We start from the raw sequence: 144,179 nt of genomic DNA on the forward strand, positions 1-144,179 counted from the left end.
ACTATCTAGCGTGTTCAGATCGATCCAGCATAATCAAATCTATCCAGCAAGATCAAATCTATCCAGCGTACTCAAAACTATCTAGCGTTTTCAGATCGATCCAGCATAATCAAATCTATCCAGCAAGATCAAATCTATCCAGCGTGTACAAATCTATCCAGCATACTCCAATGTATTCAGCGTGATCAAATTTATCCAGCGTGATGAAATCTATCCAGGGTGATGAATTCGGCCCTACCTTATCAAGTCAATCCACCATGATCAAATCGATCCAGCGTGATCAAATCTATCCAGCGTGTACAAATCTATGCAGTGTACTCAAATCGATCCAGCATCATCAAATCTATCCAGCGTGTTCAAATCGATCCAGCCTCTTCAAATCTATCTAGCGTGATCAAATCTATCCAGCATGATCTAATCTACCCAGCATGATCAACTCTATCCAGTATACTCAAATCTATCCAGCATGATCAAATCTATCCAGCATGATCAAATCTATCCAGCGTGATCAAATCTATCCAGCGTGATCAAATCTATCCAGCGTGATCAAATTTATCCAGCATACTCAAATCTATCCAGCGTGATCAAATCTATCCAGCGTGATCAAATCTATCCAGTGTGATCAAATCTATCAAGCGTAATCAAATCTATCCAGCGTTATCAAATCTATCCAGTGTGATCAAATCTATCCAGCATGTTCAAATCTATCCAGTGTGATCAAATCTATCCAGTGTGATCAAATCTATCCAGCATGATCAAATCTATCCAGCATATTCACATCTATCCAGCGTGATCAAATCTATCCAGCGTGTTCAAATCTATGCAGTGTGATCAAATCTATCCAGCATACTCAAATCTATCCAGCATGATCAAATCTATCCAGCGTCTTCAAATCTATCCAGCCTCGTCAAATCTATCTCGCGTGATCTAATCTACCCAGCGTGATCAAATCTATCCAGCGTGATCAAATCTATCCAGGGAGATCAAATCTATACAGCCTTTTAAATTCAATCCCCAGTGTTGAAATATATCCAGCGTGATCAAATCTATCCTGCATGATGAAATCTATCCAGCATGATCAAATCTATCGAGCATGATCAAATCTATCCAGCGTTTTCTATTCAATCCACCATGATCAACTCTATCCAGCGCACTTAAATCTGTCCAGCGTGATCAAATCTATCCAGCGTGATCAAATCTATCCAGCATCATCAAATCTATCCAGCCTGATCAAATGTATCCAGCATGTTCAAATCTATCCAGTGTGATCAGAACAATGCAGCATAATCAAATCTATCCAGCATACTGCAATATAATCAGCGTGATCAAATCTATCCAGTGTGATGAAATCTATCCAGGGTGATGAAATCGGTCCAAGCCTTTTCAATTCAAACCACCATGTTGAAATCTATCCAGCGTAGATAAATCTATCCAGCATGATCAAATCTATCGAGCTTGATCAAATCTATCCATCATTTTCAATTCTATACACCATAATCGACTCTATCCATCGTGATCAAATCTATCCAGCATAACCAAATCTATCCATCGTACTCAAATCTATCCACCGTGATCAAATCTATCCAGCATGATCAAAACTATCCATCCTTATCATATCTATCCAGCATGTACAAATCTATCCAGCATACTCAAAGGTTTCCAGCATGATCAAATCTATCCAGCGTGATCAAATCTATCCAGCGTGTTCAAATCTATCCAGCGTGTTCAAATCTATCCAGCGTGATCAAATCTATCCAGCGTGTTCAAATCTATGCAGTGTACTCAAAACTATCCAGCTGATCTAATCTATCCAGCGTGTTCAGATCGATCCAGCATAATCAAATCTATCCAGCATGTACAAATCTATCCAGCATACTCAAAGGTATCCAGCATGATCAAATCTATCCAGCATGTACAAATCTATCCAGCATACTCAAAGGTATCCAGCATGATCAAATCTATCCAGCATGATCAAATCTATCCAGCGTGATCAAATCTATCCAGGGAGATCAAATCTATACAGTCTTTTCAATTCAATCCCCGGTGTTGAAATATATTCAGCGTATTCAAATCTATCCTGCATGATCAAACATATCCAGCATGGTCAAATCTATCGAGCATGATCAAATCTATCCAGCGTTTTCTATTCGATCCACCATGATCAACTCTATCCAGCGCACTTAAATCTATCCAGTGTGATCAAATCTATCCAGCATGATCAAATCTATCCAGCGTGATCAAATCTATCCAACGTGATCAAATCTATCCAGCGTGATGAAATCTATCCAGGGTGATGAATTCGGCCCTACCTTATCAAGTCAATCCACCATGATCAAATCGATCCAGCATGATCAAATCTATCCAGCGTGTACAAATCTATGCAGTGTACTCAAATCGATCCAGCATCATCAAATCTATCCAGCGTGTTCAAATCGATCCAGCCTCTTCAAATCTATCTAGCGTGATCAAATCTATCCAGCATGATCAAATCTATCCAGTATACTCAAATCTACCCAGCATGTTCAAATCGATCCAGCCTCTTCAAATCTATCTAGCGTGATCAAATCTACCCAGCATGATCAAATCTATCCAGCGTGATCAAATATATCCAGCATGATCAAATCTATCCAGCATGATCAAATATATCCAGCATTATCAAATCTATCCAGCATGATCTAATCTACCCAGCATTATCAAATCTATCCAGTATACTCAAATCTATCCAGCATGATCAAATCTATCCAGCATGATCAAATATATCCAGCATGATCAAATATATCCAGCATGATCTAATCTACCCAGCATTATCAAATCTATCCAGTATACTCAAATCTATCCAGCATGATCAAATCTATCCAGCGTGATCAAATCTATCCAGCGTGATCAAATCTATCCAGCGTGATCAAATTTATCCAGCATACTCAAATCTATCCAGCGTGATCAAATCTATCCAGCGTGATCAAATCTATCCAGTGTGATCAAATCTATCAAGCGTAATCAAATCTATCCAGCGTTATCAACTCTATCCAGCGTCTTCAAATATATCCAGCCTCTTCAAATCTATCCAGCCTTATGAAATCTACCCAGCATGATCAAATCTATCCAGCGTACTCAAAACTATCTAGCGTGTTCAGATCGATCCAGCATAATCAAATCTATCCAGCAAGATCAAATCTATCCAGCGTACTCAAAACTATCTAGCGTTTTCAGATCGATCCAGCATAATCAAATCTATCCAGCAAGATCAAATCTATCCAGCGTGTACAAATCTATCCAGCATACTCCAATGTATTCAGCGTGATCAAATTTATCCAGCGTGATGAAATCTATCCAGGGTGATGAATTCGGCCCTACCTTATCAAGTCAATCCACCATGATCAAATCGATCCAGCGTGATCAAATCTATCCAGCGTGTACAAATCTATGCAGTGTACTCAAATCGATCCAGCATCATCAAATCTATCCAGCGTGTTCAAATCGATCCAGCCTCTTCAAATCTATCTAGCGTGATCAAATCTATCCAGCATGATCTAATCTACCCAGCATGATCAAATCTATCCAGTATACTCAAATCTATCCAGCATGATCAAATCTATCCAGCATGATCAAACCTATCCAGCGTGATCAAATCTATCCAGCGTGATCAAATCTATCCAGCATGATCTAATCTACCCAGCATGATCAAATCTATCCAGTATACTCAAATCTATCCAGCATGATCAAATATATCCAGCATGATCAAATCTATCCAGCATGATCTAATCTACCCAGCATTATCAAATCTATCCAGTATACTCAAATCTATCCAGCATGATCAAATCTATCCAGCATGATCAAATCTATCCAGCGTGATCAAATCTATCCAGCGTGATCAAATCTATCCAGCGTGATCAAATTTATCCAGCATACTCAAATCTATCCAGCGTGATCAAATCTATCCAGCGTGATCAAATCTATCCAGTGTGATCAAATCTATCAAGCGTAATCAAATCTATCCAGCGTTATCAAATCTATCCAGTGTGATCAAATCTATCCAGCATGTTCAAATCTATCCAGTGTGATCAAATCTATCCAGTGTGATCAAATCTATCCAGCATGATCAAATCTATCCAGCATATTCACATCTATCCAGCGTGATCAAATCTATCCAGCGTGTTCAAATCTATGCAGTGTGATCAAATCTATCCAGCATACTCAAATCTATCCAGCATGATCAAATCTATCCAGCGTGATCAAATCTATCCAGCGTGGTCAAATCTATGCAGTGTACTCAAATCTATCCAGCATGATCAAATCTATCCAGCGTGATCAAATCTATCCAGCGTGATCAAATCTATCCAGGGAGATCAAATCTATACAGCCTTTTCAATTCAATCCCCGGTGTTGAAATATATCCAGCGTATTCAAATCTATCCTGCATGATCAAACATATCCAGCATGATCAAATCTATCAAGCGTGATCAAATCTATCCAGTGAGATCAAATCTATCCAGCGTGATCTAATCTATCCAGCGTGATCAGATCGATCCAGCGTGATCAAATCTATCCAGCGTGATCAAATCTATCCAGTGTGATCAAATCTATCCAGTGTGATGAAATCTATCCAGTGTGATCAAATCTATCCAGCATGTTCAAATCTATCCAGTGTGATCAAATCTATCCAGTGTGATCAAATCTATCCAGCATATTCACATCTATCCAGCGTGATCAAATCTATCCAGCGTGTTCAAATCTATGCAGTGTGATCAAATCTATCCAGCATACTCAAATCTATCCAGCATGATCAAATCTATCCAGCGTCTTCAAATCTATCCAGCCTCGTCAAATCTATCTCGCGTGATCTAATCTACCCAGCGTGATCAAATCTATCCAGCGTGATCAAATCTATCCAGCATGTTCAAATCTATCCAGCATGTTCAAATCTATCCAGCGTGATCTAAACTATCCAACTTTTTCAAATCTAGCGAGCGTGCTCAAAGCTATCAGGCGTGATCAAATGTTTCCTGCATGATCAAATCTATCAAGCATGATCAATTCTATCGAGCGTGATCAAATCTATCCAGTGTTATCAAATCTATCCAGGGAGATGAAATTGGTCCAAGCCTTTTCAATTCAAACCACAATGTTGAAATCTATCCAGCGTAGTTAAATCTATCCAGCATGATCAAATCTATCGAGCTTGATCAAATCTATCCATCATTTTCAATTCTATACACCATAATCGATTCTATCCATCGTGATCAAATCTATCCAGCATGATCAAAACTATCCATCCTTATCATATCTATCCAGCATGTACAAATCTATCCAGCATGATCAAATCTATCCAGCATGATCAAATCTATCCAGCGTGTTCAAATCTATCCAGCGTGTTCAAATCTATGCAGTGTACTCAAATCTATCCAGCATGATCAAATCTACCCAGCGTCTTCAAATCTATCCAGCGTGATCAAATCTATCCAGTGTGATCAAATCTATCCAGCATACTCCAATGTATTCAGCGTGATCAAATCTATCCAGTGTGATCAAATCTATCCAGCATGATCAGATCTATCCGGCATGATCTAATCTGTCCAGCGTGATCAAATCTATCCAGCGTGATCAGATCGATCCAGCATAATCAAATCTATCCAGCATACTCCAATGTATTCAGCGTGATCAAATCTATCCAGGGTGATGAAATCGGTCCAAGCCTTTTCAATTCAAACCACAATGTTGAAATCTATCCAGCGTAGTCAAATCTATCCAGCATGATCAAATCTATCGAGCTTGATCAAATCTATCCATCATTTTCAATTCTATCCACCATAATCAACTCTATCCATCGTGATTAAATCTATCCAGCATAATGAAATCTATCCATTGTACTCAAATCTATCCAGTGTGTTCAAATCTATCAAGCGTGATCAAATCTCTCCAGTCAGATCAAAACTATCCAGCCTTATCATATCTATCCAGCATGTACAAATCTATCCAGCATACTCAAAGGTATCCAGCATGATTAAATCTATCCTGCATACTGAAATCTATCCAGCGTGTTCAAATCTATGCAGTGTACTCAAATCTATCCGGCATCATCAAATCTATCCAGCGTGTTCAAATCGATCCAGCCTCTTCAAATCTATCTAGCGTGATCATATCTATCCAGCATGATCAAATCTATCCAGCATACTCAAAACTATCCAGCATGATCAAGTCTATCCTGCGTGATTAAATCTATCCAGCGTGGTCAAATCTATGCAGTGTACTCAAATCTATCCAGCATGATCAAATCTATCCAGCCTCTTCAAATCTATCCAGCATGATCAAATCTATCAAGCATGATCAATTCTATCGAGTGTGATCGAATCTATCCAGCGTGATCAAATCTATCCAGGGAGATCAAATCTATACAGACTTTTCAATTCAATCCCCAGTGTTGAAATATATCCAGCGTATTCAAATCTATCCTGCATGATCAAACATATCCAGCATGATCAAATCTATCGAGCATGATCAAATCTATCCAGCGTTTTCTATTCAATCCACCATGATCAACTCTATCCAGCGCACTTAAATCTATCCAGTGTGATCAAATCTATCCAGCATGTTCAAATCTATCCAGTGTGATCAAATCAATCCAGTGTGATCAAATCTATCCAGCATCTTCAAATCTATCCAGCCTCTTCAAATCTATCAAGCATGATCAAATCTATCCAGCATGATCAAATCTATCCAGCATACTCAAAACTATCCAGCATGATCAAATCTATCCAGCGTGATAAAATCTATCCAGTGTGATCAAATCTATCCAGCGTAGTCAAATCTATCGAGCTTGATCAAATCTATCCATCATTTTCAATTCTATCCACCATAATCGACTCTATCCATCGTGATTAAGTCTATCCAGCATAATCAAATCTATCCATTGTACTCAAATCTATCCAATGTGTTCAAATCTATCAAGCGTGATCAAATCTATCCAGTGAGATCAAATCTATCCAGCCTTATCATATCTATCCAGCATGTACAAATCTATCCAGCATACTCAAAACAATCCAGCATGATCAAATCTATCCAGCGTGATCAAATCTATCCAGTGTGATCAAATCTATCCAGCGTGATCTAATCTATCCAGCGTGATCAAATCTATCCAGCGTGATCAGATCGATGCAGCATAATCAAATCTATCCAGCGTGATCAAATCTATCCAGTGTGATCAAATCTATCCAGCGTGATCAAATCTATCCAGTGTGATCAAATCTATCCAGCGTGATCTAATCTATCCAGCGTGATCAAATCTATCCAGCGTGTTCAGATCGATCCAGCATAATCAAATCTACCCAGCATACTGCAATGTATCCAGCGTGATCAAATCTATCCAGCGTGATCAAATCTATCCAGTGTGATCAAATCTATCCAGTGTGATCAAATCTATCCAGTGTGATGAAATCTATCCAGGGTGATGAAATCGGTCCAAGCCTTTTCAATTCAAACCACAATGTTGAAATCTATCCAGCGTAGTTAAATCTATCCAGCATGATCAAATCTATCGAGCTTGATCAAATCTATCCATCATTTTCAATTCTATACACCATAATCGACTCTATCCATCGTGATCAAATCTATCCAGCATAATCAAATCTATCCAGCATAATCAAATCTATCCATCGTACTCAAATCTGTCCAGCATGATCAAAACTATCCATCCTTATCATATCTATCCAGCATGTACAAATCTATCCAGCATACTCAAAGGTTTCCAGCATGATCAAATCTATCCAGCGTGTTCAAATCTATGCAGTGTACTCAAATCTATCCGGCATCATCAAATCTATCCAGCATGTTCAAATCGATCCAGCCTCTCCAAATCTATCTAGCGTGATCAAATCTATCAAGCGTGATCAAATCTATCCAGTGAGATCAAATCTATCCAGCGTGATCTAATCTATCCAGCGTGATCAGATCGATCCAGCGTGATCAAATCTATCCAGCGTGATCAAATCTATCCAGTGTGATCAAATCTATCCAGTGTGATGAAATCTATCCAGTGTGATCAAATCTATCCAGCATGTTCAAATCTATCCAGTGTGATCAAATCTATCCAGTGTGATCAAATCTATCCAGCATGATCAAATCTATCCAGCATATTCACATCTATCCAGCGTGATCAAATCTATCCAGCGTGTTCAAATCTATGCAGTGTGATCAAATCTATCCAGCATACTCAAATCTATCCAGCATGATCAAATCTATCCAGCGTCTTCAAATCTATCCAGCCTCGTCAAATCTATCTCGCGTGATCTAATCTACCCAGCGTGATCAAATCTATCCAGCGTGATCAAATCTATCCAGCATGTTCAAATCTATCCAGCATGATCAAATCTATCCAGCGTGATCTAAACTATCCAACTTTTTCAAATCTAGCGAGCGTGCTCAAAGCTATCAGGCGTGATCAAATGTTTCCTGCATGATCTAATCTACCCAGCGTGATCAAATCTATCCAGCATGATCAAATCTATCTAGCGTGATCAAATCTATCCAGCATGATCTAATCTACCCAGCGTGATCAAATCTATCCAGCATGATCAAATCTATCCAGCGTGATCAAATCTATCCAGCCTCTTCAAATCTACCCAGCGTGATCAAATCTATCCAGCGTGATCAGATACCTCTTGGCCCTGCGCCCCTTGTGCCTGCGCCTGGCCTCCCAAAGGTAGCTCCCCTGGAGGCTGATTGTCCACTCCTGGCCTCCTCCTTATTCTATCCCTCCCTTCCTCCTCAGAGGAGCTGCCTCCAGTGGAGATGTCAGAACCCATACCCAGGCTAAATGGAGGCCTCTGGAAAGCTGCAGGCCCGAGAAAGATTCCTGTCTGCAGACTGGTTTCAATGTACACAAGAAGCTCGTGGAAATCGGTGAGAACTGTTAACAATCACACAGGCAACTTTAAAACACTTTCTGCAATTAAAACTTCATGAAAAACATGAACAATCCCTCTGAGTCCACATATCCCGCCAGTGCATGAGTTTTATTAAAAAATCTCCTACCCACCTGCCCGTTCAGCCCATGCGCCGACCTGAAGTTCACACGGGCCCCTCAAAATCCTCAACAATTGGCAAGTTAAGGGCCTTAACGAGGCCTTTAATTAATGGTGGGCGTGCGTCACGCTGCTGAGAGCACCCGCTGACTGAAATATCGTGATGCTGCGCGCTGACGCCGGGAAAGCTCGCGTGACATCAGTGTGCGACATTTTAAGCGCTGAGGTGCAGGCTCCGCCACCCACACGTCAGCCAGAAAATTCTGCCCATAGACTCATAGATGTTTACAGCACAGAAGGAGGCCATTCGGCCCATCGTGTCTGCACCGGTCAACAAAGATCTGACTGCACTAATCCCATTTTCCAGCGCTTGGCCCATAGCCCTGGAGGCTATGGAAATGCAAGTGAATATCTAAATACTTTTTAAAGGTTATGAGAGTTTCTGACCCAACCATCCTATCAGGCAATGAGTTCCAGACTCCCATTACCCTCTGGGTGAAAAAACATCTCCTCAGCACCCCTCTTAGCCTTCGACCTCTTACCTTAAATCTATGTCCCCTGGTTATTGACCCCTCTACTAATGGAAAAAGTGCTTTTCTATCCACCCTATCTATGCCCCTGAAAATCTTATACACCTCTATTAGGTCGCCTCTAAACCTTCGCTGCTCCAAGGAAAACAACCCCAGCCTATCCAATCTTTCCTCATAGCTCAGACCCTCCAGCCCAGGCAGCATCCTGATAAATCTCCTCTGCACCCTCTCCAGTGCAATCACATCCTTCCTATAATGTGGTGACCAGAACTGCACACAGTCCAGCTGTGGACTAACTAGATGAAGCTAGTGCATTGTAGTAAATTTTTTTTTTTAGTTTTCAGTTTCATTTTTCTATAATTTTCTTTTTGACATCCTCAATGTCCAAGTACAGCAAGAACTGGGCAATATCCAGGCTTGGGCGGATAAGTGGCAAGTAACATTCGCGCCACACAAGTGTCAGGCAATGACCATCTCCAACAAGAGAGAATCTAACCATCAATATTCAATTGCATTACCATCACTAAATATCCCACTATCAACATCCTAGGGATTACCATTGACCAGAAACTGAACTGGACTAGCCATATAAATACTGTGGCTACAAGAGCAGATCAGAGGCTGGGAATCCTGCGATGAGTAACTCAGCTTCTGACTTCCCAAAGCCTGTCCATCATGTACAAGGCACAAGTCAGGAGTGTGATGGAGTACTCCCCACTTGCCTGGATGAGTGCAGCTCCAACAACACTCAAGAAGCTTGACACCATCCAGGACAAAGCAGCACAATTGATTGGCACCCCATCCACAAACATTCACTTCCTCCACCACCAATGCACAGTAGCAGCAGTGTGTACCGCCTACAAGATGCACTGCAAGAGCTTACCAAGGCTCCATCAACAGCACCTTCCAAACACTTGACTGCTACCATCTAGAAGGACAAGGGCAGCAGATTCATGAGAACACTACCACCTGGAAGTTCCCCTAAAACCTACTCACCATCCTGACTTGGAACTATATCACTGTTCCTTCACTGTCGCTGGGTCAAAATCCTGGAACTCCCTCCTTAACAGCGTTGTGGGTGTACCTACACCACATGGACTGCAGAGGTTCAAGAAGGCAGCTCACCAATGCCTTCTAAAGAGTAATTAGGTTTAGGGAATAAAGGCTGGACTAGCCATTGAAGCCCACATCCCATGAATTAATATAAAAAAGATGCCTGGAGGTTCTCACCAATGGAGCTTCGGTGTAGTGGATAATACAGCCGAGTCAATTCCCCTTTGTCTCAGCCTCTCAGGTTTCTGAAAAACGGGCAAGCTCCACTGAGCTGAGGATTCTTAGTTGGATACTGCCAACAACTTTATTTCAGGCAACACAAGGCAGGAAGGTGAGCTGGGCAGCTTTTACTTTCTCAGTTCAGTCCCAACTAAATTCAAAAACACAAGTCAAAAAGTTAAAGCTCATCCTTGACACGTGATTTCCAGTACTCACCAGATTTCTTCTTTAAACCAGTTTCTTTCCCCCCGTCAATTAAAGTAATTGGAATGCAAACAAGCACGCAGCTCTTCCACCCCCTCAAGTACTATGCTGATCAGGTAATTTCTTGAAAGAGGCATTGTTGCTCCCTGTCTAAAGGTGAAGTTATGGCCTTTTTATGAAACCAATCCAACTGTTCAAATAATGCAACATCCTCGCAAATTTTAAAAGGAAACTCCAGTTTGTGAAGATATGGGCAGATTTTTGAGGTTGTCGGGCGGGCACAGTGGGCAGGCCTGGGAGCAGCCGGGAAATGACCCGCCGCCCTCGATCTGTCCCCGACCTCAATTTCATGCTGGCTGGCTGTTAATTGGCCAGCCAGCATGAAAGGCCCGCTGAAAGGCTCAGCGTTGCCGGGATGGGGGGGGCAGGAGGAGGGTGAGCGCTGAAGACTGCGCAGACGCAGGGGAGCACGCAATGAAAGCTCCCTGAACTCAGAGAGCTGCCTCAAGGAGCTCAAGAATTTAAAGCCAACAAATATAGATTTTAAAATGCAGAAAAAAATCTCCACACATCGGACTCACTCACTTAAACATATAGGTTAGAAAAACTCTGCCCAAACATTTTTATTTTTAAAATTAATATCGGAAACCTCGCCCCGGCCTTGGACGAGGTTTCCTCATAAAACCCAAAGTCCGCCTGGTCGATTTGCCCGCCCGCCAAGCATAATGTTGGGCAGGCAGCTAAAAATCCAGGTTAATTAATAAATTGATGGCTTTAATACGCCTCTTAATTGCCGGTGGGCGCGCTGACAACTCTTGTGCGTACCCGCCGACTGAAATATCATGCGTTCTTTTACCCCACCCGCATGGCGAGTGAAAAATCCTGCCCATAGTTTTCCCAACACCTCTGCCCTTAGGAAATGAAATGCCATTTTCAAATGTTTTATTACAAAGTATACAGGAGCGATAAACACATTATATAAACAAAATTCAAACCTGCACTCACACAGCCATTCATTTCTTATACAGTCTGTACAGTTTTCTCTGACTTTCTGGCTTTCCACAAAACTTTACATTCTTGATAATGAGTGCGAAGATAAGTGGTGAGGATGACACAAAGATCTACAGAAGGATATAGACAGGTTAAGTGAATGGGCAAAAACTTGACAGATGGAATATAATGTGGGAAAGTGTGAGGTTGTGCACTTTGGCAAGAAGAATAGAAGAGCGGAATATTATTTAAATGGAGAAAGACTGCAGAAAGCTGCAGCACAGAGGGATTTGGGGGTCCTCGTGCATGAAGCCCAAAAAGCTAACATACAAGTTCATCTAACAGAGTTATGATCACTATCTGCAAAATGCTCCCCCATTGATACCTCTACCATTTGCCTGGCTTCATTCCCAAAAATTAAGTCCAGGGCCACCCTCCTCTCTTGTCGGACCTTCTATGTACTGGCTTAAAAAGCTCTCCTGGATGCATTTTAAGAGTTCCGTTCCCTCTAAACCTATCACACTATAACTAACCCAATTAATGTTGGGGAAGTTGAAATCCCCACTATTACTTTTACACTTCTCTGAAATTTGCCTGCATATCTGCTCTTCTATTTCTTTCTGTTTGGGGGCCTATAGTGCACTCCCAGCAATGTGATTCCTCCTTTTTTGTTTTTAAGTTCTACCTATTTGGCTTCATTTGAGGAGCCTTCTAAGATGTCATCCCTCCTTACTGCTGTAATTGATTCCTTGATCAATATTGCGATAACCTCTATTCTTTTACCTCCTTCCCTGTCTCGCCTGAAGACCCTATATCCTGGAATATTGAGCTGCCAATCCTGCCCCCCTCTCAACCATGTCTCTGTGACAGCAATGACATCATACTTCCATGTGTTAATTTGTGCCCTCAACTCATCTGCCTCATTCGTCAGACTCCTTGCATTAAAATAAATACCATCCAACCGTGCCAAACTCCCCTGTGCCTTAACTGGCCTATAATTTCTATGCGTTACAGACCCACTTGCTCTCTCTTCTAATTTTGATTGTGCATCACCCCTGTTGAACCTCCCCTCAGGATCCCATCCCCCTGCCAAGTTAGTTTAAACCCTCCCCAACAGCACTAGCAAAACTACCCACAAGGATGTTGGTAACATTCCGGTTCAAGTGCAACCCTTGTACAGATCCCACCGCCCCCAGAAACTGCCCTAATGTCCTAGAAATCTAAAGCCCTCCCTTCTGCACCATCTCTCCAGCCATGCATTCATCTGGACTAACATCCTATTTCTATACTCACTAGCACGTGGCACCGGAAGTAATCTAGAGATTACTACCTTTGAGGTCCTGTTTTTTAATGTATTTCCTAGCTCCCTAAATTCCGCTTGCAGGACTTCATCCCTCTTTCTACCTATGTTATTGGCCCCAATATGTACCACAATATCTGTCTGTTTGCCCTCTCCCTTTAGAATGCCCTGCAGCCATTCAGTGACATCCTTGACCCTGGCACCAAGGAGGCAACATACCATCCTGAAGCCACGTCTACGGCTGCAGAAACACCTGTCTGTTCCCCTTACTATCGAGTTCATGAGAAATGCGAGGGCCCCCTGGGCTCTTTGCCTGTCCGCCAACGTTAAGGTTGGATGGGCAGCCCAGACAATCAGCTCAATTAGTTGATAAATGGCCTTAATAGGCCTTTGACGATTTGGCGAGTGTGCAGCCGACTCCGGTGCGCACCTGCTGAACTGAAGATTGGAATGATGCACGGTGACATCGGGGCACACACCTGCATCACAGCGCGTCATTTTATGCATCGGCAAGCGAGGCCTGCCCCAGCATGCCAACCAGAAGATTCAGGCCTACATTTTAGAGGGAGCCAATTTAACCAGGCTTTTTTGAGTCAAAGAAAGGGTAAGTTTATTAGTTACTAAAAACTTGAGAAAAATAACAAAAATGCAACATACATACACACAGATCAGAAATGCGAAGGTGAGTCCAAAAAATAAAAGTTGTAAAAGATATACGAATCAGTCTTTGGCTTGTCTGTGAGGAGGATGGTGAAACGTTACGGTCGTTAAGTTGGGTGATTCCAGTAGAGCTGACTTTGTCAGTTGAGCAGTTGGTTTGGAGAGCACTTGGTTCTGCAGGTTAGATGAAAGAGTTTTCCTGTTTCCTTTTTGACTGTGGCTTTGCTGACTTGCCTCCAGCCAGAAGGAGAGAGATATAGAGACTTTTACCTGCAAGCTGCAGAGATGCTTAGTTGCTGTTCTCCTGCTGTGAGCTTCACAGAATACACTAGAACATTAGAACTAGAACACACTGAACAGGTTTGCAGCTGGCTTTTCTTGTGTATTCCTGAAAGGGAAAAGCAAACATGTCTTTCACCCAGAATCTGCTTTCTTTCAACTCAGATCATTTCCATGTTCTGAGACATAACTCAACAGGAGATGGTTTCTGCTGAGATGGGATGGTTTCTGCTGAGGTGTGGTAATCAGTCTCCATTGTCTCTCCAACCACAGGAGATTAAAGTTCAGCGTTTTGCTTTTCATCTCTCCCTTTCAAGTGTCTCTGTCTGAAGTGGGCCTTGGCACTTTTTTAGGTGTGACATTCCAGGGCCTCCCTGGACTAGTCCATCAAGTGTAATCTACATTGGAGTTCTCCCAAAAATGGTTACTTTACAGTCTCAGCCAACTTTTACTTTTATGTCTCTTTTTAAAAAACATGTCTTACTCAAAAAGTTCAATATGCCTGTAAGTAATTCAGGTTGTGATCTGCTGTTGTGACACATCTCATACGCACTAAGAATAGCCTTTTACTGCATCATAATCCACATAAACCTCTTCTGATAGTGATGCATAAAGCTCATGAACTCTACCCACCAACCTACACTACAGGAGCAATGTCCAGATCTCTTTTGGCCACTTCATTTGCTTAGCCACCTTCTCAACCAAAATAAAGAATGCCTCTACATCCATTTCCTCAAACTCTGGGAAACCTTGTGCAAATTTAAACATCTCCTCACCGGGCTTTGGGTTGGAGGTGATTTTTTTCGTCATCAGAATCTTCCTCAGCATCTGACACCTCTTTTTAAAATTCTAGCCTTTTAAGCTGGTATTCCCTTTCTCGTTCCTTCTCTCTCTCTGCTTTGCCTCTTTCTTTATCCTTCTCTCTTTCCTCCTTCACTAACTTCCCTCCCTAGAGATCAAGTTTCTGCATTTGCAATTCTCTTTCTTTTTCTTTTTCAAGTTTTCCCATCTCTCTTTCTCCTTCCTTTTATTTTTCTTTTGTTTCAAATTCAAGTTTTTTCAGTTCATTTTCCTGTTCAAGCTGCTTCATTTGCATCTGAATCCTAGCTAACTCAATTGACTCACCCCTGGACAATGTGGCCTTTCTTGTATTCTTTCCAATTTCAAATGCTGTGCTATTACCTCAACTATGTCCACTTTCCTCCCCCACAATGGTTAATTCCAACTGCAACTTATCTGCCAATCCCATGAATTTAGTTTGGGGCCAAGATTTTCTTTGCTCGCTGACATCAGGCGTGTTCGGTGGCATGAGCAGACAACATGGCGCAATCGGTTTCACGATGGTGTGAAACCAGTTCGCGATTGTCCGCTCAGCCTGCTGATGGCAGGCTGCGTTCCCCACCATCGGACGTCAAGAACCTCATTGTACTACATCAGCATACCGTTATAAAGCCTGCCTGCCGGACTCATCCCTCCCGCTGGATCATCCGCCCACATCAGCAGGAAAACACGCCGACGTGTTTCACAACAGCACATAAGTGACATGCACCTGGCGAGCGGCACTTCACTCACGGCTTTGAGGTTTGTTTGCCTATCTTGCTTCGGTCAGCACTCGCAGTCATTAGCACCGGGCTTCACAGGCAGCACCACATCACTTTTAGGGGGGCTCACATCAGATATCTACCTACCAAATCAGCCATATGTGAATGGCTTTTCATTGGCTGCAGGGTTAGGGCTTGCTTGGAGAAGGAGGGGAGTGGCCTCAGGCAAGGGAAGAGGCTGCAGGGCGAGGGCTGTACTGGGGAAGGAGGGTATCCCAGGGTGTGTGTGTGGGCACAATTTGATCTGTGCAAGTGGCCTCAAGATGGTAAGGGCTGAGGAGGCATCTCCAGAGGAGATGAGGTCAGATAGACATGTGAGGGTTTGTGTGTGAGAATGGGCGGTGATGTCGCTTGAGCTGGCAATGAATGTGTGATGGGCTTGAGTGTGAGAGTTTAGAGTGATGAGATGGTTGCCATCCCCTGGCTGCACAGATGAGATCATTCACCCTCTGTCTGCAACCTCTTCTGTGCAGCACTGGCACTGCTCACCACTGCCATAGTGGTAATGTTGCTGCCCGTCCTGTGCCCAGACCGAGAGTAGAGGACATCACAGCGGGCCTCCACAGTGTCCAAAGGACACTCGAGGGCTGAAGTCTTCTTGCCTTTCAGGGGCATGTCTTCTTCGCTGCAGTCCTGGGCTGGAAGCGCTGAGCGCCGCTATACTTTAAATGTGGTGCCTGGCGTGATTAAGCAGTGAGGTGAAGGAGTGGCAGGGGAATTGGAGCCCGCCCACCATCGAAACGGCGCCTTTCCTGGGAATACATAAATAATGTGGCAGGTTTAGGATGATACGGTGTGAAAACCCACCATCGCAGCTGTTTTACCCTCCTGCTACGTTGCTTAGTGCAAATCTGGGACAATGGTGTATTTGGATTTTCAGAAAACTTTTGATAAAGTCCCACACAAGAAGTTAGCATGCAAAATTAAAGCAGATGGGAGTGGGGATAATATATTGGCATGGATTGAGGATTGGTTAGCAGACAGGAAACAGAGTAAGAATAAATGGGTCTTTTTGGAGTGGTAGGCGGTGACTAGTGGGCTACCCAGTGTTGTGTCCCAGTTATTCACAACATATATCAATGATTTGAATGAGGGAACCAAATGTAATATTTCCAAGTTTGCTGATGACACGAAACTTGGTGAGAATGTGAGCGGTGAGGAGGATGTTAAGAAGCTTCAAGGCGATTTAGACAGGGTGAGTGAGTGGGCAAATACATGGCAGATGCAGAAAAATGTGGATAAGTGTGAAGTTACCACTTCAGTAGGAAAAACAGAATTATAGAGTATTATTTAAATGGTTATAGATTGGGAAATGTTGATGTTCAAAGGGACCTTGGTGTCCCTGTACACCAATCACTGCAAGCAAGCATGCAGGTGCAGCAAGCAGTTAAGAATTCAAATGGTATGTTGGTCTTCATTGCGAGAGGACTTGAGTACAGAAGAAAGGATGTCTCACTGCAGCTGTACAGGGCCTTGTTGAGACCATATCTGGAGAATTGTGTGCAGTTTTGGTCTCCTTACCTAAGAACGGATATACTTGTCATAGAGGGAGTGCAGTGAAGGTTCATCAGACTGATTTCTGGGATGGCAGGATTGTCATATGAGGAGAGATTGAGCCGACTAGGCCTCTATTCACTGGAATTTAGAAGAATGAGAGGGGATCTCATTGAAACATATAAAATTCTGACAGGGCTGGACAGACTGGATGCAGGGATGATGTTTGCTCCGGCTGGCGGGGTCTAGAACAAAGGGTCACAGTCTCAGGATATGGGTTAGACCATTTAGGACTGAGATGGGGAGAACTTTCTTCACTCAGAGGATGGTGAACCTGTGGAATTCTCTACCACAGAAGGCTGTGGAAGCCAAGTCACTGAATATATTTAAGAGGGAAATAGATAAATTTCTAGACTCTAAGGGTTTCAAGGAGTATGGGGAGAGATTGATTTGTTACAAAACAAAACTCCGTTTCAAAAACAAGTTGCAAGAACTGGTTGACACACAATTGTACCCTGGAAGTATAGCTATGTATCCCTTTTAAAAATAACCCAGCACACAAGCACACACATGCATGAACAAACAAAGGGCAAACAGATAGGTCTCTCTGCAGAGATGGGCTTTAGAGGATAGGCATTATAAAATAAAACATAAAGTCCGCAGGGGCTCAACACTGTCAATCTGGAGCTACCTTGTGTGAAGATAGGCCGTTGGTCCCTGTAGATGTCTGGAGATTCTCACCAACAGAGCTTCGGTGTGGTGGATAATATAGTTGGGTCAATCCCTCGTGTCTCAGCCTCTCAAGTTTATAAAAAGAATACAAGCTCCACAGAGTGGAGGATTCGTAGCTGGATACTGCCAGCAACTTTATTTCAGGCAAGACAAGGCAACAAAGCGAGCTGGTCAACTTTTATTTTCTCAGTTAAGTCCCAACTGAACCTAAAAACACAAGACCAAAACTTAAAGCTTACCCCTGTCATGTGATTTCCAGTGACCCACTAGCTTTTTGCCTTTAAACCAGTTTTTTCCCCCAAAATTAAAGTCATTGCAATGCAAACAAGCACACAGCTCATCCTCCCTCAAGTACCATGCTGATCAGGTGATTTCTTGGAAAAGGCATTGTTGCTCCCAGTCCAAAGAAGAACTTATGACATTTAAGTAAAAACAATCCATGTGTCGAAATAATGCAATGTCCTCCCAAATTTTAAAAGAAAAATCCAGTTTGTGAAGGTATGGTTTTCCCAAAAATAATTATTCACAATTAATAGTTTAGTTATGAGTAGTAATCAAGTAATCAAAGTATATTAATCCAATATGATATTATGTCTAAGTGTGGGGCACTAGTACATCACATGACTTGGCCTTTGTTAGCATCACACTTACACATGATAAGTAGAAAAAACATACGGCCTCAAGGCAGTGATGCCAAGATTGAACAGTTCTGATCTGGGACCATCTAGCAATTCAAACCTATCAGTTTGTATTCTCTAAATTCAAAAGCCTATTGTACAAAGAAAGACAAGTGTTAAAACATTCAGCCTTGTGCCTTAAAGTAGTGTAGTTTAACTTGTGATGTTTTACAAGAAGCAGCCACTTCCCTTCACAAAATTTAATCATCTTCGATTCTGTAAGTTTAAATTTAAGACCTGCAATTAACTTTTGTAGCTATGTAGTTCTCTTGACTTTTATTACTTAGGAATATTTATTAGTTGAATGTGTCAAATGTTATATTTTTAAGTGAATCTTGCTGCCTTAGCTTTAGCATACCAATCACTTTTAAGCACTGGTTTTATATGTGTTTTATATAGACTTATTGCAATTTCTGTAACTGTAATTTTTGTCAGGCTATGCACCACTCTGTATTTTTAATGAACTCCTTATACCAAGCACTGGCAAATACAACAACAAAAATACAATGACAAAGCAGTTCTCTCCACCAAAACACCCTGACATATGCCTGTCTTAATGAGAGTTCTACAGGACATATGATATTGATACCTATACACCATTAAGATATCTGGACCTATGAGTCTGGTGGTACTAAACATCTCAATGAGCAGACAGCTAAAGTATCCTAAAGCCCTCACTATCTTAGATGAAAGTTGTAAAATTTAATGAAATGATAGAAAAAGCTATAATGACAGTTTCATGAGTGATTGACACCTTAGCGGGCCAATCAGGAGACAACAGGAAATGATATCAGTAGATGACCATCACCATCAAGCAACCAATCAGAGACTGATCATGCACCTCTTAAACTATTCAGGGCCTGATCATATACCACAAGAGCCAATCAGGAATCAGTAACACCACAGATCATGCACATGACTTGTGGTTTAGAAAGAGTTAAAAAGCACCTGCTTTGAGCTACAGACACTCACTGAATTTGAAACTGAAGGAGGCTTGTCAGCTGAATGCAGAACACCAGAGGACTATAGAGATAGACAGATAGAGAGAGAGAGAGAGAGCGTGCAGACCCCCTGTTGCCTCACACCTCAGCTAAATCAGGAAACAAGAACTGCGTTGAGCCAGCAAAATCGCTGCCTAGCTTTGTAAAGTATAACTTCTGTTGCTTAATAAATGTTTCCGGAGGCACATAACTAAATTGTCTCCTATTGCCTGAATGGTTAAAGTGTCAAAAGGACAAATTTATATTGAGTAAGTGAATTTGGAGGTTAAATACTCTCAAAAAACGAACAAACGTTTGAGGTAGGGAAGAACTCAGCAGGGTCGATGATGGGAAGATGTTGTCATTGGCTGCTGTGCCAATACTGACTGGGCCATGTTTCTCACTAATGCAAAGGTCTTCCAGGACAGAGATTTGTCAGGTTTCCACCTATACCAGGGTCCTGAGTGTTTGGTACTCATCAAATAATTGTCCTGGTGAGGCATTCCCTGTGAAGACAATGCCAACAAACCTTGCAGCTTTGGGTGTATGATGTTAAATGTTACTGCGTCCTGATATGTGAAGCAATGGGGGTCAGTAGCAAGATGATCCCTCTGCATTATGCATTCGTGAGAACTGGCAATGGGAAACATGGCATTCTTCGGATGCTGCTCCGTCATGAGATGTCCAAGCACAAACCATTGAAGAATGTTATTTGTGTTGGGCTGTTGCACTAAGCTGGTGTCACACTGACATGAGTGCATCCCTGTGTGATTTGATTTTTCAGCTGCTTAGAAGCCGCCATACACATTGATTTGGTGATGCCATGGGTGAAAGGACCATACTGTGTGGCGTTTCTTAAACATGTATGCACACATGTTACCAAGGCTACGCTCCCTTCCAAGGATGACCCCATCATTAGGGCAGAAGGTGATGAATGCTATGCCCATGATCATTGTGAGATTTCTGACCTTTAAGCTGAGAATGAATGTGTTGGTGTATCCCATGCATCGAAGGCTGAAGGAAACTTCCATGATGACAGTTGTACTCACCTTAATCTTTCTGAAATCTTGTAGCTATGAGGTTGTCACTGTCACGCCTGCCGCGCCATGCCCGTACAATGACATCTTCATTTGGCTCGTTTAAATCCTCACCCTCTTCAGAGCCATCTCCTTCAATGTCCTGCTCATCCGAGGAGATGCCTCACCCCTCAATGTCTCCCTCAAGCAACACATCCCTCCTTTACAGCACAAGGATGTGCAGGGTACAGCAAACAACAATGACGTGCGACACTTTTTGTGATGAGCGCGGGCTGATTGGTCCTAACATCGGAAATGCATTTTAGAAAGCCAATCTTTTGCTGCTCTATTAAGGACCTTGTGGTGGAATGTGCTGCATTGTGTCTCGTTTCAGATGCACTCTGTGGGTGGCGAACAGGCATCATTAGCCATTAGTCTTCTGAGGGTACCCCTTATCACCGAGGAGCCAACACTCTAAGTGCTAAGGTCCCTCAAAGATCTGTGGGTCCTGTGAGTGAGTCAAGGTGTAAGAGCCGTGTGAACTCCCTGGGTACCTAGCACAAACATGCAGGATCTGCTTTCTGTAATCACAAATTAGCTGGATGTTCAAAAAGTGAAACCCTTTTCCATATATGAATCTCACAGGCTGCTGCCAGGGAGCTCTCAAGGCCACATGTTTGCAGTCAATGGTGCCCCGTACTTTCAGGAAACCAGAGATCACAACGAATCCCACAGCTCTGGCAGCTTGGCTTGCTTCATCCATGCGGAACTTCACAAGGTGGTGAGCTTTATTGAAAAGGGCATCTGTCACCTCCCTTATGCATTTGTGTGTCACCGATTATGAGATTCTGCAAAGGACCCCGGTGGACCTTGGAAGGGTCCACTGGTAAAAAAGTTCAATGTGGCGGTCACCTTCAAAGCAACCGGCATGCAACGACCTTCATGTCCTTACAGCATGAAGTACTCACAGGGGAGGTGGCAAATGTGAGTTACCACACCCCTAGACAAGCGAAGGCACCTGCCACACTGCCTGCCACTCATCTCCATGTATGAGCTGCGTCTTCTGTAGGCCCTTGATCACACCACACATCTTCATTGATTTCACTCCTCCTCATCTGCATCTTGGATTTCCTGGAGCCCGACTGGCTCTTGCTCTTCAGGCCAATTGGATTCCCAAGCCAAATCAATCAGTGATGTGCCCACATCCTAATCACAGCTATCAACAAGGCAACATTGCCTGCAGCCTGTATTTTCTACTCCTCTTTGTAACCAGGAACGAATACAATTGAGAAATCATTGCTATTTCCCCTTGAATGGTCTCCCTCTGTCTCCAAGCCAGGAATCTAGTCTCAAGCCTTTGACTTGTCCTCAGTCAAGACATGGCATCCCCAGGCCATCCCTTGCAGGTGAAGCACATCCTGCAGGTCCACAGGTGGCTGAGCATCCCCCTCAGACATGACTGCGCATTTACAACAAGGGTCTTGATTAGGTTGAACACAGCCATGTGCTATAACCTTCAGTTAAGCTCTTGTCAGCTCACCTCCAATAGCTTTGACACTATAGATACCATAGCCTTGTACTTATGTCATGTATGTAAACATGCATAGTGTCTTGTATGTCATGAATATTGAGGCTTGTAGGCTCCATTTAGCTTCTGTGGAGCAGCCATGGCCCTTGATTGTTTTATCCTTCTTCCCTTTTCACATGCCTCTGTGAGGATCAGAGGCATTAAGCCCAATTGCACTGCAGCACCAAAACTTAATGGATTCATGCCTGAGTGTGCACCATTAGTTAAGGAGCAAAACTCGTTCCTTGTGCATTTGACACCTGAGTCTAGCACTCATCTTAGCCATGTTCTCCATGGCTTTGGCAGGAATTTAATAGGGTGCCCCTTCAATTAGCCTAAAATAGTGTGCTGAACTCCTCCCACACACCTTGGCCCCTCTCCATATCGTTTTCTCAAGCTGGTTTTTGTGTCATTGCTCAGAGTGCGAACATGGTGCTGATTACATGCATGAGTGTGACCAGCTTCCAACCTCCCCCATCATCCACCAAGTTCCTCCCATCCTCCTCCATCGTCACCGCCTCCTAATTCTCATTCTTCCTGTAACTACCCAGCTTCCTCCTCTTACCATAGACCCCACCATTGTACATGTGGATATTCAAGTTCTCCCCACTGATCCCTTCAATGTTGAGGTCCCCATGCTCTTTGTTGATCTGACTTCTCCCCTTCTCGAGGCCACATACACCCTTACTTTTTGAGACCCTCCCATGTGACTATCCAATGCCCACCCAGTGACTTTTCAGCTACTGCCATACGGAGTCCAGATGCCTCCCCTGAATGTTATTGTGCCCTCTGTCTCCCAATACCATGCCTTGAACTCCCAGGACTAAATGCCTTAGTTGACTGACCGCAATCCTGAGCACCATTCTGTGCATGACCGTCACTGCCCAGAGAGGCATCCCCCACCCAAGACCAGGACCAAGACATGTGCGCCAAGCAGAGCTCTCTAAAATGGCCCAGGACAGTCACTTAAATATGCCCAAACAGCGTGACCTCAGCCCCAGCACAGTCTCTGAGCCTTCCCCGGACAGCCTTTTAACTTTTACCACCAGACAGGTTTTCACTCTTCCCCTCTGTATCTTGCCCACCCCTAGTCCTGCCCCCATCTCACACTTCCCCTCTGTCCGTGCCTCCGGTGCCCAGCCTTGGCACAGCTTGTGCTATAGGCACCCGATATCTCTCAGTAACAGTGTGAAAGGAAGGTGAAAGCAGCATTTACTGACCTCCAAGCCATGGATGAAGTGAAGCTCGCCAGGTGAGCGCCGCATATATACAAGTCATAAAACAGACCGTTCTAATTATCCACTGGTGGTGCACTTAGTTAGGAGAGGGAACGCAATTCTGGTGAGTTGGCCTTTTAATGAGCATTCATGAGATGCTAATGAATGCAGATGAGGTTCCTGACATTGCTCAGTGGGAAACTCGACCCGCCTTGAAAATTGGGAGAACAAAATTCCAAACCATTCTTTCGCCGGCGGGAAACTGATTTTTGCATTCACGCCAAATTCAGTGCCCCCACCCGCCATGATCCCACCATTGCCAGGAGGGGAGCATTCTGCCCATTAACTCTGTTTCTCTCTCCACAGGTACTGCAAGACCTGCTGAGCATTTAGCATCTGCAGTATTTTGCTTTTGTTAAGGATTCTGGTGTGTGGCAATCCCTCCCACAAACTCTGCTCCCTCACCACCACTTCACCCCTCTTCCTGACAATTGTCTGAAGTTGAACCAGCCTCTACACAACCTCAGTGTCATATTTGACCCTGATATAAGTTTTCAATCACATTCCCATGCGGTCACTAAAGCCACCTTTTTCTACCTCTATGATATCACCCAACTTTGCCCTAGTCCCAGCTCATCTGCTGAAACCCTCAATCGTGCCTTTGTTACCTCCAGAATTGACTATTCCAACACACTCCTAGCTGGTCTCCCAAACTCGTCACTAAATTTGAGGTCATCCAAAACTCTGCTGTCCCTACTCCCATCAAATGTCATTCTTCTTTCACCTCTAGACTCACAGAGCTAAACTGGCTCACAGTTAAGTAACACTTCAATTTAAAAGCTCTTATTCTTGTTTTCAAATCCATCCTTGGCCTCCCCACAAACCCCCCTCTTCCCCGGAGATACCTGTACTTCTCTAATTCCAGTTTCTAGAGCATTCCCAACTTTAATCATTCCACCTTTACATTTAAGGCTGGGATAGACAGATTTTCCATCTCTCGGAGAATTAAGGGATATCAGGAGTGGGTGGGAAAGTGGGGTTGAAGCCCAAGATCAACACGATCGTATTGAATGATGGAGCAGGCTCGATGGGCTGAGTGGCCAATTCCTGCTCCTATTGCTTATGTTCTTACCATTGGTGGCCACATCTCCAGCTGCCTAAATCCGAAGCTCTGGAATTCCCTCCCTACACCTCTCTGCCTCTTTACATCACTTACCTCTTTTAAGACACTCTAAAACCTACCTCTTTGACCAAGTGTTTGCCCATCATCCCTAATATCTGGTTTTGTGGCTCAGTGTCATATTTTGATTTATAATGTCCCTATGAAGGGCTTTGGGACATTTTGTTACTTTGAAGGTGCTATATAGACAACTTCTTGTTGTGGTTATTGGTACCTTTTGATTAATATCATTTGCAAGGCTTATTAGGAAAAGATTCTAATGTCCTTGAAATATGATGAGGGCTGAGACCAGGACACACAGAATTCAATGTAACTCCATGTAATATTCTTAACACTCAAAGTGGAGGAGCCCCTTGTTGCAGGAGAGAAATTGGCACCAGTTAGTTAAAAATCGAATCAAAGCACTCAAAAGGATTAGCGGAGGTGACGTGGGCCCATATGGATCAAAGAAACTATTGTTTTTGATGTGATTTTTTTGCATATACAGGCATCAAAGAGAAGGATTGCACTATATGAAGACAGAGTTGGGTGACCGCTGAGTTCTCAGAGCATTGTAGGGCTGGATGAAGTTACAGAGACAGGGAAGGATGGGGCGATGGTGGGATCCAAACACGAGGATGACTATTTTAAATTAGCTGTGTTGATGGAGTGTGCATCAATGTAGGTCAATGAACTTGGGGTAATGAGCAAATGATTTGTGCAAGTTTGGAAAAAGACAGCAGAATCCTGGATTGGAACATATTTACGCAGTGTGGCAGTTGGGATGTTGGCTAGGAGAGTATTGGAATACAGTGAATCCTCACTTAATGTTGATTTGGCCAAAGTTGTTTCATTATAACATTGCCGATGTAGAATAGGATTTTTTAATTCATTCACGGGATGTAGGCTTCGCTTGCTGGTCCAGCATTTATTGCCCATCCCTAGTTGCCCTTGAGAAGGTGGTGGTGAGCTGCCTTCTTGAACCGCTGCAGACCATGTGGTGTAGGTACACCCACAGTGCTGTTAGGGTGGGAGCTCCAGGATTTTGACCCAGTGACAGTGAAGGAACAGCGATATATTTCCAAGTCAGGATGGTGAGTGACTTGGAGGGAAACTTCCAGGTGGTGGTGTTCCCATCTTTCTGCTGCCCTCGTCCTTCTAGATGGCAGTGGTCCTGGGGTTGGAAGATGCTGTCTAAGGAGTCTTGGTGAATTCCTGCAGCGCATTTTGTAGATGGTACACACTGCTGCTACTGTGCGTCAGTGGTGGAGGGAACGAATGTTTGTGGATGTGGCGCCACTCAAGAGGGCTGCTTTGTCCTGGATGGTGTAAAGCTTCTTGAGTGTTGTAGGAGCTGCACTCATCCAGGCAACTGGAGAGTATTCCATCACATTCCTGACTTGTGTCTTGTAGATGGTGGACAGGCTTTGGGGAGTCAGGAAGTGAGTTACCTGTCACACGATTCCTAGCCTCTGACCTGTTCTTGTAGCCACAGTATTTATGTGGCTAGTCCAGCAGTTCAGTTTCTGGTCAATGGTAACCCCAGGATGTTGATAGTGGGGGATTCAGTGATGGTAATGCCATTGAATGTCGAGGAGCGTTGGTTGGATTCTCTCTTGTTGGAGATGGTCATTGCCTGACACTTGTGTGGCACGAATGTTACTTGCCACTTGTCAGCCCAAGCCTAGATATTGTCCAGGTCTTGCTGCATTTGGACATGGACTGCTTCAGTATCTGAGGAGTCACGAATGGTGCTGAACGTTTTGCAATCATCAGTGAACATCCCCACTTCTGACCTTATGATGGAAGGAAGGTCATTGATGAAGCAGCTGAACATGGTTGGGCCGAGGACACTATCCTGAGGAACTCCTGCAGTGATGTTCTGGAGCTGAGATGATTGACCTCCAACAACCACAACCATCTTCCGTTGTGCTAGGTATGACTCCAACCAGCGGAGAATATTCCCCCTGATTTCCATTGACTCCAGTTTTTCTAGGGCTCCTTGATGCCACACTCGGTCAAATACGGCCTTGATGTCAAGGGCAGTCACTCTCACCTCACCTCGGGAGTTCAGCTCTTTTGTCCATGTTTGAACCTAGACTGTAATGAGGTCAGGAGCTGAGTGGCCCTGGCGGAACCCAAACTGGGCATCAGTGAGCAGGTTATTTCTAAGCAAGTTCCCCTTGTTAGCATTGTTGACTACCCCTTCCATTACTTTACTGATGATCGAGAGTAGACTGATGGGGTGGTAGTTGGCCAGGTTGTATTTGTCCTGCTTTTTGTGGACAGGACATACCTGGGCAATTTTCCACATAGCTGGGTAGATGCCAATGTTGTAGCTGTACTGGAACAGCTTGGCTAGGGGTGCAGCAAGTTCTGGAGCACAAGTCTTCGGTACTATTGCCGGAATATTGTCAGGACCCATAGTCTTTGCAGTAACCAGTGCCTTCAGCTGCTTTTTGATATCACGTGGAGTGAATTAAATTGGCTGAACACTGAACATAGGGCAGAATCTTGTGCTCTCCCCATATTGAGTTTGCTGGAGGGGGCATTTAATCAGGCAGAAGGGTAGTGGGTGGGGACAGCACCACTTTCCCACCTCCAGCCTGTTTAAGCCAATGGTGGGAAGGCCCATGGATGGCCTAGCCACCCAGCCGCCAATTGAGACCCTTAAGTGGGCAATTAATGCCCACTTAAGGGCTTCATCCCGCCACTGTTGGTATTAATGCAGTGGCTCAGTGAGTGGTGGATTCCCAACTGTCAGTCAAACAGACGTTTCATCATCCTGTAGTAAAACTGAAGATAGTTGTTAAACAATGTGAAAGGGAGCTATCAGCAGCAGGTGAGAGAGAGAGATTGCAACAAAGCCCAGCAGGTTAAATGAAAGTCATGTCAGGAAAGAGAATAGAACTTTCTCCAGGAAGGTGTTCCTGAAAGAGAAAAGTCACTAAATAAACTTCCACAGATTCTAGAAATATGGAAATGAACTCATAGGAAAAGCTACCAGTCAATAGATTAGGTACATTCTGTAAAGGAGGCAAATATCAATGTTTCCTCTGTAGCCCAGAATCAGAAGCTTTCTAATGTGTTTCCAATATACATGTTTAAAACAGAACAAGTGCAGGCTAAGAAACAAATCATCAGTCCGGCAATAGGAACATAGAGATTGCTAAACTAAGGAAGATCAATATTCATCTTCTACCATCCTGGTAGTTGCATAATTTACTAATAATGAAGCTGTTGACTAATTAAGGCAATAAATCTCTTATCGGGTTAGTCTACAACAGAGCCAGGCATGAGACAAGGAGAGTGCTATAGGAACAAAGTCACCTGTTCCTCCTAAACATGCTACACTCACTCACCATATGACATGTCTCAAATTACTCATTTACTGTATCGTAAAATGTTACTTTCTGAAAGAAATCTACCCAATTGGTCTTAGATCCACAACTGCAACTTCACATTGGAAATTCAAATAAGGCAGTGTCTTTGCAGGCCTCACTTGATGAGCTGCCTCCAGTCTGCAGTTCACTTCCTGGGCATTTCATCAAAAACTTCATCTCAAGACAAAGGTAAGGATCTTGAAAATATGAGGAGTTGGGATTCACTAAGATGCAAGAAGCAAAATCGAGTGTAAGAACATTTCAGAAGAAAGCAAGACTATAGCCCACTTGATTAAATCACTGTCAGAAAACAAAAGTTGGTTTTAGCCACACCCAGGTGATTTCTGTGCTCACCTGAGCTTGAGATAATCTGATGTCTTTGCAATATTCTTCATCGGGTCAGACAAACCCTTCTCGATAGGAGGTGGGGCACAGAGTTCAACTCAAACGTGCTTAAAACTCATCTTCGACGCTTCCAGGCACACCCCCATCCTGCTCCCCACCTCACACCTGCTCAGGTGTGACCCCAACTGTAAGGGGTGCTGGAATAATTTTGTTTTTTAACAAAGCTATGTCACTGACTGACATCAAGCAGTTATTGTTCTTGTTAATAATTTATTCTATAAATTACAGTGTTTTACATTCCAGGACTGTCTCACAGTCTATCATATTTATATTAAGCTCAATCTTATTTTAATCAATTTCTTTGTTCTACTCAAATCATTCATTTAATCTTCATCTGTGTTTTCACTTTTCTTTGTGTTTCTCTTCTGCCTTTCCATTGGGTACAATGACACAGCCAGTGCCTACCCACTGGTACGTTGACAACTCTTCAAGAATGATCCACAGTATTTGACCACAGAGGGTATCACAAGCGAACTCTGTCCTGACACCCACACCAATTGCAACACCGTCTGGAACCACCTAATGTAGCCTAGACCAAGACTCCAACCTTCAGGGCCAGATGGCACTTGTACCCATCAGGCCAGTAAGGCAGCTTGGCTCTCTGTAGGAAGCTCCAACTCTCTATCACGACTTTATCTGCACTGTCCTCAGTTGGACATGGGCTCACAACAAATGTACTATAGGGATAGGAGGAGGCCATTCAGCCCTTTTGAGTTTGTTCCACCATTTGGTTAGATTATGGCTGATCTGTAACCTAACCCCATTTCCTGTTTTGTTTTTGTAACCCCTGATATCCTTGCCTAACTAAAATCTATCAATGTTCTGATGAAAGGTGACCGCCTGAAAACATTAACTCTGTTTCTCCCTCCACAGGTGCTGCTTGACCTGCTGAGTATTTCCAGAACTTTCTGCTTTTATTTCAAAAATCAATAGTTGAATACCGCCCCTCCCCGCCACCTTCTCCCCCTCACCTCCTCCCCACCCTCAGCAGGTCTTAGGAGGAGAGACTCCCAGATTCCTGCTACCCTTTGAGCAATGCAGTGGTTTCTGACTTCACTCCTGAATGGCCAAGCTCCAACTGCTTGTTCTGCAATCCCCAGACAGGGGAATAGTTACTCTCCAAGATGAATAAATGATTTGATAAGGTAGATAAACACATTCTTTAGATAACACTTAATATTCTATATGTAAGTAAACACAAGTTGAGGCTGCGAAACCTGTCCTCATGTTTTCAAAGAATTGTAGAACTCTCTGGTCTAGAAAGGGACTGCACAGCCCATCATGTTTGAGTTAGCTGAAAAAGTTCTACCCTAACCTAATCCCAATTTCCCTTTTCCACTTTAACCCTTTCCATCCCTGTTTCATTCTGATGAGGTATAATAGTTACTGGTCCCAAGGTACAGTCAGGGCAGGGCAGGCTTTAAGCTGGTATAGTAGGAAACCGCACCTTGCACTATAACCTCATGTATGTGTCAGCTTGGTTTTAGTCTGGGAATAGTTTGAGGCCAGTGAGGTGTGGGCTGCATTCGCAGTACAACTCCAAGCTGCATTAGATTTCCTCTCTGGGAACAGGAAGTAAAACACTGCCCTGTGGGAAAAGGAGGCAACTTTGGTGAATCCAAGTATCAGGAGTCTACATCCCAAGGAATGTTCAAGGAAGATGAAATTGTGCTCTCTTTGCAGAAGCAGAGACATTGAGGAGATCTAGTTGGAGTTATTTTAGATTCGGAAGTGAACCTGACAAAAATGTTCCCTGCGGCAAACAGTTCAAATCCCATGGGACACCAAATAAAATGAGAAAATTAGGAGCAAAAAAGGGAGTCAGAAAAACTTACATACAAAGGGGCAATCTGGTGCATCAAAAGGGCGAGTAGGAATTGAGGAGAAGGTGAGAAGGTGGGGTCGAGGGATCTGGTGAGAGGTGGCTGAACAGAGAGAGCCAGCATGGATTTGTAAAGGGTAGGTCATGCCTGATGAATCTGATTGAAGAGGCGAATAAAGCAATGGACAGGGAAATGTCTATGGATGGACTTGTAAAAGGCACTTGATAAAGTCCCTGGTAAGAGACTGTTTGCTAAAGTTGGAGCACATGAGATTGAAACTCTTTCGAGTTATCAACAGTCACAGATTGCAACTCTTTCGAGTACAATCACAGTTCTTGGTATCCGGGAGTGGGACATGAACCCACAACCCTCTGATTCAAAGGCGAGGGTGCTATGAACTGAGCCACAACTGACACCTCACACATGAGATTGAAGGCAAAGTATTGAACCTGGTTAGGTAATTGGCTGATTAGCAGGAGACAGAGAAGGGATAATGGGCAGATACTCTAATAGGTAGAATATGACTAGTGATGTCCTGCAAGAATCTGGGTGGGGGCCTGAATTATTCACTATATTTAATAGATGATGGGATAGAAAACCACATAACTAAGTTTGCCAATGGCACAAATGTGGGTGACATTGTGAGCAGTGTAGATGAAAGAAAAAATTCCAAAGAGATATTGATAGATTAAGTGAATGAACAAAACTGTGGCAAATGGATTTGAATACAGGAAAATGCACTTTGGGCCTAAAAAGGATTGAACAGGGCACTTTCTAAATGATGAAAAGCTAGAAACAGTGGAGGTTCAAAGAGACTTGGGGCATCCATGTACACAGATCATTAAAATGCCATGAACAGGTACAAAAAATAATCCAAACAGTTAATGGAATGCTAGCCTTTCTATCTCGAGGACTAGAATACAAGGGGGTAGAAGATTGGTTCAGCTACGCAAATCCCTGGTTAGGCCACACCTGGAGCTACTGGGAGCAGTTGTGGACATCTCATTTTAGGGAGGATATTCTGGCTTTTGTAGGAATAGGGATTAAATTTACCAGAATGATATTTGGATTGCAAAGGTTAAACTATGAGCAGGGATTATGCAAAGCAGGGTTAGATTCCTTGGAATTTGGAGGGTTAAGGGGGAATTTCATTGAAGTTTTAAAGATATTAAGGGGACTGATAGGGTAGTTACAGAGAAACTATTTCTGCTGGTTGGGGAGCCTAGGACTAGGGGGCAGAGTTTAAAAATGATAGCCAGACCTTTTAGGACTGAAATTTGGAAACACTCCTATACACACACACACACACACACACACACAGAGTGGTAGAAGTTTAGAATTTTGTTCCAAAACTGGCAATTGATGCTAGATCAATTGTTAATTTTAAACCTGAGCCTGGTAGGTTTTTGTTAACCAAAGATATTTAGGGATATGGAGCTCAGGTGGGTATATGGAGTTAGACCACTCTCAGACATGACCACACTGAATGACAGAATAGGCTCGAGGGGCTAAATGGCCTCCTCCTGTTCCTATGTTTCCTCTACATTTCATGCTCTTCCCTCTACTCCACACTCAGTGCCATGTCCTCCAGCTTTGCAGTTCAATGTTTGCTGATCAGCCTATGGTCTTGCCTTCTGCTCTCTCTCTGCTCAAACTTAAAATATACCATCCTAATCCTCCCTAACCCCTTCCTTTGATGTTCAGTGGCACACTAAAGGTGTTATATAACCCTACGTTTCAAGTTCCTGAACAAAGACAAAACCGTTATTGTAGAAAATCAGGGGAGATTTCAAGCTCTGCATCATCAATGTAAAAATAATTCTGTAAAAATACACTACCCAATATTCTAATCTACCAATGTGCACCGAATTTAAAACATGGAGCTCAGTCGTGTTAATCTTTTAAAATAGCGAAACAGTATTACTGTACACAGGGCCCATTGATAGGAAGGCAACAATATCATTTCTATTCCAGTCTCCAGTCTTCAGCCGCACTTCCCCCTGACTTGCTGTGGTTGGCACTGGGCAGGGGCACAGAGTGGGTCCTGGTTATAGTTCATGTCACACAGTCAGAATGTGAGTGTGTCCCTGCTCACTCCACACTATACATTCTTAATCTTGAGCCGGACAAAGAGAGTTGCTGGTGAGAGAGGGGCCGCATCCCTGGACAGTAAGTGGATGTGTCGATAGCCTGTGGGTACAAACAGAAACATAAATTAAATGGGCCACACAGCGTGAGGCAGGGGTGTGGGGGTGCTGGAGTGCAATCTGGGAGTTGGGGAAGGGCTGATGATGTGCCTGTATATCACATTAGCCCACTCTACATGGCCTGCTGTATTGCCACCTTATTAATCTCAGAGGTAACATCACACAGTATTAGCTGCATGTTAATTATTTGTGACAATGAAGATAAAGCTATTACGTTGGGTGCCAAGTGGAATTTGATCAACGTCCAATGGGTAGGGATCCCAAACTCCCCACAGAAGTCTCCCGGAATGGACAATTGGTCTCCAAGGAGTCACTGGTGACTCAGTGGAAATAGTCTATGTTTGCATGGCTTGCATATATACAGTACCCCGACTGTCATGGTTTGTGTATATACAGTACCCCGACTGTCATGGTTTGTGTATATACGGTACCCTGACTGTCATGGTTTGTGTATGTACAGCACCCTAACTGTCGTGGTTTGTGTATGTACAGCACCCTAACTGTCGTGGTTTGTGTATGTACAGCACCCTAACTGTCGTGGTTTGTGTATGTACACTAGAATCTAGGGACAGAGAGAGAGAAAAATATAAATGGGGGACAGAGGGGGAGAGAGGGGGAGAGAGAGCAAGCCCTGGGCATGAGAGAGAGAGAGAAAACACAAACCCGGGGGAGATAGAGAAAAGAGAGATCACAACACAAACTGGGGGAGGGAGAGTTCCTGTGCTGTACGCTGTTGTGTTTTGTTCTGGGAGTCAGGCAGCTTCAGTGTTTCTCCCTGAAGTTGCTCTTCACTGGGCAGGGAGGGGATAGTCAAAGTGTCGGGGGGGGAGGGGCGGTGTCGGAGGGGGAGGGGCGGTGTCGGAGGGGGAGGGGTCGGTGTCCGAGGGGCGAGGGGCGGTGTCGGAGGGGGAGGGGTCGGTGTCCGAGGGGCGAGGGTCGGTGTCCGAGGGGCGAGGGGCGGTGTCCGAGGGGCGAGGGGCGGTGTCCGAGGGGCGAGGGGCGGTGTCCGAGGGGCGAGGGGCGGTGTCCGAGGGGCGAGGGGCGGTGTCCGAGGGGCGAGGGGCGGTGTCCGAGGGGGAGGGGCGGTGTCCGAGGGGCGAGGGGCGGTGTCCGAGGGGCGAGGGGCGGTGTCCGAGGGGCGAGGGGCGGTGTCCGAGGGGCGAGGGGCGGTGTCCGAGGGGCGAGGGGCGGTGTCCGAGGGGCGAGGGGCGGTGTCGGAGGGGGGGGGGCGGTGTCGGAGGGGGCGGGGCGGTGTCGGAGGGGGCGGGGCGGTGTCGGAGGGGGCGGGGCAGTGTCGGAGGGGGCGGGGCAGTGTCGGAGGGGGCGGGGCAGTGTCGGAGGGGGCGGGGCAGTGTCGGAGGGGGCGGGGCAGTGTCGGAGGGGGCGGGGCAGTGTCGGAGGGGGCGGGGCAGTGTCGGAGGGGGCGGGGCAGTGTCGGAGGGGGCGGGGCAGTGTCGGAGGGGGCGGGGCAGTGTCGGAGGGGGCGGGGCAGTGTCGGAGGGGGCGGGGCAGTGTCGGAGGGGGCGGGGCAGTGTCGGAGGGGGAAGGGCAGTGTCGGAGGGGGTGGGGCAGTGTCGGAGGGGGTGGGGCAGTGTCGGAGGGGGTGGGGCAGTGTCGGAGGAGGAGGGGCAGTGTCAGAGGGGGCGGGGCTGTGTCAGAGGGGGCGGGGCTGTGTCAGAGGGGGAGGGGCAGTGTCGGAGGGGGAGGGGCAGTGTCGGAGGGGGAGGGGCAGTGTCGGAGGGGGAGGGGCAGTGTCGGAGGGGGAAGGGCAGTGTCGGAGGGGGAAGGGCAGTGTCGGAGGGGGAAGGGCAGTGTCGGAGGGGGTGGGGCAGTGTCGGAGGGGGAGGGGCAGTGTCAGAGGGGGAGGGCCTGTGTCGGAGGGGGAGGGGCTGTGTCAGAGAGGGAAGGGCTGTGTCAGAGGGGGCGGGGCTGTGTCAGAGGGGGCGGGGCTGTGTTGGAGGGGGCGGGGCAGTGTCAGAGGGGGCGGGGCAGTGTCAGGGTGCGTAGGTAAAATGATGATTACCTTCTTTCACACTAGTGAACGGGAGTGTAAACTGTCCAATGAAGTCATTGCTGGTGGTTGCATCATAATCTTCAACCACAAATCGGATGAGAGCGAGTTCGGGAACACTGATTGTAAACCGCAGCACTTCATTCCACACTGGATTAAATCCTACAACCCAACAAAAACACACAGAAACTGTGAACCCGTCTGGTAGAGTTTCAGCGACCAATTGTGCACCAGAATTCTGAAATGTCTGGGAAATTCTTGGAACTCTGGAAGATTTACAAGGGAACGCTCCTATTTGTGGTTGAAAATTCAAGTGTGTGCAGCACAGAAATGAGCCCTCCCAGCACATTTTTCCTCCTCTGGACCTAACAATTCATCACAACTAATGGCAAATCCAGGGGTGTCATGGCCAACAGCAACAGTCTCTTTCTCCCTCCAGTCATGTTTAATTGAGGCAGCGCTGACCATGGGTTGGACTGGGGTGCAGATGGTCTGTGTGGCTCATGCAGATACAATCCTGGAGATAATCTTACAGAAACTCATTGGAAGCTCCTTGAAGATTTTTCCATAAATCACTGAGTATGGCCCGTCAGCTACCCAGGGCTTCAGTATGGAATAGGTAATAGCCACAACACTATAGAGATCCCCAGACACGCCATTGACAGTATAACTGCCATCGGACAGGCATTGCAGACATATCAGTACCTTACCGTTATTTTCAATATGGCTGGTCTTTTGCGTGGCATTATCATCAGGAACACCGTAAACCTCCACACGCACCAGGGGGTCCACAATGGAATTCTTTTTATCCTTATTCACTTTAGGGAGCTGCTGTGCTGTAATAATCTGAAAAAGAGACACCAGTCTGAGAACCACAAGGAGCATTTCACCAGAGATTGGAACTGAGAGAGGGCAAGAGAGCAAAAGACAGACACTCCACTGGAGACAATGAGAGGAGAAACAGATAATGGGCTGAAATTTTCGCTGGGTGGGCAAGTGCACGTCCCACCCGCTCGAGCGTGAAATGACACGCGTTGATGTCAGCCGAGCATGTCGATGTACACGTGCAGTCCCGCAATAGTTCAGTCGGCAGCGCGCCCACCAACAGTTAAAAGGCCTGTTAAGGCCATTAAATAATCAATTAAGGTCAATTTTTCACTGGCCTTCGCATTTTTTGGAAACCTCATCCACGGGTGGGATGAGGTTTCCAAAAGCAAATAAAAATATAATTAAAATATTGCAATTGAATTAATAACAAGTCCCTGCTCATATGACAAAGTCACGTGAGAGGACATGTTTTATTACATTTTTATTTTCTTTATTATTTTTTGTTACAGCTCTTCATGTCCCTGAGGCCTCGGGGAGATTATGCAGCACTCACTCACGCAAAGTTCGTGCTAGGCCCATTCGTCCTCCTCCCCCCCCCACACAGACAGTACTCAGCGCTGCTGCTTGTGTTTCATGCTGGACAGGCCTTAACTGGCCCACCAGCATGAAATCGCAGCACGGTGCCGATTGCGGATGGCAGTTGACTTCCCGACCGTCCTGCCTGCCCCAGCCGAGCCCGCCAAGGGCAAAATTGTGCCCAATGTGTGCCCTGTGGAAAGGCGGGGGTGGGGGGCGGAGAAGACAGCGTTCAACTTCTCCTGCAACAAAAGAAAGCAGAGAACTGAACTCGTAATGGCTTCTGTGCACAGGAGGAAAAGATGCCATTTGCGGAGGGTGACTGAGACTTGAGCGGGAGTGGGCAATAGGCTGGGGGTGGCTGAGAATGTTGGTTATCCAGATGGAGATGAGGAGGTGGCTGGAGAGAGAGGAATGAGTAGAGAATGCTGGGAAAGTCAGAGGACAGAGTCTTGTGGAGGTGACGGGGATCTCGCTGCAGTGTTGGCAAGAGACCCGTGTTGCCTCCTTTGGCGAATGCCCGCTGAACCATGAGCCAATCAGGCAATGCAGAGGCTAGTGGTGGGCCTTTCCCTGGGATCAGGGCCAAACAGATCTTTCACCCAGCAGCACCATAGGGGAGGTGGTGGCAGCAGCTGCAAGACACCCACTGGAGGCCCAGGATCGAGGAATGGCCCAGGCCACAGATAAGTAATATTGGGAGGTGTTTCATGGGGTGGGGATCAGCAACAAGGGTAGGATGTGTTGTGATATGGCGATACATATACCTTTAAGGATACATATCTTAAACTGCTGTCAATCACTACCACCTCAACAGAGTATGTGATGTAGCAGCCCCGTGACTTGCATTCCGTCTGCAGCAGCAGATGGTAGGAGGAGTTAGACATGTATATTTAGCCTCCCAGTTAATATTATTTGTTTATACTCTTTTCTTCAAACAAAGAGCCCACATTATTGTTTCATCAATCCTTGTTGTGTGATTGGTACATTTTGTCAAATAGAAGAATGTAACACGGTGGCAGCATGGTTTTTGAAGATTTGACTGCACCGTATACAAGCATCAACCCTTCCACGTCCAGCAGAAGAGCTGGTGTGGAAGTGAAGCAACAATAAGGAACTCCCCCGGTGTAAGTGAGTCTGCAGCTCTTTACATCCTGAACATTGACAAAAAGTTCGAGAACAACACCCAACTGGTGGAACCTGGAATCCAACAGAAATCGTCAGCATATGCCCAGAACCAAGATCGTATGAAGCAAAGATATCAAATGGTCTGACAGTTTGATGAAACAGATGCCAAATCAGAACATTACCACAACCAGAAACACTGACCAATCCTATTGCGAATAGAACACAGGCTAAGACCCAACACAAACAAAGCACCCTAACCAGCATTCTGAAACCATACTGCAGCCTCCAGCGAAGATCATCATAACGAAGTCTGGATGGATCAGCAAACCACCACTACGTTTCAAAGACTTGTAAATTTGTTCTTTATTTATTCATGGGATGTGGGTGTTGCTGGCTAGGCCAGCATTTGTTTTTGCCTGTCCCTAATTGTATTTCTTGTGAGTCTTCTTGAACCACTGCAGTCCATGTGGTGTAGGTACACCCACAGTGCTGTTAGGAAGGGAGTTCCAGGATTTTGACCCAGCGACAGTGAAGGAACAGCGATATATTTTACAAGTCAGGATGGTGAGTGGCTTGGAGGGAACTTCCAGGTTGTGATCTCCCTATGTGTCTGCTGCCCTTGTCCTTCTAGATGGTAGAGGTCGCAGGTTTGGAAGGTGCTGCCTAAGGAGCTTTGATGAGTTTCTGCAGTGCATCTTGTAGATGGTACACACTGCTGCCAATGTGCATCGGTGGTGGAGAAAGTGGATGTTGAAGGTAGTGAATGGGATGCAAATCAAGTGGGCTGCTTTGTCCTGGATGGTGTTGAGCTTATTTAGTGTTGTTGGAGCTGCACTCATCCAGGCAAGTTTACAGTATTCCATCAGATTTCTGACATGTGCCTTGTAGATGGTGGAGGAGTCAGGAGGTAAGTTATTTTCTGCAGAAGTTCCAGCCTCTGACCTGCTCTTGTAGCCACAGTATTTATATGGCTAGCCCAGTTCAGTTTCTAGTCAACGGTAACGCCCCAGGATGTTGATAGTGGGGGATTCAGTGATGGTAATGCCATTGAACATCAAGGGGCGATGGTTAGATTCTCTCTTGTTGGAGATGGTCATTGCCTGGCACTTGTGTGGTGCAAATGTTACTTGCCACTTATCAGCCCAAGGCAGAATGTTGTTCAGGTCTTGCAGCATATTGACATGGACTTCTTCAATATCTAAGGAGTCATGAATGGTGCTGAACATCCCCACTTCTGACCTTATACTACCTTATTATAGAGCTCAATATTATAGGGCTCAAGATTCTGCCCATAATGGATACTGGGTGGGGGGGTCATGGGGGTGAGGCATGAATGAGGGGGATTAGGCAGGGTGAGGGTCATAGGGGGCCTCACACTTATCTAATGAAGTTGGCTGATGTTCCAACCTCCGTTTCTGATCCGTCCTGCTTCAGGAGGCAGCTGCCCAGACTCTAGCTGCTCCTGACTCTCTGCAGTGAAAATACAATTGGGTGGGCAAAGCCACTCAGGAGACAGAATCAGAATGTTGGGAAATGGCCTGATTCCTGACTCCCGCTGCCAACCTCTGACCTGCTCTTGTATTCACAGTATTTATATGGCTAGTCTAATTGTGTTTCTGGTCAATGGTAACCCCCAGGATGTTGATAGCGGTGGATTCAGCGATGGTAATGCCATTGAATGCCAAGAAGAGATGGGGCTAGGATCTTTGTTGAAGATTGCCTGATATTTATGCGTTGCAAATGTTAATTGATACTTATCAGCCCAAACCTTAATATTGACCAGGCCTGGTTGCAAGTGGGAAGGCCTACTTCATTATCTTAAGAGTTACAAATGGAACTAACCATTGTGCAGTCATCAGCAAACATCCCTACTTCTGACCTTATGATGGAGGGAAGGTCATTGATGAAGTAGCTGAAGATGGTTGGGTCTAGGACGTTACCCTGAGGAACTCCTGCAGTGATGTTCTAGAACTGAGATGACTGACCTCCAACAACCACGACTATCTTCCTTTGTGCTAGGTATGACTCCAACCAATTCCACCCCCCCTCCTCCAATCCCCAATGACTTCAGTTTTGCTAGGATTCCTTGATGCCACACTTGGTCAAATGCTGCCTTTATGTCAAGGGCAGTCACTTCACCTCTGGAATTCAGCTCTTTTGTCTATGCTTGGGCCAAAGCTGTAATGAAATCATGAGCGGATTGGCTCTGGGGATCCCAAACTGAGAGTCAGTGAGCAGGTTATTTCTGAGTAAGAGCTGTTTGATAGCACTGTTGATGATTGAGAAGAATGATGGGGCAACAATTGGTGGGGTTGGATTTGTCCTGCATTTCATGGGCGGGACATACCTGGGCAATTTTTCACATTGCCGGGTAGATGCCAGTATTGTAGCTGTACTGGAACAGCTTGGCTAGGGGTGTGGCTAGTTCAATAGCACAAATCTTCAGTACTACAATTGGGATGTTGTCAGGGCCTTTGCAGAGCCCAGTGTCTTCAGCCATTTCTTGATATCACGGGGAGAGAATCAAATTGGTTGAAGACTGGCATCTGTGATGCTGGGGACCTCCAGGGAAAGCCGAGATGGATCATCCACTCGGCACTTCTGGCTAAAGATTGTTGCGAGTGCTTCAGCCTTATCTTTTACACTGATGTGCTGGGCTCCTCCATCATTGAGGATGGAGATATTTTTGGAGCTTCCTCCAGCTGGTGAGAGAGGACATGGGTAGGGATGGTGATGGAGGAGCCTGGAACATTGGCTATTATGACTCAATGAAAATGATTATGTCAGGCTGTTGTTTGACTAACCTGTGGAATAGCTCTCCCAATTTTAACAGAAGGCCCCAGATATTAATAAGGAGGACTTTGCAGAGTTGACTTGGCTAGGTATTTCCACTGTTTATGTTGGTGGTGTATCATCAGCTTTATTCCCATTAGACTTTTTCGTAGCAGTTTGGCCCGACTGAATGGCTTGCAAGGCCATTTTAGAGGGTTTTTCACAGTCAACCACCTGCTGTGCATCTCGAGTCACATGTAGACCAGGCTGAGTAATGATGGCAAATTTCCTCCCTAAAGGATATTAGTGAACCAGATGAGTTTTTACAACAATCTGGTAGTTTCATGGTCACCATTACCGACACTAGCTTTTTTTTGTTTCAGGTTTATTTAATTAACCCAAAAGCCGTGCCTCCAGATTATTTGGGCTTCTGGATTACCAGTTCAGTAACATAGCCACTTTGCTACAGTGCCCAGTGTATGTTACTGTTCCAGATACCTGATTGAGGGCCAGTATGTCAGCTACAGGCTGATTAGCATCCAAATCCTTGAGTAAGTGTATGGGCCTTTTTAAGAAACTTCCCCTTTAAAGGTTAGGGTATGGCCCCTTTAAAAGGGAATTGCAAATGGGATGAGGCAGGGTGGGGGTGGGGGTTGGGGGAGACTTTCTCCAGCCAGACGAGCAAGTTTCAACAAAATGCTGAAAGAGGTTGGGGGTTGTAATGTTTTCTAGGAGCATTGCCTGTAGGAGAAATACTGTGAGAGGGTAGGGCAGTGTAACGTGCTATACTGGAGTGAAGGGTCCTTTGTTGTTACACCAGAACAAAGAGTTCCATTGTTCTGTTATACTAGAATGAAATTAGGTTAGTTGTTATGCTGGAGTAAAGAGTATTATTATCCTGGAGTGAAGAGCCGTTTGTTGTGCTACACTGGAATTATGGCCCAATTATTGTGTTGTACCGGAGTGAAGCGATCTAATCTCATCATGTGCGGCAGTGAAATGTCCCTTATTTGATGGAGTCAAGGGACAATTAGATCCTTCACTCTGGATAGAAATCAATACTTATTCTTTCTATATAATCTGTCAAGAAGAAATCTCATGCATTCAGTCTGAACTGATTGGAGTTGGATTTTATCCCTGATTTTCACTTGTCCCAAACACACACAGCTCAGGGTTTAAGGAAACTAATATTGAAATAAGCTTACATTGATGGTCAGCTGCTTTCTGTTGAGACCTGATCCTGGGACTGGCCGTGAAGGGTCAAACTGAATGGACCTGTCCCTCATGAAACTGGGTTTCAGGATGTATCCCGAGCGGCCATTTTGTCGAAACTTCCCTTTGTTTAGATCCATCTCCATTCCGGGCTTCTGGAAATTCAGGGCCACTGCAAGAAATAAACATATAGTCACTTGGTAGAACAGAATTTAAGCATTGCTGAGAAAAAAGACATCTTGTTGAAGCTTTTCATCTTGCACTCATCCGGACAGATGCAAGAATGCCAAATTTCAAAGGGAGCAACAATTTCTATTGCATGAGAAAAGAGTGCTGATTGGTTGGCAAGTCAGCTCTGATTGGTTGAGGTGTTGCCATGGAGAATTCACCAGCAACCTATGCTTTTGTTTAATTCAAAAAAGGGTAAATGCCTGGACATATTACTTTTGCCTGCAAAGGACAGGTCCCTGGATATGAATATATGTAGTTTCTAGCAAGCGTAAGTAAGCTACATTGTGAGCCTGACTGATAATGTTAAATTGGGTGTTTTAGTATAATTGTTAGCACACTTGGGATCATTCAGCAAGTGCTGTCCAATCATGGAATTGCATTTAACATTAGACATTCTGTTTTGAGTTTGGCCAGCACGGGTTGGTTGAGTACGGTTAGTACTCTGCCTATTGTGAACAGCTGAAGGTACGTGCTGTTTAATACGATCTGCTAGTCATTGGGATGTATGACCTACCACACAAATGAGTGACATTGTATATGAACTTCGGTGCGGATGTGATACCAGGCATATAGACCTGAAGAATTCCTTCACACTGTACTAGAATTAGTAAAGCTCCTATTTCACCATGCAGCAGAACTGATCACCACAACTACAAGTTTTCTTTGAATGAAGCACTGAGGGTAATGCCCCAATTACAGCTCCAGTGGTGCAACCAGTTAGCATGTGGTAATTAAACAGCAGTCAGGGCTTGTGAAATGCTGGGGTCATGGGTTCAGCCTCACCAAATGCAGCTAATGCTAGGGAAAAATGAGAGGCGTGACTGTGGATAAAATAAGGCCTAGGAATGAACCTGCAGGAGGTCAAGGGGGTGAGAGGGATCGAGCCACAGGGGTGTGGAGCCGTGGGAGTGCAGGAGGAGCCACAGGGAGAGCAGGAGAAGTGGGGGTGGGGGTGTTGGGGAGGAGCGGGGATGGGCGGGGGGCACAGGGGAGCATAATCTAGAGCTGTAGTTCAAATTCAACAAAAAAAAATGAGGGACATCAGAGGTCAGCGTGTAAGTAATTGGCTGGCGAGTACTGCAGTTTCATTTTTACTCTTTAAACTAGGAAGTTGTGTAAAATTCATAGCTAAGGATCTGTAACTGACTATTACTTCTGAAATGAATAAAATAGATAAACTAATAAATCTATAAAAAATAAAATAATTAATTGAGCAATAATTTTTATTAATCAAGAGAATAATCAAGGGTGAATGACAAGAGACGAAATCAATCACAAATGCACAAGGAGAGATGGTGAGGTAAAATTTAGAGGTAAACATTTAAGTTAACCTACCTATAAATTCAACTAGATCAAGAGTTTAGCTTAAACTAAAAATAAGCTGAATTGAGTCAGAGAATCTGGGGGTAAAGGAGCAGGAGCATTGGGGCAATACAAAACAACAACCCCTGGGAGAACATTGATTGGTGAGTAACTGGCCAGCTTTTTTTTTAAGTTTTAAGGTTATTTATTTGACTTAGTTAATAATCTAATAAATAGAATCACAGAGCAGAAGAGGCCCTTCGGCTCATCGTGTCTGCACCGACACGTGAGAAACACCTGACCTACCTACCTAATCCCATTTACCAGCACTTGGTCCATAGGCTTGAATGTTATGACGTGCCAAGTGCTCATCCAGGTACTTTTTAAAGGATGTGAGGCAACCCGCCTCCACCACCCTCCCAGGCAGCGCATTCCAGACCATCACCACCCTCTGGGTAAAAAAAGTTTTCCTCACATCCCCCCTAAACCTCCTGCCCCTCACCTTGAACTTATGTCCCCTCGTGACTGACCCTTCAACTAAGGGGAACAGCTGCTCCCTATCCACCCTCTCCATGCCCCTCATAATCTTGTGCACCTCGATCAGGTTTCCCCTCAGTCTTCTCTGCTCCAACAAAAACAACCCAAGTCTATCCAACCTCTCTTCATAACTTAAATGTTTCATCCCAGGCAACATCCTGGTGAATCTCCTCTGCACCCCCTCCAGTGCAATCACATCCTTCCTATAATGTGGCGACCAGAACTGCACACAGTACTCCAGCTGTGGCCTCACTAAGGTTCTATACAACTCCAACATGACCTCCCTACTTTTGTAATCTATGCCTCGATTGATAAAAGCAAGTGTCCCATATGCCTTTTTCACCACCCCACTAACATGCCCGCCTTCAGAGATCTATGGACACACACGCCAAGGTCCCTTTGTTCCTCAGAACTTCCTAGTGTCATGCCATTCATTGAATACTTCCTTGTCAAATTACTCCTTCCAAAGTGTATCACCTCACGCTTTTCAGGGTTAAATTCCATCTGCCAATTATCTGCCCATTCGACCATCCCGTCTATATTTTGCTGTAGCCCAAGACACTTAGTCCTGTGGGATGCACATCCTGCTCCATGCAGGAATTCCAGGATGTTTTTCTTGCACTGGACAACCACATGCGCAAGAGGTGGAATCAGCTGAAGGAGCTCTAGCCCCAGCTTTCAAAGCTTGAGCAGCAGCTGGTATCACTGCAGTGCATCTGTGAGGCTGAGTGCTACGTAGATAGCACATTTTTAGAGGTGACCATCCCATAGCTTAAGCCTGTGTAGGCAGAGAGAGACTGGGTGACTTTCATGGAGTCAAGAAAGACCAGGTAGACAATGCAGGAGTCCCTAGTGTGGATCTCACTCTCAAACCAGTATTTCATTCTCAAGACTGATGAAAGTGCTGATTCCTCTGCCAAATGCAGTCAGAGCCAAGTCCATGGCACCACAACTGGCTCAACTGTACAGGTGGCAGGAGGAAGATTGGAAATTGATAGGGATAGGGAATTCTAAAGGTTAGGGAAATAGACAGGGGTTTCTGTGGCTGCAGATGTGATTCCAAGGTGGTATGTTACCTCCCTGGTACCAGGGTCAAGGATATCACTGAGCGGCTACAGAATACTGAGGCAGGGAGGGTGATCAGCCAGAGATCATGGCCCACATCAGTATCAATGACATAGGGAGAAAGGGGGGTGATGAAGTCCTGCAGGTACGTACATACATACAAATTTGGAGCAGGATGAGGCCACTCAGCGCCTCGAGCCTGCTCCGCCATTCAATAATATCATGGCTGATCTGAATATAACCTTAACTCCATATTCCTGCCTCACCCCTGTGTTAATCAAGGATCTATCTAGCTCTGCCTTAAAAATATTCAAAGACTCTGCTTCTCCCATCTTTTCAGGAAATGAGCTCCAAAGACTCACAACCCTCTGAGAGAAAAGACATTCTCCTCATTTCTGTCTTAAATGAGCAACCCCTTATTTTTAAATAGTGACCCCTAATTCTAGATTCTCCCACAAGAGGAAACATCCTCTCCACATCCACCCTGTCAACTCCCCTGAGGATCTTAAAGGTTTCAATGAAGTCGCCTCTTACACTTCTAAATTCTAGTAGATACAAGCCCAACCTGTTCAGCCTTTCCTCATATGACAACCTGCCCATTCCTGGTATTAGTCTAGTAAACCTTCTCTGAACTGCTTCTTATGCATTTACATCTTTCTTTAAATAAGAAGACCAGTACGCTACAAAATACTCCAGATGTGGTGTCACCAGTGCCCTGTATAACTGAAGCATAATCTTCCTACTTTTGTAATCAATTCCCTTCACAATAAAAGATAACATTCTATTAGCTTTCCTAATTACTTGCTGTACCTGCATACTAACCTTTTATGATTCATGCACTAGGACACCCAGATCCCTCTGAATCTCAGAGCAGTAAATGTTAGGGAGTTAGGAAGGAGATTAGAAGGCAAGACCCTAAAGGTAGTAATCTCCCTGGTGCCATGTGCTGGTGAGTATAGAATAGGAGGATAAAGCAGATGAATGTGTGGCTGGAGAGATGGTGCAGGGGAAGGGTTTGGATTCCTGGGATATTGGGACCAGCTGTGGGAGAGGTGAGACCTATACAGGCCGTACAGATTGCACCTCAACAAAACCGGGATAAATGTCCTTGTGAGGAGGTTTAAAACAAGCTTGACAGGTGGATGGGAACTAGGGTGTAACATTAGAAAGGAGAAACAAGGTGCGCAAGGGATTGGGAAAAGCAGATAGTATTAGAACAAGAAATAATAAGGTATTAGGTGGGGTCAGATTGAGAAGGAATGTAACAAAGTCTACAGTTGGTTGGCAAAGCATGAGCTGTGAAGCGAGGTAAATAAGGTTGGCGAGCTACAGGCACAAATAGTCACATAGGAATATGATGTTGTATGGTAATTGGAGACCTGGCCTGGAAAAGGGCAGGAGTGGATACAAAATATTCCTGGGTACAGGTGTTCAGGAAAGGTAGGGAAGAAAAGAAAGGGGGAGAGGTAGCAGTATTGATTAAGGAGAATTTTACAGTGGAGAGAGAGGATGTTATAGAGAGGACAATGTCAGAATCTGTTTGATTGTGGGAAACATATAGAGGAGTAAATTTTCAGAGAAATTACAGAGAAGTGAGAAGGCTGAGCTGTGCTAATGGAGAACTTTAGTGATCCTAATATAGACTGGGATAGTAATAGTGTAAAAGGCAGAGGGGGGGAAATGAATTTCTGAAGTGTTCAGGAGAATTTTCTAGATCAGTCTTTCAGCCCAATGAGGAGGTATTTCTGGATCTGATTCTGTGGAATGAGGTGGGTTAAGTGGGTTAAGTGTCAGTAGGTGAATATTTAGAGAACAGCGATCAAAAGTATCAATAATTTTAGGTTAGGCATGGAAAAGGACATGGAACGATCCAGAATAAAAAAAAGATATTTACCTAATTGGAGGAGGGTCGATTTCAGGAGTGTGAGGATAAACCTATCCCATGTAAATTGGAATTAAAAATTGACAAGAAAAGTAATGGAACAATAGGCTGCCATTAAAGAGGAGATGGTTTGGTTAAGATATACTCCCACAAGGAGAAAGATTGGGCTAACAAAGCCAGAATTCCCTGGATGATGAGATAGAGAGTAGGATGAAACAGAAAATGTGGGTGTATGACAGATGTCAGGTTGATAATACAAGTTTGAATGTTATATATTCAGCCTGGTTCTAAGGGAAAGTAAATAAGGAAATGAAAGAGGCAAAGAGAGAGAGTATGAGAAGAGGCTGGTAGCTAACAAAGGGTCTTCTATTGGCATATAAATAGTAAAAGGGTAGTAAGTGGAAGGGTGGAGCCATTTGGAGGCCAAAATGGGGGCACAGTTGAGTTATTAAATGAACACATTGTATCTGTCTTATCAGGGAAGAAGATGCTACCAAACTCATATTGAAAGAGGAAGTGGTTGAGACACTTGATGGGATAAAACATTGGTAAAGATAGTTTTTGAAATAATAATCTGGAGAAAGATTGAGAGTCACTTGGGGAAGTGTGGATTAATTAAATGTGGATTAATTAAGGAATGGATTTGTTAAAGGCAAACCAGGTCCAACTAATTTGATAAGAGCAAAATACTGCAGAAGCTGGAAATCTGAAACAAAAACAGAAAATGCTAGAAAAGTCCAGCAGGTCTAGCAGCACCTGTGGAGAGAGAAACAGAGTTAACGTTTCGAGTCCATATGACCCTTCTTCAGAGCTAAAGAGAAGTGGAAATGTGACGAGAAGTAGAAAAGTAGAAATGTGCTTCTCTTTATCTCTGAAGAAGGGTCATTTGGACTCAAAACGTTAACTCTGTTTCTCTCTCCACAGGTACTACTAGACCTGCTGAGCTTTTCCAGCATTTTCTGTTTTTGTTTCAACTGATTTGATTTTTTTGGATGCGATAACAGAGAGAGTTGACGAGAGTAAAGCAGTTGATGTGGTGTACACGGACTTACAAACTTCCAAAAAGGGTTTGATAAAGCGTCGCAGAAAAGGCTTCAACTTTTCTGAAAAGCCTGTAGAATAAAAGGGACAGTGGCATCATGGATATGAAGCTGACTAATTCACAGGAAGCAGAGGACTGGTGAATGGTTGTTTTTCAGGTTGGAGGAAGGTGGCATTTGCCACTGTTTGGCACTCAGACCACTGCCTTTCTTGATATATATTAATGGCCTAGGTTTGGGTGTAGAGGCCACAACTTCAAAATTTGTGGATGACAGAATAAGTAATGTGAACTGTGAGGATGATAATGATAGACACCACCTTAAACATTCGCTCCCTCCACCACATACCGCACAGTAGCAGCAGTGTGTACCATCTACAAGATGCACTGTAGCAACTCACCAAGGCTCCTTAGACAGCACCTTCCAAACCCACGACCACTACCACCAAGAAGGACAAGGGCAGCAGGTAGATGGGGGAACACCAGCACCTGCAAGTTCCCCTCCAAGTCACTCATCATCCTGACTTGGAAATATATCGCTGTTCCTTCACTGTTGCTGGGTGAAAATCCTAGAACTCCCTTCCTAACAGCACTGTTGGTGTACCTACATCACATGGACTGCAGCAGTTCAAGAAGGCAGCTCACCACCACCTTCTCAAGGGGAATTAGGAATGGCTTAGCCAGTGACACCCACATCTCATGAGTGAAGGAATTAAACAAAATCTTCAAAAGAACGTAGACAGGCTGGTGGAATGGGAAGACAGTTTGACAGATTAAATTTAACGCAGAGAAATGTGAAGTGATGCATTTTGGTAGGAAGAATGGAGATGCGCAATATAAAATAAAAGGTGTTCTTAAGGGATTGCAGGAACAGTGGGTATATGTGTAATCGTTGAAAGTGGCAGGGCAGGTTGAGAAGGTAGCTAAAAAGGCATACAGGATCCTGGGTTTTATAAACAGAATCATAGACTACAAAATAAGGACGTTAAGATGAATCTTTATAAAACATTGGTTCAGCCTCAGCTGGAGTATTGTACCTAGTTCTGGGTACCACACTATAGGAAGGATGTGAAGGCATTAGAGAAGTTGCAGAAAAGATTTAAGTGAATGGCTCCAGGGATGGGGGACTTCAGTTAGTTGGATAGATTGAAAAGCTGGGACTGTTTTCCCTGGAGAAGGGAAGGCTGAGAGGAGATTTAACAGAGATATTCAAAGTAATGAGGGGTCTGGGCAATTCAGTAGACGGAGAGAAACTGTCACCGCTGGTGGAATGATCGAGAACCAGAGAACACCAATTAAGTTGATTGGCGCAAGAACCAAAGGCAACATGAGGAAAATCCTTTTCCTCAGTGAGTGGTTAGGATCTGGAATGCACCAGCTGAGAGTGTGGTGGGGGCAGGTTCAATTGAGGCTTTCAAAAGGGGATTGGGGAAACACCTGAAGAGAAGATGGGGGAATGGGACTAGCTGACTTGTTCTACAGAGACCAGCAACGTTACAATGGGCTGAATGGCCTCCTTCTGTGCTGTAACCATTCTATAATTCTAGTATAGACACATGAGAATGACACGTGCAGGTGCGAGAGAGCCTGACCTAGTTGACAACCACCATTCCACATCTCTTGAGGGTTGAAGTTGGAAGAATCGACCCGGGAACCCAATGGATAGACCTTGGAGAGCTGCAAAGTGTTGTGAATGATGAAAGTGGACCCTACAAAAAAAAAGAAAAGGACAACAATCCTTAGACAAGGATAAACGGACAAGATAAATTTAATATTTGAAATCATCGTGAGCCAGGAACAGCCTCAGCTGTTGCGAGCGGGAACAGTTCCATCAATTACAATACATCCTGGGAAAGTGTAATCACTGTGGCTGACTCAGGCTATGTAGCTCCAGTTATTAAAATACATTTTCTGACATAACACTCACAGACCAGATGTTTGCACAAACTGGGCTGCACATCTGGAACTTGGGTGCTGAGGTCAGCGTGTTTGATTCATTGTCTGCCCACCATGTTTAAAGCTGGGCTCCTGACTCATCGAAAAGCCAGCCCACAGCCACTGGTGGGGGGTCAGGGCAGCTAAATATATTCACCACCCCACTAATCACTCTGTGGCTGCACAAAACATTAGCTCTCTGACTGCTGACTGGTCGCTATGTCTTTCAAAATTTCCTTATTGACATTCCCCCTCATGAATGCTAACTCATAGAATGCACTTCAAACATTACTGACGAATTCTCTTGTCTTTCCGCAGCCTCCCCTAAACACCCCACCACCCCCACAACCGCCCCGCTCCCCCCATCCCCACCAGTCTTTTTCCTTCTGTCACTGGGGTACAGGTACAGACAATTTGTTATTTACAGACCAGATGGCCCTCAGTGCAGAGAATACATTTCATGGATATTAAATCGCAGGCCGGGAATGTGCATTTTTGGGCCAGGTGCTTCTGGCAATCACAGGAATTTTTAACTCCTCTGAAAAGATTCAAAAAGGCACAAGGTTCTCTCAGCAAACTGGGATTCAGGGTGAGCAGACTTGGAAAAACATCGGAGAAATCTCACCAAGAGACAGACTGCTGGAGGGATAGGGGAGTTCCAGAAATGGACAGGTTGGGAGATGGATCCATGGATCAGTAGAGGAGAGTAACCCCATTTGTATCTGTGTTCCTTTGTTCCACTGATCTGTCAAACCAAAGCCTGTAAGACACTCTCTAGGAAGTACATGTTCTGAGCAACCAATTCCTGGACAGACACTTGATGTGTTTTTTTGAAAAACAGATTTCATCCTCAGGGGGTCACAAAGGAATGAATCAGTCACAACATGGGAACTTAGTACAAAGCATGAGGTGTTTGGACTGGGACAGCACTGGTCAGAAACATGCCCATATGTTTCAGAGAACTTTGTGTCAATTACAATCATGGGACAGAGACTACTGTCACCTACTTGGATATTGGAAAATCCATGTCTCCTGCCATAACCTCAACTGAAGTTGGCAGAAGCCCTGTGGGACACCCACCCTCCCCTGACAGGTATGTATATATCCACCCAAACATCATAGGTGAGGGGATCAGGGGCAGGTTAATATGATCACCACCCCCCAATCACTCTGAACTTGGTCAGTTTTACACAAAGCATTAGCTCTCTGACTGGTTGCTATGTCTTTCAGTAGAGTACATTGGGATAGGTGTCAGAGGGGTCGAGCTGCTCAAAGATGCCCTTCAATGGGGCTACATCATGCTTCACTCCTTCTGGACCTCTTCCCCTGGGCTCTGCTGGGGATCCTTGGTGGCCTGCAGATGCCATGTCTAAATTCCTGGCCTCTGGGGACCGAGGTGTGAATTTTGACCCCTGTCCCCACAATTCTTTGACCATTGCTCCTCTCGAGTCAGCTCATTTTGCTTCTCATGCATTGCTGAGTCCCAAGGGATCCCACTGAAAAATGTAACAAGGATAATTGGTTCGGACATGACATCCCCAGTGGGACAGGGCCTTTCAGTTCAACAGTCATGCTCACCGTTCTCTGCAATCAGTTTCTTGGCCTTGGTTTCGGCAAATGAGGACGTCTCATGGGCAGTTTGCCTGCTCCAAGTTTGGTCAAAGCTGTGGAAGTGAGTACTCTGACAGTAAATCACCAGGTCCGACAACTCACTCGTCAGTTTCTGCAATACCAAGAAAGCTTCATTGGAATATAAACCAAGCTCAAAAAGTGAGGGCCATCAATATAAGATAGTCACTAATAAATCCAACAGCAAATTCAGGAGAAACCTGTGAGAATGTGGAATTTGTTCCCACAGGGGGTGGTTGTGGTGAATAGTATGGATACATTTAAGGGGAAGTGAGATAAACACACGAGGGAGAAAGGATTAGAAGATTATGTTGACGGGGTGAGATGAAGAGATTTGACAGGGGCTCCATGTAGAGCAGAAACACTGCTGCAGACCAGCTGATCCATATGGCCTGTTCCTTTCACTGTTGGAACTACTTTGTAACCTAATGTTGAAGGATTGGTTTACAAGTTGTGGCCCAGATGAAGATCCTTCTCATTCAGGAATGAATGTTAGGGATTTGATCACGTTTTCAAGAAGGTGAACTTGTACCAACTACCCCTTCCCCCAGCTCCCATTCCCCAGCCCAGGATCAACATGTTTCAGTCTTATTCTGAGCGGTCAAACTCTGTCAACTGGGAGAGAAAAGCTGCATTTGTTTCCCCTGCTATTTAATCCAGAGTCAGTATTTCCACACAAGACTGGTCAAATCCAGGGAGGCCAACTGTACCTACGGCTTATGGCCTAAAACCAGAGTTGGTAGCCTTACTGCCCCGTTAACCCCAGCAATCATCCCAGTGGGCAGCCCAAGTTTCAGGTAGAAGGTTCCTTTTTAATATGCAATCATGGTCCTATGACATATAGGGCTATGACGGCCATTTCAGGACAGAGCTTGTTAAAGTGAGCATCTTGCACTCTCTGCAGTCCCACCAGCAATGGAACTAAAGAGGCTCCGGAAAGGTCACTTTCAAATATTTTAGTGGGGCCAAGAGAAGTAGCAACGAATCTGCCAGTTCGGTCTTGTACCCGCCTGTACCCTTCAGCTACTGCCATCAGCTGAAGCAGGGTTAGAGAGTCTGCCAGGTGTGAATCCGGCAGGGTAGGCTCACTTCCCTAAAAGGATTCTTTGGGATTCTCATGGAGAATCCGATAATGTGACACTGCGGAATCATGCAAACTCTGCCATCTTCTCATATAGACAGCCTGCTCCTGGGGTGCTCAGATACAAGATTATAGAGAGCTATGTGATACTGCTTTTATAGAATGGGACTACTTGCCTTTGGTTGGAGTGGGGAATGGTTCGGGAATAGCAAAGACACACGTCCCGGAGCGACACAACCAGCACAGCGGGAGAGAAACACTGAGGCCAGGCTAGGACCAATAGGCATCCAGGGCGGAGATGGGGAGGGGAGACCAGCAAGGCAGCATTGGGGCCTGGGCTGCGTCAGCGATGGTAGGGAGGGTGTTGGGTGAGTATTGGGCTGCCCTGAATCCATTACAGCCAGTGGAGTATGATTATCTATCTGCAGCCGACATTATGTATTTTATTAACAGTACAAATAAATAATACAATTAAAAACAATTCACAAACAGAAGTTTTGAGATATCAGGAATAGATGAACAGGAGCCAGGAGCTGATTTAGTTTTAATCTTTCAAGGGAAGCAGGAAGCTAAAAGGCAGCAAAAAAGCCAAGAAAAAAAATTAAAGCTGAACGAAACATTAATCCAAACTATCATCTACCCAAAGAGAAAGAGAAATGGCGGATGGAGGTGCTGAGGAGTTTCAGAAACAAAGGGCACTGGGGTTGTTAAGGTTCCATCATGTGGCAGGAGCATATTATAGCAGCCGCTCATTGAAATAAGAGGAAATCCCACTGAGATTCGACATGGGGGCACAATGGAAATGGCATTGGACAAGTAAGTGGATTGTTACATTGGCTCCAGTCCTGCAACACCTCAACTTTAAAATTCTCATCCTGGTGCTCAAATCGCTCCATGGCCTCATCCATCCCTGTCTCTGTAATCTCCTCCATACCTACAACCCTCCGAGATATCTATGTTCCTCTAATTCTGGCCTCTTGTAAATCCATCACTATCATTAGTGGCTGTATCATCAGTTGCCTAGGCCCCAAGCTGCAGGATTTACTCCCTTTATTTCTCTGCTTCTTTCCTCACTTTCTTCCTTTCAATCTCATGCTTTGACCAAGCTATTGGCCATCTATCCTAACATCCCTTTATGTTGCTCAATGTCAGATAGTTGTATTCACCCATAGGATGTGAATGTTGATGGCTGGGCCAGCATTTATCGTCCATCCCTAGTTGCCCTTGAGAAGGTGGTGGTGAGCTGCCTTCTTGAACCGCTGCAGTCCATGTGGTGTAGGTACACCCACAGTGCGGTTAGGAAGGGAGTTCCAGGATTTTGATCCAGTGACAGTGAAGGAACTGCGATATATTTCCAAGCCAGGATGGCGAGTGGCTTGGAGGAGAACTTCTAGGTGGTGGTGTTCCCATCTATCTGCTGCCCTTGTCCTTCTAGGTGGTAGAGGTCAAGAGTTTGGAAGATGCTGTTGAAGGAGTCTTGGTGAGTTGCTGCAGTGCCAATCAAGCAGCTGCTTTGTCCTGGATGGTTTGTGGGATTTTCCTACATTAGGGGCACCACATAAACGTAAATTGTTGTTGTGAAACAAATCTACCAAATTTAATATAAGGTCTAAAAATTCTTCCTCAGCTCCTGCAGCTGCTACAAGCTCTTGCAATGTAGCTCACTCGAGGGGACACAGAAACAAGTCATTCGCTCTCCTCTACCCTTCCATTCCTTACCACAGCCTTTACCCAACTACCCCTTTACCTTTTTGCTTTTCTTTTCATTTTTCACGTTCTCTTCTTCATATTCATCTGCCGTTTCCTCCAGCTGGTCTGATGTGGGCCCGCAGCTCTGTAATTTCTTCCCCTTTATTAAAATCTTTCTCTTGAGTTTCTGCCAAAGAAATGATGTTAGAGGATTGCATCAGTCCTTGGGGCAACTTGCTTCATTGTTTAGGAAGAGTTCAGATATAAGGAAACATGCATTTGTTTTTAAATAGTTCATCAAAGTTGGCTTAGCTTGTGATTCATTGCATTGTGAAAATAGACTTTCAACTTTTAAATCCCCTTAGGATGCAAAAGATGGAAAATAAATCATATGGTGTACCCCCCTCATTTGCCTGTTGTTCGAACTGCCAGCTTGGTTTGAATTGTATGTGGCACTCTCACCTCTGAATTAGAAGCTCGTGGGCAAAATGTTCCCCCCATTGTGGGGGGGAAGTGCAGGGATAGGCGTGGGCGGGCGGCCCTCCGATCATGGGCACGCCGCCATTTTGAGTAGGCGGGCCAATTAAGGCGCTTCCTGTGCGGGCGGGGGGAATTCCTAAAATTGGAAGTGCACTCCTGTGTGCGAAGCAGCGCTCTGATCTCCCGGAGACTAAGTGCTGCCTCAGGGAGATTGGTTCCCAAAGTAAAAAAGTTCCTGCAGTGAAAATTTCATTGGCCATCCATGTCTCCTCATGTAACAATGTCACCCATTTCTGGTTGCCCTTGAACTGAGTGGCTTACTAGGCCATTTCAGAGGGCAGTTAAGAGTTAACCATGTGGCTGTGGGCCTGGAGTCACATGTAGGCCAGGCCAGGTAAGGACAGCAGATTTCCTTCCCTAAAGGACATTAGTGAACCTGATGGGTTTTTAATTGACAAAAATCGACAATAGTTCTCTGTTGTGGGGAGGCTGAGTTCTACTATTAATAATAGAGTTGATCTGCAGACACATCTTGGGTAGAAGCATTAAGTTTATTTACAATATATTAAGCAGCAACTACACGTGTGCTTTAAAGTCCAACTCTATCTCTACACTGCCTGCTGAGGTTGCCTGCACTACTCTCCTATTGGTTACCACAGGTCATGTGATTTTCCTTAACAAGTATTATTCTTAAAAGGTACATTACACACTAAATAAAACCATAATGATTACACTCTCATGGTCACCATTACTAAGACTAGCTTTATATTCCAGATTTATTAATTGTGTCTAAATTTCACAAGCTGCCGTGGTGGGATTTGAACCCATGCCCCCAGAGCATTAGCCTGGGCCTCCGGATTCCTAGTCCAGTGACATCACTACTCCACCACCATCTCCCCTAAGGTGCTGTCTTTTGGGAGAGGGGTTAGGCCAAAGTCCCTTCCGGGCCCTCAGGTGGATGTAAACAATCCCATGACAATATTTTGAAAAAACTCATGGGCATTCTCCCTGGTGTCCTGGCCAATATTAATCCCTCTATCAACTAAAATCAGTTGGTGAGCCTTTATCTTGTTTTTGTGGAATATTGTGCAAAATTATCTGCCCACTTCACTGAAGTGACTAAAGATCAGAAGGTGTTTCATTGGGTGTGATTCGTTTGAGCTGCCCTGATGATGTGACAGGGGCTGTGCAGATACAAGCTCTGTGGTACATTGAAGATGGGGAAATAGTCTCAGGACAAAGGGCCTATCATTTAGGCCTGGGATGGAGAAACGGTCCTTCACTCAGAGGGTTGCGATTCCTGTGAATACTCTACCTCACAGGATTCAGGATACTCCATCGCTGAATATGTTTAAGGCTGGGAGAAACAGATTTTTGGTCCCTCAAGGAATCAAGGAATACAGGGTGTGGGCAAGAAGTGAAATTGAGGCAGGAGGTCAGCCACAATCATATTGAATGGCACAGCAGGGAACAAATGGCCTATTTCTGCTCCTACTCCTTACATTCAACTGCTCCTGAGAGTGACCGTCTTGAACCATGACTGAGAAATATTCCAATGAACAGTCAAATTGGACTCGAAACGTTAACTCTGTTTCTCTCTCCATAGACGTTGCCCGACCTGCTGAGTTTTTCCAGCACTTTCTGTTTTTATTATTGAGACATCACACAGAAAGATACGACACAGTCACTGGCCGCTCGGTTACCTCGGGTGATGGAAGCTCATTCGGGACTTTGCCGTCGATCGGTGCAGTTACCAGCATGTCACCGAGGATCTCCTTTAAGTGCTGGGCCATGACTATTTGCTGCTCCACACCACAGTGATTCTCCAGGGATAGAATAACAGGATACAGAGAAACCTGGGGAGAGAATTCAAGAGGATTCCAGACATCAGCCAACCATAAGCAACCCAGCAAAGTTAGCATTTAATAAGTACTGTGTGCAGTCTGTGATTACATGGAGTGTCTGAATATACAGCAGCATTAGTATAGCCTGTCATTATACACTACAATCTGTCATTATACACGAGTGTGCAATATGTATTAGTGTGTGATTATGCAGCAGTCTGTATCCCAGTAAGAGTCAGCATTTTCAGGAGAGGAGGGAAATTACTGACTCTTAAAGGGATCGGTGCATTTGCTGAACTAGTTCGGAATGGATCCACTAAATTTAAATGTGAATCACAAGAATGGTATAAAATGTGTCCCACGCAGGGGTTTGTGTGGTTTAAAACATGAAACCTGGGCCTGGATTTTCACTCCCAATGCAGGTATGCAGAGTCAGGGAATCTCTCAGCTCACCACACTCACCTCGGGAAAAAGTATCCCCTTTGGCAGAACTTTGTTCTGGGGAGGTGGGTGTGGGATGAAGGTGGGCCTGAACTCCCAGACATGGATCAGGGGCGGTCACAGGGGCCATCAAGTGCCAAGGCGGACTGGTTAAAAGGCTTGCCTCGGTTCTCTGGGACTTTGTCTCAACTGTGCTGTTAAATATTAGGCCCTCTAGCCTCACCACTCACACACCCTCACCACCCCACCCATTCCCCATGCCCCATCCATGCTCTCCCATGCAAACCCATGACCCCTCCCACCCATCCTCATGGCCCTTTATAGCCCCTATGCCAATTTAGTGCCAACTCATTCCAAACCATAATGATAGTGGAGAGAAGAAAAACTGGCAGTGGGAAATAGAGAAGTATTAAATGATAAGGAGAATATAAGTAGTATCAAAGTAAATAGAATACTTGGAGAGTTTGCTTGAATTAGAGCAAGCAATTGTAAGTCATTAGATGGGGTCAGAGTAAGGGAGAAAGTAAAAAAGCCTAAATTAGGATTATTGTGCATGTATGTGAATGCACAGTGTAGTTAATAAGATTGGTTAACTACAGGCACAGGTTGCCAAATGGAATTATGATATTATTGCTATAACGGAGACCTGGTTCAAAGAAGGACAGGACTGGGGGTTAAATATTCCTGGATACAAGGTGTTTAGGAGAGACAGGAAAGGAAGAAAGGTGAGGGAGTGGTAGCATTGATTAAAGGTGACATTACAGTACTGGAGAGAGAGGATGTTCCAGATGGGTCAAGGACAGAATCTCTCCGGCTAGAGGTAAGGAATAAAAAAGGTTCAATAACATTAATCAGTGCAGTATATAGACCACTAATTAGTGGAAGGGATGTAGAGAAACAAATTTGCAAAGAAATTACAAAGGTGTAAGAATTATAGAGCAATTATAATGGGAAACTTAAATTATCCAAACATCGACTGGGATAGGGATAGTTCAAAGGGACAAGAGGGGTGAGAGTTCCTGGAATGTGTTCAAGGTAATTTTCTGCATCAATTTGTTTCCAGTCCAACAAGAGGGAAGGCACTGTGGACCTGGTTCTGGGGAATAAATTGGCCCAAGTGGATCAAAAATCAGTGGGAGAGCATTTAAGGGACAGTGACCAATGTATCATAAAGTTTAGGTTAGCCATGGAGAAGGACAAGGAACAATCCAGAGCAGGGATAATTAATTGGAAGAAAGCCAAATTCGATGGGATGAGAATACATCTGAGTCGAGTGAGTTGGAATCAAATGTTGGCAGAAAAGACGGTGGCTGAACAATGGACCCTCTTCAAAGGAAAAGTATTGCAGGAAATGTCAAGGTATATCCCCTTGAAGGGGAAAGATAGGACAAATAAATCCAGAGCGCCCTGGATGAGGGGGATAGAAGTGAAGATGAAAAGGAAGAAGTGTGTATACAGCGGATGTCAGGTAGAAAATACAATGGAGAATCAGGCTGAATATAGAAGGACCAGAGGGAAAGTGAAAAGACAAATAAGAAAAGCAAGGAGAGAGGATGAAAAGAGACTGGCAGCGAACATAAAAGAGAATCCAAAGGTCTTCTATAAGCGTGTAAATAATAAAAGGGTGGTAAAAGAAAGAGCAGGGCCAATTAGGGACAAAATGGGCACTTTATGTGGAGACAGGAGAAATAGCGGAGGTATTAAATGAGTACTTTGCATCTGTCTTTACAAAGGAGGAAGATGCTACCCAAGATGCTGAAGCAAGAGAGGAGGTAACTGGCACACTAGAAGAATTTACAACTGAGAAGGAGGAGGTGTTAGAAAGGCTATTTTTACTTACAATTAATAAGGTGCCAGAATCAGATGCATCCAAAGGTACTAAGGGAAATGAGAGTGGAAATTACAGAGGCACTGGTGATAATCTTCCAGTCTTCCTTAGACTCAGGGGCGGTGCCAGAGGACTGGAGAACTGTGAATGTTACACCTTTGTTCAAAAAGGGTGCAAGGATAAAGCTGGCAACTACAGACCAGTCAGTTTGACTTCAGTGGAGAGAAACTTATGGAAACTATGGTTCGGGACAAAATCAATAGTCACTTAGACAAGTGCAGGATAATTAAGGAAAGCCAGCATGGGTTCATTAAGGGAAAATCATGTTTAACTAGCTTGCTGGAGTTTTTTGAGGAGGTAACAGAGAAGGTTGATGAAGGAAATGCTGTTGATGTGGTGTATATGGATTTTCAAAAGGCATTTGATACAGTGCCACACAACAGACTTGTGAGCAAAATTCTAGCTCATGGAATAAAAGGGAAAGTAGGCACTTGGATAAGAAATTGACTGATTGACAGGAAACAGAGAGTGGTGATAAATAGTTGTTTTTAAGTTTGGAGGAAGGTTTGTAGTGGAGTTTCCCAGGGGTCAGTGTTGGGTCGCAAGGGTCCCATTACTGATAAATATAATGAGCCATGGAGTCTCCCTGACTCTGCAGAAATCTAGGCCACTCAGAAGCTAAAATGGGAATGCAGATTTGGAGAATATGATTTTCCAGAGGGCATTTACTCCAATCAGATACTGGAAATAACCCCTATCGCCAGACACTGGGAATGATTCACATTGCCAGATGCCGAGACACGGGGAATGATTCCTGTTGACTTACCGTGAAAGCGTAATCCCGGATGGTTGTGATGACGTCTTTGAAGAGGATTTTCGAGGTGAGGGTGTATCCGTGGTAGATGATTGGCTCCCCGTTTGGCCCCTCCCAGCAGTCTAACTCCACACAGCGACAGCCCCTCAGAAGAGCTCTGAAAAACACCCAGGGTCACACACTAAACATCAGAATATTAAAAAATTACTAAATTGACAACACCATCCCTCTCATTAGGTGAAACGTGTGGGCAAGGTAAGAACATTATCATTCATGAGAGAACTGCACCAAGCAACTTCTCTTTACAAAAAGCAAAATACTGCAGATGCTGGAAATCTGAAATAAAAACAGAAAGTGCTGGAAACACTCAACAGGTCTGGCAGCATCTGTGGAGAGAGAAACAGAGCTAAAGTTTCAGGTTGATGATCTTTCATCAGAACTGAAGAAAGTTAACTTCCTATCTTTGGTGATTTCCACCTCCATATCATGTTCTCTCCCCTCGAGCTCACTCTTCCCCTGTCCAATCTCTCCCTGAATAGAGTCATTTTCACAACTACCTCCTTGACCTCATTATCTCATGTGGCCTCTCTATTCCCGCATCTCAATCATCGGTAAGTCCGTCTCCAATCACATTCTTGTATGTCCCTCCCAACCCCACTTTTGCTTCAGCTGCACCTGAATAAAACTCTTGCTCAACTCAATTACCTCTGGCTTATCCATTCTTGTAGCTATGACATTTCTGTCGCCATTGACCTGCCCTTCACCTCGACCTTTGATGTCCTTGTCCCCATCAAATCCCCTGGCACGATCCTCATCTCCACTCCTTTAAATCCAAAGGACACAAGCTTAAATGGATGTGGCAGGAAACTGGTTTAGCCATTCACCACCAGATCTGGCTGGACCACTTAAAACTGACTCTGCTTATCAAACTCTGCTTTGCTCACTCAAAACTGTTCATGACTCTAAAATCATCCTTGCATTCAAAGATAATCCCCAACTTCTCTTCTCTACTGCAAGTCTTCAACCCTTCTTAAATCCCTTTCCCCCTCCACCTTCAAATCCTATTACAAGTGCAAAGAGCTCATGAACATCTTTTTCACTAAGATTGAGACCATCTGCTGCTTCTCTCTCTTTTGCTAGCCCACTGGACAGAGGGTCTTCTAAAATCCAAGCCCCACCCCCACCACCACCCTGACAGTTGTATATCAATTGTGTTTAATTATATGCTGGAGGATGGCATTGACTGGGGTTTCACTTGAGGTACACACTGAGACTGTGTGTGGTTGAGTTAGGAGGTACATTTTGTTTTACTAACTCATGGGATCTGGGCATCACTGGCTAGGCCAGCATTTATTGCCCTTCCCTAATTGCCCTTGAGAAGGTGGCGGTGAAATGCTGTCTTGAACCGCTGCAGTCCAGGTGTAGGTATATACACAGTGCTGTTAGGGAGGGAAATATATGCTTGCAATGTTCTCTCCATAAACTAGCCACTAATCTAGCAAAGCCATAGAGAAGCTAATGACAATTGATGTTCCGCAAGGATTGGTGCTGGGATTATTGTCTTTCACTATTTACATGGGAATCAGGAGTACATTCAGGGGGTGTGGTTAAAACTGTGGAGGACTGAGACATCAGTAAACTTGTACAATGTGAACATAATTTGTAAATGAGCTTCTCATGTAGACAACTGTGAGGTGGTAAGTTTTGATAACAAGGACAAGGAGATCACATACTCCTTGGAAATTGTCTAAATGGGGTAGAGGGATTGGGGGTAAAGATATACAAATCATTAAAAGTAGTGACACAGATAAATAAGGCAATAACAAAACAAGCAAAGCACTGGGGTTTGTTTCTAGAATGCCAGAACTAAAAAGCAGAGAGGTTCTGCGAAACTTGTACTGAACCTTTGTTAGATTACATTTGGAGCACTGTGAACAGCTCTGCTCTATTATATAAAAGGATATAGATGCACTGGGAATGGTGCAAAAAGGATTTGTGAGGATGATACCAGAATAGGAGAGGTTCTACCTATCAGGGAAGATTAAACAGGCTGGGGCCCTATTCTCTAGGAAAGAGGAGATGCTGGGGGTGACCTGATAGATATCAGGGGGATGTAAAGAAGATGTTTGCACTTATGGGTGAGGCCAGCAGACCAAAGGCCATAAATACAACTTGGTCACAAATTGAACCAACTGGAAAATCAGCAGAAAATTCTTCTGAAAGAAAGACAGAAAGACTTAGATTTTATGGCACTTTTCATGACCCCAAGATATCCCAAAACACTTTACAGCCAATTTGAAGTATATAGCCATTGTTGTGATGTAGAAAATGCCATGGACAATTTGCACACAGTAAACTCCTACAAACAGCAGCATGATCAGATAATCTGTTCTTGTTTTGTCAACTGAGGGACAAATATTGGTCAGGACTCCAGGGAATAACACCCCTGTTCTTCATCAAAATAGTGCAATGTGATCTTGTATGATCAACCTGAGACTGCAAACCAGGTCAGGTTTAATGTCTCATCTGAAAGATGGCACCTCTGACAGTGAAGCACTCTCTCAGTACAGCACTGGTGTGTCAGCCTAGATTTTTGTACTCAAGTTGCTGGTGTGGGTTTTGAATCCACAACCTACCCAGAGTGTGGTTAGAATGTGGATCTTGCTACCACAGTGAGTATTGAGGCGAATAGCAGAGTTTGTACTTATCCAGATCCCCCTGAAACAAACAGGAGAAAGGAACAGAAGGTTATATTGAGAGGGTTAGATGAAGAAAGGTGGGAGGAGACTCATGTGGAAAATAAACACAATCATGGACCTATTGGGCTGAAAAATTGCCTGTTTCTGTGCTGTAGATTCTGTGCACTATGTAATACTATGCAATTACCTAATGTAGGCCTCAGTACTGCTCGGTCCTCCCAGCTGGTCCTCCATCAGATAGGTGTTATGGGAAGTAGAAATGAAGTAGTGGCTGAGTGGCTGGGTCATGTCTTGGAAAACCTGGTCATGGCTGGAGTTAAACACATCCCCATCAGGAGACAGCAGGTACATCATGAAGCCATCTTGGGTCAAGAGCTGGTTCTGCTTGGCTGGAAGAAAACAAATTCAAGATTACTATTACTCAGAAAATGCTGCAGGGCTATATCCTAGTACTGCCACTCCTAGGCATCACTCAACATGCCAAACCCAGCTTCTCAAAGACCAGAGAATTGGCCATAACTTCAGAAGATTCCAGAGTTTGGCGGGGCAGGATGAAAGGGTCATAGAATGCAGCCGCACCAAGTCAGTCCTAGGTCTGGACATTCAAGGGCCAGAGGCCTACAGTTCTGCAGCAATTGGAAGGTGGGCCTAACATCTGAAAGCACAAGGAACCTATACACTAGAAGCCCACCCAACCCTCCAACCCCACCCTCATTACAAATACACTGCAAGAACTATGTTGTAAAATGGACAACTCCCCCAGTTTCCAGACTGAAAGGTTAATTCTGTAACCCATAACCTCAACAATAAGCTATTCACAGTAAATACCCACTAATTTCTGCCCCACATTCACAACTCTCAGATCCTGAGTACACCTTCCAATCCTGCTATCTTATGCCCAAGCATCCCACTAGCCCAAAAGCACCTTCTCCATTTCCCCCACATAATTATGAGGAGATATATTCTTAAAGGAACCGACCAAGTTAGCAGCTAAGCCTCACAACTGTACTTTGGATCCCATACCTTCCTAACAGCACCGTGGGCACCTTCACAATGACTGCAGCGGTTCAAGGCAGCAACTCACTACTACCTTCTCAAGGGCATTAGGGATGGACAATAAGTACTGGCCTAGCCAGTGATACCCACATCCCATGGATGAACAATTTGAAAAATCACTGCCACAAAACATCAGCCTACTGTTCAAAATGAGTTGAACACATGGGGGGCCTTCAATATTTGCCGTACCATTATCATTAAGTCCGTATTTCTGCATGATGCTCAAACAGATTTCCTTTGTAACCATCTCCTTCTGTTCCTTTAAGAAATTTTCCATCTCACCAACAGTCAGCCACTGTTCCTTTCCCAAGTAACGTTGAAAGATTTCTTCCAACTCTGGTCTTTGCATCAGGAGATTGCAGAACTCCTCGATCTCCTGCTCTTCCAATTTATTTGTTTTGGATTTGTCACATCGCTAAACAAAGAGAGGCAAGGTTTTCCCAGGTTTAATGGAGCTGAGGAGATGGGTTTACCTTAAAGAATTATTAACACAAGAAACATTAAAAGCACTTCATTCAAAGCTGCATGCCTGTAGCCATTCCCAGTTAGAGATCCAGAATGAGTTTCGGCCAACCTGCCATAGTTCAGTGCTATAAAGGATCTGTTTTTGTTTAGGGTACAAGCCAGGACAAAGCAATAGTCATGTTGTGCAGCCTCACTAAAGAGGACAAGGTGATTTAATGGGCTTGTGTGTTATGTATTAATTAAAAATAACCAGAACCATATTAACATGTTAACAGCTAAACATTATGAGCATTACAAATGTTACAACATGCAAAAGTTCAATGTGGCATCAACTTCTCACTTCAACCAGCATGAGCAGTTTCGAGCTCTGCACTTACAACTTTTCCCTCTGTGACCGTGCGTCTGTACCTGTAATCTCACAGACACTGTATGTAGCAGGTAGTACAATATGATTTTAAAAACTTTGAACTAACATCTCATCGTTTCCTAGCTTGAACTCATTTAAAGGGATTTGGAATATCCTGTGAAAACACAACGTTTATTTAACCTATTAGGGAGCAAAAGACAAACATAACCTTGGCTACTCAATTTATTTAGTGACTCTGGCCATTAACTGCTAGGTAACCTTTTTTTATTCATTCATGGGATATGGGCATCGCTGGCTAGGCCAGCATTTATTGCCCATCTCTAACTGCCCTTGCATTTAAGAGTCAACCACATTGCTGTGGGTCTGGGGTCACATGTAGGCAAGACCAGGTAAGGATAGATTTCAGTCCCTAAAGGACATTAGTGAACCAGATGGGTTTTTACAACAATCGGCAATGATTTCATGATCATCAATAGACTTTTAATTCGGGATTTTTAAAAATTGAATTCAAATTTCACCGTTTGCTATGATGGGATTCAAACCTGGGTCCCCAGAGCATTACCCTGGGTCTCTGGAATATGAATCCAGTGACAATAGGACTAGGCCACCACCTCCCCACTCTAACTACATTTGTTCAAATCTATTAAATGTTCTTGTATCCAACTTTAGCCTTCAGTTGTGATGTGGTAACCAATAAATGGTTATTTGTGCATGACCAGTTGTCTGACTCTGTCCTTGATTGTGCAACAGGAAGGATTGAATTAATTCATCTACTTTGTAGCTTATTTATATTCTAATCAAAAGGTCAAATTCTAACATTTTAATTCAGTGTAAACCGGATAGTATGTAAAGGCAATTCTGTGAGCTGACTGAGGTATTACTCATTCCCAGGCCTAAACAGAGGGTTCCTTACTAAAGGAGAAATTAAGTGAGTTAAAATTCATCTGGTTCATTGACATAGATTTGTTGGAATGTCAAAACCCAATGTTCTCATATTCAAACAGATATTGTCATTCCTTCATCATCACTGGGTCAATAATCTGGAATTCCCGAGCTAAAACCATTATTGGAATAATCTTCACCAGGATAGCAAGGAACATGTCCACCACCAGCTTCTTGCAGCAGTAGGACTGCATAATAAATGCAACCCTGTCAACATAGCTCAGATCCCAAAAACACATTTTGAAAAACAATAATTAAACTGAGATAAATATACTGCGAGATAACAGGAGTCATAATCAGAGTCACATGTCTGAACTTGTAAATATTTATAATGAGTCAAAACAGAACGGTTTTGGGACAAAACTTGGTCTAACTTGTTATTATATGCCTTTAAGGGATTGCAGCATGACATCACTAGGAATGAAGTGTGTCATGCGACCCAGTTATAGTTTCGCTTTTGCTTTCAGCAGAGCACACACACACAGCTCTGCAGCTCTGACGTTTTCAAGCTTTCTCTTTATATATAACTGTTCATAAGTGCCTAGAATTACTAAATGACCGCATAACGTGTTTGGCCAATCCCTTAAGAGTGATTGGTGCCTTTATATCATTATAAAAACACAATATAACTCTTTACAAATTTTTCTCCCTTCAGGAACACTATCTTACTACCTCCCACCCTCCCCCTTCAGGAAAACAATCTCCTAAATCTCCTACGAACATACAAAATAGGAACAGAAGTAGGCCAGTGGTAGCATTTCTCGGAGTCAGAAGGTTGTGGGTTCTAGCCCCTACTCCAGTTACCAGAGCACATAATTAAGGCTGACATACCAATACCAGTACTGAGGGAGCGTTACACTGTCAGAGATGCCGTCTTTCAGATGAAACATTAAACCCATATCTTTCCCTTCTTCCCCCTCAGGTGAACACAAAAGATTCCATGACATTATTTTGATAAGAGTAGGAAGGTCTCCCTGGGCAATAGTCATCCTTCAATCAATAGTGCTAAAAACACAGATTACCAGATCACTAACCCATTGATGTTTGTGATACTGAGCTATATGCAAAATGGCCACCATATTTCCAATATTGCAACAGTGACTACACTTCAGGAATATCTCATTGGCTTTGGGAACTCCTGAGGGTGTGAAAGGCACAAACATTTTCAAAACTGATGAAACACAACAGATTGTATCATAAATATTGCAGTATTGTTGCATTGACTCCCCCTCAGTGGCTGGTTGGTAAGGCATTGGTTCAATAGACACCTGGGTTTATGGCTGGATTCCTCATGACATCATTCAATCTGATGAGCCAAGCAATATATCACACAAAGGGTCAGCTGTCACTACAGGAAAGGACAGATATTCAGTGAAAGATAAGCAACCATTGACTAACAACCTCTCTCCACATTCCTGGGTCTTACCTGAAAGAGCGAGTCGATGTAATCATCATCCACTTTGAGATTAATCATCATCAGTAGATTTTTCACTTCCTTGAAGCTTATTTTGTTGTCATTATTTTTATCAGCCTTCTCAAGATGTTGATGGATCAAGGTTGCTAGATTTAAGGCAATAACTCAATCAACAGACACATATTCAGGAAACTGTACTGAAATCTAAAAAGGAACTCTGCACTCACAGCACCTGCACAGATACATTACTGGCTGCAAGGGTCAAACACAAACAGCACTGAGGAAACCTAATCAAACTTCCCTTCACATTTAAAAAAAATAAAGATGATAAACTTTAGTAACAGAATTCTCATTGGAAAGGACATCCTTCATTGATGAGCAGCACCCACTTCCATGCGAGGCTACACTCCACTAAAATCACCTAACAATTTACAGGGCTATGGAGAAGGGGCAGGGTAGTGGGACAAACTGGGTGGCCCTTGCAGAGAGTTGGCATAGACATGATGGGCTGAATGGTCTCCTTCTCTGCTGTATGATTCCATAACTGAATATGCTTTGGGATCTAAACTGCAGTCCTGCTCCGGTACTGTCCTGTGCGCATTTCACTACTGCAGAGAGAAAATTGTGCAGAGATATGGAACAGAGTGAAGATACCTGTGTGGATTCAGTGTGAGGATACCTGTGTGGATTCAGTGTGAAGATACCTGTGTGGATTCAGTGTGAGGATACCTGTGTGGATTCAGTGTGAGGATACCTGTGTGGATTCAGTGTGAAGATACCTGTGTGGTTTCAGTGTGAGGATACCTGTGTGGATTCAGTGTGAAGATACCTGTGCGGGTTCAGTGTGAAGATACCTGTGCGGATTCAGTGTGAAGATACCTGTGCGGATTCAATGTGAGGATACCTGTGCGGATTCAGTGTGAGGATACCTGTGCGGATTCAGTGTGAGGATACCTGTGCGGATTCAGTGTGAGGATACCTGTGCGGATTCAGTGTGAGGATACCTGTGCGGATTCAGTGTGAGGATACCTGTGCGGATTCAGTGTGAGGATACCTGTGCGGATTCAGTGTGAGGATACCTGTGCGGATTCAGTGTGAAGATACCTGTGCGGATTCAGTGTGAAGATACCTGTGCGGATTCAGTGTGAAGATACCTGTGCGGATTCAGTGTGAAGATACCTGTGCGGATTCAGTGTGAAGATACCTGTGTGGATTCAGTGTGAAGATACCTGTGTGGATTCAGTGTGAAGATACCTGTGTGGATTCAGTGTGAAGATACCTGTGTGGATTCAGTGTGAAGATACCTGTGTGGATTCAGTGTGAAGATACTGTGTGGATTCAGTGTGAAGATACTGTGTGGATTCAGTGTGAAGATACTGTGTGGATTCAGTGTGAAGATACTGTGTGGATTCAGTGTGAAGATACCTGTGTGGATTCAGTGTGAAGATACCTGTGCGGATTCAGTGTGAGGATACCTGTGCGGATTCAGTGTGAGGATACCTGTGTGGATTCAGTGTGAAGATACCTGTGTGGATTCAGTGTGAAGATACCTGTGTGGATTCAGTGTGAAGATACCTGTGTGGATTCAGTGTGAAGATACCTGTGTGGATTCAGTGTGCTAGGCTCTGGAGCTAGATACCACGGGATAAATTTACCAAGTCAGTCAGGAACCTTTCTGCCAACATCAACTCCAATATTCATGCTCATGTGCTCTCTTAAGCCATTTTACTTGCACAGGGGTGAAACTTGACATGGGCCAGAGGTCTCACAGTGGGTGGTCTTGCATCTGGCGCCTGTTATTTGAGCTGTCTGATCTGTAGTTCCATTGGAGCAGCTACTATTATCTTCTTTCTCCATCCCTGCACAGGTCAAATTTCTCCCCTAACAGGTACTGACAGCTCCGCCTCGGCACAGCCATTTGATTTTTTCCCCAACATTCCTTTCCGTAGCCTGTTCAAGACTATTCTGGGTTAAAATATATTTGCCCACAGGCAGTACCATTGGCATGGGACACTGAATCAGAATCACAGAATTGTTACAGCGCAGAAGGAGTCCATTCAGCCCATCGTGTCTGTACTGGCTCTCTGAATGAGCATTTCACCTAGTGCTGCTCTCCTGCCTTCTCCCATAATCCTGCAGATTGTTTCTTTTCAGGCAATAATGCAATCCCCTCTTGAATGCCTCGATGGAACTTGCCTCCATCACAGTCTCAGGCAGTGCATTCCAGAGCCAAACCATTCGCTGCATCAACAGTTATTTCTCATATCGCTTTTGCTTATTTTACCAATTACGTTAAATCAGTGCCGCTCATGATTTTGAATACCTTGACCAAATCTCCTCTCAGCCTTCTTTTCTCCAAGGGGAAAAAAAAAAGAGTCCCAACTTCTACAATCTATCTTCAAACCTGAAGTTTCTCATCCCTGGAACATTCTTGAAATGAAACAAAAGTGGGGGCAGCTCCTACTCCCATCTCGGGTAGATGGGGATCATTCTGTCTGAAGGTGCAAGTGTAGGTAGCAAGAAGGCAGATGAGATACTAGGTTTTATAACCAGGGCATTGAATATAAAAAAGGTCATGTTAAGTTTGTACTAGGCCAGGCTACAACTGGTGGAGCTGTGAACAAATGCCATATGAATGAAAAATAATTAATAGGAATCAGCCTGAAATGCTAAAGTGGGAAAAAAAAAGCCTTTCCTCCCCATCCTTCTAACATCATTTCTCTTTCATTAACAGCTGCTGAACCCAGTTGCTTTAAGAGGCTGTGTCACCTGTACACTATCCATCACTCATTGGGGGATTTAACCTGCATTCTCCAAGATGTATTTTCCATTTTCCAGGTGTTTGTAAAGAGCTAGAAGCTAAATGTTATGGACGGCACTTCCGGGGTGTCATACGTTACTGCTGCACTGCAGGTATGTGCCAATTAACAACTCACCAGCCACACGGAAAACAGCAGCAAGAAATACACTTGATGAAGCTCCAGCATTTTGAGTCTAAAGTGTGATTATTTCTAACTTATGGGTCCGCTGGTATCATAAAAAATACAATCAGACTGTCTGTGTCTCAATCTGGAATCTGGCGTCACCAGATCCCTAACTGTTCCCCCATAAAACATTAACTTAGCATAATTTAGCAACATAGGAACAAGATGAGGCCATTCAGCCCCTCTAGCGTCTGTTCTGCCATTCAATTGAGGTTGATCTGACTCTAAACTCCATCTTTCTCACCTTGATTCTAATGTCTCTTAATGACTTTGCCAAGCAAAAATCTGCGAATATCAGTTTTGAAATTTATAATTGACACGCCCTGTCTCAACAGTTCTTTGGGGGAAAGAATTCCTGATTTCCCCTGCCATTTGTGTGAAATGCTTCCTGACATCACCCCAAACAGCTGAGCTCCAATTATAAGATGATTCCTCATTGCTCTGGATTCTCCCCACCAAAAGGAAACTTAAACAGAAACTTCAGGTAAATCGATGTGTGAACAAGGATCAGACAGGGTTTCATGATCTGAGCATCCAGCAAAAAGCAGGTCATCGGGACGAGATGGCGAGCTGCTTAATCACAGAACAAGACAGGGAGAGGTGAAATTAGGCAGAGATAACCCTGGGCCATACTAAACACCCTCTGCAGTAACAATAGGAATATTTGGGGCTGGATTTTCACCATCAAGGCAGGAACTCAAGTTGGGAAACGTCCTGACTCAGCAGACCCATCTCCCTACAAATGATTTTCACTCCGGGGAGGCAGGGTGGGACCGAGTCCATCCCACAGCCCCCAGAAGTAGTTCAGATGCCATCTAGGATCTCTGGAACATCGTCCCTGTTACATTAAAGGCAATTAGATTGTCTAGTCCTTGCTCCTCACACTCTCTCACTTTCCATCCAATATTCATGCCACCCTGCCACCTACATGTCCCTTCATTGTCCCCCAGGTATCCTCCATGCCCACTCACCTGTATGCACTATAGAACCACTGAGCTATATAATAATGGTAAGTCTTGAAATGCACTTAAACATAACACCCATTCAAAAATCTTTGAAAAAAAGACTGCTGCTCTTACAACCCTATAAAAGTGTCTGTTTGGCAGAGCCATTATAGTATCAATAACAGAAGCTTTAACTTACTTCACACCTCTTCATCTTGTCCAAATAAACATGTGGACATTGAAACAAAAAGTTCAAAGAAAGAATAACTTGTATGCTATTATAACAGCATAAAGATGCCAATCAATCAAAGCAAACACTCCACTTCAGTGTGTGTAAACAGACCCCCTGCTGAGTTAATGCATTAGTGAGACTTGGAGCTCAGCCAAGCATTCATAACAGGGCCAACTGGAAAAAGAGATATTTGGTTATCTGTTTCTGTTGACACAGTTCACATGGGGGCATGGTAAGGCCTTTTAAACATACCTTTCAAAAGGTACCTGAATCCATACTATGGTTCACAACTCCTTTAAGGGGCCGCGAACCATGTGTCCTTGAGAAGCTGGCCCGACTTCACAAAAATTGCAGGTTGGTTGGTGGGGGGAGAATATGAGGCGTCTACCCCTACAATGGAACAGGCCAGGTCAGGAGTGCAGGGTGCGGGCTCACTATCCACACATTTATCCTGTGTCAATGGAAATTACCGATGGAGGAATGGGAGCTGGAATCCCAGAATCAGGCTCTGTCTGTCATTTTTAAAGGCTTCCGCAGTGTAGCCCTCTATTTCTCAAATGTCTTTGGTTCTTGGTTTTTCCCTCGGCCAATTTTGCCAAGTTGGAGGCTGTTTTGGGTTTACAATGACTGCTGAGCACCATCAACAACCAGAAACATTTACAGTGACATCAGCTTCTCCATCTATATTGACAGTGTTGGAACCCAATCTACCGCTTGGCCTATACCTTCCCCATTTTGTTTTGTCAGAATACTTTTATAAAAAGGATATTGTTCAATTTTTTCTCGCTGGCTCATGCTTTCGACTCTTCTGATCAGTTTTTTCAGCCCTTGAACCCATCGCCTCCCTTCCTCCTCTGATCCTGCCACCAGGTCCAGGGTGGTCCGACTGCCCACAAACACGATGGTGAAGCATTGTTTCTCAGAGAAACTGTTACCATGTTTCTTCATCACCTCTGACTGATGTCCCTCTTGGACATCCCGTATATCCATCACCGAGACTGAAATATCAGACAAGAGATTAGCAATGGACTAGCATCTGAAAATTATCCTCATGGGCTGGTCAGGAATCTCAACAAAGAAAAGCAGGCCAACTTCTCAACGGGCAGGCCATAGAGATGGTCAGCTTGCTGCCCAGGCAATGATTTTCCAAAGCCCTAGAACCTTAGCATTTACTGTTCCAGTGCGCCACAAGCCCACTCTAACACTTGTCCAGTTCACACTACCACTCTTACCTTTAACTGTATATCAACTAGATATTAATTATATTCAGCTGATTGGTATGAACTGGGCACTCGCCTGTGCTCATATCGGAGCAGACTGGGTGTTACGTGCAGCACACTCGCGCATCCTGGTTCACAGACTCCCAGGCTGCCTGTATTTGCCGCAGCCTTGAGGAGTTCGTGTTCCATGCGTATCTAGACTGTGCGAGGTTGCAGCCCCTTTTCCACTATCTGAAGGGGCTGTTCCTCATATTTTGGCTGCACTTCAGCCCCACGCTCCTGACCTTTGGCCACTCGGTGCAGAGGGGGGTGGTCAGGTTGGAGGATCTCCTCATTAGCCTGCTCCTGGGCCTGGCCAAGGTGGCCATTAACAGGTCCAGGCAGCAGCCAGTTAAGGGGGCCATCCAGCCCGACTGTCTGCCCCTCTTCCTCAGCTACCTGTGCGGCCAAGTGTGCCTGGAGAGGGAGCATGTGGGATCTACTGGCCCGCTGGAGGCCTTCTGTGACCAAAGGGCACCACGGGGGCTGGAGTGCCTCATTGGCCCCCAAAACGACATTTTAATTTGATTAGATAAGTTTCCTTTAAAGTTTTGTTACAGTGCCTCTTTAAGGGTCTGTCAATTTAATTTGTTCATTTGTTAATTGGTTTATTTTTGTTCCACTGGTTTAAGGAGCAGACTGAAAGAGGGGTTGTTGGAGGTGGAGATTTACAGTGTGTGCCTCTGTAAATAAAAGCTTCTAAATGAATAGACTGGGCTCCTGTCTACACTGTCTAACTATCTCAGTTTGACAAGCAGCAGGGGGCAGTTCTGTAAATGTGGAGGCGGAAGCTCAAATGTTTCTTTTTCTTTCGGACATAACATTAAAACCATAGTGGCCATTGAGGAAAATGACAGAAAACAGCTTCAAATTGTCCCATGTTCTCAGGTCTGAACCACTTTCACCAAATGAGCTATATGAAGGAGATATGTGGTCACGGATTACTGTGTTACCAAAGAGAAAACAAGGTGTAGCTTTGGCATTGTCACTTGCTGCATGAAACAAAACTGGAAACGAAGTATTCTTTGAGATGAATGCCAGGCTGTGGGCTAGTGATAAAGGTTTGGGCTTTCTAACAGAATTCCTGGATGGAAAGGTAACATGGTCAGAATTTGATAGCTTTCAAAAAGTAAACAGTCATTTCATAAAAGAACGTATCATGGACTTTAACAAGGCATTCTGAGATTTCAAGTTGGGAATCTCTGGATCAGTGCCAACATTTAAATTCCGAGCTTGTGCTAAGGTGTCTCATCTGGAAAGGCAGCTGGTCCTAACTAGCATGCAGTTCTCGGAGAGGGAGATTCCACTGGATCGGATATCTGCTGCTTTAAAAAAAAAATTCTGGGAGTAACAGTCATTCCTTTCAGCTTTCATGCAGCAAATGAGATATTCCTCCTTCCTCCTAAGCACAGATAGGGGATGGTTACCAGATTTCAAAACAGTCCAGTTGCTGGTCGGAATAGAAGGCTTGAAGGCAGAATAGTGGTGAAGGCATGAACAGCAAACCCAGTTATATCAGAGGACGAGGAATTCGGAGCTTCATGTGTGGATGAATTCCAGAAATGCCAAAAATGTTATTAACAATAGGCCTGTGCTATCTCGGGGATTGACAGGAAGCGGATGTTGGAGCTGACCCTTTCTCCACTCGATCCATGTCTGTCCTGGATTTCCCAGGATAACACATGATCACTAAAGCAGTGATATACCTGCTGCGGTGCCCACATTGAGATACTTACAGGTGGGTGCCTTATTCCTGGACTCACACCAGATGGAAAGCCCATCCTCCTGCAGTTTCAACCACCGGTTTTTCTTCCATGTACCCGATTTGACTTTTTTTAACTTGCTGCCTTTCAACATGAATTTTACATCTTCATCATCATGTAATCCTGAGAAAAACAGGAGGGCAAAAGTCAAGATCTCTGGGAAAAAACCCCATAGTTACCAGGGTTAATAAAGAAATGCCTGGGCGGCAGGTATTAGAGGGCTCCTGGAGAGGAGAGATAACGGGCACCTGGGCAGGGCAGGGGCACATTACAGAGGCACCTGGGCGGGGGGTGGGGGGGTGGGTGTTACAGAGGTTCCTGGGCGGGGTGGGGGGGGTGGGTGTTACAGAGGTTCCTGGGCGGGGGGGGGGTGTTACAGAGGTTCCTGGGCGGGGGGGGGGGTGGGGGGGGTGTTACAGAGGTTCCTGGGCGGGGGGGGGGGGGTGGGGGGGGGGGGGGGTGGGTGTTACAGAGGTTCCTGGGCGGGGTGGGGGGTGGGGGGGGTGTTACAGAGGTTCCTGGGGGCGGGGGGGGGGGTGGGGGGGGGGTGTTACAGAGGTTCCTGGGCGGGGTGGGGGGGGTGGGTGTTACAGAGGTTCTTCCTGGGCGGGGGGGGGGGTGTTACAGAGGTTCCTGGGCGGGGGGGGGGGTGGGGGGGGTGTTACAGAGGTTCCTGGGCGGGGGGGGGGGGGTGGGGGGGGGTGGGGGGGGTGTTACAGAGGTTCCTGGGCGGGGGGGGGGGTGTTACAGAGGTTCCTGGGCGGGGGGGGGGTGGGGGGGGTGTTACAGAGGTTCCTGGCGGGCGGGGGGGGGGTGGGGGGGGGGGGGGTGGGTGTTACAGAGGTTCCTGGGCGGGGGGGGGGGGGGGGGTGTTACAGAGGTTCCTGGGCGGGGGGGGGGGTGGGGGGGGGTGTTACAGAGGTTCCTGGGCGGGGTGGGGGTGGGGGGGGGGGGTGGGTGTTACAGAGGTTCCTGGGCGGGGTGGGGGTGGGGGGGGGGGGGGGGGTGTTACAGAGGTTCCTGGGCGGGGTGGGGGGGGGGGGGGGGGGTGGGTGTTACAGAGGTTCCTGGGCGGGGTGGGGGGGGGGGGGGGGGGGTGGGTGTTACAGAGGTTCCTGGGGGCGGGGGGGTGGGTGTTACAGAGGTTCCTGGGGGCGGGGGGGGTGGGTGTTACAGAGGTTCCTGGGGGCGGGGGGGGTGGGTGTTACAGAGGTTCCTGGGGGCGGGGGGGGTGGGTGTTACAGAGGTTCCTGGGCGGGGTGGGGGGGGGGTGTTACAGAGGTTCCTGGGGGGGGGGGGGTGGGTGTTACAGAGGTTCCTGGGCGGGGTGGGGGGGGGTGTTACAGAGGTTCCTGGGGGGGGGGGGGTGGGTGTTACAGAGGTTCCTGGGCGGGGTGGGGGGGGGGTGTTACAGAGGTTCCTGGGCGGGGGGGGGGTGGGTGTTACAGAGGTTCCTGGGCGGGGGGGGGGTGGGTGTTACAGAGGTTCCTGGGCGGGGGGGGGGTGGGTGTTACAGAGGTTCCTGGGCGGGGGGGGGGTGGGTGTTACAGAGGTTCCTGGGCGGGGGGGGGGAGAGGGTGTTACAGAGGTTCCTGGGCGGGGTGGGGGGGTGTTACAGAGGTTCCTGGGGGGGGGGGGGGGGGGGGGTGTTACAGAGGTTCCTGGGCGGGGTGGGGGGGTGTTACAGAGGTTCCTGGGGGGGGGGGGGGGGGTGTTACAGAGGTTCCTGGGCGGGGTGGGGGGGTGTTACAGAGGTTCCTGGGGGGGGGGGGGGGGGGGGTGTTACAGAGGTTCCTGGGGGGAGGGGTGGGGGTGGGGGGGCGGGGGGAGTGTTACAGAGGTTCCTGGGCGGGGAGGAGGGGGATGTTACAGAGGCCCCTGGAGGGGTGGGTAGGAGAGGAGGGGAGGAGACAAGTGACTTCACTAGGCCAGTAACTCAGTCCATCACTTAACACGAATGTGGAGAGAGTCATTTTCTGACTCTGTGCTCTACAGGATGCTTCAGTCGCTGAGATTGCAGTTTGGGAATTTTAAGCAGGCTACAGGATGTTCTGATCACACCAGAATTTACAACATTTGCATCAAAGGCAAAACATCTGAGAGTTTGATGCCAGAACATTGCTGAGAAACTGCACAGTCACCTGGATCGACCAGACTGTCCAGTGACATGGGGAATCCTGTCCAGTGACATGGGGAATCCTGAGGCTCAGAAACCATCTTTGGAATCAGACTGTAACCTTTGTCAGTGTGATTTGATTCAATGAATGTTAGACATTACAATAAAGTGCAGCCAGCCCCAGAACTGGAAACTGTGCGACTGGACACAATGATCCACTGATGGAACAATGTCAATGCAGAGACAGGGACAAAAGCTTTCTTTTTGCCTGGGAGCCAATATTCTGGAGAAAATGTTCCCATCCTTTTAGACACACCAAAGCTTTCATTGACATCATGGAGAGACAGCAAATTTTTAAAGGTCATTTTTTAAATATCTTATCAGAGTTGGATAGTCATACTCACTGTCTCCTTGCAGGAGTGGGCTGGGGGAGTTGGGGAGGACTGGGGGGGAGAGGGGTGAAGGGGAGATCTGGGGGTGTACAGGAAACGATTGAGTGAGGCAGGGGAGGATTGGAGGGGGGCAGGGGAGGATTGGAGGGGGGGCAGGGGAGGATTGGAGGGGGGGGCAGGGGAGGATTGGAGGGGGGGCAGGGGAGGATTGGAGGGGGGGGCAGGGGAGGATTGGAGGGGGGGCAGGGGAGGATTGGAGGGGGGGCAGGGGAGGATTGTTACAAAAGTATAGAGATTGATGAATTAAATACTGCTCTCCTAAACCATGGGAAGGGATGAAAACTGGACACACAGCCTTGGACACACAGCCTTGGACACACAGCCTTGGACACACAGCCTTGGACACACAGCCTTGGACACACAGCCTTGGACACACAGCCTTGGACACACAGCCTTGGACACACAGCCTTGGACACACAGCCTTGGACACACAGCCTTGGACACACAGCCTTGGACACACAGCCTTGGACACACAGCCTTGGACACACAGCCTTGGACACACAGCCTTGGACACACAGCCTTGGACACACAGCCTTGGACACACAGCCTTGGACACACAGCCTTGGACACACAGCCTTGGACACACAGCCTTGGACACACAGCCTTGGACACACAGCCTTGGACACACAGCCTTGGACACACAGCCTTGGACACACAGCCTTGGACACACAGCCTTGGACACACAGCCTTGGACACACAGCCTTGGACACACAGCCTTGGACACACAGCCTTGGACACACAGCCTTGGACACACAGCCTTGGACACACAGCCTTGGACACACAGCCTTGGACACACAGCCTTGGACACACAGCCTTGGACACACAGCCTTGGACACACAGCCTTGGACACACAGCCTTGGACACACAGCCTTGGACACACAGCCTTGGACACACAGCCTTGGACACACAGCCTTGGACACACAGCCTTGGACACACAGCCTTGGACACACAGCCTTGGACACACAGCCTTGGACACACAGCCTTGGACACACAGCCTTGGACACACAGCCTTGGACACACAGCCTTGGACACACAGCCTTGGACACACAGCCTTGGACACACAGCCTTGGACACACAGCCTTGGACACACAGCCTTGGACACACAGCCTTGGACACACAGCCTTGGACACACAGCCTTGGACACACAGCCTTGGACACACAGCCTTGGACACACAGCCTTGGACACACAGCCTTGGACACACAGCCTTGGACACACAGCCTTGGACACACAGCCTTGGACACACAGCCTTGGACACACAGCCTTGGACACACAGCCTTGGACACACAGCCTTGGACACACAGCCTTGGACACACAGCCTTGGACACACAGCCTTGGACACACAGCCTTGGACACACAGCCTTGGACACACAGCCTTGGACACACAGCCTTGGACACACAGCCTTGGACACACAGCCTTGGACACACAGCCTTGGACACACAGCCTTGGACACACAGCCTTGGACACACAGCCTTGGACACACAGCCTTGGACACACAGCCTTGGACACACAGCCTTGGACACACAGCCTTGGACACACAGCCTTGGACACACAGCCTTGGACACACAGCCTTGGACACACAGCCTTGGACACACAGCCTTGGACACACAGCCTTGGACACACAGCCTTGGACACACAGCCTTGGACACACAGCCTTGGACACACAGCCTTGGACACACAGCCTTGGACACACAGCCTTGGACACACAGCCTTGGACACACAGCCTTGGACACACAGCCTTGGACACACAGCCTTGGACACACAGCCTTGGACACACAGCCTTGGACACACAGCCTTGGACACACAGCCTTGGACACACAGCCTTGGACACACAGCCTTGGACACACAGCCTTGGACACACAGCCTTGGACACACAGCCTTGGACACACAGCCTTGGACACACAGCCTTGGACACACAGCCTTGGACACACAGCCTTGGACACACAGCCTTGGACACACAGCCTTGGACACACAGCCTTGGACACACAGCCTTGGACACACAGCCTTGGACACACAGCCTTGGACACACAGCCTTGGACACACAGCCTTGGACACACAGCCTTGGACACACAGCCTTGGACACACAGCCTTGGACACACAGCCTTGGACACACAGCCTTGGACACACAGCCTTGGACACACAGCCTTGGACACACAGCCTTGGACACACAGCCTTGGACACACAGCCTTGGACACACAGCCTTGGACACACAGCCTTGGACACACAGCCTTGGACACACAGCCTTGGACACACAGCCTTGGACACACAGCCTTGGACACACAGCCTTGGACACACAGCCTTGGACACACAGCCTTGGACACACAGCCTTGGACACACAGCCTTGGACACACAGCCTTGGACACACAGCCTTGGACACACAGCCTTGGACACACAGCCTTGGACACACAGCCTTGGACACACAGCCTTGGACACACAGCCTTGGACACACAGCCTTGGACACACAGCCTTGGACACACAGCCTTGGACACACAGCCTTGGACACACAGCCTTGGACACACAGCCTTGGACACACAGCTTGGACACACAGCCTTGGACACACAGCCTTGGACACACAGCCTTGGACACACAGCCTTGGACACACAGCCTTGGACACACAGCCTTGGACACACAGCCTTGGACACACAGCCTTGGACACACAGCCTTGGACACACAGCCTTGGACACACAGCCTTGGACACACAGCCTTGGACACACAGCCTTGGACACACAGCCTTGGACACACAGCCTTGGACACACAGCCTTGGACACACAGCCTTGGACACACAGCCTTGGACACACAGCCTTGGACACACAGCCTTGGACACACAGCCTTGGACACACAGCCTTGGACACACAGCCTTGGACACACAGCCTTGGACACACAGCCTTGGACACACAGCCTTGGACACACAGCCTTGGACACACAGCCTTGGACACACAGCCTTGGACACACAGCCTTGGACACACAGCCTTGGACACACAGCCTTGGACACACAGCCTTGGACACACAGCCTTGGACACACAGCCTTGGACACACAGCCTTGGACACACAGCCTTGGACACACAGCCTTGGACACACAGCCTTGGACACACAGCCTTGGACACACAGCCTTGGACACACAGCCTTGGACACACAGCCTTGGACACACAGCCTTGGACACACAGCCTTGGACACACAGCCTTGGACACACAGCCTTGGACACACAGCCTTGGACACACAGCCTTGGACACACAGCCTTGGACACACAGCCTTGGACACACAGCCTTGGACACACAGCCTTGGACACACAGCCTTGGACACACAGCCTTGGACACACAGCCTTGGACACACAGCCTTGGACACACAGCCTTGGACACACAGCCTTGGACACACAGCCTTGGACACACAGCCTTGGACACACAGCCTTGGACACACAGCCTTGGACACACAGCCTTGGACACACAGCCTTGGACACACAGCCTTGGACACACAGCCTTGGACACACAGCCTTGGACACACAGCCTTGGACACACAGCCTTGGACACACAGCCTTGGACACACAGCCTTGGACACACAGCCTTGGACACACAGCCTTGGACACACAGCCTTGGACACACAGCCTTGGACACACAGCCTTGGACACACAGCCTTGGACACACAGCCTTGGACACACAGCCTTGGACACACAGCCTTGGACACACAGCCTTGGACACACAGCCTTGGACACACAGCCTTGGACACACAGCCTTGGACACACAGCCTTGGACACACAGCCTTGGACACACAGCCTTGGACACACAGCCTTGGACACACAGCCTTGGACACACAGCCTTGGACACACAGCCTTGGACACACAGCCTTGGACACACAGCCTTGGACACACAGCCTTGGACACACAGCCTTGGACACACAGCCTTGGACACACAGCCTTGGACACACAGCCTTGGACACACAGCCTTGGACACACAGCCTTGGACACACAGCCTTGGACACACAGCCTTGGACACACAGCCTTGGACACACAGCCTTGGACACACAGCCTTGGACACACAGCCTTGGACACACAGCCTTGGACACACAGCCTTGGACACACAGCCTTGGACACACAGCCTTGGACACACAGCCTTGGACACACAGCCTTGGACACACAGCCTTGGACACACAGCCTTGGACACACAGCCTTGGACACACAGCCTTGGACACACAGCCTTGGACACACAGCCTTGGACACACAGCCTTGGACACACAGCCTTGGACACACAGCCTTGGACACACAGCCTTGGACACACAGCCTTGGACACACAGCCTTGGACACACAGCCTTGGACACACAGCCTTGGACACACAGCCTTGGACACACAGCCTTGGACACACAGCCTTGGACACACAGCCTTGGACACACAGCCTTGGACACACAGCCTTGGACACACAGCCTTGGACACACAGCCTTGGACACACAGCCTTGGACACACAGCCTTGGACACACAGCCTTGGACACACAGCCTTGGACACACAGCCTTGGACACACAGCCTTGGACACACAGCCTTGGACACACAGCCTTGGACACACAGCCTTGGACACACAGCCTTGGACACACAGCCTTGGACACACAGCCTTGGACACACAGCCTTGGACACACAGCCTTGGACACACAGCCTTGGACACACAGCCTTGGACACACAGCCTTGGACACACAGCCTTGGACACACAGCCTTGGACACACAGCCTTGGACACACAGCCTTGGACACACAGCCTTGGACACACAGCCTTGGACACACAGCCTTGGACACACAGCCTTGGACACACAGCCTTGGACACACAGCCTTGGACACACAGCCTTGGACACACAGCCTTGGACACACAGCCTTGGACACACAGCCTTGGACACACAGCCTTGGACACACAGCCTTGGACACACAGCCTTGGACACACAGCCTTGGACACACAGCCTTGGACACACAGCCTTGGACACACAGCCTTGGACACACAGCCTTGGACACACAGCCTTGGACACACAGCCTTGGACACACAGCCTTGGACACACAGCCTTGGACACACAGCCTTGGACACACAGCCTTGGACACACAGCCTTGGACACACAGCCTTGGACACACAGCCTTGGACACACAGCCTTGGACACACAGCCTTGGACACACAGCCTTGGACACACAGCCTTGGACACACAGCCTTGGACACACAGCCTTGGACACACAGCCTTGGACACACAGCCTTGGACACACAGCCTTGGACACACAGCCTTGGACACACAGCCTTGGACACACAGCCTTGGACACACAGCCTTGGACACACAGCCTTGGACACACAGCCTTGGACACACAGCCTTGGACACACAGCCTTGGACACACAGCCTTGGACACACAGCCTTGGACACACAGCCTTGGACACACAGCCTTGGACACACAGCCTTGGACACACAGCCTTGGACACACAGCCTTGGACACACAGCCTTGGACACACAGCCTTGGACACACAGCCTTGGACACACAGCCTTGGACACACAGCCTTGGACACACAGCCTTGGACACACAGCCTTGGACACACAGCCTTGGACACACAGCCTTGGACACACAGCCTTGGACACACAGCCTTGGACACACAGCCTTGGACACACAGCCTTGGACACACAGCCTTGGACACACAGCCTTGGACACACAGCCTTGGACACACAGCCTTGGACACACAGCCTTGGACACACAGCCTTGGACACACAGCCTTGGACACACAGCCTTGGACACACAGCCTTGGACACACAGCCTTGGACACACAGCCTTGGACACACAGCCTTGGACACACAGCCTTGGACACACAGCCTTGGACACACAGCCTTGGACACACAGCCTTGGACACACAGCCTTGGACACACAGCCTTGGACACACAGCCTTGGACACACAGCCTTGGACACACAGCCTTGGACACACAGCCTTGGACACACAGCCTTGGACACACAGCCTTGGACACACAGCCTTGGACACACAGCCTTGGACACACAGCCTTGGACACACAGCCTTGGACACACAGCCTTGGACACACAGCCTTGGACACACAGCCTTGGACACACAGCCTTGGACACACAGCCTTGGACACACAGCCTTGGACACACAGCCTTGGACACACAGCCTTGGACACACAGCCTTGGACACACAGCCTTGGACACACAGCCTTGGACACACAGCCTTGGACACACAGCCTTGGACACACAGCCTTGGACACACAGCCTTGGACACACAGCCTTGGACACACAGCCTTGGACACACAGCCTTGGACACACAGCCTTGGACACACAGCCTTGGACACACAGCCTTGGACACACAGCCTTGGACACACAGCCTTGGACACACAGCCTTGGACACACAGCCTTGGACACACAGCCTTGGACACACAGCCTTGGACACACAGCCTTGGACACACAGCCTTGGACACACAGCCTTGGACACACAGCCTTGGACACACAGCCTTGGACACACAGCCTTGGACACACAGCCTTGGACACACAGCCTTGGACACACAGCCTTGGACACACAGCCTTGGACACACAGCCTTGGACACACAGCCTTGGACACACAGCCTTGGACACACAGCCTTGGACACACAGCCTTGGACACACAGCCTTGGACACACAGCCTTGGACACACAGCCTTGGACACACAGCCTTGGACACACAGCCTTGGACACACAGCCTTGGACACACAGCCTTGGACACACAGCCTTGGACACACAGCCTTGGACACACAGCCTTGGACACACAGCCTTGGACACACAGCCTTGGACACACAGCCTTGGACACACAGCCCAGCTGAAGGCTTTGTATCAAACGAAGACTCTTTTTCTAATTTTATATTTTATATTATTTATTGTGCTCAATCCTAACACCTGCTTATGGATCTTCACTAATTCATGAACCATAATCCTTCCAGCTCAGTCATCCTGAGCTCACACCCCTACAAGGGGCTACATGTTGGGACTTGCATGTGCCATGTATCCCTCCCTTTCTCCTCAGACCCTTTCTCTTTCTATCTGTCTGTCATTTTATTCTACATCCAGAGATCTCCATCAATCCATTATCTCACTCCCTCCATCAGTCTGTTTACTCTCTCACAAGCCCCAATATTCCATTTTCCTTTCTGTGCACTGCCCCCGCCACCCCCCACCGCCCAATTTTCTCTCTATTTATCAGTCACTTCGTGTTCTATTTTTCTTTCCCTACCACTTTCCTCTTTCTTTGTCTCGCTTCCTTCTGATAACCATCCCCTCACCATCGCCAACTCTTTTTTTTCTTTCTTTCTCTCTGACACTTGAAGCTGGATTTTCAAGGACTTGTGAGGGCGAAGTTGGGCTGTGGGCGCATGTTGGAAACTGCGTTCTCAGCTGGTGTCACCGACACCCGAGTGCCTTCGGAATGTGACCAGATTTTCAAAGGGAGGGTGGAGGGGGTGGAGCCACACATTTCCAATTAACAGATTGTTAAGCTTTTGTGGAGCTCATTAACAGTCACCGAAAATCTCAAACTGCTGGCCAATTGTGGGACATGGGGAAAAAACAAGGGTCTGGTATACGTTAGTGTGTAGCTATCAGGAGCACAGCGAGTGCCATGGGTATTAATGGATGCATTGCTCAACAGTGGAGAGAAATAGAAGATTTAAACCAAGTTGCTGGAATAGATTTGTCATCGCTGGTGTTGATCGGCTTGTGTTTGTGACTCTTGAGAGGGACATGAGGCTGCAGATATCACATGGGCAGCAGAGGCTGGTAGAGGAATCCCTGGGGAACGAACAAGTGACAGGTGAGGGAGTTGAAATGGAAGCAGGTTACTCTGACATTGGACAGAGTAGAGAGGAGGAGCCTCAGCTCGTGGTTAGGAGGCCAGAGGAGCACAGTGAGGGGAAGGGGAAGACGATGCTACCCAAGACATCGGGTGACTTGCATGTGTGTCAGCTACTTTCAAATGACAGAGCGCCATTGCTGAAGGAGATTGACCCTTTCCAGGAAGATGGCCTTGGAGATTTGCGCTATGGTCCATAATGACCTGAAGGTTATGGGGAGAAGGCAAGAGAATGGGGTTGAGAAACTTATCAGCCATGATTGAATGGTGGAGCACACTCGATGGGCCGAATGGCCTAATTTCTGCTCCTATGTCTTATGGTCTTATGGTCTTGTGGTCCCCATGGCAGTCCCCTACCTGCAGCCATCAAGGTCACTATCACCCTGAATTTTTATGCATCTGGCTTGTTCCACAGATCAGCTACAGACCTGGGTGGCATCTCACAGTTGGCAGCTCATCATGCCACCAGCCAGGTCACAAATGCCCTATTCCAGAGAGCGGGGGTCTCCATCCATTTTGAGCCAGATGGACCCGTGCAGGCAGAGAGGGCATTGGGATTTTCCACCATTGATGGATTCCCACAGGTCCAAGGGGTCATCGATTGTACCCATGTAACCATCAAGCACGGACAGACCAGCCAGCCAGATTCCTGAACAGAAAAGGTTTCCGCACACTGAATGTTCAAACTGGTTTGTGACCACAGGAAGCACATTTTGCAAGTTCGTTCTGGGTTCCCGGGCAGCTGTCATTGTTCCTTCATCCTGGGACTGCACATGTCAGGCCAATGTCCAGATTCCATGGGAGGCTGCTGGTGATCAGGGCTATCTCTTGAAGAGGTGGCTCCTGATATGCGTCCAGTACCCAGGCACGGAGGCAGAGAGGTGCTCCACGCAAAGCAATCGATTAACACAAGCTCTTATTGAACAGGCCAGAGAATACAGTTTTGTTGTCTTGCCCTCCAGTAACAGCCATCCAAGGTGTCTCATATTGTTGACATCTGCTGTGTGCTGCACAATCTGACTTTACAAAGGGGGCTGGAGCTGGATGAGGAGGGACTGATCCACCACTCTTCCTCAAAGGAGGATAGGAAGGAGGAGGAAGAAGAGGCTGAAGGAGGCATTCAAGTGGAGCCTGGTGCTAGGCGTTGGAGAGAGCCTTTCAAAGACATTCCAAGCCTCATGGTTCCCAGAAGGAAAAAAACAGTAAAGCTTGGGAAATAACCAGTACTGGCCTGAACTGGTCTTGCATACTTAAAATGGAACTCCATTTCAGACCAGTACCAGTCGTTTCCAAGTTTTACTGTTTTTTCTTTCTGGGGACTAAGCTGATTCAGCAATGCTTCAATTGAGTGGAAGACATCCTATGACAGGTGACTCTGTAACTTACCTTCCAAATACAGAGAGAAATTATCCAGCAAAAACACACATAGAATAATGCATTTCCTGCCAAATAGATTGAAACTGGGGTCTCCACCACCAACAGTCTCTCCCAACACAGTCCATGGCACCACAGGAAACCCAGTCTCACTTGGCTCCCCACTGCCCAACATCCCTTAATCCATAGATAAAGCAAAATACTGCGGATGCTGGAAATCTGAAATAAAAACAGAAAATGCTGGTAAAACTCAGCAGGTCTGACAGCATCTGCGGAGAGAGGATTTTAAAATCCATCCCATCACATTTCTACTTCTCTTTAGCTCTGAAGAAGAGTCATACCGACTCAAAACATTAACTCTGTTTAAGACCACAAGACATAGGAGCAGAAGTGGGCCATTCAGCCCATTGAGTCTGCTCCGCCATTCAATGAGATCATGACTGATCGGATAATCCTCAACTCCACTTTCCTGCCTTTTCCCCATAACCCTTGATTCCCTTACTGATTAAAAATCCGTCTATCTCAGCCTATAATGGCCCAGCCTCTACAGCCCTCTGCGGTAAAGAATTCCACAGATTGACTACCCTCTGAGAGAAGAAATTCCCCCTCATCTCTGTCTTAAATGGGTGACCCCTTACTCTGAGATTATGCCCCCTGGTCCTCGACTCTCCACAAGGGGAAACAACCTCTCAGCATCTACTCCGTTCAAGCCCCCTAAGAATCTTATATGTTTCAATAAGGTCACCTCTCATTCTTCTAAACTCCAATGAGTACAGGCCCAACCTACTCAACCTCTCCTCATAAGAAAATCCCTCCACACCCGGGATCAACCTAGTGAACCTTCTCTGGACTGCCTCCAATGCTAGTATATCTTTCCTTAGATAAGGGGACCAAAATTATTCACAGTATTCTAGGTGTGGTCTAACTAGTGCCTTGTATAGTTTCAGCAAGACTTCCCTATTTTTATACTCCATTCCCTTTGAAATAAAGGCCAACATTCCATTTGCTTCCCTATTACCTGTTGAACTTGTATATTAGCTTTTTGGATTCATCAAGGACTCCCACATCCCTCTGTGCTACAGCTTTCTGCAGTCTTTCTCCATTTAAATAATATTCAGCTCCTCTATTCTTCCTGCCAAAGTGCATAACCTCACATTTTCCCACATTATATTCCATCTGTCAAGTTTTTGCCCACTCACTTAACCTGTCTATACCCCTCTGTAGACTCCTTGTGTCATCCTCACCGTTTGCCTTCCCACCTATTTTTGTGTCATCCACAAACTTAGCGATAGTACATTCACTTCTCTCTTCTAAGTCATTAATATATATTGTAAATTATTGAGGCCCCAGCATTGATCCTTGTGACACTCCACTAGTTACAGGTTACCATCCCGAAAATGCCCCCCTTATCCCAACTCTCTGTCTTCTTTTAGTTAGCCAATCCTCTGTCCATGCTAATATACTACCCCCAACACTATGGGCTCTTATCCTAAGTAGCCTTATGTGTGGTACCTTATTGAACACCTTTTGGAAATTTCTCTCTCTCCACAGATGCTGCCAGGCCTGCTGAGTTTTACCAGCATTTTCTGTTTTTATCCCTTAATCCATGTCTCTTTTGACATCAAGCAACAATAACACATAAGTCTGACCATAGGTATAATTAATAACATAATAAATGAAAAGTCAAAGACCAAACAAACTCAAAATCCTTCACCCAAGTGGCCCACATAGAGTATTCAACAATGCATTCTCTTGTGTTCACGTCAGCTCCTACGAGTTGCTCCCCTATGATTGAGGATGAGGTGGAGGCAGCCTGCTCAAATCTATCTGCATCTGGCTGATGCCCTTGGCTTCCATCTCCATTGTAAAAGCAGCGTCTGTCACAGGGCCTTTCTGCAGGAATGGGTCCTGAGTCAGAGGGGCCAAGGAGTGGAGGGATGACACCAGTGCCCGAGGACTGGCCACCTCATCAGTCTCTGACTGATTCAACCCTTTCCGGGTGTCCATTGGATTCTCTCCTATTGGAGATGGTCATTGCCTGACACTTGTGTGGCATGAATGTGACTTGCCACTTGTCAGCCCAAGCCTGGATATTGTCCAGGTCTTGCTGTATTTGGACATGGACTGCTTCAGTATCTGAGGAGTTGAGAATGGTGCTGAACATTGTGCAATCATCAGCTAACATCCCCATTTTTAACTTTATGATGGAAGGAAGGTCATTGATGAACCAGTGGAGAGTTTTCCTCCTGATTCCCATCGACTCCAGTTTTGCTAGGGCTCCTTGATGCCACATTCGGTCAAATGTAGCATTAATGTCAAGGGCAGTCACTCTCACCTCACCTTGGGAGTTCAGCTCTTTTGTCCATGTTTGAATCATGGCTGTAATAAGGTTAGATGAGTGGTCCCTGGCAGAATCCAAACTGGGCATCAGTGAGCAGGTTATTGCTAAGTAAGTGCCGCTTGACAGCACTGTTGATGACCCCTTCCATCACTTTCCTGATGATGGAGAGTAGACTGATGAGGCGGTAATTGGCTGGGTTGGATTTGTTCTGCTTTTTGTGTACAGGACATAGCTGGGCAATTTTCCACATAGCTGGGTAGATGCCAGTGTTGTAGCTGTACTGGAACAGCTTGGCTAGGGGCATGGCAAGTTCTGGAGCACAAGTCTTCAGTACTATTGCCAGAATATAGTCAGGGCCCATAGCCTTTGCAGTATCCAGTACTTTCAGCCATTTCTTGATATCACATGGAATGAATCGAAGTTGCTGAAGACCGGCATCTGTGAGACTGGGGGCATCTGTGAGACTGGGGACCTCTGGAGGAGGCCGAGATGGATCATCCACTCAGTACTTCTGGTTGAAGATTGTAGCAAATGCTTCAGCCTTATCTTTTGCACTGATGTGCTGGGCTCCTCCATCATTGAAGGTGGGGATATTTGTGGAGCCTCCTCATCCAGTGAGTTGTTTAATTGTCCACCACCATTCACGACTGGATGTGGCAGGACTGCAGAGCTTAGATTTGATCCTTTGGTTGTGGGATCGCTTAGCTCTGTCTATCACTTGCTGCTTATGCTGTTTGGAATGCAAGTAGTCCTGTGTTATAGCTTCACCAGGATAACACCTCATTTTTAGGTTTGCCTGGTGCTGCTCCTGGTATGTACTTCTGCACTCATCATTGAACCAGGGTTGATCCCCTGGCTTGATGGTAATGGTAGTAATGCCGGGCCATGAAGATTGTGTTTGAGTACAATTCTGCTGCTGCTGATGGCCCACAGTGCCTCATGGATGCCCAGTCTTGAGTTGCTAGATCTGTTTGAAATCTATCCCATTTAGCAGGGTGGTAGTGCCACACAACACGATGGAGGGTATCCTCAATTTGAAGGCGGGACTTCGTCACCACAATGACTGTGCGGTGGTCACTCCTCCCGATACTGTCATGGACAGATGCATCTGCGGCAGGCAGGTTGGTGAGGATGAGGTAAAGTGTGTTTTTCCCTCTTGTTTGTTCCCTCACCACCTGCCGCAGACCCAGTCTAGCAGCTATGTCATTTAGGACTCGGCCAGCTCGGTCAGTAGTGGTGCTCCTGAGCCACTCTTGGTGATGGACATTGAAGTCCCCACACCCAGAGTACATTCTATGACCTTGCCACCCTCAGTGCTTCCTCCAAGTGGTGTTCAACATGGAGGAGCACTGATTCATCAGCTGAGGGAGGGCGGTACATGGTAATCAGCAATTTCCTTACCCATGTTTGACCTGATGCCATGATACTTCATGGGGACCAAAGTCAATGTTAAGGACTCCCAGGGCAACTCCCTCCAGACTGCATACCACTGTGCCTCCACCTCTGCTAGGTCTGTCCTGCTGGTGGGACAGGACATACCCAGGGATGGTGATGGTGGTGTCTGGGACATTATCTGTAAGATATGATTCTGTGAGGATGACTATGTCAGGCTGTTGCTTAACTAGTCTGTGAGACAGCTCTCCCAATTTTGGCACTAGACCCCAGATATTAGTGAGGAGGACTTTGCAGGGTCGACAGGGCTGAATTTGCCATTGTTGTTTCCAGTCGATGCTGGGTGGTCCGTCCAGTTTCATTCTTTGTGATTTTGCAGGGGTTTGATACAACTGAGTGGCTTGAGGGCATTTAAGAGTCAACCACATTTCTGAGGGTCTGGAGTCACATGTAGGCCAGACCAGGTAAGGACGGCAGATTTCCTTAGTGAACTAGGTGGCTGTTTTTTTTTACGACAATCGACAATGGTTTCATGGTCATCATTAGACTTTTAATTCCAGATTTTTATTGAATTGAAATTCCACCATCTGTTGTGGTGGGATTTAAACCCGGGTCCCCAGAGCATTACCCTGGGTCTCTGGATTACTACTCCAATGACAATACCACTACGCCATCGCCTCCCCGATGAGAGCCATGCTGCCACCAGATGTGATGTGGAGCAAACCATTGGTTTTCTCAGATAACTGATCTGCTGTCTGGATCGGGTCACTCTGGGGGGGGTGGGGGAGCCCTATCATACTTGGCAGAGTGTGAACCAACTTCATGGTGGTCTGCTGTGTCCTATACAATCCAGCACTTGAGGGTACGACCTTTGTCACCAGCCTTCAGCGAGGGCCTCAGGAGGAGGAGGCATCTGGGACACTATTTCTCTGGACGGGCTGTCTATGACTGGCTTGTCAGACTCCAGTTCCTCTGGAAACATCCCTACATCACCATGTTCCACAATTCACGCTCCTTCTATCTCTGTTACAGAATATCGCAGTGCCCTGAAACTCTGAAAAAAACGGTCCACAAAAATATCATTGCATAACAGCTTTATCCCAATAATGCAAAGAAAACTGAGCTAATTACCTTTGCACGTTCCCTGAGTGCCTTTGGCTATTTAATGCTCCCATAGAGTTCCATTCTTATCTATCCAATCATAGCCAGAGAATCACTTCCAAAGACTCCTCTCCCTGCTGCTGCAGCATTGCTTCCTGTGTCCCACACAAATCTATCCTCAGCGACCTCCTATTTCTCATCTACGTGCTGCCTCTTGACAGCATCATCTGAAAGCACAGTGTTAGTTTTCACATGTACACTGACAACACCCAGCTCAACCTCACCGCCTCTCTCGACTCCTCCACTGTTGCTAAATTATCAGGCCTTTGTTATCTCTAGACTTAACTATTCCAATGCACCCCTGGCTGGTCTCCCACATTCTACCCTCTAAACTAAAGCTCATGGCAAACTCTGCCCACATGTCTTAACTCATACCATCATCGCAGATTCTTTTGCTGAATAAACTGAGAGAACCCTGTGAGTAAATGGCTGAGTGCTTTGAGACAAAACATTCCACAGTGCCCAGAGAGACACACCTGGCACATATTCAGGTGCCAGTTGTTTGCAGTGTGATGTGTATGACAGGGTTGTGTACGGCAGGACTCAGCACTGGGGTACAAACATTCAGCACCCCAGGGTAGGTCAGAGGTAGCTTTCACAGCCTCTCCTTCCTGTTCCCAGCCTTTGAAAGATCATCAACATTAAACATTAAACCTGTTTCCCTCTCCACCAAGACTGCCAGACCAGATCAGCAGTTTGACTTTTGATTTCAGACTTGCAGCAACCATATTATTTCACTTTGTAGTTGACCTTTGAGCCAAACCTCTGCAATAAGAACCTACATTTATGCAACACTTATAGTGTAATAAAACATCCCAACATAGGAGCATTATAATCAAAAATACGACACCCACTTGCCTGGATGAGTGCAACTCCAAGAACACCCAAGAAGCTCAACACCATCCAGGACAAAGCAGCCACTTGATTGGCAGCCCACCCACAAACATTCACTCCCTCCACCACTGATGCACAGCACCATCTACAAGATGCACTGCAGGAATTCACCAAGGCTCCTTAGGCAGCATCTTCTAAACCCACGACAACTACCATCTGGAAGGACAAAGGCAGCAGATAGATGGGAACACCACTACCTGGAAGTTCCCCTCCAAGCCATTTGCCATCCTGATTTGGAAATATATCACCATTCCTTCAGTGTTACTGGGTCAAAGTCCTGGAACTCCCTTCCTAACAGCACTGTGGGTGTACCTACACCACATGGACTGCAGTGATCAAGAAGGCAGCACACTACTACCTACTCAAGGGCAATTAGGGATGGGCAATAAATGCTGGCCCAGCCAGCGAAGCCCACATCCCATGAATGAATTTTTAAAAATTTTAAAACAGGAGATGTTAGATCAGATGACAAATGCTTGGTCAAGGTTTTAAGGAGTGCCTGAAAGGATGAAAGCAAAAAAGAGACATGGAGGGATGTAGGGAAGGAATTTCAGAGCTTGGGGCCAAGGCAACTGAAGGCATGGCCACCAAACGATGGAATGATTAAAATGAAGAAGGTTCAAGAGGCCAGGATTAGAATCTTGGAGGGTTGTGCTGCTGGAGCAGATTACAAAGATAGGGAGGGGTGAAGTAATGGAGGGATTTGAAAAAAATGGTGAGAATTTTAAAATTAAAATGTTGCTTAACCAGGAGCCAATGTAGGTCAGTGAACACAGGAGTGATAGGTAAATGGGACTTGGTATGAGTTAAGACATGTGGTCAGCAGAGTTTGCGATAAGCTTTAGTTTACAGAGGATAGGATATGGGAGACCAGCCAAGGGTGCATTGGAATAGTTGAGTCTAGAGATAACAAAGGCCTGAATGAGGGTCTCAGCAGCAGTTGAACTGAGACAGGGGCAGCTGAAAGGATTGTTTTATTCTTAATGCCAAAGAAGCCCATTTCTTGTTGAAGGGGAGAGGGAGGAGGAAGGGAAGAGGGGTTAAGATGATCTTCTGAAGAGGAAATAGGAAAAGCCAGGGTTATCTTTGCATTCCAGGAAAATCCTGGAATAGGGAGCAGTTTTAGCAGATGAGAGCAGGTCCCTATAGTGCTTTATGTGGTCCAGCCAGATCTGGTGGTGAATAGCTACATCACTTGTCCAGCATACCCCTTTGAGTCTGCGTCCATTGGATTTAAGGGAGTGAAAATGAGACCGTACAATGGGTAACAGCCAAGGTGAGAGAGAGAGGGACTAATGATTTTATTGGGGACATCTAAAGGTGGAGGTAATGGTGCAGCTGAACAAGTCAATAGCTATAGAAATGTTGTGGTGAGCAGGAGAGTCCAATGAACCCAGCCTGTACACTGAGCATAGACCTGGGAAATGAAGAAAAAAAGAGAACAAAGAGAATGTATCATAATTGGAAAAAAATGTTTCAGAAATAACAGAAGCTACAAGCAAACTGCTGTCAGGAAAACCACCCTGTCTCTGTACTGACACCCAAGAAATTCTTCTGAAGTTCCAGTATCTGACTGAATGCTCCAGGTGTGGACTCTCATCCATGGACAGAGTTCCAGGAATTCAGGCACATGATTTCCCAGTGTGTAGTTCCACAGTTAAGGCTGGCACTAGGAGAGTGCAATCAGGATAACCCCTCTCTTCTGTTGCCCCAGGTGCCTGAAGTGTAAACTACCTAACTCTCTTTCACTCACGGAGACAATATTCCATCAAGTGGTCATTGTAAACTCAAACTTGCTCCAACAATGACCTTCTCATGTTATCTAATTTGGCAGCAACGATTTAATCAAGCTCCATGTTTTGAAGAGACTTACTAATAGAGTCATAGAATTATACAGCACAGAAACAGGCCCTTCGGCCCATCGTGTCCATGCCGGCCATCAAGCACCTATCTATTCTAATCCCATTTTCCAGCACTTGGCCCATAGCCCTGTATGCTATGGCATTTCAAGTGCTCATCTAAATACTTCTTAAATGTTGTGAGGGTTCCTGCCTCTACCACCCCCTCAGGCAGTGAGTTCCAGATTCCAACCACCCTCTGGGTGAAAAATTTTCCTCAAATCCCCTCTAAACCTCCTGCCCCTTACCTTAAATCTATGCTCCCTGGTTATTGACACCTCCGCTTAGGGGAAAAGTTTCTTCTTATCTACCCTATCTATGCCCCTCAATTTTGTATACCTCCATCAGGTCCCCCCTCAGCCTTCTCTGCTCTAAGGAAAACAACCCTAGCTTATCGAGTCTCTCTTCATAGCTGAAACGCTCCAGCCCAGGCACCATCCTGGTGAATCTCCTCTGCATCCTCTCCAGTGCAATCACATTCTTCCTATAGTGTGGTGACCTGAAATGCACACAGTACTCCAGCTGTAGCCTAGCTAGCATTTTATACAGCTCCAACATAACCCCCCTGCTCTTATATTCTATGCCTCAACTAATAAAGGCAAGTATCCCATATGCCTTCTCGACCGTATCGACCTGTGCTGCTGCCTTCGGGGATTTATGGACATGTACACCAAGGTCCCTCTGATCCTCTGTACTTTCTAGGGTCCTACCATCCACTGTATATTCCCTTGCTGTGTTAGTCCTCCCAAAATGCATCACCTCACACTTCTCAGGATTAAATTCCATTTGTCACTGCTACTATTTACGACACCACCAATTTTCGTGTCATCTGTGAACTTACTGATCATGCCTCCTATATTCACGTCTAAATCATTAATGTACACTACAAACAGCAAGGGTCCCAGCACTAATCCCTGCGGTACACCACTGGTCACAGGCTTCCAAATGCAAAAACAACCCTTGACCCTCACCTTCTTCCTCCTGCAACAATATATCATATTCCCTTGTGTTAATCAATATTCTCGATTCATCTGCCTTAGTTTTGGATCCAATTTGCCAAATTGTCCTGGATCCCATGGGCTCTTACCTTCTTGACCATTCTCCAATGTGAGACCTTGTCAAAAACCTTAGTGAAGTCTATGTAGACTACATCAACTGCACTACCCTCATCTACACAACTAGTCACCTCCTCGAAAAATTCAATCAAATTTGTTAGACATGATCTCCCCCTGACAAAACCATGCTGACCATCCCTGATAAACCCCTGCCTCTCCAAGTGGAGATTAATCCTGTCCCTCAATTTTTTCCAATAGCTTCCCTACTGTTAGACTCACTGGCCTGTAATTACCTGGTTTATCCCTACTACCCTTCTTGAATAATGGTACCACATTTGCTGTCCTCCAGTCCTCTGGCACCTCTCCTGTGGCTAGAGAGAATTTGAAAATTAGTGTCAGAGCCCCTGCAATCTCTTCCCTTGCCTCACATAGCAGCCTGGGATACATCTCACCTGGGCCTGGAGATTTATCTACTTTTAAGCCTGCTAAAACCACTAATATCTCCTCCCTTTCAATGCTAATTTGTTCAAGTATATCACAGTTCCCCTCCCTGATTTCTGCACCCATATCGTCTTTCTCCATAGTGAACACAGACGAAAAGTACTCATTTAAAACCTCACCTACATCTACTGGCTCCTCTCTCAGATTGCCCCTTTGGTCCCTAACAGGCTCTACTCTTTCCCTGGTTATCCTCTTGCTTATAATATATTTATAAAATGCATTGGGATTTTCCTTTATCTTACTTGCCAGGAGTTTTTTCAAGCTCTCTCTTCACTCTCCTAATTACTTTTTTTAAGTACCCCCCCTATACTTTCTACACTCCTCTAGGGCTTCCGCTGTTTTTAGCCCTTTGTATCTGCCATAAGCCTCCTTTTCCTTATCCAATCCTCTATATCCCTCAACATCCAGGGTTGCCTGGACTTGTTGGTCCTACCCTTCACCTTTATGGGAACATGTTAGCCCTGAACTCTCACTATTTCCTTTTTGAATGACTCCCACTATTCTGATGTAGATTTACCGACAAGTAGCTGCTCCCAGTCCAATTTGGCCAGATCCTGTCTTATCATATTGAAATTGGCCTTCCCCAATTCAGGACCTTTATTTCCAGTCCATCTTTGTCTTTTTACATAACTACCTTAAATCTTAGAGTTACAGTCACTATCCCTGAAATGCTTCCCCACTGATACTTCTACCACTTGCCTGGCTTCATTCCCTAAGATTAGGTCTAGTAACGCCCCTTCTCTTATAAGACTTTCTACATGCTCAAAAAGCTCTCCTGGATGCACTTTAAGAATTCTGCCCCCTCTAAGCCTTTCAAACTAAGACTATCCCAATTAATATTGGGGAAGCTGAAATCCCCTACTATTATTACCTAATCATTCTTACACTTCTGAGATTTGCTGACATATCTGCTCCCCTATCTCCCCTTGACTGTTTGGAGGCCTATAGTTCATTCCCAGCAAAGTGATTGCCCCCTTTTTGTTTTTAAGTTCAACCCATATGGCCTCATTTGAGGAACCTTCTAAGATACCATCCCTCCTTACTGCAGTAATTGACTCCTTGATCAATAGTGCAATGCCACTTCCTCTTTTACACCCGCACCACACCCACCCCTGTCATGCTTGAAGATTCTATACCCGAGAACATTGAGCTGCCAGTCCTGCCCTTCCCTCAACCATGTCTCAGTGTAGCAACAATATCATATGATAATAATATCATGCCCTCAATTCATCTGCCTCACTTGTAAGGCTCCTTGTGTTAAAATAGATGCAATCCAGCCTTACATTATTCCCTTGTGCCTTAACTGGTCTATATTTGCTCTGCCTTCCAGACTGACTTACTTTCTCTTCGATATTTGGCTGTGCATTACCCCCTACTGTACCTCCACTCTGTATTCCATCTTCCTGACAAATTGTTTTAAACCCACCCTCCCCCCACCCCACCCCACCCCGCCCCCCACCCCAACAGCACTAGCAAACCTCCCTGCAAGGATGTTGGTCCAGTTCTGGTTCAGGTGCAACCCATCTGACTTGTACAGGCCCCACTTTCACCAGAAACAGACCCAGTCATCCAGGAAACTAAAGCCCTCCCTCCTGCACCATCTCTTCAGCCACACATTCATCCTCTCTATCCTCCTATTCCTTTGGTCACTAGCACATGGCACAGGGAATAATCCAGAAATTACAACCTTTGAGGTCCTTCTTTTTAATCTGCCACCTAGCTCCCTAAATTCTTCTTGCAGGACCTCACCCCTCCTTCTACCTATGTCATTGGTACCAATGTGAACCACAACCTCCGACTGTTTGCCCTCCCCCTTTAGAATGCCCCGCAGCCATTCGGTGACATCCTTGACCCTGACACCAGGGAGGCAACACACCATCCTGGAGTCACACCCACAGCCGCAGAAGCCTGTCTGCACTATTGAGCCTCCTACCTACCATTATTGCTCTTGTACTCTTACTTCTCCCACCTTGTGCAGCTGAGCCACTCATAGTGCCTGAACTTGGCTCTGACTGCACACTCCAGAAGAACCTTCACCATCACCATTTTCCAACACAAAAAAACAGTTCTTGATTGAGATGCACTCTGGGGCTTTCCTGACCACCTGCCTGCCTCCCTTCTTCTGACTGGTGGTCACCCATTTCCTCCCTGACTGCACTTCCTTAAGCTGCGGAGTGACTCAATATCTAAAAACGTGCTATCCACGTAACCCCCAGCCTCGTGGATGCACCGCTGTGTCTCCAGCTGATGCTCAAGCTCCGAAATCTGTTGCTCGAGCTGGTCAAGCCAGTGGCACTTCCTGCACATGTGGTCATCCAGAATACAAGGAGTGTCCAAGAATTCCCACATCCTGCAAGCCGTACAACACACGGGACTGAGCTCCCTCGCCATACTTGTTGTTTGTTTTTAATTAAAAGACTATTTCCTTAAATTTAAGCCAAGTATAAAACTATCTAGTTTAAAAAAAAACAAATGCTGAGACTCTTACCTTCTGTAATGTGGCTTTAAAGTGGAAAAAACCAACTTACCCACTACCTACCAATTGCTAAGTGTCTGGGTGAGAACCGACTCCATCACAGGTAAACTTCGCTCTGCTCCTTATACAGTCACTCCGCTCTCTCACAGGTAAACTCCGCTCTGCTCTTTATACAGTCACTCCGCTCTCTCACAGGTAAACTACGCTCTGCTCTTTATACAGTCACTCCGCTCTCTCACAGGTAAACTCCGCTCTGCTCTTTATACAGTCACTCCGCTCTCTCACAGGTAAACTCCGCTCCTGCTCTTTATACAGTCACTCCACTCCCTCAACAGGTAAACTCCTGCTCTAGGTCCTCCTCTCGCACTCTCCTCTAGGTGCTGCTGGCTATCTGTCCCAGGGTCCTCCTCTCACACTCTCCTCTTACTGTAGCTATACGGAGCAGAAGCAATTATTAGGCAAGGCTGAATGAGACAGATAACATCTTCAATACAGACACAGCTCATTTAGATAGGATAGAACCTGCAGCAAAATATTTCCAGAATTAGTTCTTGTTCTCTCTTTACTTCTCTAAGGTGCTGGTAAATTTTGTTAAATCTCCTCTAGGAGCAACCAAGGGGGCCATTCAGCCCCTTGTGCCTGATCCACCACTCAATTACATCATTGCTGATCTGTGTCTTAAATTCATCTATGCAACTTGGTTCAATAACCCTTAATGCCCCTGCCTAACAAAAATCAATTGATCTTAATTTTAAAATTTCAAAACTGCCCTCAAGGAACATCAACTCATGAAAGTTACTTTCCTGTCCTGTGGCTGATGTTCATGGTGAGTTTGAAAGTGACTTTTGGTCGTGTGAAACATTTCAGTCAGGCCCAAAACTATCCACAACCTCTCAATCTTCATAATGCACATACATTCCAATATAAGCTATTGATAGGACTCTCTTCTCTAGCTCAAGATACTGAAGCCAACTAAACCACTTCCACTGTTATCAGTTAGATCAGTCAGTTCAACACTGGCCCAAATTCAAACATAGTTCCATTCTGTCTTAATCAGCGCTTTTAATCCCAAACTATTGGAGGAGCTATTCCCAAACTTAAAATGAAGTGACTAGTACTCTTTCTAAATGTATTTTGTGACCTGCCCTTAAATTGTCTGGGTCATCAACCCTATAACAATATAAAGAACCTGGCCCCCATTTCACAATGTGCTGTGTAAACACTCAGCCTCACTTGTAATCACAGCAATGTCCAGAGGCAGCAATATCCATTTATGGTGGAACTACTTTCAATAAAGTGCAGGAAATTCCTTTATTCTGATATTCTTGCAATTAAACTCCCACATAATATAGTCTGCAATGTCTAATACAGCTTGCAGACTTTACAAAACTTCTGAGGTCAATGGGTCCAATACAGTTGTCAAGCCCTTTGACCCTAACACAACTTATGGCCCTATACAGTTTGCAAGCCTATGCAGCAATGTAACTCATAGGCCCTACATAACCTGTGCTTCTTCTTGCCTTACAACAACCTAGAGAGCCACTGCAGTCAGTGGATCTATGGGTCCCAGCACCTGGACTACAAATTTGTTCCACCTGCTCAATTAATGGTACCTTTTGCCCCAGATGAGCATAAGGTACATCCTGTTGTAGTATAGCATACCCTGTTGGAGTATATGTAGTGCATCCTGCTGTAGTATAGTATGTGATATGTTCCTTCTGTTGTAATATAGAACCTCCTGTTGTAGTGCAGCATTGTAGTAATCTGATGTGTAATATACTTTGAAGGCAAATGTTGTAATGGAAGATTACATAATCTTGGTATCCAATAGCACGGTAATTGTAAGTAAAGAAAAATTCCCGTCCCGATTGTTGAAGCAATCCCCTTGAAGCATGCCATAATTTGGAAGAGTTGAATCTTTAGATCCAGCCTCAGACGATTGATCCCATGATGTAGCGGGGGAGAAGAAGTGGGTGATCCTCTTATCCTCGTGTGGGAGTAAGGCAAATGGGTTAATTCAAATGTTGTTGACGCCCAGTTCCCCAGATTTGAAATTTGATGACTTAATGAGGCTTGTAAAGAATCATTACCAGCCAAAGCCCTTGGTGATGATGCAATGGTTCAAATTTAACTCCAGAAATAGAGCCAGGGGGAGACATCTGCTTGTTATGTGGCAAGTCTGAAGCAATGAACAGGATAGTGGGAGTTTGGTACATCTATCAATGATATGCTTAGAGATTGTTTGGTGTGCAGTAGAAGTGAAGATGCCATTCAGAAGAGATTATTGTCTGAAACTAATTTGAATTTTCACCAAAAAAAATTTGAATTTTCCGAAGCATTGGAAATCGCTCTGGCAAATGGAAGGTGCAGTGCGGGACTCGAAAGACATACAAAGAGTGAAAAATGGCACTGTCCTCCACATTGGGTGGGGAGCCTCAACCAAAAAGAATTTGAAAATACAAGGCTTTGCTCAGAAGTGGGAAACAGCCACCGGTAGCAGACAAATAAAAAGTGATAACTTAGTATCGAAAACATGACCTCATGGTAACAGAGATGGAAGCAGACAACCTTGTAATGAACCACAGTTTAAAAAAACAAATGTGTTTTTTTGTCATTGGAATGGACACCTCATGGGACATTGTAAAGATAGAATCAGGCAGATTTTCAAACAAAAGCAAAACCCCAATGAGGTCCACAGCGTTGAAAAACCTGAAGTAGTAGATTCAGATGTTTATTTGTTGTATAATTTAAAGGTAGGAAGAACAGAACCTATCCATGTAACCATGAGAGTGAGTGAGAGGCCGATCAGAATGGAGGTGGATATTGGAACAGCCACTACGGTGGTAGGTGAGCATGATTTTAAATACCTGAATCATGGGGAACATAAACTAAATTTGGAAGAAACAGATGCCGAATTGAAAACTTACACGGGACAAGACATATAAGTCAAGGGCATAAGTAAAGTCACAGTACACTACGGAAATCAAACAGTGAAATTACCCCTGATGGTGGTAGTAGGCGAGGGACCTAGCCTTCTTGGACGAAACTGGCTGAAAGAAATTAAATTGGAATGGGCTGAAATCTTCCAACTGAGAACTAACGGGCTATCAGAGCTTCTACAGAAACATGCCTCAGACTTCAAGGATGAACTTGGAAAGATTGAGGGGCTACAAGCAAAAATTCCTGTGGATCCAGAGGCAACACCCAGATTCATGAAGGCAAGACCAATACCTTATGCACTGTGGGAAAAGGTATGTGCCGAACTGGACAGGTTAGAAAAACTGGGAGTGATACAACCAGAGCGGTTTTCAGAGTGGACAGCACCAGTTGTACCTGTTCTCAAACCTCACCGAAGTGTTTGAATTTGTGGGGTCTACAAATTAACAGTCAATAAAGTGGCTAAGTTGGACAGACACCCCATAGCAAAAATTGAAGACTTTGTACGCTACACTGGCAGGTGGACCTGCCTACACGAAGCTTGATATGAGTCATGCTTATCAACAATTGGAATTAAAGAAGGCCTCCCGGAAGTTTGTCACCATTAATACACACAAAGGGTTGTACCAATACATCTGTTTATCTTTTAGCATATCTTCAGCTTGTGCCATACTCCAAAGAACCATGGAAAGTTTACTACAGGGACTGCCCCAGGTTATAGTTTGTTTAGCTGACGATCTGGTGACAGACCTCATTGAAAAGGAACGGTTGGTAAACTTGGAAGAAGATTAAAAATGTTTTTTGCAGGTTGGAGTGAGGTTGAAAAAAGAAAAGTGCACATTCCTAGCGAAAGAGGTAACCTACCTAGGTCACAAGGTAGACTCACAAGGTCTATATCCAGTTGAAGAAAAAGTGAAAGCCATTAGAGAGGCACCAGCACCAAAGAATATATCCAAACTCAAATCATTCTTGGGGATGATCAATTACTGTGGACGTTTCTTACCTAATTTGTCGACAGAACTGGCACTCCTGTATTACTTACACAAGAAAAACCAGCGATGTCTTGGCAAACACCACAGGAAGAAGCTTCTACAAGAGTGAAACAGTTGTTGCAGTGATCTACCCTACCAGTGCATTTTGACCCAAAGAAAGATTTGGTGTTGACATGTGACACATCTCCCTATGGAGCAGGAGCAGTGCTCTCTCATCGAATGGATGATGGATCAGAACGACCTATTGGATAAGAATCAAAAACGCTCAATACAGCGGAAAACGGATACTCACAGTTAGAAAAAGGCCTGTCAATCATCTTTGGTGTTGAGAAATTTCCCCAGTGTGTTCACAGTCATCATTTTACTATCGTTTCAGACCACAAGCTCTTGCTGGGGTTATTCAGCGAAGACAAGGTTATACCATCTATAGCCTCAGCAAGAGTACAAAGATGGGCATTGATCTTGGCAGCGTATGAATATACTTTCATTCATAGACCCGGAAGTCAAATTCCAAACGCAGATGCACTCAGTCATTTGTCCATGCAAGTAAAAGATGAGGATGTTCCAATTCCTCAAGAATTCATTTTATTATTGAACTTCCTGGATTCATCACCGATATGTGCTAGACACATTAGAGATTGGACAAGTCGAGACCTAGTCTTATCCAAAGTACAAGAACAAGTTCTTCACAGTTGGTCACAAGAACAGGAATCAGCTGAAATGAAGCCATATCTTCAGAGAGGATATGAAATAATCAGCCCGGAAGGTATCTTATTGTGGGGGGCACGATTGTTCCTCCAAAAGGGTGAAAGTCATCGTTATCTGAACTTCACAGTGCACATCCCGGAATTTCCAAAATGAAGGCAATGGCACACAGCTATCTATGGTGGCCTGGGATGGATGGAGAAATAGGGAACTTAGTGAGAAGTTGTATGAAGTATCAGCAAGTACAAAAATTATCTGCAACACCTCTGTTACACCCCTGGGAGTGGCCCAATAGGCTGTGGGTGTGAGTAAACATCGACTATGTGGGACCTTTTATGGGAAAAATATTTCTACTTATCGTCGCTGCACAAAATGGATAGACATTTATGAAGTGAAGTCACCGACATCTTCTGCTACAATTGACAAGCTACATCAATGTTTCACAACCAACAGACTGCCTGAAGTGGTTGTATCAGATAATGGAGCTGTATTTACAAGTGCTGAATTTCACCGATTTATCAGCCTCAACGGTTTTACTCATGTAAAAACTTCACCGTACCATCCTTCTTCAAACAGACTGCCAAGAAAGTGGTTCAGACATTCAAGTCTGGTATGAAGAAATTGTCTGGAGATTCTATTATGACACACGGTTTCTTTTCCATTATAGGACCACCCCTCATACGACAACAGGTGTCACACCTGCGGAATTGTTGATGAAGTGCCATCTCCGATCGAGATTGAGCCTAATTATGTCACACTTGGAGGGGGAAGGTGGAAAGAAGTCAGGGAAGTCAGAAAACTGGACACGACTGGCACAGTCATGGCAGGACATTTAATGTAGGAGAGAAGGTATATGTGAAGAGTTTTAGAGAAGAGCCAACAAGGTTGTTTGGTGAAATAAGTGCAGTAATGGGACCTCTTCCCTACCACATGAAAGTGGAACATTGAGCCATATGGAGACATGTGGATCATATAAGAGAAGAAACAAAATACCCAGAAATGATTCCACCAGTGTTTGTGACTGAGCCAATGTTTCCTGTTGAAAGAACTCAACTAAGTACAGATGTGTCTGAAGGGCCGACTGTACCTGTAAGAATCAAGGAAACAGATTTGCAGGCACCTAATGAAGAGCCTGCTGCTCAGACGATTCCAATGAAGGAGGTTCCAGATAAACCATCAGAAGCAGTAGAGCTGAGACGTTCTACATGCATAAGGAAAACCAATAAGACTGCCTTTGTAAATTAATTATGTGAAAAATTTGATATTTTGAGAAAAATTGTAAAATGTATTTTAGTAAAGGGGGAGGGATGTAGTAATCTGATGTGCAATATACCTTTAAGACGAAAGTTGTAATGGAAGATCACATGATCTTGATATCCAATAGCAGAGTAGCGTGGGCTACCTCTGTAGTCAGTAGTCTTGAGTTAGAGTCTGAAGTGAAAAGACAGAGTTTTAATTTGTAAGCACACAAGTGTAGCCGCTGAGCTCCTTTAGTAAATAAACAGAATGTGCTTCTTCTAAGAATGATCTACTGATCTTCTCTGTCTCTGTAGCAACTCGGTCATTTCGAAACAAGCATGCAACCTGGATCCTTAACTCCTAACACAGCAGGGTACAGGATCCAACAAATATATTATGTCCTGTTGTAATATAGTAGGTCCTGTTGTAACATAGCACACCCTGTTGTAGTATAGTACGCCCATTATAGTATAGTACATCATGTTCTAGTATAGTACATGTTGTTGTGGTATATTACGCCCTGTTGTAGTATAGTGCGCCCTGTTAGAGTACAGTGCACCCTGTTAGAGTTTTGTACGGCCTGTTGGAGTACAGTATGAGTACAGTGCGCCCTGTTAGAGTTTGGTACGGCCGGTTGGAGTACAGTATGCCCTGTTGTATTATATTAGGCTCTGTTGTAGTATAATACGCCCTGTTGTAGTGATGTACATCCTGTTGTGGTATAGTATATCCTGTTGTGGTATCGTACGCCCTGTCATAGTTATCGTACGCCCTGTCGTAGTTATCGTACGCCCTGTCGTAGTTATCGTATGCCCTGTCGTAGTTATCATACGCCCTGTTGCAATATTCTCTGGGTGGAGGACTTCAATGTCCATCACCAAGAGTGGCTCGGTAGCACCACTACTGACCAAGCTGGCCGAGTCCTAAAGGACAAACCTGCTAGACTGGGTCTGCAGCAGGTGATAAGGGAACCAGCAAGCGGGAAAAAAATATTTGACCTCATCCTCACCAACCTGCCTGCTGCTGATGCATCTGTCCATGACAGCATCAGTAGGAGTGACCACCGCACAGTTGTTGTGGAGACGAAGTCCCACCTTCACACTGAGGAGACCCTCCATCATGTTGTGTGGCACTACCGCCCTGCTAAATGGGATAGATTTTGAACAGATCTAGCAACTCAAGATTCATGAGGCACTGTGGGCCATCAGCAGCAGAATTGTACTCGAACACAATCTGTAACTTCATGTCCTGGCATATCCCCCACTCTACCATTACCATCAAGCCAGGGGATCAACCCTGGTTCAATAAAGAGTGCAGGAGGACATGCCAGGAGCAGCACCAGGCATACCTAAAAATGAGGTGTCAACCTGGTGAAGCTACAATACAGGACTCCTTGCATTCCAAACAGCATAAGCAGTAAGTGATAGACAGAGGTAAATGATTCCACAACCAACGGATCAGCTCTAGGCTCTGCAGTCCTGCCACATCCAGTCGTGAATGGTGGTGGACAATTAAACAACTCACTGGAGGAGGAGGCTCCACAAATATCCCCATCTTCAATGATGGAGGAGCCCAACATATCAGTACAAAAGATAAGGCTGAAGCATTCTGTACAATCTTCAGCCAGAAGTGCTGAGTGGATGCCCCATCTCGGCCTCCTCCAGAGGTCCCCAGTCTCACAGATACCAATTCAATTCACTCCAAGTGATATCAAGAAACTGCTGAAGGCACTGGATACTGCAAAGACTATGGGCCCTGACAATATTCCACCAATAGTACTGAAGACTTGTGCTCCAGAACTTGCCGCGCCCCTAGCCAAGCTGTTCCAGTACAGCTACAACACTGGCATCTACCCGGCTACGTGTAAAATTGCCCAGGTACGTCCTGTACACAAAAAGCAGGACAAATCCAACCCGGCCAGTTACAGCCCCATCCGTCTACTCTCGAGCATCAGGAAAGTAACAGAAAAGGTCATTGACAGTGCTATCAAGCAGCACTTGCTTAGCAATAACCTACTCACTGCTGCCAAGTTTGGGTTCTGCCAGGGCCGCTCAGCTCTGACCTCATTGCAGCCTTGGTTCAAACATGGAAGAGCTGAACTCCCAATGTGAAGTGAGAGTGACTGCCCTTGACAACAAGGCAGCACTTGACCGAGTGTGGCATCAAGGAGCCCTGGCAAAACTGGAGTCAATGGGAGTCAGGAGAAAACTCTTCACTGGTTGGAGTCATACCTAGCACAAAGGAAGATGGTTGTGGTTGTTAGGGGTCAGTCATCTCAGCTCCAGGGCATCACTGCCTGCTGCAGATGCATCTGTCCATGACAGTATCGGTAGGAGTGACCACCGCACAGTTGAAGTCCCACCTTCACATTGAGGATACCCTCCATCGTGTTGTGTGGCACTACCACTGTGTTAAATGGGAAAGTTTTCAAACAGATCTAGCAGCTCAAGACTGGGCATCCATGAGGCGCTGTGGGCCATCAGCAACAGCAGAATTGTACTCAACCACAATCTGTAACCTCATGGCCTGGCATATCCCCCACTCTACCATTTACCATCAAGCCAGAGGATCAACCCTGGTTCAATGATGAGTGCAGGAGTGCATGCCAGGGTAGGGTCCTCGGCCCAACCATCTTTAGCTGCTTCACCAATGACCTTCCTTCCATCATAAGATCAGGCGCGAGGATGTTCACTGATAATTACGCAATGTTCAGCACCATTTGTGACTCCTCAGGTACTGAAGCAGTTCATGTCCAAATGCAGCAAAATCTGGACAATATCCAGGCTTGGACTGACAAGTGGCAAGTAGCATTCATGCCAGGCAATGACCATCTCCAACAAGAGATAATCTAACCATCACGCATGACATTCAATGGCATTACGATCACTGGATCCCCCACTATCAACATCCTGGGGGGTTACCATTGACCAGAAACTGAACTGGACTAGCCATATAAATACTGTGGCTACAAGAGCAGGTCAGAGGCTGGGAATCCTGTGACGAGCAACTCACATCCTGACTCCCCAAAGCTTGTCCACCATCTACAAGGCACAAGTCAGGAGTGTGATTGAATACTCCCCACTTCCCTGGATGAGTGCAGCTCCAACAACACTCAAGAAGCTCAACACCATCCAGGACAAAGCAGCCCGCTTGATTGGCACCACATCCACAAACATTCGCTCCCTCCACCACCAACGCACAGTAGCAGCAGTGAGTACCATCTACAAGATGCACTGCAGGAATTCACCAAGGCCCCTTACACAGCACCTTCCAAACCCACGATCACTATCATCTAGAAGGACAAGGGCAGCAGATAGATGGGAACACCCATCACCTGGAAATTCCCCTCCAAGTCACTCACCATAAATACTTGGAAATATATCGCCGTTCCTTCACTGTTGCTGAGTCAAAATCCTGGAACTCCCTCCTTAACAGTACTGTGGGAGTAGCTACACCACATGGACTCCAGTGGTTCAAGAAGGCAGTTCACCACCACCTTCTCAAGGGCAACTAGGGATGGGCAATAAATGCTGGCCCAGCCAGCGAAGCCCACATCCCATGAATGAATAAAATAAAACACCCTGTTGCAGTTTAGTATGACCTGTTGTATTTAGTATGTCCTTTTGGAGTGTAGTATGCTCTTGGACTGTAGTACTCCCTATTAGAGTATCGTACACCCTATTGAAGTATAGTATGTCCTGTTGGAGTATAGCGCACCCTGTTTGTTGTAGAATAGTATGTCCTGCTGTAGAATGGTATGTCCTTCTGTAGTACAGATCATCCTGTTGTAGTATAGTACGCCCTGTTGCAACTGACCTGGAGGAAGCCAGGATATTAGATTGCAGCCACTTTAATATCTGCTTCAATTTCTGCAGTGGGGGCTCATCACCATACAGTGCCTTGACCCTCCAAATAGTTTAAACTTTCAACGTTGATTATGCCAAAGAGAAAAAGTCACAGGAGGCCAAAAGGAGTGAGCACATGCCGTGGCTCATCAGGTGGGAATGAGTGTTGGAGAATCAGGGCTAGAATGTTGGAGTTCTACTCCAATACGACCCCTGACCTGGAGCAGAGACTCCACCAACTGTGCCTTCAATTTAGGCCCCAGCCACTTGGCTCCTCATAACATCATAAGCAAGGAAACTTTCATTGGGAACCAATCTCAAAATCTCCATGTTTTCTGTCCCATTACTCCATCAGCAACATCATCAACAGTGCCCTAAATCCAAACTAATCCAGGAAGCAATAACTTGCTTTATTCCTCAGATGTTGAAACTGAGGTGTGGATTTAATCTATGACCTCTGTCTGGGGGCCATTTTGGCTCTGTGAAATGATGTCAAAGGACGATAGCATGTCTTTTAGCATCTTAAAGGACCTTTCATAGGAAGAGGAGGTGGCCAATCAGCCCCTCTAGCCTTTTCTGCAATTTAGTTAGATGATGGCTGAACTATCTATCATTCTTGCCTGGCTAAAACCTATCAATCCCAGCTTTGAAAATGTTTAATTGACTCCAGGCTCAACAGCTTTTAAGGGAGGAAATTCCAGATTTCCACAACCCTTTCTGTGAATAAGTGCTTCCTGACATCGCTCCTGAATGGCCTGGTTCTAATTTTAAGGTTATGCCCCTTTGTTCTTGACTAGGAGCAAATAGTTTCTTTTTATCAAATCCTTTAATCATTTTAAAACACTTCAATTAGATCAGTCTTTGATCTTCTATACTCAAGAGAACGCAAGCCTAGTCTATGTAACCGATCCTCATAATGTAACTATTTTAACCCCAATATCACTCTGGTAAATGTGTACTGCACCCTCTCTAAGATAAATATCTCCTTCCTGAGGACCAGCAACCAGAACAGAACGCAATGTTCTAAATGGAATCTAACCAGAGCTTGGCGAACTGGAACAGAGTGTCCATCCCTTTGTGTTTCTAACCCCCTTTGAGATAAAGGTCAACATTCTATTTGTTTTGAAACTAACTTTAGTAGATCTTGAGACATGGAAAACTAAATCTCTCCTCCACAGTTCCTCCTTTTCACCATTTAGAAAATACTTTGGTCTGAGGTCCAAAATGGATAATTTCCCATTTTTCCACATTGAACTTCAGCTGCCAGTTTTTGCCCACATTACAACAGGGGCTACACTTCAAAAACATTTCTTTGGCCGCAGGGTGTTTTTGAATGTTGTGAGGCCACGAAAGGAGCTATGTAAATGAAAGTCAATGTCACTTTGCAAATTTCTGTCCTCATCTATTTACTATGCCACCACCTAACTTGGTGTTTTCAGCAAACTTGCATAAACAGCCCTCTAATCTTTTATTGAAGTCATTAATGAATATTATGAAAATCTGCAGTGCCAGTTTAGATCCTGTCAATTTGAGTACATTGACCATTATCCCTACTCTGTCTCCAAGAGATTCACCAACATTTCGTCTCCCTAATTTCTCCATCACCATTGTTTACTTGCATTTAATCGAGTAAATTTCCCCCCTTGGTTTATTTTTCATTTTCCTCCTATCTCTGGTACTTTATTCTCACCCTGTACTGTGAAGAGAGTAAGTATTCAACAGAGTAAAAACGCAAAGTCAATATTTAGCAAGGTCTTCAATTTCCTGGTTTTCAAATCACCTTCACCTGGCTTTAAGAGGTTGACATTACTCTTGGTCACCTACTTTCTCTTAATATCCTCTTTGGTCCTGTCTTCACAAAGGAGGACACAAATAACATACCAGAAATGTTGGGGAACACAGGGTTTAGTGAGAGGGAGGAACTGAAAGAAATCAGTATTAGTAGGGAAATGGTGTTGGGGAAATTGATGGGATTGAAGGCCAATAAATCCCCAGGGCCTGATAATCTACATCCCAGAGTACTTAAGGAAGTGGCCCTAGAAATAATGGATGCATTGGTGGTCATCTTCCGAGATTCTATAGACTCTGGAACAGTTCCTACAGATTGGAGGGTAGTTAATGTAACCCCGCTATTTAAAAGGGAGGTAGAGAGAAACAGGGAATTATAGACCAGTCAGCCTGGTGTCGGTAGTGGGGAAAATTCTAGAGTCCATTGTAAAAGATTAAATAGCTGAGCACTTGGAGAACAGTGGCAGAATCGGACAGAGTCAGCACGGATTTATGAAAGGGAAATCATGCTTGACAAATCTACTGGAATTTTTCGAGGATGTAACTAGTAGAGTTGATGAGGGGGAGCCGGTGGATGTGGCTTATTTGGACTTTCAGAAGGCTTTTGACAAAGTCCCACATAAGAGATTGGCGTGTAAAATTAAAGCGCATGGGATTGGGGGTAGTGTATTGAGATGGATAGAAAACTGGTTGGCAGACAGGAAATAAAGAGTAGGAATAAACGGGTCTTTTTCCGAATGGCAGGCAGTGACTAGTTGGGTACCGCAGGGATCAGTGCTGGGACCCCAGCTATTCACAATATATATTAATGATTTAGATGAGGGAATTAAATGTAATATCTCCAAATTTGCAGATGACACAAAGCTGGATGGGAGGGTGAGCTGTGAGGAGGATACAGAGATGCTTCAGTGTGATTTGGACAAGCTGAGTGAGTGGGCAAATGCATGGCAGATGCAGTATAATGTGGATAAATTCAAAGTTATCCACTTTGGTAGCAAAAACAGGAAGGCAGATTATAATCTGAATGGCTATAAATTGAGAGAGGGGAATGTGCAACGAGACCTGGGTGTTCTCGTACACCAGTCGCTGAAGGTAAGCGTGCAGGTGCAGCAGGCGGTAAAGAAGGCAAATGGTATGTTGGCCTTCATAGCCAGAGGATTTGAGTACAGGAACAGGGATGTCTTGCTGCAATTATATAGGGCCTTGGTGAGACCACACCTGGAATATTGTGTGCAGTTTTGGTCTCCTTATCTGAGGAAGGATGTACTTGCTATAGAGGGAGTGCAGCAAAGGTTTACCAGACTAATTCCTGGGATGGCAGGACTGACATATGAGGAGAGATTGAATTGGTTAGGATTATATTCACTGGAGTTCAGAAGAATGAGGGGGGATCTCATAGAAACCTATAAAATTCTAACAGCACTAGACAGGGTAGATGCAGGAAGGATGTTCCTGATGGTGGAGGAGTCCAGAACCAGGGGTCACAGTCTGAGGATACGGGGTAGACCATGTAGGACTGAGATAAGGAGAAATTTCTTCACCCAGAGAGTGGTGACCCTGTGGAATTCGTTACCACAGAAAGTAGTTGAGGCCAAAACATTATATGTTTTCAAGAAAGAGTTAGATATAGCTCTTGGGGCAAAAGGGATCAAAGGATATGGGGAGAAAGCGGGAGCAGGCTATTGAGTTGGATGATCAGCCATGATCATAATGAATGGCGGAGCAGGCTCGAAGGGCCGAATGGCCTACTCCTGTTCCTAGTTTCTACGTTTCTATCCTCATAAAAATCTTTCCGGTTGTCCTTGAGAACTCCAGTATTTTCTCTCATTTCCTTTTTGCAGCTCTCACTACTTTAGTATCACTTTGTAGTTTTTTTATAGATCCCCCAGCCCGCAGGATCCTTATTGCTCTTTGCATCTTTCTTTTAGTTTTACTCTACCTCCATGGAGAGTTTCTACTGTTTGTTTGCCGTTTACCGATAGCCCATCTTTCCAATGCTGGACTGACATCCTTTCTCTGTATTGGTCCTCCTCCTTTTCCATTACTCCTCTCCTTTCTAAAGACGCTATAAATTGGTATATTTTTCTTCCAATAATGCTCAGGTTGTAGCCAGCTTTCACATACTCCTTCAGTTCAAATTCACTTGTTTCATCCCTTACATTCCATACATTAGTGTATATTACATAGAATTTACAGCCTTGAAACAGGCCACTCAGCCAACTGGGGTTCACCATGCAGTGCTTATATACCACACCTCACCCTAATTCATCTAACTCTTATCAGTTTATCCTTCTATTCCTTTCTCCATCATTTATTTATCTAACTTACTCTTAAATGATCTATGCAATTCATCACCACTATTCCAGATGTTAGCCAAGCTCCACATTCTCACCATTTTCTGGGTAAAGAATCATAGGAAGTTTTGGCACAGAAAGAGGCCACTTGGTTAGATCTAACATTTTTATTTTTAGATAAGTGGAGAGTTTGTTTGAATATCAAAGGGGAGTCAGAGGTAACAAGAAACATGTTTACATCTTACAGGAGTTCCACAGGTAAATAGTAATGGGGTATTCTATTTTATTGACCCGAAAGCAAATAGAGATATAAAAGATTTTATATTTGGAAGGATTTGAGTTTCAAAGAGGTGTGAGAACAATGAAACCAGAGGTGAAAGGGGAAGAAAGTTATTTTAGAGTTACTGTGGATAGCTTATGATAGAGATAGCTGGAGCTGTTTGAGCTGTTGAGCTTATGCTGGAGTTCTAGACTGGGAGAGGATGCCGTTTAAGTCTCGGGCTGCAACAAGCAGTTTTATTCTGAAGTGATTTCCAAGGTAGAGTGGAGGTCATGTGGTATGCCTTTATTGAAGCTACAGCAGTTTGCCTTGTGTAATATTACCGGATTTCTTTTCTAGTTAACATCTCTAAGGGAGTGTTGCCTGGAAGGTGTTTACTTGTGGGTTTTATCAAGTAGAGTTTCTTTTGGGGAAAGTTTTGTAAGACAAACCTTAATTGTGTAAGTGTAATCTTATGTGCTTTAAGTTTTAATTTAATAAAACTTTCACTTTTAATCTTTAAAATCCCAAAAGTGCTACTGGACCTCATCCTGCTGAGATCTTCTTCTCGTTATTAGGATACAAAAAAAAAGGCCAAGTTTCCCTCTGGGATTTGGTTTGCACAGTAATTAACACCGACTGAGGTTATAAGTCTGAGCTGAGGGTTTCTGCCTCTACTCCCCTTTCAAGCAGTGAGTTCCAGACCCCCACAATGCTCTGGGTGAAAAAAAAAACTTTCCTCATCTCCCCTCTAACCTTTCTACCAATCCTTTTAAATCTATGCCCCCTAGTCACTGACCTCCCTGCTAAATTAAATAAGCCCTTCCCACCAACTCTATCCAGGCCCCTCATAATTTTGCACATCTCAATCAAATCTATCCTCAGCCTCCCCTGTTCCAAGGAGAACAACCCCAGCCTATCCAATCTTTCCTCATACCTGCAACTTTCTAGTCCTGGCAACATCCTCATCAATCTCCTCTGTACCCTCTCTAATGCAGTTACATCCTCTCTAATGTCACTTCTGCAGAATTCGATATTGCATTTATTAGTGAATGTCTTATGTTTGTGCTCTGGTGGAAACTCCTTCCCTACACCCACCCTATCATAACAGAGACCTCCATTTGGTCACCCTGCAGTTTCTCTCTTTTCTGGAGAAAAGAGTCCCAGCTTGTTCAATCTTTCCTGGTAGTTATAACTTCTCATTTCTAGCATAATTGCTGTAATTTTCCTTTTGCACCTTTCCCAGCACCTCTATATCGTTTTTTTGTGTTGTAGGAGCTCGGACCTGCTCACAGCAAAACTGAGCAACAGATGCTAAACCTGCCCTTTGCCCTGATGCCGATTCACAATGTAACTCATTGCACCATTGGGGCTTTTCATTCCTCCTGTAGTATTTTAATCAGTTAGTTTGGCACCATTTCCTCTATTTTTCTCTGAACCTTAAGTATTTACACTAATTTTATTGACGATACAGACTTTGCTTTTGTCACTTGTATCTTATCTTTGGCTATTTTCACTCTTATTTGTATTTCCATCTGAAGCCTCTCCACCCCACCCCCTAACCCCCACCCCACTGGTTCACTGCCATCTCTACAGCCCTGACTCCTCTGCAGAGGTGAGACTGCATCTGGATACACAACAGTGACAGTAAAACAGGAGGGACATTAGTTGACCTGAACCCTGACAGTGGTCAATCTGAGTGGTGACACACTCTCCTCCCTTCACCATTTTACTGCAGTCTGAGCTCACATTAAATACAACATCACTACAGTCCCAGGCTGCTTGTTGGAACAATAAGTGGTTTCAGCTCGTGTTCCCAATGTTAGGGGGAGAGAGGCCATTCCTCCTCCTCCTTCTCTACATTAAAGATTAGCCTCGGGGAACAGACCTCCCTTTATAGTTGGTTTCAGAGCTGTCTGCAGCAGAGACAGTTAGCATTTTGACACAAGTTACCCCACAGGTATCACTCCACAAACAAGAGAGAGATTCAGGCTGGATATTCTCGAAATATTGAAGACCGTGCAATGATGCAGCACCTGCTGACATCCTGAGGATGGCCCAGTGGGTTGTATTACCCACAGGGAATTGCCCTTTAAAGGGCAGTAAACAAAACAGCCAGAGCCTCAGGAATCTGCTGACTCCGGGGAAAGTTTGCTTCCCGGTTGACAATGAAGTTAAAAACTTTAAAAGCGATGGTTGATGCAGCTGAAAAATTCCTGGATCCCCCTTGAACGAAACACGAGCGTCTTTGACCACAACCCCAACCAGTGTGTTGCCCATTAACCCCTTCCCCTCCTGCCAGTAACTCCTGCCCTTCCTTCAACAACGCCCACTCTGCCCACTGCTCCTTACCAACTTTCTTGAAGGCTTTCAGAGCGAGTTTCTCGTGGTTTGTCTCCGGCTCTGGGAGCTCCGAAGCCCTGGACCTGGTGCCGATCATGGTGTGTGCCCGGTCCCTGCTTCCTGTGTTGCTCAGGTTGCTGAGCTCCGAGCCTCGGACACAGAGCCGGCCTCTGCCTGCCTGCTGGGCTGCACTGGCTTCAGCCTCTCTCTCTCTCTCTCCCTTCACCGCTCCTTCCTGCCCCTGGTCTCGGTGCCCGGAGCTGCAGAGTCTGCCCCTAGGCTGGGGCTGGGGCTGCTTCTCTCAGCCCGAGACTCTGCGCACCATCCACCTCCTCTCAGCTGCCCCGTCCCTTCACACAGTCTCCTCCCCTGCTCATGTTCTTCAAGCTGAGCAGCTTCTTCTCACAAACCCTTCGTTTATAATCCAGGAATTTCGCTCATGTGACTTTCAGCTTCTATATAAGGAAAGGGTCGTCCTCAATCGAGGTGAAATGGGAAAGAAATTTTCATCGTTTTCTTTGTAGCTGCTGTAAGTCCTCAATGGTCCCATTCACCCCCCAATATAAAGGGCAGACCACTGGCTCGATGCCATGTCAATATTTTCAGCTCCTAGTGCCCAGAATCAGTTCAGAGCAGACCCTCACACGGCTCTCTAACTGTGGCCAGTACAAATGACCACATTCAACTTCTTCAATAGTTTTTTTTTGCATAAAGTATTTCCCTGACAGCAAAGCAGTTGAAGGTGAATTTTTTAATGGAGGGGTGGGTTTTGAGTGAGGAACTGTTTTCAATAGCAGCAGGAGCCAATAAGCAAAGGACAAAGATTGATATAATTGGCAAAATAACACCAGCCACCTGAAAATGTTTTCTACTCTGAAAGTTATGATCAGGAATTCACTGTCTGAAGGGGGCAGTGGAAGCAGATTCAATAATCACTTTCAACGGCAAATTAGATATATTTTATAGTTAAACAAAACCTGTGCTGCACCTTTTTGTTTGAAGATATTCTAGCAGGTGTGATGGATCCACTCCATGGTTTTCAGTGACAGGACATTAACCCAGCAGCCACCTCCTTTATCAGTATCCCTGGCCCTTCTGTACAGGAGCAGGAGCAATAGCCCTACCTCCCCCCAATCCATAATGATGCAGATACGAGGGGTAATGTTGACTGTCACCCACACCTCTACCAAGAAACTGTCTGTACTGGGTTCTGTACCGGGTCAGGCTAATGATATGGGAGGTTCCTCTGTCTGTTGGATGCAAGAATCTGAGGTGAAATGAGTTTGGCCAGTCTCAATTAGTTCCCAGTGGACATTGGCCCTCAACTCAACACTGTCCCGAACTGGCAGTCTCAGAGAGGTCAGAGGTGGGGGAGGTGGATAAATGTTACATTGGTGCCATAGTGCTTGTCTGAGGCTGAGGCTGAGGCTAAGGTATGTTGTTGTGGAGCTGTAGAGTGACCAGAAGACAATAGACAGGTATAGAATGGCTGCTTCTTTTCCAAAAAGCATTTGCTATCAGGCCAAACCACGGAAATTAATGCGCAAGTTTGTTTAATTAACGCTTACATGACCTAATTCAAAGCTGTTGTTCAGGCTTCCTTCAACAATTCAAGGCACATAAAATATAAGAAAGTTACTAATAATTTTTGCAGTGTATTCAGGAAACATTACTCAGAGAGGGGTAAGAATGTGGTACTCAGTTGAGGTGAAGAGCCTGAAAGGATATTGGAAGGAGGAGGCAGAAGGAGACCCATCGAATCTGCACTGGCTCCCTGAAAGAGCATCCACCTAGTCCCATTCCCCTGCCCTATCCCCGTAACCTTGCACATTCTCTCTTTCAGGTAGCAATCCAATTCCCTTCTGAACACCTCGATCGAACCTGCCTCCACCACCCTCTCAGGAAGTTTGTTCCAGACTCCAAACAACCTCTGGGTGGAACAATTTTTCTTCACATCACATTTACTCCTTTTGCCAAGTCCACATTGAATCAATGAGTGAACCAATAAAGGGGCGGTGACCCAATTTGTTGCACTCTTCCTTTATCCTTCCAATTTATAGAGGAGATAAGAACATGAGGGAGAAACAAACAGAGAGTTATGCTGATAGGATGAGACAAAACAAAATGGTAGGAAGCGCATGTGAAGCATAAATACTGGCAAAGATCTGTTGAAGCAAATGGTCAGTTTCTGTACTGTAAATTCGATGTAACTTTCATGTTAGTGTTTGATCTGTAAATGACTATCTCTGAATAAACCTGCCTGGTAGTTTAGACAGTACAGAAGTATCTATTAATTATGTTCTTAGATGTAAATGTATGGTGAAAATCCTACAGTGTAAGCTACAGAGGGTAAATGTAGAAAGGATGTTTCCCCTGGTTCTAGGGTTCTAGAACCAGGGGATACAATCTCAGAATAAGGGGAAGGCAAGTTAGGACTGAGTTGAGAAGGAATATCTTCACTCAGAGGGTGGTAAATCTGAGAGGATGGTGGAGGCAGGTTCGATCGAGGTATTCAAAAGGGAATCGGATTGCTACCTGAAAAGAGAGAATGTGCAAGGTTAAGGGGAAAAGACAGGGGAGTGGGACTAGGTGGAATGCTCTTTCAGAGAGCCAGTACAGACTCGATGGGCCAAATGGCCTCCTTCTGCACTTTAAAGATTCTGTGATAATGTGATACTGAATGAACAGATGTCACTGTGAGACTCCCATAAAGGACAAGTCCAGTCTTTCCTGGTCCCAGCCCATGAGCCATTTAGATGCACCAGCAATTGGAGAAATCGAGTTGATTTGGTGTGACATTGGTATTGAGTGTTGACCAAGTTCACATTGAATCAATGAATGAACCGATAAAAGATCTTTGACCCAATTTGTTATAATCTCACTAGATGGCAAATCGTTCAATTCTCAGTTACATATTCCAGAAATATTAAGACCACTCCCATGAGTTTCTGATTGGCCCTGAAAGAATCTCACAATGGAGCATGAGTCTGAGAACATTGAGTGGACCAAATTAGCCTGAGATTGCTGGGTGGAGGAGTCATCAAACAACAGGTTACATTCAAATTCTGCTATGTATGTAGCCTTTTAAAAATGGAGAAACCTGGTTGCCGAGAAAAACCCAAGGTTTATACAAATACAAGGAATAGTAACTTAAACCAGAAAAACTAGAAAACTAGAGATTGGGTGACAATAGTAAAATGACAATTCCAATACCCCTCTGCTCAGCCTTCAACATCCCAGCCTCCATAAACCTGAGATCATGTAAATTCCCATTGCCACCATCGTAACTCCCACCAAGTCCCATTCACCCAGCACTCCTGAACGCACTGATCTACACTGACTCCTAGTCCACCAACACTTCAAGTTTAACATTCTCATTGCCATGTTTAAATCAATCAATGGCCTTGCCTCACCCTCTCTCTGTAACCTCCTCCAGCCTCACCCTCTCTCTGTAGCCTTCTCCAGCTTTACCATGAGAACTCTGTGTTCCTTCACTCCCCGGTACCTTTGCCTAACCCCAACATTCATGATGATCCAGCCAGCTGTCTAATGTGGGCACTGAGCTCTGGAATTCCCTCCCCAAACCTCCTTGGCTCTCTGCTTCTCCCTTTATTATGCTCCTTGAAACCTACTTCTAACACCAAACATTCGGTCACCTGGTCTAATAACTCTGTCAACTTGTACCTTACTACTGAAAAACCATGAAACATCTTACAATATGAGAAAGAGGTTATATAAATACAAGGCATTGTTGTTGTGCTCAACCTTTGAGTACCCAGACTGATTGGTGTTTTAATACTGCCTTCAATGCAATTACACTTCGATTCTCCTGTCTGATCCTAATCAAAAATTGGAGCCAGTGCCATGACATACAGTGTGACCCACAGTGAGGTACAGTGTGACCCACAGTGAGGTACAGTGTGACCCACAGTGAAGTACAGTGTGACCCACAGAGGGGTACAGTGTGACTCTCAATGAGGTACAGTGTGACCCATAGAGGGGTACAGTGTGACTCTCAATGAGGTACAGTGTGACTCACAGTGAGGTACAGTGTGACCCACAGAGGGGTACAGTGTGACTCTCAATGAGGTACAGTGTGACTCACAGTGAGGTACAGTGTGACCCACAGAGGGGTACAGTGTGACTCACAGTGAGGTCCAATGTGACCCACAGAGGGGTACAGTGTGACTCACAGTGAGGTCCAATGTGACCCACAGGGAGGTACAGTGTGACCCACAGGGAGGTACAGTGTGACTCACAGTGGGGTAGAATATGACTCACAGTGAGGTCCAGTGTGACTCACAATGGGGTACAAAATGACTCACAGCAAGGTACAGTGCGACATTCAGTGAGGTACAGTATGACTCACAGTGGGGCATAGTGTAACTTACAGTGGAATACAGTGTAACTCACTGTTAGGGACACTGGTGTACAGTGTGGCTCACAGTGAAGTACAGTGAAACTCACTGTTAGGTCCAGTGTGACTCACAGCGAGGTACAGTATGACTCACAGTGGAGTGCAATGTGACTTATAGTGAGGTACAGTATGATTCACAATGAGGTACTGTGTAACTCACAGTGGGGTACAGTGTGACTTATAGTGAGGTACAGTATGATTCACAATGAGATACTGTGTAATTCACGGTGGGGTACAGTGTGACTCACGGTGGGATACAGTGTGACTCACAGTGAGGTACAGTGTGATGCACAGTGGGGTACAGTGTGACTCACAGTGAGGTACAGTGTGATGCACAGTGGGGTACAGTGTGACTCACAGTGGGGTACAGTGTGATACACAGTGGGGTACAGTGTGATACACAGTGAGGTACAGTGTGATACACACTGGTGTACAGTGTGGCTCACATTAGTTTGTCTTTTTGCCCATGTGGAAACTACTGCACAGATCAGATGATGTAATTAAAGAGAAAGGCATCTGCTGTAGAGAAATGAGTTATTAAATGTCCCTGTCATGTTGCAACTGGATTTAGCAGAAAGATTAGAGTCAGTCAAAAAAACACAGACAGATTAAATAAAGCCTCACTGTTTCAGCTTTGAACTGATCATTAAAGGAAGATGGTCAGCGGGTTTTCACTGGCTGGATATGTTGTATCTCTGTGACTGTGAAGTGGGGAGGATCATTGCTGTGTCCAGTTACTTTTCACATTTTCACTCTGCATCCTTAAAACAAATTGTAATCAGAATCCATCTTTGTGAGATTTTCTGTGCTTATCTTAATTTCTGGACACAATTGTAGTTAGATATTAACAGGTTGAACAGGGTTTGTCTCTTGCGATTGGATCAGAACATCACTGGCTCTGACAGCTCTCAGTGTTACTCGCTCAGTGTTACAGGTGAATTGATGTCAATGACCAATCCTGATCTACTGACTCCCTTGCTGAATACAGCTTCTCAGGCACCAGAAGCTCAGTGATACCTGAAAGTGAATGTTAGCAAGCTGTTTGACTGTGGTGTGCATCACAGCTAGCCTAATTTAGTTCTCACACATTGTCTACATGTATACATTTTCCATTAGAATTCACTGAATAATAACCAAGAACTTGAATGCTGGGCAATTTTTGCTGTCTCTAATTTGAAGGTGAGGAGCCTCTGGCTGATGTCACTTAAGAGAACAGGGTCTGCAGATCAGATCTGGGACTGTTTGTCCTGTGCTTTTGGGTGACATTGGTGATGTCTTTCACAGTGATGGAGCCACCTCTGAACCATCTGCATTGTGGCATTAAGGCTCCTGTAGACAAAATCTTCATAAAGCTGTAATTATGAAAAAAATAAGCATGGTTTGGGGAAATGTAAATACACGGCACTTAACAAAGGCATTTTAGAATAGAATTCAATTTGCAGTGAGAGCAAGAATTGAACTGGATTGTTTCCCAGTGAGAAGAGGGCGGAGGACACCAGCAAGTCAGATGTGAGAGGCTGTCGACCTACAAATAAAAACAGTCTCCATCCTTACCCCCAACGTTCTGCTCATTCCTCATTGCTACTTTTTATTTCTCAATGCCATGTCCCAGCAGCCTAACATACCGTGTTTTTTGTTAAAATTGCCATGTCCCTAACCTGGAGCCAGGTTTTGACACCTCCAGATTCAGGCAGGTAACCAGTAACTTTAATTCACACGCTAATCCCTCCCGATCGTGGCCAAGTGATCTGCTCTCTTACTCTTCACAAAGTCTCCATTGCATAGTGCATGGAGCTGTTTGAATTAAGCTTCGCATTTCAATCAAGACTCGAACACAGAAACTCAATCATCTTCAGCTCATCTTCCTGATATCACTCCTGAGAAGTTTAATAAAATTCTCATTAAAAAAAATGCTCAAACTGCCTGAGCCTGGCTGCTGGACAGTCTTTAATTGACGCAGTGCACATAGTATCAGGAAGTTAATGTTTTGGGCAGAGTGCATCCCAGACCCAGCAGCTCCGAGGAGAGGGTCAGCTCCATCCCAGACCCAGCAGCTCCGAGGAGAAGGTCAGCTCCATCCCAGACCCACCAGCTCCGAGGAGAGGGTCAGCTCTATCCCAGGGCCCAGCAGCTCCGAGGGGAGGGTCAGCTCCATCCCAGGCCCAGCAGCTCCGAGGGGAGGGTAAGCTCCATCCCAGGCCCAGCAGCTCCGAGGGGAGGGTCAGCTCCATCCCAGGCCCAGCAGCTCCGAGGAGAAGGTCAGCTCCATCCCAGACCCAGCAGCTCCGAGGGGAGGGTCAGCTCTATCCCAGGGCCCAGCAGCTCCGAGGGGAGGGTCAGCTCCATCCCAGACCCAGCTGCTCCGAGGAGAGGGTCAGCTCCATTCCAGACCCAGCAGTTCCGAGGGGAGGGTCAGCTCCATCCCAGGAGACTTATAGTCAAGTAGAACAGCCATCCAGATTTTGGACACGCTGTAGAAGGAGTGGGATAAAGATGAAACATCATGTAAGAACCACACCGTGGGGAGTCTGATTGAACACCTCCGCACCCTGAATTAATTTTGCCCTCCTCTTACCTCGAGTAGCTTTATCTGGGTTGTTGGATGCAATTGGAGGGTGAAGTCCATTCCCTTGAGGGTCATGCCATTGACTCAGTTTCACTGTCTGCTTCTTCTTTCAGTCCTGTGCAAGAAAGAACACGATGCACACAGACACCACGAAGACATTGCCTCCTTCCACTTCAGTTCATGTGAGGGTCTCAGGATCTTAGAAAAGGTAAATTGATCCTGGATCTTTAAACATTAGTGCTTCTTCAGCACAGGTTGCCTGTGAGTGTTGGACATCCTGTGTTCCCTTCCCTTATTTCTTTAGTTAAGTAGGATCACCTACTGAACAGAAGGAGACCATTTGGCCCATTGTGCTTGTGCTGGATCTTTGAAAGAACTATCCCAATTTCTCCCATTCTCCCGCTTTCCCTATAGCCCTGGAAATATTTTCCTTCCCAAGTATTTATCCAGTTCCTTCTGCAAAGTTACTTTTGAATCTGCTTTGAGGCAGCACATTCCACATCAGAACAACTCACTGCATAAAAGCATCCTCCCCACCTCACATCCAATCCGCTTGCCAATTATGTGAAAATCCCAGGACCTCAATTGCTTCCAACCCTGTTGAGTTAATGGATGAATCCCTAATGTTCCTCACCCTGTGGCTTGTCAGTGCTGTGCATTATAAGCAATTTTCTCTTGCATGAGAACAGATTGTTACTATCAAGCACAGACTTGTTGGTAAATGTGGCCATCGGAGAAGTTGTATGACTTGTTTTATGAGTTCCTATTTAGGAAATGATTTGAAAAAAGAGGTGTGAGCTTTGCTGAACTCTCTGTTGAGAAAGCATAACTTTTCCAAGACAACAGAGTTTATTTACATCAAGTCATTATTCTTATGTTTATGTTACTAGCTGGGTATGATAGTGTAATGGTTATAACAGGTTAGCAATGCAGAGACCTGGACTAATAATCCTGACAATGGAAGTTTAAAGACGACCAGTTTGAGATTAACTTTCAGTTTTGTTTAAGGCAAAATCATAGCTTGCTGCTGGTGTCCATGAAGCTGTTGGAGAGCCGAACTGGTTCATTAATGTCCTTTTGGGAAGCAGAGAGAATGGGCAGAATTTTCCATTTTTGAGACTAGGTGCATTGGCAGGCTGGTTTTGTGGCATGTTTCCCGCTGGGCTGTGTGGTGGGAACTCGCACCCGATTTCGTGCTCGGAAGCTCATTAATTATGCACGAGCAAGTTTCTCTCCGAACCAGGTGGCGGGCCGGGAACTGATTTACCCACCCTGCCGTTACCTAATGGGGTCAAAGGTCTGGACGCCATATTTAAACGCCACCCTCACTCTCTCCAGCCCAGCTTGGAGAAGAAAACGTCTGGAAACGGCTGTGGCAAAGGAAAGAGCTGCTCTGAAATTTAACAACGATTACCTGGAGGCCATTGTCAATGGGGTATGGCAACACAGGGATTCCCTCTACCCTAAGATTGGCTCCAGAAAGGCCAGAAACCTCAGCTTGTTGGCCCGGGAGGCCATTGCGAGGGCAGTGGGCACATCAGGCAGCCACCCTAGAAACGTCACCCAGTGCAGGGAACAGGATGAATGATCTCATCCACTCCACCAGGGTAAGCTGACCTTCTCCTCACTCCAATCTCACACTCTCATTATGGCATCATGCACTCAAATCGTTACACTGCTCAGGAGTCTCCCACAATATAAGCAGGGGACACATCAGCACTGATTGTCTCTCAGGCACTTTATCATCACCACCATCTCATCTATCACGCAGCACAATCTCCATCCTCAGCCCTTACTGGGGAGGGCTCGGCACAGACAGCGGGCATGCATGCTTCCCAACCTCCATCTCTTCTCATCACGTTCCATCTACGTGTCTTCATTCAGCACACGCTTGCGCACAATAAGAAGGAGAGATCCCAGACCAGAGGAGGGAGGGCCGATATAGTGGAGCTCATGAAATTCGAGGAGGATGGCGCTGATTTGGCAGGGGACACAGGGATCGCTCTTGTGGTAAAGGTGAGATCGGCCTCCCCCAACAAGCCAGTATGGATGGGCCCTCCATGAGTTGATCACGTCCTGACATTCACAGTGAGTGACTTGAAATGTTGTAATCTGCCTGCTCATGAACTAAATCTATCTGCTCTCTCTTACAGGCACCAGCAGGTCCGGACACACATCAAGACCCAACATAATCCCCAGTCCCCAGGCCACCTCAGACAAGGAAGCTGAGGATTAATTGAAAGACCCATCACTGCGTTCACCTGCACCCTCCACTAGCTCAGAGATACACACACTAGTGGACCCTAGTTATAGAGTAGGCTCAGGGTCACTGTCTGGAGATCACCTTACAGACACGTCAGAGGCAGTGACAGCCCAGGTCTTTGGCACTCGGAGGTCTGCTGGAGAGGAGGCACATGCTGAGTCCGAGTCTGATGATGCACCTCTGGAAATGGCCAAGTCAAACATATTGGAGATGCAACAACAGGTGGTGGAATATCAGGCAGAAATGCAAGAGTCACTCAGCAGACTAGAGCAAAGGATGGAGGATCCATCCACATTATGTCTGATGTCATGGCTCCAACATGTAAGCGTCTCGAAGTCTCTAAGGGCAGGGTGGTGGCCACCTTGGAAGCCTTGGTCTAGCAGATCCTGCCGGATTTGCACTTGGACCTTCACCCCATCACTATAGGCATTGGTGGGATCCATCCATGGCTAGGCGAGAGGGGGTGGGGTACCTTGACATCCCTCCAGGTGCCCCTTCTTCTTAGCGAGTCAGGGAGGGGCTCTTGAGCACCTCAAAGGAGGAGGAGCTATTGCCGGACACTCCGGGGCCAACCACCCAGGGCACTCTGAGAGAGTCCAGCCTTACCCAATCCCCTCTGCCTGTGACCCTCTCACAACCAGCTGCACAGGCTGAGGAGGGTGAACCTGCCTCATAGCAGGACACCCAGGGGCCCTCCAGCTCCTAACCCTCTAGAGGATGGCTACCAAACTCATGAAAGACAACAGGACATTGCAGTCAGTAGGCTGCCTCCACATCTACTGCAGATGTCAGGGATGCACCTAAACATAGTGGCAGGGTTAGAAAAATTAAGAAGCTTTGAAATCACTCCAGGGACACGGGTGTTTGATCAATGTTTATGTCATGCACCTTTGTAAATACATTTGCTGTTCATCAGGATGGTCTCATTATTTGAAGGCGTTGTCCATATGCACCTATATGCCTTCTTATTGCGAGGGTGAGCCATGCTCCCACTCAGTGTTCACCTCCTTTTGTGAGTCTCACATTCATGTGATGTGTAGCTGACTCATGATTGTTACTGTACCCTTGTGTTATGTCAGGGAGATGTGTCAAACTCTTTACTGGAAGTGTCTGCAAGATGCGTTAGTAACCTATACTCCTTACAAGACAACATGGAGCTAGGCTTGTTCACTAGCCTTGGGGGGTGGCTCTAATTGTCTCTCAACACGTGAAGGCTGTCTTCATTGGCAGTGCCAAAGCACAAGACCTGCAGCCGTGATGGTCTCTCCAACCATGCGCGCATCTCTGTGTCCGTTACAAGCTTCTCATAAAGGTGGCAATGACTGCATCAAGTCCTCTGACGCATCGGTTGCGCTGTTGTGCCAACCTTCACGTCCCAGAGCACCAAATACAGGGTTCGCCACTGACCTTTCCAATGAACAGAGCCGAGTGAATCATGAGGTTTGAAGGTGTGAGGCCAAATGCTGAACTTGCTCTCGTTGTTACTGGTTGTAAAGTTCTTTCAGTGCACTGGCATGGCACTAATGAACAGAAGGAATGTTGGTGTGTCCCTTTGCCTGTACCTTAATCCTCCTGGAATCTTGTGGCTATCAGCATGGCACAGACATGTCTTCTACGTCGCACTTCCTCGAGGGCATCTTCACGTGGAAGCCGGCCCCCATCTCCCTCTTCATCTTCCTGCCCTTCCAGCTCTTCATCATCCAAGGGGCTCTCAGCCTCCTCCATGTCTCCCTCTGGCAAAGGATCCCCACTTTGAAGTGCCAGGTTGTGAAGGGCACAGCACACTCCACGATGATGCGGGACACCCTCTGTGGGAAAGTACTGTAGAGCCCCACCTGAGCGGTCCAAACATCGAAAGTGCATCTTCAGGATGCCAATGGTCTGCTCAATGATGGATCGTGTTGCCTTATGCGCCACTTTGTATCTCTCCTCCGAGTGACTCAGAGGATGATGCACAGGTGTCACAAGCCATCGTTTGAGTGGGTACCCGTTATCCCCAAGCAGCTACTCCTGTAATCGCTGAGGGGTCCTTCAATTATGTGAGGCACCTGGGAGTGACTCAGGATGTATGAGTCATGAGAACTCCCAGGGTACCTGGCACAAACGTGTATGATGAGCTTCTGATGATCGCAAACCAGTTGAATGTTCAGGGAGTAGAACCCTTTCCTTTTAATGAACTTCAGGGGCTGCTGTCGTGGAGCTCTCATAGACACATGTGTACAATTGATCGCACCCTGTCCTCTAGGGAAGCCTGAGATAGCTGCAAACCCCAGAAATCTAGCAGTCTGGCTAGCTTCATCGAGTGTGAACTTCACATAATGATCAAGCTTACTGTACAGCCCCACCAGAGGGCATCTGTCACCTCCTTGATCCATTTATGTGCTGAGGACTCAGATGCCGCATAGATCCCCAGTGGATCCCTGGAACCATCTGCAGGCAAAAAAATTGAGCGGTGACCTTCAGGGGCACTGGCAGAGGATGTCCTCCCAGTCCATGGGGTGTTAGATCCTCCCACAGAATGTGGCAGACATGATCCACCACATCTCTTGACAAGTGCAGATGTGCGAGGCATTGTTTTTCACTCATCTCCAGATAGGAACATTGTCTTCGGTAGACCTTTGGTCATGCAAGTCGCCTCCGTGGGATGGGTCTAATCTCATCATCTGGGTCTTGCTGGGGCTCCCCTGGACCATGGACTTCAGGCCAGGCCTCCTCTTGAAGCTGGGTTAGGCAGCGCCGGGCCCCCTTCCTCCTCCTGAATTGGATCACTGCCATCAATAAGGCAGCATTGAGCACAGGCTCCATCCTTCAATCCTCCTCCCCACTGTGGACTGATAGATGCAAGAGAATAATGAACACTGGGTGAATATAGTAGACTTCCCACTCGCAAATAGAAAGCCAATGTCAAGCCCTGGAGTTGCGTTTGCGCTAATAGCTTCTCCCTGACACAGCCTTGCAGCTGAGGCGCACACTCAAAGATCTAGGTGACCACGATGCCAACCCTGATACTTGACATCACAATCCTGCAGAGGTTGGAAGAGATTTGGACTCATTCATGAAGTATGTGACCTTACCTATCTATTATCTTGTACCATGATCAAGCTAAACATGCACTTCAGGAGTGACTGGATGCCCTTAGGCCTATTATCCATGCCATTTAGATAAAGCACAACAGAGGCTTTCATTGATGATCTGGCACATATGCAGCAGCTGGCTTCCTAGAAGCTTGCCATCATTAACATTTACACATACCTCTCAGTTGAAGCTCAAAGGGAGTGACTGCATTGTGAAGTCAGTGACTCCTGCAGTCTCTCAGTAAAATGCAAAAAATGGCAATGGCACCAATGGAGCCTTCTCCAGTAGATCTTCCACTTTTCTCTCAGCTCTGACTCCATTTCAATGTTCTAAGTCCAAGCAATTTGAGGATGCCCCCTAAAATAAGCCCCTAGGTGCAGCGCTGGGCTCCTCCCACACTGACTCTGACCCCTCCCACCCAGATTCTTTTCCACTTTTAATTTGTTACTGCACCATTACTTCATGTTGGTGAGGTGGTGGTGCTAAGATTTTATTATGAGACCAACTTCAACCCTCCCTCAGTGAGTGTTACTGTCCCTCCAATCTTCCTGGAACCCCACAGTGCACACAGGTAGTGCTCCCTCCGGTTATTCTCCAGTCTCCCCCAGTAACCCTGGATTCCATAGTCATTGTGGTTGATATTCCAACCCTCCCACCTGAACCTATCACTGTTGATGTCCCCATGTCCCATGTCCCATGTGGACCTCACCTCTCCCGATCTCGAGGCTGTGTGTACGGTCAGGTACAGAGGAGATCCCCCTCCCCCACCGCCCCAGGAAAGTTTCGAATACCCCCCTCTATATTACATTTTCACCCTTTACAGGCTGCAGATGCCTCCCCTAGCACTGACCACCCCATCTGCAGCCCAGTTCCAAGCCAGACAAGACCAAGGCCAGTGACAGTAAGACCATGACCACACCCTGTGCACCAAGTTTTGTCTTATCCCAATTGAGCACACAGCCATTGCCCCTCCCTGGAGTGGGAACACAGCGTGTGTGCCATGCATAGCTCTGTACCATGGCCTGCAAAGCCCCAGGACTTCCTTTACTCTCACAGCCTGACTACTTGGCCCCAGACCTGGGACTATGAATGCCTTTCAATGATCTCTCCAAGTCCTTCTTTACTGCTGATAACACAGCATCACTTCCCCTCCCTCCTCCATGAGTCCCTGTGTAGTTCATCCTTCATGTGCAAGACTTTCTCCTCCTCTACCTCCATGAGTCACAGTGCAAGCCTTACCCTCTTGTGCCACACTAACCTAATCACCTCCGTATCCCTCCCCACTTCATATTCCGGAGTCTGTGTGCATCCCTTCCATTTCTTGTTGTCCTGTTCCCATTCCACCCCCTACTGTGTCTGCATTCCAGTCTTTAATGTTGGGCTCCAGCTTCCCTACCCTCTGCCTGCCATCATTTCCCCCCACATCTCCAACCCCACCATTGCCCATTGCTCCCATGTCTCATTCTTCCTTCCCCCCCACCAACCCCCACCATAGACCATTGTCCCCCACGTCTCCATCCCCCTCCCCTCCGCCCCTGATCACAATGCTGGCCTGTGTCTCAGAGTGCAGCCTTTCCTGAGCCCCACATGCTCCCGGAGTGTGGGGGAAGCCAGTGAGCAGAGTAACCCTACACCGCCACCAGTGTGGCATCATTGTTATTGGTGAGAGCCCAGTGCAGTACTGTTCCAGGTGGGCATTTTTAAAAATTCATTTATGGGGTGTGGGCTTCGCTGGCTGGGCCAGCATTTATTGCCCATCCCTAGTTGCCCTTGAGAAGGCGGTGGTGAGCTGCCTTCTTGAACCACTGCAGTCCATGTGGTGTAGGTACACCCACAGTGCTGTTAGGGAGGGAGTTCCAGAATTTTGACCCAGTGACAGTGAAGGAACAGCGATATATTTCCAAGTCAGGATGGTGAGTTGCTTGGAGGGGAACTTCCAGGTGGTGGTGTTCCCATGTGCCTTCTGCCCTTGTACTTCTAGATGGTAGTGGTGATGGGTTTGGAAGGTGCTGTCTAAGCTGCTATTGTGCGTTGGTGGAGGAGGGAGTGAATGTTTGTGGATGGGGTGCCAATCAAACGCTTTGCTTTGTCCTGGATTATGTCAGGTTTCTTGAGTGTTGTGAGAGCTGCACTCATCCAGGAAATTGGAGAGTATTCCATCACATTCCTGACTTGTGCCTTTAAGATGGTGGACAGGCTTTGGGGAGTCAGGAGGTGAGTTACTCATCGCACGATTCCTAGCCTCTGACCTGCTCTTGTAGCCACTATATTTATATGGCTAGCTCAGTTTAGCTTCTGGTCAATGGAAACCCCAGGATGTTGATAGTGGGGGATTCAGTGATGGTAATGCCTTTGAATGTCAAAGGGCAATGGCAAGATTCTCTCTTGTTGGAGATGGTCATTGCCTGGCACTGTGTGGTGCACAAATGTTACTTGCTGCTTGTCAGCCCAAGCCTGGATATTGTCCAGGTCTTGTTGAATTTGGTCATGGGCTGCTTCAGTATCTGAGGAGTTGCAAATGGTGCTGAATATTGTGCAATCATCAGTGAATATCCCCACTTCTGACCTTATGATGGAAGGAAGGTCATTGATGAAGCAGCTGAAGGTGGTTGGGCCGAAGACACTACCCTGAGGAACTTCTGCAGTGATGTCCTGGAGCTGAGAATACTGACCTCCAACAACCACAACCATCTTCCTTTGTGCTAGGTATGACTCCAATCAGTGGAGAAGTTTCCCCCTGATTCCCATTGACTCCAGTTTTGCTGGGGCTCCTTGATGTCACACTCAGTCAAATGCTGCCTTGATGTCAAGGGCAGTCACTCTCACCTCACCTTTGAATGTTGCAGTCACCTCAAATTCACCAGCAAAGTAAGGGCCGAGAGATATATCCCACTTATTTCCAAACATGATTTAGACCGTTCTAATTTCCTGCTGATGTGGTGCAAAATTAGGAGGGGCTATGTGATTTCGGCGAGTTGCATTTTTAATGCGTATTCATGACATAGTAATGCATTGAAATGGGGTTCCTGACATGGATCAGCAGGAAACCTGAGCTGCCATCTGCCCGCCATGAAAGCGGTGAGGGGAAAATTCCAAACTGTTTTCCCGCTGGAGGGAATCTGATTTTTGGCCTCTGTCCAAATCTTCTGGTTCCACCCTCCACAAAACCTACGGCAGGCTGGAGGGGAAAATTCCGCCCAATGTTTCCGTGTTGCATGGGAAGTGAGGCCATTAATATAAAAAGCCCCCAAGAAATCAATTCAAGAGAAACTTCTTTCCCCAGAGAATGTGGAACCCGCTACCTAAGGGAGTGGATGAGATGAATAGTGTCGATTTATTTAAAGGGATCCTATATGAGCAAGAAGGGAATGGAAATTTGTATTGAGAGAATTAGATGAGGAAGGTTGAGAGGCAGCTCAAGAGGACCATAAATGGACCTGCTTGGGCCAAACGTCCTGTTCCTGTGCTGCTTATTCTATAAAAACCTGTCATCTTTACTCCACCTGGTCTACATGTGACTCTAGTCCCACTGCTCTATAAAATGACTTAGCAAAGCCTTTCAGTTGTACCAAATTGTTAAGAAGACCCATCCACACTCTATCAAAGGAAACTAGGAATGGGCAATAAATGCTGACCTTGCCAGTGATGCCCACAGCCCATGAATGAATAGAAGCAGTTTGTTCCTGCATTTCAGGGTTAATATCAGATTATAGAGTTCAAAACTGATGAATTGCAGTATTTAATGGGACCTGGAAGAGCAGGGAGTGTGGTGGGTGGAGTGACTTAATTAGACAGGAGCCGAAATTTCAGATTCCTGAGAATGGGTTCAAGTTTAAAGATTAGCTAGTGGTGTGTTTGTGGTTGGTTGGGCCTTGTACCATCACATGCAAGGTTCCTATTGGTATTCCATTTGCATGCCATGAATACTCATTATCTTACAATTTTTTGAAATTAAGTCCTACCGTCAACTTTAAGTCAGCAGTGCACGGGAATCTCATGACACCCGGTTCACGTTCCTTTAAGGGTGATGGATAACCGTTGGCTTTGTGCAGCTGTGTCTGAGGTCAGCGCTTTTGTTTTTTTGAACTCTGCAGCATGAGGGAGGGGAGCAGGAGAATAGCAGCTGGGATGGAGGCTCAGAACCAGCAAGGGCGAGTGAGGGGCAAGGAGGGTGAAGAGTGGGATCAGGGCCATGGAGGAGTGGAGGACGGATCCAAGAGAGGACAGAGGATGGGGTTAGTGAAGGAGTGAAGTGGGAAACGCCTGGCGTCCTGGCTGCGGTGGGGACAGTCAGTCAAGGTAACGAAAATGTGAGGCCTAAAGGGCAGCTTCGGTATTGTGTATGTTTGGTCCAACTCAGGGTGTTGGCTGCAGAGGGAACATTCAAAGTCATGGAGGCAGCACGATTTGGTAGGGGGGTAGGTCCAGTTTGAGGCTGGGATAATCGAAGGTCTCAGAGAGTGGGTCATGTGATCTAACAACAACTCGAAGATTGATGCGGGAGGGTCTTGAATCAGAGGGAGAATGTTGATGGGGATGAGTGTAAGTTCAGGAGGGAGAGATGGCATGTCCAATTGGAGGGTGACATGGTTCAGGGTAATGGGGGGAATTTGAAGGGTTGTAGAGGGAAGGTGTAAAGTGATATTGGCAGGGACAAAGTTGACGGGGACAAGCATGAAGGTGACAGGAGGAGTGTGGAGGGTAACAGGTTCTAACACAAGCCTTACATATACTGTTTTCCCAATGACTCCAAAAGCACATGGGGCTTCAGGATTTGAGATCGAAGTGGGAGAAGCTCAGTGTGGGGTAAGTAGACAATGGGTGTTGAAAATCTCACTGCTCCTCAGCTCTACGGGTGAAAACATGGACACACATGTTCTCATCTCACTGTTTGCCTTCATCACACAGTTCAATTGTTAGAATACCTATGGGTTTCATACATTTAATATTCCTGTAACCTCGGGAGCAGGACAAGAGGGTGTGACAAAGGGGAACTCTCACCGACCAGCAACTGAGACCACTGTGCCAGCAGCAGCCAGTACCAGAGGGGGAGGCTGGTCAAGATGCAACCACCCAGGGAAGGCAGTGTAGAAGATGGGCACTGGCGTATCACCAGATCCTCGGGACACGAACTAACTACCAGCAGATGTTGCTGAGGTGGTCCCAGGAGGTGGTCACTGAAATATGTCAGATTGTGCAGTAATACCAGCTGCCTCATGAATTTAGTGAGAATCCCATGCCAGTGGCCCTCAAGATGACGGCAACGCTCAATTTGTTTTGCCCCTGATGCTCTCCAGGGCTCCATGGTGACTGATTTGGTGTCTCACAGGCTGCCACCCACAGGCGCATAAAGCTGACTAATGCCCTCTTCAATCTTGTGACTGAATTCATCAATTAGCCCACAAATAAGGGGTGCCAAGCAGCAAGGGCATTCAGCTTTGGGGCTATTGATCATTTCCCTAGACTGAAAGGGGACATTGACTCCACTGATGTGGCCATTAGAGTCCTCGGGGACCAGCCAGTGGCATTTGTGAATTGCAAAGGCTTTCACTCTTTGAACCCACAACTGGTCGGCGGCCACAGGCAATGAATCATACAGGTCTGTGCTTGTTTCCCACAGAGCTTCCATGAGTCATAGATTTTGCACAACTTGCTGGTCCCAGAGCCTTTTGAGATATCAGCCCAGGTTGACGGCTGGATTCTGGGTGACAATGGCTAGATGCCCTGGACCTGGTTAATGACACCAGTGAGGCATCCCCAGAGTGCAGTGAAGGAGCGCTACAACTCAGCTCACAGCTCCACCAGAGCCACCATTGAGCAAACTATTGGCTTGCTGAACATGTGCTTCTGCTGCTTTGACTGGTCTATAGGGGCTCTGCAGTACACACCATATAGGGTATCTTGAATAGCCGTGGTCTGCTGAGCACCGCACAATCTGGCCGTGCAACATGGAGAACTGTGGCAACAGGACGCGGGGGAGAAACAGCATTCCTCCTCAGATGAGGATGAATTGGATGTTCCTGAGGGGGCAGCCATGACTGTACATGAGCCTTTCCTGGGTGCCAGGGCCATAGAGAGCAGGAAGGGTGCCAGGGACAACCTAATATACATCAGGTTTTCCCTAGTTTGAGGTGCCTACACAACAATGGGCTCATCACCCAAACTCCATTACCTGCTGGTAGGTAGACCACCCTCCCTGGCAGAGCGACCCTGAACCTGCCTCGTTCAGCACCTTGAAGACCAAGGGGAGCAGAATTTTGCCACACACGTTCACTAGCGAATACAGGTCCCAACAGCATCTGTTTCGCAATTGGACAAACATCAGTCAGCATACCATGACCGAGAAATCAGATCTTGCACCATCCTTACAGAACTTTAAGTGCACGTATAACATTTCAATTCACCCTGGTGAGAGTGATCTCAGACAATGGTCTTTACAATGGATAGGAGGCTAGGCTGATCCTGAAAGCTCAGTCATGTCCCACAGAGTGGTGTGTACACAACTGGACATTGATAGGAACCTTCAATTAAGACAATGTAAATACACAACATTGTTTCTCCCACGATAAAAAAATGTCCCTAACTCCCCTGTAAGCATCAATGCTTACCAACTATGAGGTGTGCCAGTACATTTGGTTCTGATTAAGCCAGTTCCAATAAATGACAATGATGCACACATGAATAAAGTGAAACAACATAATGTGCAATGTTTACAAATGACATTAAATTTTGAAAAAAAGTGCTCTCAATAAGCCTTATATTTGCATTTACAGCCACTATGTCTTGATACAACCTTGCTGTCGCTGCCTGAGATAGAAGCAGTCTGCTTAGTGCACTGCCCTTTGATGGCCACGGTGAGCATCCTCTGGAGGTTTGGCTGAGAGGCAGGAAGCAGTGGGTGATGGTAGAGGGGTGTTTCTGTGACTGGAAGTCTGTTTCCAGTGGGGTTCCACAGGGCTCGGTGCTGGGGCCCTTGCTGTTTGTGGTGTACAAAATGATTTGGACTTAAATGTAGTGGGTATGATCAAGAAGTTTGTGGATGACACGGAAATTGGTAGTGTGGTAAATAGTGAGGAGGATAGCCATAAACTGCAGGAGGATACCAATGGACTGGCCAGGTAGACAGAGCAGTGATAAATGGAATTCAACCCAGAAAAGTGTGAGGTAATGCACTTGGGATGGCTAACAAGGTAAGGGATTACACTATGAATGTTAAGACCCTGGAAAGTACTGAAGATCAGAGGGATCTTGGTGTGCATATCCACAGATCCCTGAAGGTAGCAGGGCAGGTAGATATAGTGGTTAAGAAGGCATATGAGATACTTGCCTTTATTAGCCGAGGCGTAGAATACAAGAGCAGGGAGGTTATGTTGGAACTGTATAAAACACTGGTTAGGCCACAGCTGGAGTACTGTGTGCAGTTCTGGTCACCACATTATAGGAAGGATGTGATTGCACTGGAGAGGGTGCAGAGGAGATTTACCAAGATGCTGCCTGGGCTGGAGGGTCTGAGCTATGAGGAAAAATTGGATAGGCTGGGGTTGTTTTCCTTGGAGCAGTGAAGGTTGAGAGGGGACCTGATAGAGGTGTACAAGATTATGAGGGACATAGATGGACCAGCTCTTCCTCCATGTGTGTGTGCAATGGCCCCTCCCTGTCTCCCAGAGGAGAAGGAGCAGCTGGAGCAAAGTCTGGGGGCCTCGTCCCCGCCTTGCCCCTTGTTGCACTACTGCACTCCGCCCATGGCTTGAGCAATGAAATGCAGGTCTGAGTGCGTTTGGATCGAGTTCAGGACCTGGCTCTCCATGGCAGTTACCACCCTCTCCATGGAGGAAGCCATGTGCTCATAATCCTGAGACATGGCAGAACCCATGGCTGGCATGGCCTCCTCCATCACCCACACAAAGCTGCACATGACCTCTGGCATCTCTGCCATATGTGCCCTCACTTTCTGCTGTATCTTCAGCAGGCCCCTTGTAGCCATGGCCAGAGCCCCGCCATCAGCATGGGGCTCAAGGGAGTCCTGGTCCCCAGCAGTCCTCTGAGTGTCAGGGGACCCGACTATCACACCCTGCCTCAGCTGGGCCCTGTCTATGTTGTGATGACCAAATTGTGACCTTGATTCTAAGCATGGCCCCTCTGCGACCTCATGTGGGTGTAACTACGCTGGTGAAGGTGTTGGAAGAGGGAGGTGATGGTACACCCTCTGGGACAGTGTGTCTTCATACGCAGAGGTGGATTCTTCAGGCTCCTGCTATGGCTGTGTCCTGATCCTGGGATAGTGAGGACCTGTAGACCAAAGGAATCACATTAAGGATCATCACAGTACGAGTGCAATACATACCCTTGTGTGCCTCCTGTGTGCCATATGCCTGCACAAGGTTTAATGCATTTTTATGCTTACACCTGGCCATTCCAGCTTCCTTCCACTCCTGCAAACTCTAGAGCCTCCTCCTCTGCATGGATGCATGGTTCCTGTCTGCAACGCCACCTCATGCCTTGACCTTTCCCTCACATTGTGGGGCTGTTTTCCTGTACGCACATCGCTATCACACATGTGCTGGCTCATCAGTAACACTTTGCATCCAAGTGCTCACATAAACCAAATGTTCACATGCTTTGGCCTCATCTGCCATGTGGCACTCAGGCTGATCATACGTTCACCCACCTGGCATAGCTGCCCCCTGGCAAATATAAATTAATTGATGATTCTCTTGTGCTTTATGCCTCAGAGATATGCAGAGATGATACACCTGCTTGTTTGTGTGCAGAAGTTTTATTTACAAAACTTTTAAAATGTCTGCTGTCACGCTTACAGCAGCTAGCCTCAGTTCACTCTCACTCTCTCTCTCTCTCTATGTAACCACACCTAGGCTTAACCAATCACACATGGAAAACAGACACACATAATCAAATACCAAACAATTGAACACTACAGAACTAACAAGAAACTCTTTTCTAAGATCCTAACACTTACCCTTGTGGATTGGAGCAGGTCATTAGCCCATTTCCTGAACTGGACCCAAGTTCTTGTATGGACCCCACATTGCTCACTTCCTCTGCAACCTGTGCCCAGGACATCTTGGTCAGACAGGAGGGTCTCCGAGTGCAATCTGTGGGAAAGAACACCTCCTGCCTTCCCCTGACAGCTTGGAGGAGAACCTGCAGGGAGGCATTGCTAAATCAGAGGGCCGGTTGTTGTCTCGCCTCTGACATTAGAGAGCTTGGATGTGATGGGGGGTGGTGAATGACTGAAAATAACATGGCAGAGAGTGATGGGGGGAGAAGTTTTAGGGGGGTGATGGTGATGAACGGTTGCAGCAAGAAATGGAACAAAGTAATGAGAGAATGGAGGTTGACTGGAAAGCTTTGGCCATGATGAACAGCCTCCCTGTTTATCCAGGCGGCTCTTTTATAGCCCACCCGTACTTGCTGCATTGTCAGCTGATGGCGGGTTTCAGCAATGAAAAGCTTCCCCCACTGTGTGATCACACGTGCGGATCCCAGGATGCATGGGATCCGGCTCCTGACACGAGAGCGGAAGTGCCGTCTGCTTCCGGTTCATCCATCAGGAACGCCGTGTCATTGATAAAATACTGCCCATTGAATCAGAAATCATACAGCACTGGAGGACACCATTCAGCCCATTGTGCCAGCTCTTTGGTGCAGCTCTGCAGTCGCTCCATGCTCTTTCCTCACAGCCCTGCAACTACTTCCATTCAAGTATTTATCCAATTCCCTTTTTAAAAACTGCTTTTCAATCTGTTTCTTCTACCCTTTCAGACACTACATTCCAGACCATAACAACTTGCTGCAGTAAACAATTCTCCTCATTGCCCTCTCTGTTCCTGGCTAATCATCCTCAATCTGTGACCTCTGCTTATGAAGTTACCTGTCAGTAGACGGAGCTTTCCCTTAGTGTGTTATCAAAACCTTTCTTAAGTTTGAACACTGTCATTATATTTCCCTTTAATCTTTGTTGCTCTAAGGGGAACAATGCCAGTTCCTCCAGTCTCTCCTCTCTGCACCTTCTCCAAGACCTTGACGTCCTTCCTAAAATGTGCTGCCTACAATGGGCATAATACTTCATCTGAGGCCTAATCAAAAGGTTTCACATACATTCCTTGCTTTTGTATTCTATACCTCTAAGTATAAAGTTAAGGATCCCATATTTTATTGACCCGAAAGCAAAGACAAAATAGGGACATGAAAGATTTTATATTTGGAAGGATTTGAGTTTCAAAGAGGTGTGAGAACCATGGAATCTGAACTAAAAGGGGGGAAAAAAGGTAGATTAGAGTTACTGTGGCGAGCTTAAAGTGAGCTGTGTGATGTAACTGTTAGCTGGAGCTGAGCTGGGAGCTGCTGGAGCTGGTAGCTCTGAGCTGGGAGCTGCTGGAGCTGGTAGCTCTGAGCTGGGAGCTGCTGGAGCTGGTAGCTCTGAGCCGGGAGCTGCTGGAGCTGGTAGCTCTGAGCTGGCAATTTAAATCAGACATCCTGTCAAGCCAGAAAAGTCTTGGGTTGCAACCAGTGGTTTTGTTCTGAAGCCTTACATTTCCACAGCAGAGTGCAAGAGAGTTTGAGGTCATGTGGTATGCCATTACTGAAGCTACAGCAGTTTGCCTTGTATAATATTACTGGATTTTTATAGTTAAACATCTATAAGGGAGTGTTGCCTGGAAGGTGTTTATTTGTGGGTCTGACCAAGTAGACAGTCTTTTTAGGAAAATGTTTTATAAAACTAACTTTAATTGTATAACTGTAATCCTGTGTGCTTAAGTTTTCTTTTATTCTTGTTAATAAAACTTTTACTTATCATTTTTAAAATCCCAAAAGTGTTACTGATTTTGTGCTGCTGAGATCAGTGCACCTTCTCCTCGTTTTCGGAATACAGAAAAAAGGGTGTGGCCTGTAAACCAAGTTTCCCTCTGGGATTTGGTTTGCGCAGCAATTAACACTGGCTGTGGTCATAACACCTCAGCAACCATCTCTGTTACTTCATCGAAGAACTCAATCTAGTTTGATGGAGATGTATCCGGGAGTTGGGGCGTTACTCTCAGAGTCTGTCCCACCTCTGACTTGTGACCCTAGCTGCTATCTTGCTATTCCCGTCCCATCATTCCACCCATCCTGTGTGCAATGTTACTCTCTACAACGTTGATAACATGCTGAAAAATCTCAGCCTTTTTTCTGATGGTCTTTTCACAGCCACCTCTTCACATTGCTACACGTTACTACTTCTTAATCTGAATAAATGCAGATCTTCCACCTTCAGCAGGACTTCTTCCGTTGTTTTCTTGGTTTCCTGACGTAACAATCCAATTTCTGTGGGACATGGACCTTTGTCCTGCTCAGAAATATTGAAAGAAAGAAAAGCTTGCATTTCTATAGCACCTGTCATCAACTCAGGGTATTCTAAAGCACTTTGCAGCCAGTGAAGTGTATTCCTTGTTGTAATGTGATTTACTCAGTGTCAGCTGAGGCTCATTTGGTCAGACACTCAGATCTGAGTCAGGGTGTTATGGGTTCAATTCCCATTCCAGGATTCCAGCGTAAAAATCCAAGCTGATACTCCAGAGCCAGTACGGAGGGAGTGCAACACTGTTGGAGGTGCCATCTTTTGGATAAGCCTTTCAACTGTCTTCTCAGATAGATACAAAAGATCCCTTATTTCAAAGAATAGCAGGAGAGTTCTTCCCAGTGTTCTGGCCAATATTCATCCCTCAATCAACGTCATAACAAAAACATTGAGATAAAAGCAAAATACTGCGGATGCTGGAAATCTGAAACAAAAACAGAAAATGCTGGAAAAACTCAGCAGGTCTGACAGCGTCTGTGGAGAGAAAAACCGAGTTAACGTTTCGAGTCCGTATGACTCTTCTTCAGAGCTTTAGAGTTTGTTCAGCATTTTCTGTTTTTATAGCAAAAACATTATTTGATAATGATCACATGGCTGTTTGTGGGAGCTTGCTGTGTGCAAATTGGCTGCCGCATTTCCTACATTACAACAGTGACTACACTTCAGAGGTATTTAATTGGCTGTGAAGAGCTTTGGGACAACCGGTGATCATGAAAGGTGCTATATAAATGCAAGTCTTTCTTTTCTTACTAGAATGGTAGCAGGGATGAGGGCCTTCAGTAATATGGAGAGACTGAATAAAGTGGAATTGTTCTCCTTCGAGCAGAGAAAGTTCGGGGGGATTTGATAGAAAACGTGAAAGGTTTTGATGGAGTAAATAAGGAGAAGGGTTGGTGAGCTGAAGGTGCAGATTTAAGGTGTTTGGCGAAAGGCCAGAGGCTGCATGAGGAAAGTTTTTTTTATAGAGCGAGCTGTTGTGATCTGGAATGCACTGCCTGACAGGATGGTGGAAGAGACTCAATAATAACATTCTAGAATGAAGTAAAAAATTTACAAGGCCACGTGGAAAGAACAGGAGACAGGGATTGAATGGATAACAAAACAAAAACAGAATTACCTGGAAAAACTCAGCAGGTCTGGCAGCATCGGCGGAGAAGAAATCAGTTAACGTTTCGAGTCTTCACGACCCTTCGGCAGAACTGAAGCATAGTTAGGAGAAAGGTGAAATATAAGCTGGTTTAAGGTGGGGGGGCGGGGGGGGAGAGAAGTTGAGGGTGTGGTGATTGTGGGGATAAGCAAGCAGTGATAGGAGCAGATAATCAAAAGATGTCACAGACAAAAGGATCAAAGAGGTGTTGAAGGTAGTGATATTGTCTAAGAAAAATGCAGGACAGACCGCAGGTGTTCTGCAAAGCGGTCGCCCAGTTTGCATTTGGTCTCTCCAATGTAGAGGAGACCGCATTGGAGCAACCTGCATGGGCCCCAGCTATGCCTGTCTCTTTATGGGGTATGTGGAACATTCCTTGTTCCAGTCCTACTCCGGCCCCCTCCCACAACTCTTTCTCCGGTACATCGATGATTACTTCGGTGCTGCTTCATGCTCTCGTCGGGACCTGGAAAAATTTATTAATTTTGCTTCCAATCTCCACCCCTCCATCATTTTCACATGGTCCATCTCTGACACTTCTCTTCCCTTCCTTGACCTCTCTGTCTCAATTTCTGATGATAGACTGTCCACCAATATCCATTACAAGCCTACCAACTCCCACAGCTACCTCGACTACAGCTCCTCACACCCCACTTCCTGTAAGGACTCCATCCCATTCTCTCAGTTCCTTCGCCTCCGTCGCATCTGTTCTGATGATGCTACGTTCAAAAACAGTTCCTCTGACATGTCCTCCTTCTTCCTTAACCGAGGTTTTCCACCCACGGTCGTTGACAGGGACCTCAACCGTGTCCGGCCCATATCCCACGCATCCTCCCTCATGCCTTCTCCTCCTTCCCAGAAACATGATAGGGTCCCCCTTGTCCTCACTTATCACCCCACCAGCCTCCGCATTCAAAGGATCATCCTCCGCCATTTCCGCCAACTCCAGCATGATGCCACCACCAAACACATCTTCCCTTCACCCCCACTGACGGCATTCCGTAGGGATCGTTCTCTCCGGGACACCCTGGTCCACTCCTCCATCACCCCCTACTCCTCAACCCCCACCTATGGCACCTCCACATGCCCACGCAGAAGATGCAACACCTGCCCCTTCACTTCCTCTCTCCTCACCGTCCAAGGGCCCAAACACTCCTTTCAAGTGAAGCAGCATTTCACTTGCATTTCTCCTAACTTAGTCTACTGCATTCGTTGCTCCCAATGCGGTCTCCTCTACATTGGAGAGACCAAACGCAAACTGGGCGACCGCTTTGCAGAACACCTGCGGTCTGTCCGCAAGAAAGACCCAAACCTCCCTGTCGCTTGCCATTTTAACACTCCACCCTGTTCTCTTGCCCACATGTCTGTCCTTGGCTTGCTGCATTGTTCCAGTGAAGCCCAACGCAAACTGGAGGAACAGCACCTCATCTTCCGACTAGGCACTTTACAGCCTTCCGGGCTGAATATTGAATTCAACAACTTTAGATCTTAAACTCCCCCTCCCCCCATCCCCACCCCGTTTCTCCCCACCTCCCCTTTTTTTTCAATAATTTATATAGATTCTTCTTTTCCCACCTATTTCCATTATTTTTAAATCTAAAGCTAAAACTTTGTTAGTCTTTCCACCCCACCCCCACTAGAGCTGTACCTTGAGTGTCCTGTCTTCCATTTTTAATTAGCACCTTTCTTAGACAATATCACCACCTTCAACACCTCTTTGATCCTTCTGTCTGTGACATCTTTTGATTATCTGCTCCTATCACTGCTTGCTTATCTCCACAATCATCCCACCCTCAACTTCTCTTTCCCCCCGCCCCCCACCTTAAACCAGCTTATATTTCACCCCTCTCCTAACTATGCTTCAATTCTGCCGAAGGGTCGTGAAGACTCGAAACGTTAACTGATTTCTTCTCCGCCGATGCTGCCAGACCTGCTGAGCTTTTCCAGGTAATTCTGTTTTTGTTTTGGATTTCCAGCATCCTCAGTAGATTTTAACTTTTTGTTTTTATCACTGAATGGATAATCCTTACAATCCTTGGATAATCCTTGCATCCTTGCACATGCACAATGGGCTGAGTGGCCTCCCTCTGTGCTGTATAATTCTCTGATTCTCTAACTTCAATCGGGGGAGATGTATAACATGCAGCTGATTGGATATTGCCCATTTTACACTATCTCTCAAAGCCAAATTTAGCCACATGGGGCAGATTTTTATGTCCATCAAGTGGGCTTGTGCCTGACCCGATTGGGTATAAAATACTGCGCGATGATGTCAGGCGAGCATCCCGGTGTCATCGCGCACTCGCACAATATTTCAGTCGGTGGGCATGAGCGGGTGCCGGAGCCATGCCCGCCATTAATTAAAAGGCCACTTATGCCAACTGACAGCGATTTTTCTGTTGCCTGGGTGATTTTGCGCTCGTCGCACAGGCAAAATGGGCAGGTGGCCAACCGACATTTTCATAAACCTCATCCACGGGCGGGATATAAAGGGGCAGCAGCATTGCCAGTGTGGGTAGTGAGGAGTTTTGGAGAAAGTTTGCTGCTGGTTGCTTCTCGGTACTTGGCAGCTTCATCTCAGTTTGGGGCTTCATTCTCAGCATTTCCAGGCTCCAGTTCAGGACTCATTGGTGTTCCAAGGCTCCCTGAGGATTCAGACCGTGTGGACCCTTCCAGGTATCAGACAGCCTTCCCTTACCCTGGTAATGGGGATTATGGTCTCTGCCGGTGGCACCTCCTCTGAGGAGGGAGAGAGGGGCAGAAGGGAGAGGAGGCCAGGTGTCCCTATGCAGCCTCCAGGGGAGGGACCTGTGGGAGGAGAGGCGCAGGCACAAGGGGCGCAGGGTCAGCAGGTAGTCCAAGGCACAAGGGGTCGCAGAAGATGCCACTATCCTGCTGCCAGGGTTTACAGGCGGCAATGCAGCTACCTCAATATGTCTGAGGTGTAATGTCGAAAGAGGCTCCGCCTCTCCAGGGAGACAGTGACCTCCATTTGTCAGATGATTGGGCCTGAGACCAGCTCTGACTGTGTGGGTGGACACCCGATACCAGTGGCTCTGAAGGTCACAGTGCCCCTCAACTTCTATGCCTCCGGCTCTTTCCAGGGCTCAGTGGGGGAATCTGTGTGGAGTGTCCCAATCAGCTGTCCACAGTTGTGTCAAGCTGGTGACAGAAGCTCTGTTCAGGTGGGTACTGACCTTTATTCTTTACCATATGGATGAGGCCAGCCAGGCTGAGTGAGTCAGAGGTTTTGCAGTGATTGCTGGCTTCCCCTGTGTCCAGGGTGCTATAGACTGTACACATGTGGCCATCAAGGTGCCAGCAGGTGAGCCCGGTGCCTTTGTCAACAGGAAGGGCTTCCACTCCATGAACGTGCAGATAGTGTGTGATCACAGGATGCAGATTCTACAAGTCTGTGCAAGGTACCCAGGCAGCTCCCACAACGCCTACATCCTCAGACACTCCCAGGTGCCGGGGCTCTTCAGTGCTCCAGCCCGGATGGATGGATGGCTGCTGGGTGACAAGGGCTATCCCCTCAGAAGGTGGCTCAGACTCCTCTCCGCCACCCAAGAACAGAGGAAGAGAATTGTTACAATACGAGTCACGCCTCCACAAGGGCGGTGGTAGAGAGGATCATAGGTCTTCTCAAAATGCACTACCAATACCTGGATCATTCAGGAGGAGCACTACAATATCCCCCAGAGCAGGTGTCACTGATAGTGGTTGCGTGCTGCACTCTCCACAATCTGGCACTGGCAAGGGGGACCCCACTGGAGGAAGAGGATGTTGATGCAGCTCCACAGGCCACAGGTGATGAATCCAGTAGTGAGTCAGAAGAGGAGCACGGTGAGGAGAATGCTAAGGGCATGGAGGCAGACCTCAGTAACCTCCACGGAGGCAGGGACAGCAGGACTGCCTGGATCCAACGTTCCTTCAGCTAGGCTGCCAAAGGTTAGTTTCCACCTCCTGCCAGGGCTGCTGCCTCCATCCTGAATGTCTGAAAGGACCTTTCATTTGAACCCAAAGTCACTCAGTATGAGCCTGTGTAATAAAGTTTAGAGCCATTGATGTCCAGCATTACACACTGGCGTACCCTACACCAAAAAAATAAAAAGCTGAAGCATACTCAGGCCATTACGACAAAAACAACATTTATCTCATTTTTACAAAACACAGAAATTTACATAACCTTCTCTGGTCTTAATTCCCAGGCCAGTCAAGATAAACCAAACTTAAGTGAACAGAAAAACACCTGTGAACTGTCCGTCTTGTGCTCATAGTGCCTCGCGAGTGCTACATCTAGGCACTCCCCCCTCGCTGGCACCGGTATTGGAGCCAGCTGCTGACTCTGCTGTCCTGTTGGCCTTGATGACCTTGGCGGTCGTCCTCTGGCCAGTGGAGCCAGTGCTGGCCCCGCCTGGGAGGGAGCGGCCAGTGCCACTGCTGGCATCTCCCCAGTCACCGCAGCCTCATCAGCTGCAACGGTCACAGGTGAAGGGCTGGAGGAGCTGCTGCCCTCATCCGGAGCACCCTGAGAGGAGCCCACAGAGACAACAACCAGCTTGTGCACCACTGTGAGGTCGCTCTGGACCTCCCTGCTCACCACTGATGGATGGGTACCTAGCTGGGATACTGGGTGCCTCATCCATCTCACACACTGACACTGACCTCCTGAGCTCAGTGCCTGTGTGAGGGCTGTAGGTCTGAGCGCAACCCCAGGGACCCCTTATTCTGTCCCTAGGGCTGCCTCCCCATGAGAGTCACCATTCCCTCAATGGAGGAGGCAGTGTGCTCAGCGATGAGGGTCAACATAGTGCTCATGCTCTGCATGGTCTCCTCCACAATAAAGACCATGACACACAGACACTCATGGATCTCTGCCTGATCCTCCCACACATCACATCCAGAGGCTCATCATCTGCTTTTGACTGAGCATTGTCCTGGTCCCAAGCAGCCCTCCCACTGCCGGTGCCCTGGGCACTCTCTGCCTCCGCCTGCACCTCAAGTGACTGTGAAGTGCCCTCACCAATGTGCACTGACATCCTAGCCACGTTTAATGCCCACCAAGGTGCTGGTATCTGTGCCGGTGCCTAATTTAGAGAGGGGGTGTGATGCAGGTGCAACTGGAGCTCGGTGCTCCTCCGGTGTCAGGAGTGGCCCTTCGGGGTCCACAGAGCGAACGCCTGCTGTCGAACCTAAAATGAAGAACAAGGACATGTCATTAGTTATAGTCATCACACTGTCGCTGTGCATGTCAGGCACCCTGGTGAGACAATGGAGATCTGCATCATGGTGCCATCGTCTTTCAATGATCAATGGGGACTCCAGGTTTGAGGCTCCCATCAATGAAGAGACTGCACTAGAATGGTTACACAATCTGAAACTCTCACCTCTGTGCTCTGCGCTCTTACCTTTGTCTGGCACCCCCACCTCTCCACGCCCGGTTGCACAGGGAGTGTGCCGGCTCTCCAGCTCCAGGGTGTCCTGCTCGAACCTGCTGAACAGCAGCAGGGTGGCCGGGCCTCGGCCTGTACGTACCCCCTCTGCTTGGTTATGGCTCGTCTCCTCCTGAAAGGACAGAGGAGCATTGATTAGTCCCCTCTCTATCTGCAGCGCCATTGCAGCCTGGCCAACCCCAGCTGAGGGACACCTCGCAGGGCACATTCGAGTTGTGGCCCTCAAGCCGCAAGGCCCTCAGTCCAAGCAGTCAGGGCTCACACCCTTGGCCAGCTCCGGCGTCACTGACAGTTGGCTCTCAGACTCTAGCACCCCTGAGGCCCACAGGGGGACGGCCTCACCTTAACACTTCACCACACTGACCCACGCCAACACGGTACTCACCCTGCCTGAGCACAGCAGGTCATTGAAGCACTTCTGGCTCTTCACCCAGCTGCGCCGCAGCACATCATGGTTACTCACCCAGGCTGCCACCTCCTCCTGTGCCCTCTTTGTGAGATGTAGTGTCCTCCTCCTCCCATCTGTGGGGACAAGGGTGTCCCTCCTGGCAGCCACCTCCTCCAGCAGGACGGCGAGGCACTGATCTGAAAAGCAGGGGGCCGAGTGCCCACCCAACCTGCCCTCCCGCCTGGCATCTCCAGCTGCACTCGAATCCATAACTTGAATGTTGTAAACACAGAGGAGACGTTCTTCCATGGCAGGTGTGCCTTGGCCATTATTAAACTGGCTGCCGGGTCACCATTGGACCCAGCGACTGACAGGCCCCCGCTTGGCCCTTCCTGACCAGTGACGAGCCCGTTTCACGCTGGGTGGGCCTTAATTGGCTCACCATCATGAAATTGCGTTTGGGGGCTGATCGGGGGTAATGGACCATTTCCTGGCCGCTCCTGGACCACCCACCACACCCGCCTGACAACCTCAAAATCCTGCCCATAGTTTTCACTGATTTGAACAGCCAGGAGTGTACTGTTTGGCTGAAATCCAAGCTGGGGTTTCTCTAAGTCACAGGAAATGAAAAAGCCCCATCTCACTGCCTCAATTACACAGTAAC

The 144,179-nt window shown here is 46.3% G+C and overlaps 1 protein-coding gene across 5 annotated transcripts; it reads right to left on the reverse strand.

The window, feature by feature from the left end:
- Nucleotides 1–30,732: 30,732 nt before the first annotated feature.
- Nucleotides 30,733–113,228, reverse strand: LOC144668087 (1-phosphatidylinositol 4,5-bisphosphate phosphodiesterase delta-3-like). 5 transcript variants are annotated; one of them, XM_078529859.1, is made up of 16 exons: nt 112,854–113,080; nt 102,410–102,507; nt 72,936–73,085; nt 70,710–70,938; nt 65,793–65,922; nt 62,782–63,007; nt 61,724–61,925; nt 58,850–58,994; nt 55,614–55,766; nt 53,489–53,617; nt 50,610–50,754; nt 48,689–48,805; nt 41,034–41,212; nt 35,235–35,370; nt 34,537–34,686; nt 30,733–32,496 (listed from the first exon to the last, which is right to left on the reverse strand). In XM_078529859.1, the coding sequence occupies exons 3-16, from the start codon at nt 73,054–73,056 to the stop codon at nt 32,408–32,410; spliced, it is 2,151 nt and encodes a 716-aa protein (XP_078385985.1). In that variant the 5' UTR covers nt 73,057–73,085; nt 102,410–102,507; nt 112,854–113,080; the 3' UTR covers nt 30,733–32,407. The 5 variants fall into 5 exon arrangements, with proteins under 5 accessions (XP_078385985.1, XP_078385984.1, XP_078385986.1 ...); XM_078529858.1 differs by lacking the exon at nt 102,410–102,507 and having other exon boundaries at nt 112,854–113,228; XM_078529860.1 differs by lacking the exons at nt 102,410–102,507; nt 112,854–113,080 and adding an exon at nt 98,105–98,195.
- Nucleotides 113,229–144,179: the final 30,951 nt, after the last annotated feature.

This window comes from Cetorhinus maximus, chromosome 25 (assembly GCF_964194155.1).
Source record: "Cetorhinus maximus chromosome 25, sCetMax3.hap1.1, whole genome shotgun sequence".
Classification (NCBI taxonomy): Eukaryota; Metazoa; Chordata; class Chondrichthyes; order Lamniformes; family Cetorhinidae; genus Cetorhinus; species Cetorhinus maximus.

Coding starts and splice junctions, on each gene's coding strand:
- LOC144668087 (XM_078529858.1), bottom strand. CDS start 112,941: ATGATCGGCACCAGGTCCAGGGCTTCGGAGCTCCCAGAGCCGGAGACA. Junction 48,806..50,609: donor GAAACTGATTGCAGAGAACG/GTGAGCATGACT, acceptor TTTTTTTTGTAG/GGTCCACTTTCATCATTCAC. Junction 41,213..48,688: donor GAATGGTGGTTGTCAACTAG/GTCAGGCTCTCT, acceptor TATTTCTTGCAG/TGGCCCTGAATTTCCAGAAG.